Source organism: Apium graveolens, unplaced genomic scaffold (assembly GCF_009905375.1).
Source record: "Apium graveolens cultivar Ventura unplaced genomic scaffold, ASM990537v1 ctg5489, whole genome shotgun sequence".
Lineage (NCBI taxonomy): Eukaryota > Viridiplantae > Streptophyta > Magnoliopsida > Apiales > Apiaceae > Apium > Apium graveolens.
In genome coordinates, this window is record NW_027418991.1 from 1 (window position 1) to 102,888 (window position 102,888).

The 102,888-nt window shown below is 36.8% G+C and overlaps 2 protein-coding genes across 2 annotated transcripts; both read left to right on the forward strand.

The window, feature by feature from the left end:
* The first annotated feature begins 10,691 nt into the window (after positions 1 to 10,691).
* On the forward strand, positions 10,692 to 95,935 carry LOC141702681 (putative mitochondrial protein AtMg00860). The gene is made up of 2 exons (XM_074506311.1): positions 10,692 to 11,045; positions 95,825 to 95,935. The coding sequence occupies exons 1-2, from the start codon at positions 10,692 to 10,694 to the stop codon at positions 95,933 to 95,935; spliced, it is 465 nt and encodes a 154-aa protein (XP_074362412.1).
* Positions 95,936 to 99,651: 3,716 nt separating this feature from the next.
* Positions 99,652 to 101,482, forward strand: LOC141702683 (uncharacterized). Its single transcript, XM_074506312.1, has 3 exons — positions 99,652 to 99,983; positions 100,435 to 100,980; positions 101,281 to 101,482. Exons 1-3 carry the CDS (start codon positions 99,652 to 99,654, stop codon positions 101,480 to 101,482), a joined length of 1,080 nt encoding a protein of 359 aa, XP_074362413.1.
* The last annotated feature ends 1,406 nt before the right edge of the window (positions 101,483 to 102,888 follow it).

The following is a 102,888-nucleotide window of genomic DNA, read 5'->3' on the forward strand; positions in this document are numbered from 1 at the left end:
TTCCTCCAAAGTACTTTTACTAACTTTACTGACTTATTTCTAAGACTCTTTACTTGCCAGTCGAGTATTTTAACCGGTTGCTCCACAAATGACAGGTCTGCCTGAATTTCTACGGGTTCATATTCTATCACATGGCTAGTGTCAGGATTATATTTCTTAAGTAACGACACATGAAACACATTATGCACATGCCGATACTGAGGTGGTAAGGCCAACTCGTAGGCCACCTTTCCTACTTGACTCAAAATCTCAAAAGGACATATGTATCCAGGTGCTAACTTTCCTTTCTTGCCATATCTCATCAACCCTTTCCTAGGTGACACCTTTAGCAACACAGCTTCGCCAATTTGGAATTGAACATCCTTACGCGCTGGATCCGCATACTTCCTCTGTCTATCTTGAGCAGCAAGCAACCTTTTCTGAATTAACTTGACTGAGTCATGCAACTGTTGTACCAATTCTGAGCCGAGAATTCTTCCTTCTCCTACTTCATCCCAACTTGTTGGTGATCTACATTTTCGCCCGTACAAAGCTTCATATGGTGGCATGCCGATACTGGAATGATAGCTGTTGTTATATGAGAATTCAATCAATGGCAGGTGGTCGTCCCAACTTCCTGCAAAATCGATTGCACAACTGCGCAACATGTCTTCGATTGTTTGAATCGTCCTTTCGCTCTGACCATCAGTCTGCGGGCGATACGCCGTGCTCATATTCAACTTCGTGCCAAGACATTCCTGGAATTGCTTCCAGAATCTCGAGTTAAATCGAGGATCTCTGTCTGAAACTATTGATACGGGTACTCCATGCCTTAATACGATTTCGTGCACATATAGATGAACCAACTTGTCCAGTGACGACTTCTCATTTATTGGAAGGAAATGCGCCGACTTCGTAAGACGATCAATTATAACCCATATTGCGTCATGTCCGGATTTTGTTCGCGGTAGTCCTACTATAAAGTCCATAGCGATATTTTCCCATTTCCATTCTGGAATCTTCAGGGGCTGAATTAATCCGCTTGGTCGTTGATGTTCTGCCTTTACTTTCTGACAAGTATAGCACTTCGCAACCCATTCTGCCACGTCTCGCTTCATATTTGGCCACCAAAAGTTCTTCTTTAAGTCTTGATACATCTTGGTGCTTCCCGGGTGGATTGAAAATTTCGAATGGTGGGCTTCACGGAGGATCTTTTAATTCAGGTACATGAGGAATCCATATTCTGGATGAAAACCTTAGTATTCCTTGCTCATCCCTTTTAGTATTAATCTCTTCTCCAGATAACTGATTTTTCTCTTTTTCCATTACTTCCTCTTGACACTTCTTTATCTTTTCCATTAGTGTTGGCTGAAAGGTCATTGCACGACAAACTTCTTTGACTTTCCCATAAGCACAAAGTTCCAATTCAAATTTTCCGATTTCTTCAGATAACTCTTTTGATGTTATCATCGTATTAAATCTCTCCTTCCGACTCAGCGCATCGGCCACTACGTTCGCCTTTCCAGGATGGTAATTTATCGAACAGTCATAGTCCTTGATCAATTCCAGCCATCTCCTCTACCTCATATTGAGCTCTTTCTGAGTAAAAATGTACTTTAAACTCTTGTGATCCGTGTAGATTTCACACTTCTCTCCATAGAGATAGTGTATCCAAATCTTGAGTGCGAACACTATGGCGGCTAGTTCCAAGTCATGCGTCGGATACTTTAACTCGTGCGGCTTCAACTGTCTTGACGCATATGCTATTACCTTACTGTGTTGCATCAACACACAACCCAAACCCTTATGTGAAGCGTCGCTGAATATTACAAAATTCCCTTGATCATCTGGAAGTACCAACACCGGAGCTGTTACCAACTTCTGTTTTAAACTCTTGAAAGCTATTTTCACATTCTGCACTCCATTCAAACTTTTGATTCTTTCTGGTTAACTTGGTCAATGGCGTGGCGATCTTCGAGAAATCCTTGACGAATCTTCTATAGTATCCGGCCAATCCTAGAAAAACTTCGCACTTCCGTAGGAGTCTTTGGCCTCTCCCAACTCATAACTGCCTCAATCTTCGCCGGATCCACTTTAACTCCCTCATTTCCAATAACATGCCCCAAAAATTGAACTTCCTTTAACCAAAACTCACATTTGGTAAACTTGGCATACAACTTCTCTTATCGGAGTATCTCCAATGCTATCCAGAGGTGCTGCTTATGTTCTTCTTCCGACTTAGAATAAATAAGGATGTCATCAATAAATACCACGACAAATTTATCCAAATACTTCTTAAATACTCGATTCATCAGATCCATAAATGCGGCCGGAGCGTTGGTCAATCCAAACGGCATTACTAGGAATTCATAATGCCCATATCTGGTCCTAAATGCGGTCTTGGGAATATCTTCTTCCTTGATCTTTAATTGATGGTATCCCGATCTCAAATCAATCTTCGAAAAGCATTTTGCTCCCTTTAACTGATCAAAAAGGTCATCTATCCTTGGTAGCGGGTAGCGGTTCTTGATCGTTACTTTATTCAACTCCCGGTAATCTATGCATAGACGCATACTCCCATCTTTCTTCTTCACAAAGAGAACAGGTGCTCCCCATGGCGACGTACTTGGTCGTATCACTCCCTTATCCAATAATTCTTGTAGCTGGCTCGCCAACTCTTTCATTTCTGCTGGTGCCATCCTATACGGAGCCTTTGAAACTGGTTCCGTGCCTGGAGCAAGGTTGATCTCGAACTCAATTTGTCGATCTGGTGGTAAGCCTGGTAGTTCGTCGGGAAACACATCGGGGAACTCATTAACTACAGGAATATCTTCCATGCTGGGGCTGCCTTTCTCTGAATCCACTACATATGCTAGGAACGACTCACAACCTTTTCTAAGTAACTTCTTAGCCTGAATAATTGTAAGAAATAGTTGCTCTTGCCTCTGCCCCTTAAATACTACCTTCTCTCCACTCTTCGTCTTTAAATACACTCTCTTGGTCTTACAATTTATCTGAGCGCTATTCTCTCCTAACCAATCCATTCCTAAAATTATATCAAACTCTCCCAGCTTGAAGAGTATCAAGTCGGCTGAGAACTTATATCCCGAAATATCGATCTCACATTTTGGACAAAATTGATTCACAGGAATCTTCTCTTGGTTCGCAATTACCACATTTACTACCTCACTCATAACCGTTTTATCACATTGGAGCTTATCAACGAAAGATTCTGATATGAAAGATCTTGTTGCTCCCGAATCAATCAATACTTTAGCTTTGACATTATTGAATAAAAGTGTACCTGCTATCACCTCAGAATTCTGAACAGCATCTTTCATCTTTAGATCAAATGTCCTTGCTGTTGCTTGCGGGGTTGGTGCGGGTGGTGGAGGTAATGCCAATACCTCAGCTGGCACGCTTGCACTGGTACTTGCCACGTTCATCAGAGCTCTGACTGGTCCTGTTGCCTTACACTCCCTAGCCATGTGTCCAGTCTTCCCACACTTGTAACACGTAACTCCTGGCTTCGGCATATTGCACTCGTTTGCCCAATGTCCCTTCTGATTGCACCTATAACAGGTCATACTCAGCTTATTGCATACTCCGGGGTGCCTTCTTCCACAGTGCTTGCATTCTGGCCTCTGGAACCTGTTTTCTCCAACTTGCCCTTGGCTTTCCTGATTGTTCCCTTTTGATTCTTTCCTTTTTACCAAATTTCCCTTCTTTTGAAAATTTCCGCCCTTCTGGAAACCAATCCTCTTTACATTCCGATCTTGCGAACTTCCAGCTTCAGACTTTTCTCCATAAAATGGAACCTTCCTCTTCTTGTTATCCCTCTCTTTCCTTGACTGCATCCCATTATTCTCAATCAGAGCAGCTTTCTGTACTACTCCCGCATAAGTTTCAAGCTCAAACATAGCCACCCTATCTCTGATTCAAGGCTCCAATCCTTGCTGAAATTTCTTTGCTTTTTCTTCCTCAGCGCTAGTATATTTTGTCACAAACCTTGACAACTCAGTGAACTTCTTCTTATATTCCAGTACAGTCATGTTCCCTTGCTTTAACTCAAGAAATTTTAGCTCCATCTGATTCTGCATGTACTTAGGGTAATACTTGTCCAGAAATAACTTCTTAAATCTCTCCCAAGAAACCTGCTGAGTGACTTCCATAGCTTTTACTGATTCCCACCAATAGATGACTTCTCCCTTCAAGAAGTAAGTAGCATACGGCATCTTCTGATTGTCTCCTAACTGCACCAACTCAAAAGCCCTTTCCATCTCCTTGATCCATGTGTTAGCTATCACTGGATCAGTGGTATCATGAAATACAGGTGGATTCACATTCTGAAAAGCTTTGAAAGTGACAATTTGTCTAGGTGGTACTGGTGGTTCAGGTGGTTGGTGTGGCTCACGGTTATCTTGGTTTTCAATTCGTTGTTGAAGAGTTAGTTGTTGTTGAGCTATAGCATTGGTTTGCTGTTGCAAGGTTTCCAGTAGTCGAAGAATGTTTGGGTCTGTGGTGAAGGTGGTTGTTGGGTTCTTCTTTTTGGGAGGCATGATCCTGAAATAAGAGTTGTGTCATAACAGATATGAATGATAAAATGATTCGAGGGTATCGCATGGCATTCTCATTTACATATGGGGTCAAGTTTCCAAATTAAGCAGATATGATGATAAAAACATAAAATAAAAGTTGAGAGCAAATGGAACAATAGCACATAATTATTGAAATTTTAAAGGTCACAGTATATAGGATTGGGACATAGTCTGATTCTAGGAATAACAGGCTTATTTAAAGGAAAGACGGAAACAACTGGGGATTCCATAGAGTCTGATAGTACAACAACATGAAAGGTAAATGGAAAGAACTAAGGCTCCACTCCATCTGAACGGGGCTTGGTAGTCTTTTCCTCTCGAAGCGTCTTCACAATGCTCTGGAGCTCATCCGCCACCATCTGAATGACATACTGGCTGGTACGGTCCCGGTGTGCTGGCATCTCCTCAAGCTTAGTGTTGACGTACTGAACCAAGGTCTCAAGTCTCGCAATCATCTGCTCCTTGGGCTTCCCTTCGTAGTTTCGGCTGTCCGGATACACGTTCTTCAGTCGGTCTATCAGTCGGTCGTACTTGCCCTGAAGCATGTCGAACTCGCGCCTCAACTCAGCATACACGGAGAAAGCAATAGTGTCGTCCGACCCAGAGGATGACGAGGAATGCGCCCTTTACTGACATCCAATAAGAGGAGTATTAATAATAATTTACTTAACCTACTCTCTCGCATAATATCTATAACCTACACACAAATCCTATAACCTATTTGGGCTGTCCAGGGACTCTAAACCGTAGCTCTGATACCAAAACCTGTCACACCCCCAACTTAAATAGCGAAATAAATATAGCTATTACATCATTTTAATGAAGGATACACAACCAATCCAAGATCTTACAGTTTAGGGTTTGAAACAGCCCATCACTACCAGCTATTACATCTGATTACAAATACCGAATCCTCACAGCTATTATTACTTATTCTACCTGAGCTCGAACATAAGCATCAGCATCACAGGTCTTACGGGCAGTCTGCTTGAATCTAACCATAGCTGCTAGCTGTAATATCAGGGTAAAGCAAGAAGTGAGCCAAAAGCTCAACAAGTGCTAACAGTACAACGCAAAACATAAATCGAGATATACCTTTAGGAATGACAATGGAAAGACATAATCAATGATAACGAGAGATAAAACTCATGTGAGTTGGCATCATTTTGCTTGCATCAAAACAATTTTAAAATCATTCTTAATCAAAATCATTTTATGACGCTACGGATTACAGCCGGTGATCAGCCGCGAAGTAATCCCGAACCTCGCTGGGTTCTAAAACATTATTGGGAATCCCTAGGCAACTTTTAAGCCTAATATAAGTGTGGAAAGGACTCGCGTCTCAGTCCAGATCCACCATTCAAATAAAACATTTATCCCCCTTTGGGACTGAAAAATCCACATTTTAATCATTTTAAAAACTGATGCCGATTTATGACAAAATCTCTTTCGACTGTAATAATTTTTATCAAGGGATTATAGATCGACTTGAAACACTGGAAATATGACACTAAATCTCAGGGCCATGATCCACTAGACTTTACTATATTAGGGTAATTGAGAGGTTTCCATAAACAAGAACTTTGACAAGGAAATTGAGCAAGGCTATTGGATAATATGAAAGAGTAATGCCAAACTAGGCTTAAAGCAATGGTTGTAGACAAGGTATAGGTATTAGAACATCAAGAAGATAAGCATCACTGGTTCTAATAGGATAGAGGTGTTAAAATATAAAGAAAGTGATCATCAGCTCAAGATATAACAGGGTATCAAGCTTTAGGGTAAGGATAGGGTTATCAAACAATCATGAATGAATTTAAGAAATGATTGGCTTTTAGGTATCAAGATAAAGTTTCTATCGAGGTTATTTCAAGAGTTGAATCAAAGCATCAGGGTGCAATATCAAGATTTCTCAGGGATCAATAGCATGATAATCAAAAGGATCAATAAAGTATTATAACAAATCTCTATTTTATCATGGCATTAAACTATCATGAAAGACTTTTGAAATACTTGCAATACGTACTCAAGGGTTCATGGCATCTCTATGTAACTCAAAGATAAACAAAAGATACGCTTGATTTAAATATATCAAAATGACTCAGGATAATTGCATCGATATATATATGAACTGTTTACAGTAAATACGAAGGTCAAGTTGAATCACTTGCCTTGAGATAGACTGGTCTGGTCTGACTGGTAGGAGCAACAACTGGAGCTTCACTCGACTTTTATGGCAAGTTTTCCCTCATCTCGAGATCCTACATAAATAATAATAATCCTTATTATAATATATTCTTACCATCTTAACCTATTTATAACCCGAAATTAAACATGGATGGCACTTAGGCCTATACGCACTTAATTCATATCCACCATTATATTTTCAAATGTACACACGTAGCCACATAATCACATATCATATATTAATACCAAATAACATCATATACACCATAATGCCACACTAGGCTTGGATGATCTCGACTCACCACTTAAGTCACTTGGTCGCTAACTAAACAAAGTCTTCAAATTTGGGCTTCCTAACTCAATGTGCCTTTCCTAAATTATCCAAAACCTATTGACCCTCACTTGTGCCTTTTTCTCTACTGACCTTATACTATCTTACAACTATGGTGGTCGACCTAATACTCACTTCTAAGTGTTCTAAAGCTATGTGATAAGTGAAAGTGCTCACTGGTGCAAATTTCAGAATGGTAACTAAGGTTTCTTGAGTGCATTAGACACTCTTAAACTACAAGTTTTTCTTCAAAATTTTTACACAAGACTCTCCTGACCTAAGGGCATCTCACAAGCTTGATGTGGCTCAAAGGCCTGGCTTGGGCCTTCTTGGGCCTAAGCTAAAAGTCCAAGGTTCCCCTGTTTTTCTGGGCAGAAAATGCCCTGACTTGAATTATCTTGTGACACATGGTTCTAGCTCATATCCTATGAACTATGGTTGGAAAAACTTCTCTGACATACCCTATAACTAAGGCCCAATTGGGCCTAATGAGGGCCTACCCATGACATGGCCAAATCTCCCTATTTCTAAGTTGCAACAAAACTGTCCCCTGCTGGACAGATTTTGTTATTCTACTTGTGCACCTAACCAAATGACATGCAAACCTCCAACCAACTCCTAAAACCTATTATATACTCCCCATACTAACTTCTGGTAGCTTGGGCCTCAAAGTGCACATCAATGACATGGTCAAAACTCACTCTAAACCTCAGGGTACTAAACTGATTTTTCTGCAGAAACTATAACTCTCATTTTTCCAAGGCTTTGACTTGACAAACCTATCTAACAACAACTCAAAACTTAAACAAAGACTTATACATGGTATTCTACTGAACTAACTCCCTTTTTCTCAAAATAACCTTGGTGAGATCATCCTTACCTAAGGTGCAACTATGGCAAAACAAAAGAGACTACTCTTTACAAATCACAAACCTTTATGCTCTTGAAGCAACAAGATATATATATTTTTTTTATAATAGATAACCATGAATTATTACCATGCAATAAGAAGTATAAATCAATATTAATACATTATTCCTACTGAAATTAAGGCTCACTAACAACATGAATCTAAATGATCAAAACTTCCAAAAAAAATCAAAAGTGATTTACATGCATGCATGCTTTCGGATCTTTCAAGCCAAAGCAACATGATTTCCAAATAAATTTTTATCATAATTCAACATGCAAGCCTAACATGGATTACAACTAAATGATCAACTAGCATGCAAAAGGGTTTTATCAAGCTTTTACTATAAAATTCACGTTATCATCACAAAATACACAAAAATGTAACAAGGCAACAAAACACCATCCATTCGGCTCCTATCAAGTCATGGCCGAATGGATTAGGGTAAGAACAACATTTCATAAGTGTAACACTCTTATGTCTAGCCATTCTTGACCCTATGATACTATATCTCATGGTGAAAGCCTTAGATTCACAAGAATCAAGGAGGTTCACTTTGAGTTTAACAAAAACATCACCATGGAAGGTCAAAACATAGGTTTTTCACTCTAAACTTTTGAAATATATATAAGAATAACATATAGGGAGTAAAATTACTTGGATATAAGATGATTGTTTGAGTGAGAGTTGAAGAAAGAAGGGGATGGGGCTCGGTTTTGGTGGTTGCCGAGAGGGGAGGGGAAAAACCGAGAGGTGAGGGAGGAGGGAGGGAGAAGAGAGTGAAGTGGTGGGGTGAAGTGAGGTGATGATCACTTCTTGGACTTGTTTTTATGCATTGATTTGACTATAATGTGAGTGGGTTTGAGATTTTACAAGAGTAACCCTCGAATATAGTTAGGTAGATTTGCATGCAAGGGTAAAGGGGTAAATTGGTTAGCAAAATGTGAGTTAGTGGGGTTGAGAATGTCTTCTTTGCCCTTTGATTAAATAGAAGAGAGTTTGCATGCAAGGTTATTCATGTAATTTGATAAATATGACAACTAAAATTTATAATGATTTATTTTTATAAAATAAAATACAAGTTCAAAAATTATAAAATTTATACCATAAATTAACTTGTATTTTTAGAGACTTTATAAAATCATTTTCAAAATTTGTGAACAAAATGCCTTTTAAAAGAAGATTTTTCCAAAGCTTAGAATATTCCTTATAAATCAAAAATAAAGAGATTAAATAAACTCTTGCTTTGAAAAATCATATACTACCCAAAGCAAATTTATAATGCAGAAATTTTCACTCACACAAACGTACAATCATTGAATATATTTTCATTTGACTTAATATTATACCAAATTCACAAATAATATTACATAAAATGCCGGTCGTAACATCCTCTCCCCCTTAAGGGATTCTGTCCCCAGAATCTAAGAAAACAGATGAGGATACCGGGAACGCATATCAGACTCTAACTCCCAAGTCGACTCTTCGACCTTAGGGTTCCTCCAAAGTACTTTTACTAACTTTACTGACTTATTTCTAAGACTCTTTACTTGCCAGTCGAGTATTTTAACCGGTTGCTCCACAAATGACAGGTCTGCCTGAATTTCTACGGGTTCATATTCTATCACATGGCTAGTGTCAGGATTATATTTCTTAAGTAACGACACATGGAACACATTATGCACATGCCGATACTGAGGTGGTAAGGCCAACTCGTAGGCCACCTTTCCTAAATATCTCTGTGTGCTTGATACCTTTCAAGTTCGGAGAGTTTTATTTTATTTTATGAATGGATTGGTTGGCCAGTAGTAATGCTCTGATCAATTGTGCGAATAAGAAAGTGAAATTGCGAACTGCGGAAAATGCAATGGTAATATTTAGGGATGAGAAACAACGGAAGAAATTGCTGACAATGATGCAGACTAAACGATTTCTACGATAGGGATGTAAAGTTTATTTAGTTTATGTGTTAGATACTGGAAAAAAAAGCCCAAGGATAGAAGATATTTCAGTTTTATGTAAATTTCTTGACAATTTTCCAGATGAACTCCCAGGATTACCGCCAGATCGAGAAATTGGGTTTACTATAGATTTTGCACCAGGTACAGAACCATTTTAGAAAGCTCTGTATCGAATGGAACCAGTTGAAATGAAAGAATTGTCAACACAATTACAAGATCTTCTGGATAGAAGAATTATAAGACCTAGTGTCCCAATGGGGTGCACCGGTATTGTTTGTTAAGAAGAAAGATGGCAGCATGCAACTATGTATCAATTATCGTGAACTGAATAAGTTGACTTTATCATGGATCGATGATTTGTTTGATCAGTTAAAAGGAACCGCATGGTTTTCTAAGATAGACTTGAGGTTGGGATACCATCAATTGAAGATCAAGCCTGAAGATATTCTCAAGACTGCTTTTCGTACCAGATATGGATATTATGAGTTTCTTGTAATGGCATTCGGTTTGACTAATGCACTAGCAGCGGTCATGGATTTAATGAACAGAGTATTCAAGAAGTACTTTGATAAATTTATGATTGTATTTATTGATGACATCTTGATTTACTCGAAAACCGAAGAAGAACATGCCGAGCATTTGAGGATTGCTTTAGAAATCTTAAGAAAGGACAACTTTACGCGAAGTTCTCAAAATCCAAATTTTGGTTAGGAGAAGTACAATTTATGGGCCATATTATCAGCATTGAAGGAATCAAAGTTGATCCAGCAAAGGTAGAAGCTGTATTAAACTGGGGAAGACCAAAAACACCGACAGAAGTCAGAAGCTTCTTGGGATTGCAAGGCTATTATAGAAGATTTGTTAAGGATTTTGTGAAGGTAGCTACGCCATTAACTAAGTTGACTCGAAAGAATGAAAAGTTCGCATATAATGACAAGTATGGAGAAATTTTTCAAGAACTGAAGAAGCGATTAGTGACTACACCTGTACTTGTGCCACCAGATGAGCAAGGAGATTTTATCATTTACAACGATGCTTCATATCGAGGACTAGGATGCATATTGATGCAACACGACAACGTAATTGCATATGCTTCTATACAACTGAAACCTCACGAAGAGAAATATCCTATGCATGATTTGGAACTAGCAGCAATTGTGTTTGCACTGAAACTTTGGAGACATTATCTTTACAGCCAGAAGTGTGAAATCTACAAGGATCATAAAAGTCTAAAGTATATCTTTACGCAGAAAGAACTCAACATGAGGCAGTGACGTTGGTTAGAATTAATCAAGGACTATGATGTTACAATCAGCTATCATCCAGAAAAAAGGGAATGTCGTGGCAGATGCGCTAAGCAGGAAGGAAAGATTGAATATGTTTACTTTTTTCAGAAGAGTTGGTCAGAGAATTTGAGAAATTGGAAATTGAAGTTTGTATTCCAGGAGAATCAACTGAAGTAATCTATGCAATGACATTTCATCCAGAACTGTTGGAAAAGATTAGAAGATGTCAAGAAGAAATGACGAGTCAAGAGGATGACAACCTAACAGGAGAAGAAATCACAAGTCCGAAAGATGATAAAGGAATTCTAAGATTTTACTCGAGAATCTGGATACCTAATGTACTAGAATTGAAAGAAGAAATATTACGAGACGCTCACAACTCAAGATATCCTATACATCCAGGAAGCACAAAGATGTAACGATATTTGAAAGAAAACTTTTGGTGGCCAAACATGAACGAAGAAATAGCAGAGTGGGTAAGTAAGTGTTATACGTGCCAACGAGTCAAAGCAGAACATCAACGTCCAAGCGGATTATTACAACCACTGGATATTCCAAAATGGAAATGGGAACATTTAGCAATGGATTTCGTGGTAGAACTTCTAAGAACCAAAGTAAATCATGACGTGATTTGAGTGATCATCGACAGACTAACCAAGTCAGCACATTTTCGTCCAATCAATGAAAGATTTTCACTCGACAAATTAGTGCACTTATATCTCAAGGAAATTGTGATGCGACATGGAGTTCCTATATCCATTATATCTGATCGAGATCCACGTTTCAATTCAAGATTCCAGAGACAATTTCAGGAATACCTTGGTACCAAACTAAATAAGTACCACTTATCATCCGAAAATAGACGGGCAGAGTTAAAGACGATTGAAACAATTGAAGATATGGTATGGGTGTGCGCAATTGATTTTGAAGGCAGTTGGGACGTGCATTTACCTCTAGTGGAATTTTCATACAACAACAGCTATCACGCAAGCATTAGAATGCTACCTTATGAAGCTTTATACGGAAGGAAATGCAGGTCACCTGTGTATTGGGATGAAGTTGGTGAACGCAAAATCTTAGGTCCAGGATTGATCCAGCAAACTAAAGAAAATATAGAGCTTATTCGGAAGCGACTCGAAGCAGCCAAAATCGACAATGCAAATATGCAGATCAAGCTAGGAAGGATATGGACTACCAAGAAGGAGAGCATGTGTTACTCAAGATATCACCATGGAAAGGATTAACCAGATTTGGCAACAAGGGTAAACTGAAGTGACGATACGTTGGTCTATTTAAAATCTTAAAGAAAATCGGGAAAGTTGCGTACGAGTTAGCCTTACCACCTCATATGCAACATATCCATAACATGTTCCATGTGTCAATGCTTAAGAGATATTATCATACTTCTAGACATATGATAGAATATGAGCCGATAGAGATTCAACCTGATTTGTCTTATATAGAGCAACCAATAAAAATTCTAGATCAGCAGGAGAGAGTGTTGAGAAATAAGTCTGTACCTCTAGTACGAGTTTTGTGGAGAAATCCTATGGTTGAATAGTCAACTTGGGAACTTGAAAATGAAATGTTAGAAAAGTATCCCCGGTTATTTTTTTAGCGATATTCTGAGGACAGAATCCTATTATGGGGAAGGATGTAACGATTGGGAAATTACGCTTGTAATATATCGTAATAAAGATAAATTATGTGTTTTATTATGTCATTTATGTGTAATTAGTTATTAAACCCTAACTGTTATGTGCTACGTGTATTTCGTATCATCAGGGTATTTTCCAGGTAATTATCGGATATTTTATTTTGTATTAAAAGCCTTTGTATCAAAAGTTATATGACCCGAACTGTGTTTTAATAGCTGATATTTCAAATAAAATAATTTTCCATATTTTTCCTAGAATGGCTTGCACCATTGCTTTATTCTGAACATCTAGGTATTTTATAAATTTTCTTGTTTCGCGAAAAATGACTTTTACGGGCCCCTTCGGGTCTTAAAACCCCACAAAAATCACATTTTTATTTTTATAAAATTATAGGACTTTCAAATATACCATTTCTTTGTATTTTTGAATTATTCACAATTTTTGGGAATTTTTGGCATACATATTGTATATATTAAATATTTAAAAATTAAAAATTAATACCCAAAAATTATAAAATTAGGGTCCAATTATTTTTTTAGATGTATAATTAGGGCCTTAATTTTAATTAGGAGTATTATTTTACTTACTATAAATAGCCTAATTTTTATTAATTAATTATAATTAATTATTAAAAATTTCAGAAAATCGGAAAATCCTCTGAAGAACGAGTCGGGTTTTGAATTCGGGTTGAATAATCCAGACGTGATTTTGATTTGATTTCTGCACCGAATCAAGTCATTCAAGTACTCAAATCAAATGTTTTGATCTGTTATTTCTGATTCTAATATCAATTTCATGTTTTGCTTCGTTATTTTCAATTTCGATTTCTAGGGTTTATACTCGATTTGGGTCTTTTTGATTCTGGGTTTATCTGATAAAATTGATGCTATGAATAGCTTTATATGATGATTTATGATCGATTCATGCTAATTAATTTCACAAACGATTGCTTGAATTCATAATTAGTGTTCTAGGGTTTATGTAATTTTTGGTTTAATCATTTTTTATTTTAGAAAAAACTGAGATATGTTTGAGTATAGGGGTTTGATTATACATGTTATAAGCTTTATTTTGATATATAGAACCTGAATTTTAGCATACGATTTAGGCATATCGGAGTTTGGCCGAATTTTAAGTCGGTTTGATCGGAGAAATTGTCCTGAGGGTTATTAAGTGGTGTTGATGATTAAATAATGTTTAGGATAGAATTTAGAATTGATTCCCTGTACAAACGAGTACAAACGGTTCATGTTTTTGCCTGAAATCGAGCTCATCGGAGATGAGGCACGGTGGCTGGAGTTCTTCGGGTTTTTGGCCGGAGAAAACGACAAGGTGATGGGATGGATATAAACCAGGGGGTTGTGTTCCTGGGTTGATGTTGAATGAAAACCCCCTGAAAACGTGAACAAATTATGCCTGGTTTGGCCTCAATTGGACTAGCCGGAAAATTTTCCGGTGGCCGGATTGTTGCCGGTTTCTGGGTTCTTGGTGACCCGGGTTCTTCTTCACGACCTGGTCCCAACCCGTTTGGAAATCTTGTTTTGATTCAATTTAACCAAATTCCCTTTTCTAAAACTTGTTTCTGGAATTTTAGTTTTATTTTTATTAATTATAAAAATCAGTTTTATTTATTTTATAAATTGATTACTTAATTATTTAATTAATTGATTTATGTTATAAATAATCCTGAAAAGTTTTCTAAAATTCAAAATTAATTATTTCTTTAATTATTCATTATTTATTTATTAATTATTTAAAAATGATTAAATATTATGATAATTATTCAAATTATTTTCGATAAATTAAAATAAATTCATTTTCATTCCAAAGATTATGGAAAAATCATTTGTAATTCTGATTTTTCCTAAATAATTATTTAAAAAATTTTTTGAGGTTCAATAATTTTGAATAACTAATTATATTGAATAATAAATTGATTTATTCTTATTTATCGAACAATAATTGAACCGTTTATTCGATTTAAGCGAAACGAAAGCCCTTCGACTCAGAAAAATGATCTGTTTTGATTAAAAATAATTTTAAATTCTAATTTCTTTTAGAAGCGAGTCGACTTTCGATATTTATTTACTTATAAGCCCTATTACTTATAGAGATTAGTCCAATAAATTCCGAAAAATAGGAAATAAGCCATATATTGTTCACAAATACGAATAGCGAGTCGATTTTGATTCTAAAAATTATTTTAAACTAGAATGACTATGTGACTTATGTGCTATGTGCATTATGTGGTTAATCGAGTCCTAATTGTTATTAATTGTTATACGAGTCAATTATAAGCGTATGGGTAGATGATAAGGGCTATGTGAAGTCGGTTTGAGACGCGATTGATATACGAGTTGATTAAATAAGTCTATTTCTTTGATAGAGACAAAGCCAACAAGGCGGACAGAGCCAGGGTTAGAGAACGGTGAAGTGCTTGTGGTAGGTCACGTGAAATGCAAGTTTTCCCCTATTCTAAATTCAGAATAGCGAATTACTTTCAGATTCTTATCGCAATTGCACAGTGATAATTCATGTTCACAAACACTGATACACAATTACTATTCTTTTTTCAAATTTCATTTTGATTCCTGATTTCTCCCATTTTGTTGAATCCTTTATTCATATTCCAATACTTTATATATATATATATATGCATACATCCTGATATATTCTGATGTTGGGATACATCAAAGCATACCGATCGTTCTGATTGCTCATCTATCGACTGGATGGTGATGATTAGGATCAGGTATACGCTTGATCCTGAGGAATTTAACCGGATTCTTGTGTTGGGCCGTAGAGCCTGGGTACTCGAATGGATCTATACATTGAGGTATGGATCTGCATTGTATCATGGCTGATTAGCAGGATATGGGTGCGAACTTATGTCCAGTTTAGTTTATTGATACTCGTCGATAATGGCCTTTATTGTTTTCTTGTGAGGTTATATCTTTGCAGATGTAACCAAAGTACTGGTTCATTTAGCTTAGTATGATACTGCTTATATATATTATGGAATTGTTGAGCAACTTATGGCTCACCCCCTTTTTTTTGTTATTAACCTTATTATTTTCAGTTAAGAAGGAAAATGAAACCTATCAGGACCCGCGTGGTAAAGAAGTGAGTCAACCAGCGGGACCCTCTAATACCAAAAGTGTTGATCCCGGTTCAGGAAAAAAGCTTTGAGTTACCTGAGTAGGTGTAGTGTGGATAGATAATGTGTGTGTTTGAATAAAGATGAATGTAGATTAAAACTTGTCAGACAATAGTTTATAATAAAGAGAGTTGTGTGACGGGTTTGTAATAAAAGTAGAGTGTGTTTCTTGTTTTCATACTTTAAACTTAAAAGATCCTGGTTAGTATTGAAGAGGTTAGATATGCATTTGCTTAATTATTATATAGGTTTGTACATGTTTAGTAATTAGCTAGTAAACCTGTTAGATATATTTGATAATGTCATGGCTAATATAATTTATGTTTAGATTTCAGATCTTACTTAACAGGACAAATCAGTACTTAACCGTTGATCAGTACTTATACTGGAAGTCAGGACTTAAGGATATCAGTACTTATATTATCAGGAGATAAACATCAGAAGTTAGATATCAGAACTTAAGTGCTGAAGGACGATCAGATAAGGACAATAGCTGATTAAAGGAAAGAAGATCAAGATAAACATAAGAAGAGATATGCATGAAGAAGGAGTTCCGTGAAGAATGGAATACTTGGAAGAAAAGATATCTGATTGATATATTTTAGGAAGCAGAATTATATTTCATATCAATTAGTGATTATCTTGTAACTGTGTAGTATATAAACACAGACATAGGGTTTACTCTATAAGTGTTATCATATTCGAGAAGATTATTCATTGTAACCCTAGCAGCTCTCGTGATATTTGTTCATCACCGAGAGGTAACAGTTTCATACTGTAACAGAGTTTATTGTTTCAATAAAGTTTGTTTTCTGTTACTTAAGATTTTAAAGTTCGATTTGATTGTATTATACACTGTATTCACCCCCTCTACAGTGCGTGTGACCTAACAAGTGGTATCAGAGCCTATCTGTTAACACACATACAGTTAAAGATCCAAACACAATCATGTCTGACATAGAAACTCCAACTAAGCCTACCAAAACTGAGGAACCACCAAATACACAAATTCAGAGTCGGTATGAGACCATCAGAGTTCCCATACTGAGACCATCTGAATATCCCATATGGAAGGTGAGAATGACCATGTTCCTGGAAGCAAAAGATCCAGAATACCTTGATAGAATCAAGGAAGGGCCTCACAAACCAACCAAGCTTGCTGTTGCAGTTGCAGGTGAAGCAGCAAAGACTGCACCCAAAGGAAAAGAGTGATTATACTGCTGAAGATATAGCATCAATTGCGAAGGATGCTAAGGTACGACACTTACTGCATAGTGCCATTGATAATGTAATGTCAAACAGGGTAATCAACTGCAAGACTGCTCAGGAGATATGGGATGCTCTGGAGATATGGGATGCTCTGGAAATAAGATGTCAGGGAACTGACATAATTAAGAAGAACATGAAGACAATACTCACTCAAGAGTATGAACACTTTGACTCAAAGACTAATGAGTCATTGAATGATCTATATGATAGATTTGTCAAACTTTTGAATGATTTGTCATTGGTTGATAAAGAGTATGATCTTGAAGATTCAAACCTTAAATTCCTGTTAGCTCTTCCTGAATGCTGGGATTTGAAGGCAACAACAATAAGAGACAACTACAATCTTGATGAAACAACTCTTGATGAAATCTATGGAATGCTCAAGACTCATGAACTTGAGATGGAACAAAGAAGCAAGAGAAAAGGAGGAAAGTCAAGGACAATTGCTCTTAAGGCTGAAGAAGAATCCCCCAAAGCAGCTTCCTCAAGGAAAGACAAGGGTAAAGCTCTTTTCATAAAGTCTGATACTGAGTCATCAAGTTCTGAAAGTGATGATGACTCAGATTCTGAAAGCTTGCCTGAGACTGATGCTGATGAGGAGATGATGAAGCTGTGTGCTCTTATGGTGAAAGGAATCACAAAGATTGCATACAGGAAGTTCAGGAAGGGAAAGAAGTTTTCCAGGAAAGGCATAAGTTCTGATATGAAGAATTTCAGAAGATCTGAAGGCAGAGGAGGAAAGTCTAACAGAGGAGATTATACCAATGTTAAATGCTATAACTGTGGTGAGAAAGGCCACATATCTCCTGATTGCAAGAAGGTAAAGGGTGACAAAGGCAAGGCTCTTGTCACAAAGCAGAAAAGCTGGACAGACACCTCAGACTCTGAAAGTGAGGAGAACTATGCATTAATGGCAAATGCTGATAAAGAAAGTGCTGAGAGCAGTTCTGAAGCTGCTGAAACAAAGGTACCTCAGACTACTTATGCTTTTCATACTGATGATATTAATGAGTTGAGAAGATATCTTAAAACCATGTTTGTTAGTTACAGAGATCAAACTTTAACATGTGAAAGATTAACTTCTGAAAATCTTGCTTTTAAGAAAAGAAATGATTTCTTAGAAAAAGAGTTAGTCATGTTTCATCAAACTCAGAAGGATAGAGATGATGTTTTCTATGTTAGGGATGAAGTGCTAAAAATGAATGAATCTCTAAAAACTGAGTTAGAAAAGGAAAGAGAGATTATCAGGACTTGGACTAATTCTGGTAAAATAACTCAAAATTTGCTAAGTAGTGGAAACTGGAAAGAGGGCTTAGGTTATGGAGAGGATAAGAATGATAAAGGAACTGAAGAAATTAAGCCTGCTGTTAAGCAAAAGCCAAAGTTAAAACCTGTTAAGTTTGTAACTGTAAAGTCTGAAAATGAGAAATCAGAAGTTAAAGAGGAATTAACTTCTGACAAACTAAAACAGGAAAAGACAGCTGAAGTAAACATAGGCTTAATGACAAAGAAGCAGCTTAAGCATAAGCTGAAAGATGTTAAGAATGCAAACAAGGTAAAATCACCTAGGAAAAATAGGAATGGAAAGGAAGGTGTGAATAAAAGTAATGATTATAAACCTGTTCCTGATGCTCCTAGGAAAATATGTCATAACTGTGGAAGTTCTAATCATCTGGCTTCTTTTTGCAGGAAGAATAAGAATATTAACTCCTTACCTTCAAAATCAGGAGTTAAGAGTCAGTCTGTTAGATACAAACCACAAAATCCTTTCATTGTGGTAGTTTATGGCATTCCATTTATACTTGTAAGGAATATCATAGTTTGTACTATGATTATTATCAAATAAAACCTTCTTTGAAGAAAGTTTCCATTGTTCCTTCTAGTGTAAATTCTGATTCAAAGTCTGATAATGTGAGTTCTGACAAGAAAAATGTTAACATAAACTCTGATGCTAAATCCGCTGCAAATGTTAACAAACTTAATAAGACCAAAGGATCCAAGCAAGTCTGGGTCCTTAAAACTAATAATTAGTGGTCTTTGTGATTGCAGGGCAACAGGAAAAATATTCTAGTTCTGGACAGTGGATGTTCAGGACATATGACTGGAAATAAGGCCCTGCTATGAGACTTTGTGGAGAAAGCTGGCCCAAGTGTTTCCTATGGAGATGGAAACATTGGAAAAACATTGGGATATGACAATATCAATCTTGGGAATGTCATAATTAAAGATGTAGCTCTGGTCTCAGGACTTAAACACAATCTGCTGAGTATAAGTCAAATCTGTGATAGAGGTTATCATGTTGATTTCTTTGAAGAACACTGTGAAATTGTGAGTAAATCTAAAGGCAAAGTTGTTCTGAAAGGATATAGGCGTGGTAACATTTATGAAGCTAAGCTTTCAACAAGTACTGATGGTTCTGCAATTTGTCTGATGAGTAGAGCAATAATTGAAGAAAGCTGGAATTGGCACAAGAAACTCTCTCATTTAAATTTCAACAATATAAATGAACTGATCAAGAAAGATGTTGTGAGAGGATTGCCAAAGTCAGTATTTGCTCCTGATGGTCTTTGTGATTCATGTCAGAAGGCCAAACAAATAAAATCTTCCTTCAAGAGCAAGACTGAATCATCAATTCTTGAGCCTTATCATCTACTACATGTTGATCTATTTGGTCCAGTAAATGTCATGTCTATTGTAAAGAAAAAATATGCGTTGGTCATAGTGGATGAGTTCACCAGATACACATGGGTCTATTTCTTGCACACAAAAAGTGAAACTGCATCTATCTTGATTGATCATGTCAAACATCTGGATAAATTGGTCAAAGATTCTGTGAAAATCTTAAGGAGTGATAATGGCACCGAGTTCAAGAATTTGATAATAGAAGAGTTCTGCAAAAACCATGGAATAAAGCAGGAATTTTCTGCTCCTGGAACTCCACAGCAAAATGGAGTTGTTGAAAGGAAGAATAGAACTCTCATTGAAGCTGTACGAACTATGCTTGAAGAAGCAAAGCTTCCAACTTATTTCTGGGCTGAAGCTGTGCAGACTGCTTGTTTTACTCAAAATGCAACACTTATTAACAAGCATGGAAAAACACCATATGAGATGGTGAAGAAAAAGAAGCCAAATTTGAAGTACTTTCATGTATTTGGATGCAAGTGTTTTGTTCTCAAGACTCATCCTGAACAGCTATCCAAGTTTGATCTAAAAGCTGATGAAGGAATCTTTGTTGGATATCCACTTTCCACAAAAGCCTTCAGAGTCTATAATTTGAGAACAAAAGTGGTCATGGAATCTATCAATGTCTCTTTTGATGACAAGAAGATTACTGGTCTTGAAGATTTCATTGATCATGATCAGCTGAGATTTGAAAATGAAGACTCAAATTCTGATACTGAAAATCCTGACAGTCTAAGTCCTGATACTGTAAACTCTGATGGATTAAACTCTGATGTTATTGAAACTGTGGTGACTACGTCAAAGGAAGATGCACCAATACAGGGGGAGCATACTCAAGATCCTACCACATCTCAAGAAACATCAGAACATACATCTGGCTCTTCAAGTTCTGATTCGTCAAGTTTTGATAAGCCAAGTTCTGATAGTGCTGAAAATCTAAATTCTGAAGAATCCAACTCAGAGAGCATAGTTTCAGGGGGAGCATCAGAAAATGAAAATGAAGACAGCATGGATCATGAGGGAGCATCCAGTTCTAGAGAAAACCTTCCATCTGCAAGGAAGTGGACAAAGTCACATACACCTGATTTGATAATTGGAAATCCTGATGCAGGTGTCAGAACTAGAACATGTACTTCAAATGAATGTCTTTATAATTCTTTTCTCTCTCAGACTGAGCCAAAGAAAGTGGAAGAAGCTCTTCAAGATGTTGATTGGGTGCAAGCAATGCAGGAAGAGTTAAATGAATTTGAAAGAAACAAAGTCTGGACCCTAGTGCCAAGACCAAAGAATAGATCTGTTGTTGGTACAAAGTGAGTATTCAGAAACAAACCTGACAGTGATGGCATAATTACAAGGAATAAGGCAAGGCTGGTTGTAAAAGGATATTCTCAACAGGAGGGAATTGACTATGATGAAACATTTGCACTAGTTGCTAGGTTAGAAGCTATAAGGATATTTTTGGCTTATGCTGCTCACAAAAAGTTTATTGTCTTTCAAATGGATGTGAAAAGTGCTTTTCTCAATGGAGAATTGGAGGAGGAAGTATATGTTGAACAACCTCCAGGCTTTATAGATTCCAAACATCCAGATTATGTCTACAGGCTTGATAAAGTACTTTATGGACTTAAGCAAGCTCCTAGAGCATGGTATGAGACTTTAGCTCAGTTTCTTCTGGAAAGTGGATTCAACAAAGGAACAATAGACAAAACACTGTTCTACCTCAACCATGGAAAGGACTTACTTCTGGTCCAGATTTATGTTGATGATATCATTTTTGGGTCTACAAATGACAGACTTTGCAAGAAGTTTGCCAAACTGATGCAGTCAAGATATCAGATGAGTATGATGGGGGAACTTAGCTATTTTCTGGGCCTTCAAGTCAAGCAGAATGAAGAAGGCACTTTTATTTGTCAAACTAAGTACACCAGAAACTTGCTAAAGAAATTCGGAATGCAAGATTGTTCAAGTGCATCCACTCCCATGGCCACTGCAACAAAACTGGATAAGGATACTGGTAAATCAGTAGATATTACTGATTACAGAGGTATGATTGGCTCTCTACTCTATCTAACTGCTAGTAGACCTGATATCATGTATGCTACCTATCTTTGTGCAAGATTTCAAGCAGATCCAAGAGAACCTCACTTACCAGCTGTGAAAAGAATCTTTAAGTATCTTAATGGAACAGCTGATCTAGGATTGTGGTATCCTAGAGAATCAGATTTTAAACTAATAGGTTACTCAGATGCAGATTTTGCAGGTTACAAAATTGACAGGAAAAGCACAAGTGGAAGCTGCCAATTTCTTGGAGGCAGATTGGTTTCTTGGTTCAGCAAGAAACAAAAGTCAATTTCCACATCAACTGCAGAAGCAGAGTATATTGCTGCAGGAAGCTGTTGTGCACAGATTCTTTGGATGAAGAATCAGTTAATGGATTATGGGTTAACATATTTCAAAATCCCTATTTACTGTGATAATCAAAGTGATATTGCTATGACAGGTAATCCAGTTCAACACTCTATGACAAAGCACATCAGCATCAGGTACCACTTCATAAGGGAACATATGGATGAAGGTACAGTGGAATTGTACTTTGTTCTAACAGATCAACAACTAGCAGATATCTTCACAAAACCACTGTGTGAAGCCACTTTTACAAGATTGGTAAATGAACTTGGAATGGTTTCAGGTTCTTTTTCTAAATCTGTCTAGTTTTGTTCTGTTTCATTAGACTTTATGATCAATATTTACAGAATGTAATCTCTTTGTGTATTCTGTGATTAATTGAAATATGCGTTCAAGTACTGATTGTTGTCTGATATATGTTTCTAAACTCTGATAAGTGATATGTCTGTTTAAGTAACTATTCAATCCTATGAGGATAACTGTGCTAGATACTGACCTAGTAGTCTTCAATAAACAAATGATCCCATGTAAGAAGTAATTATTTCTGTGGAAATCTTATGACACAAACAAATTCTGATAATTGAGCTTAGTTGAGTTTACTTTGTTTATCTTATTACTAAGTCACAAATTAAAATAATGCTACTCATCTGTTAAGTTCTGATACTAGTAAATCTGCTGAATGTACTAAGTGCTGATAAACCTCAATTATCAAAAGAAAAAGCAAAAAGATCAAAGAATAAAATCAGGTACTCCTTTGAGATCTAGAGTAAACATGTGAAAGGGACGACCCAAGTGCATTGCTGGTATTAAGTAAATAGGCATTAGAAGAGCAAAATATTTTCTTGGTGACTTTTCACACTCTATGATTACTGGAGAAATACTCTGATAATAGCATAAATTCTGATAAGCAGTCGTGACTCACTTAGACTGAGAAGCCACTGTAAAATAGAATTTAAAAAGATGCATAAAATTAGCACAAAACAGTTGAGGTGGACTCAAGCATGAACTCATTCATCAGTAGGTTTCAGGATAATGACAGCTCTTTAGCAAAAAATTTAGTTATGCCTTATTTCTAAGATGTACTGAAGTGAATCAGACTTTACTCCTTGTCTGAAATTTAGCTTAATGCACACACTAATTACTCCATTTGAATGATGAAAATTACTGTGGTGGTCTATGTTGTTTTAGATAAACAGTCATTGTGTCATTTTGCACTAACTCTGAGGACAAGTTCTGGTTGCATATTCAGACGATTAAGTTCTGAAGAGTATAACTCAGAACTTGTATGTGGATTTACTCAGATAGGCATTCCTTTTTCGAGTTAAGAAATTATGTTCTGATGACTGTTAAGTTCTGATATACGTCTAAGTTCTGATATTATAGTCTAATTCTTTACTTGACTTATCTGTGGATAAAATTTGATAACAGTCTCGATTCAAACTAGAATATGTTGAAGTGGAAGATTAATAGTCACTATGGTTAGAGTTAATGGTATTCATACTTGAATAGTCCACTTTTACTTGTTTCTTGTGCGCATTCAACCATGTTTTCTCCTTCCAATGAATGTTATTCTTTTTCCAAGCCTGGGGAGACGAGGTAGAATTAATTCTACCTGTCAGCATTAAATACTTTTACGTCTCCTGGCATTCTCTTGCCTATATAAGCAGCCACTTCACATCAGCCTTCCCATCAAATTCTTTCTCACAAACTTACCTTCATACTTTTTCTTTCAAAAACACAATGGTCAGATACAACATGTTTTTGAACTACCAAAACTTCAATATGGAGCTAAGCTGTGCCGACTGACAGCAGGAATGGCACGTCACGGCCATTCCTGAGGAGATATGGGACTCTGTCCCACAGGAGGTACTGACCCACCTCCTATTCTTCTATATGGACTACCATCGCCATCTGGAGCGATTGGAGGAGGAAAGGCTGGAAGCTCTCCGCCAGCAAGAGCGAATCATCCGACTCGCCATTCTGTTTGTCGAGAGTAGGAAGAAAAAATGATTTAATCTCATCTTCTTCCTGTTTTTCTTCATCATCAGCTTTGTCAGGCTTCTTAGCTAGAACTAAGGCTGTTGATGTTAGGTTTAGTAGCTTAGGGAAATCTTGTATAAATTCTGATGTAATCTCAATTTCATGAATGTATTCACTTGATATATTAATGAAATTTGTTTTTGTTTCAAGATTTTGTCTCTAAGATATTTTGTAATGCATTGATAAATCCTGATAATTATTCATATTCTGAAGACCATATAAATTCTGTTTTCATTTAAGTTCTGATTTTCCTTTATCAGTACTTACTCATATAATTTATCTTGGTCACTTTAACTTGATTTCTTTTCAGAATATTAATGTTGCAGTGAAAATAATTCAATAAGTGGGAACGGCTTCACTTTTGAATTAAAACTGTTTCACCTTAATTAATGGAATATCTGGGTAAGTGGAACGGTTTTTTCCTTGAAAACAGGCGAGTGGGTAAGTAATAATTACTGTTTTCTCGAACCCAGTAACTATCCGTTATTACTGCATGTCTGACAGGTGTCCAACGGTAACATTGTTTTTCAGAGTATAAGTACGACAGAGAGAGGATTTCTTTAATCTTTTATTTCCTTCATATTTTTTTCTCTCTACTTGCTTTTACTCTCACTTTCTCTCTTCTTCTCACGTTGGTTTTTCATACAGACATTTTATCAAACACCTAACAGGCACTTTTTCATCTCAATTTTTCACATGGCACCTAAGGATTTAATCATTGATGGAGCCAAGTTTGTTGCAAACAAATATGCTGCAATTCTTGATCATGCTGAAGCTCCATCTGAATTGCATTTTGTGCAAGAACTTCTTGCACACATTGAGATTGGGTATGCATTAACCCAGCCTTCAGTCTTTTCGAGCCAACAAGTTCTGACGTTTTGGCGGACTGGGCACTTTGATGATGGTGGTAAACATGGCACTCCCAGTATTGTTTTCGAAGTGGGTGATTCATCTTATGCAGTTACTCCTGGTACAATACGCAGGGCTCTAATCTCCCAGAAGAGTGTACTTTTTCAATTCCAAAGGAATCAGCTCTTCAGGAGTTAATGGCTAATTTGGGATATGAAAAGAGTTTGGCAAAACTTGGGCAGTTGAAATGGGCTCATATCAGAAGAGAATGGAGCTTCTTCTTCGACTGCATCACCAAAGCTTTTGGGAACAAATGTTCGAATTTTGATGCTATCCCAAATCTGAGTCAGCACATCGGGTATGCTATTATCAATCAAACTCATTTTGATTTTGCAACTGGTATAATTGGTTTTATTGGGGATAGGATGACAGACGATAGGAATGTTGTCTATTTTGCTAGATTCTGTCAACTTATTTATACTTTTTGTACTGATGAACCTCAATTAGTCAGTTCCTCAACCCCACCTTTTAAAGTTACAAAATGCTACTTTAATGACCTGGTAAATGCTGACACTAAGAAATCAGTGGTTAGACCATTACAGATTCCCCAGTCTGTAAAACAGATCCTAGTAAATGTTGATCCTGATACTTATAGATCTGTTTAATCTGATGTCCAACCAACAACAAATACCCAAAAACCATCATCCTCAGCACCTACCACTTATTCTACTCAACCTACCCTCAGGACATATCTCAAATCCTATCTCTCCACTTCACAGACTGTTCAACCCTCATCCTCAGCACCTACTGTGAAACATCCTCCAAGCCAAAGAGGACAAAGACTGTTCCTCAAACACCTCAAAAGAGAAGGAGGATTGCCTTGAGAGATGAATCTGATACTGAGGAACAGGTTCCTTCTTCAGAACCTGTTGTATGTGAAGCTGAGAAAGAGACTTCTCAGAAGGATTCTGGGATTGGGGGAGCTAGGCTTCTCAAGAGGCTTAGAAGAATGACAGTTCCTGAAACTCCCAAGGAATCCAAATCAACAAAGAGATACAAGAAACAGAGGGCACATAAGCCAGTTTCAGATGATGAAGAGGAAGCAGCTAAGGAAGGGGATCAGGAATCTCTGACAAGACAAGGAATTTGCTCCAGTCACTTCTTCTCCATCAACTCCATCTAAGGAAGCAGTTTCTGAAAAGGCTACCACCCCATCTGTGTCTCCTGTTGATCCAGGCACAAGTGCTGATATTGATGTTCAAAACTTGGTTGTGCCTGAAGTAATTTTCTTAGAAGCTCCAACAACAACTAATCCTTCAACAACACCTGTTATTGATGCTGTTCAAACTCCAGAGTTATCAACAACACCTTCTCTGCATCATGATGCTGATGATCAGACTTTAGGTGAGCATCAGGATTTGGCTGTTGATCAGAACTTAGAACCAGATTAGCAATTAGAGGATGCTGAAGCCTCCATTGCTACTCACACTATTGTCTTATCAGAAGATACTGATTCTTTAAGTTCTGATGCTGCAAATGCTGGAGATACTGGTGATGCTGCTCCAACTGCAGATGCTGATGCAGCAGGTCCTTCAGGACATGCTCCTCAACAGACTATTCTAAAGTCTGAACTAGTTAAGAAGTTTGTTACCAGAGAAGCACCAGTACCTTGGAGTGAAACTCCTGCAGGACAGGAGTGGACTAAGGAATGGAACTCAGTTTCATGTGTTCCAACTGAAAAGCATCTTGCTGAGCACTTGACTAAAGCTGATGAAATGTTAAATTCTGATGATTTCAAAACCCAGCTTAGAGTCACTGCATTGAGTACTAAACATCTACAAGGTCTTCACTCAACTACTCATGCAGAGCTACACAAGATTCATGAAGAATTTATCAAACAGGAACAAGTTTGGAAAATTGATAAGAAAAAGTTCTTCCAACCTACCTTTGACAGGATTGCTTATATTGAGAAGACTCAAGATCATCAACAAGCTCAGATTGATGATATTCTGAAAAATCAAGCTTCTCAGCAATCACAACTGACTGAAATCTAATCCTTAGTGGAATTGCTTATCTCTCTTCTACTACCTGCTGATGCCAAAAAGGGGGAGAAAGTAATTAAGTCCAAATGCAAGACTGACAAGACACTGACAGGGAAGGATGATGAAAAAGATGATCAAGGAAACCCTGAAATGGGTAGAGGTCATAGTCAAGGTAGAAGATTCACATCAAGAAAAGCTGAAATCACAAGTCACAGGACAAGTTCTGATACTGGGAAAAGAATAAGTTCTGCTGCTGGTAAAAGGATAAGTTCTGATGAACTTTTAGATCTTGATGAGGAAATGTCAAGACAGTTATTTCTTCAGGAAAATCCAGGAATAGATTGGAAAGTTTAATGGAAGAAGAAGCCAGGCTTAAATCAGAGAAAGTCACATCTAAATCTGAAGCTTCTGGTAAAAAGCCACTTCCAAAACTCAAAGGCATTGTGATCAAAGAAAGGACACATACTGAAGCAACATTGGCTAGATCACAACCGTAGATAGATCCAAGATCCAAGGGTAAAGAAAAGGTTGGTGAACCTATCAAGGTTTATGTGCCTCCTGAGGATGAAGAAATTACTGATGAAAAGGATAATCTTGCTCTGACTTCAAGAAAAGTTCTTAAAGCAACCTCTGACATGGCTCAAGTTGTTCAGAGTCAAGAAATTGTAAGTTCTGATATTCAGAAGAAGCAAGTAACCTCTGACATAGCTCAAGTTAACTTGATATCAGAAGATAGACCAAAGACACTCTTACCAGGATTCACTAAAGCAAAACAGACTCAACCTTTGAAGACTACTGCAAGTGGTTTTGAAGCAAGAGTAGTTACTGGAAAGGAAGCAAGAGATAAAACTGGATTGGGAAGTGCTGATGAAAGAAGAATACATAACACTACCAATGATCCAACTTCCTTGAGTGAACCAGGTATTGGAGCAACTCCTGAGAGATTGAATCAACTGGAATCTGTACAGATGGTTTACCATACCTACTTGAAAGAATACATCTTGTTGTATTTCATGACAGATGGTAGGGTTTATCATATAAGACAAAATGCCATTCCATTGAAGTATTTTGAAGAATTGGAGCATGTACTATTCTTACTTCAAGTGGATGACAGAATAACAGAAACTGCTGCAAACTATTTGAAAGAACAGATTCAGAGACAGAAAAGGCTTTATTCTGTTAAGTCTGACAGCACATACATTCCAAAGTACAGAGATCACAATGGTGATATAGTTGAAATGAAGCCCAACACTGCTAAGATTATAACTACCTTTCTGGGGTACAGGGTTGTTGAATTCAATCTTGAGTCTGATAAAGTTTATTTGATCAGACTGGATCAGGATATAAGAAAAGCAAAGATCAATGATCTCAGAGCTGCAATCTTTCAAATTGGTGAAGATACTGCAGAGCTTAAAGATGCCAGAAGGAGAATGATTGATGAACTTAGATATGCTGAGAGATGTTTGTTGAAGAATTATCTCAGAACAACTCCTGACATCAGAGAGATCAGATGATGAAGCCAAGTCGAAGATCTACAACTGCTTAAATTCTGATATTTGTACAGACTGAAGTTGTTATCAGAAGTTGAATATTGGTAAAGCTTTAAGGACTGTAAGTTGTAGTTATCTAGTCTAATTCTCATGCATTTGTACTTAATGTTTTTGACATCATCAAATATCTGTTAAACTTGTATATTATGCTAATTTACAAGTAGGGGAAGATTGTTAGATATATTTGATAATGTCATGGCTAATATAATTTATGTTTAGATTTCAGATCTTACTTAACAGGACAAATCAGTACTTAACCGTTGATCAATACTTATACTGGAAGTCAGGACTTAAGGATATCAGTACTTATATTATCAGGAGATAAACATCAGAAGTTAGATATCAGAACTTAAGTGCTGAAGGACGATCAGATAAGGACAGTAGCTGATTAAAGGAAAGAAGATCAAGATAAACATAAGAAGAGATATGCATGAAGAAGGAGTTCCGTGAAGAATGGAATACTTGGAAGAAAAGATATCTGATTGATATATTTTAGGAAGCAGACTTATATTCCATATCAATTAGTGATTATCTTGTAACTGTGTAGTATAAAAACACAGACATAGGGTTTACACTATAAGTGTTATCATATTCGAGAAGATTATTCATTGTAACCCTAGCAGCTCTCGTGATATTTGTTCATCACTGAGAGGTAACAGTTTCATACTGTAACAGAGTTTATTGTTTCAATAAAGTTTGTTTTCTGGTACTTAAGATTTTAAAGTTCGATTTGATTGTATTATACACTGTATTCACCCCCTCTACAGTCCATGTGACTTAACAAAACCCCAGACCTAGACCCCGGGTTTGGAAGGAGTTACATCTAACTTTTGCATTTTCATAATTGATGAGTAATCCTCAGGAGTATAGTCCTTTTTGCCCTTGTCAACCATCTTATCCTATTGACCAGGGAAAACAACAACCACCTTAATAGGCATGTAAGGTATACCATAAATACTGTTCAGATATTCAGGAGTGTTGCTTCCAGACACATAATCATCTTGACTTTCCAGATTAGATATTCATGAATCTTCAAGATTGGAACCTTAATAGCCTCATATTCGCTCATGTTATGGCTGATTTGGTTTGTGGCTGGTGGTGGGGGATTTTGTTGAGTTTTTTTGTCTGCCATTGATGACTATTTTTGTGGATCTTAAACTATTTGTGTGTCAATAAAAAACTTTGATACCAATTATTAGGCCTTAAATCAACTGTAGGGGAGGGGTGAATATAATTTAAACAATCAAATCGAATTATGGAACTCAATAGAATAAATAGTTTTTATATTAATAAATAAAACTAAGTACAATACTTTTTCAAAGGATGAAGACGTATCCTTGAGAGCTGCTAGGTTATATGAATGATATATCAATTCAAACACCTATAGTGGAAACCTAACCTGTACTTATATACTGCACAGCTACACAATCAATCTAGAAGATATGTTGGAATTGAATAAGGAATCCTAATACATATCCAAAAACAGATTGCTAGAAACAAGTAAAGACCTACACCAACATATCTTTGCAAATATATCCTTTTATGATATCTCCTGATTTTCCAGCTTGACAAATGTTGATATAAACATATACTGATGACAAGTACTAATCAGCAAATACTGATGATAAATGCCGATAACATCATTTGTAATATCCAGGATGTATCGTGTAACTATTTTTGTCAACAAACGAATATTATGTGAATATTATATGAATTTTTGGTGCATTTCGTGTTAATTGATATCTGTGTTGGTTGTTTTTATGTGATAAAATTTGTGAAATTGATTTATAGATTTCATTAATTATTTTTTGATTTAATTATTAATTGTTTTGATTATTTGGGAACCGTCCAACTTCAACGGGTTATATGTTTTTATCACCCGGAAGTTACAGGAAAACTCATTTCTAGCCTAATTTGATTATTCCGGGCATTTTCTGTATTTGACTTTTTCAATCAAGAGTATGGATTTACCTGTACGATTCCCGATACAAATTTTATGATATTATATAATCGTTCTGGGAAACCGGTAAATCAGATATTTTCGATATACGAGATATTTTGATTAAAATACTATATTTTCTCGTAATACGAAAGCTCGGAACCCCGAAACTTCAATTAAAAGCCCGATTTTGATGTTTATTCTAAAACCGATACCAAATTGGATCAGTTTTATTAATACGTAGCTATTAAGTATTCTATTTTTATATTCGACATGATACAGTGGGGTACAAATATTCCGTAAATATAAATAGACGTTATTGTACTTTATTTTGTATAGATAAACACATATATATAGTAAAATTCTATAATTATCGAGAGAAAATATATATATATATATATATATAGTCGCGTTCTTTATAATCAAATCAAGAATCGAAGGCGTTATCGAACTCCGATTTTGGCGTACGAGTAAACAAAACGAAGCTCTTGATGCGTAGATTCAATTTCCACTATCTGAATCACTACATAAATTTCTGGTAAATTTCTATTTTTTACTAAATTAAAATTTAATTGGATTAAAATAAGTTTCTAAAATCCAGAAGTGTTTGATATGATTTAATGATTACATGTTGTAGATCTTTGAATTCTAGTCATTTTGGTATGTCGTATGATTGATTTTGGGTTCCATAACATGTCCAAATTGGTGTTTGATTCACGGATTAAGAAATTAGGGTTCTTGGTGTCTTGAATGTTTTCAATTGAAATTTGGGGGTTTCTTCCCCAGGGGTTATTGATAAAATTGATTGATACCATCATGTTTAGAATGATTTCAGGAGTCTAATCATGTCTTTGAATCCATGGGAGGATTCCTGGATCGAGCTGACTGGAAAAGAGAAGAACTCTCCGGCTGACGAGTTTTCTTCAAGCTTTTCCGGCCACTCTAGGGATTTTCTATTGATTTAGGTTGCATGAATAGATTCCTTATGAGTTGTAGTTTAATTCTAGAGAGTTTGGTGGCCTTAGGTGGCCGGGAACTCCCCTTCCGACGAATCCCGACTGTTTTCCGACGAGGGCTGCAAAAATTGCAGTTTAGTCCCTGAAGTTTTGAAGATGATGCAGTTAGGTCCCTGTAGTTTCTGGAATTTGCAATTTTAGTATTTCAGTTTTAAAATAATTTAAAAATAATTTTATTTATTTATTTTAATTTCAAAAATACTTTTTAATTATTTATAAATTCAAAAATAAATCTGAATTACTTAATTGATTTATTTTTAATTAATAATTAATTATTTAATTGGTCAATTAATTTAAATATTAATTGATCGATTTATTTATTTATTTAATTTGATTTAATTATTCTTTTTTATTTAAAAATTTCAGAAAATAGTTTCGAGCCTTAAAAGATTTTTCTAAATTATGTTTAATGCTCGATAATTATTTATAAATGACTTTAAAGCAAGTTTCGGGTATTCGAACTTCATTATTTATTTATAAAATGATTTTTTTACCTGTTTTAATTTCAAAAAATGTTCAAAAATTCATATTAATTTCCAGGAAAATCATTTTGACCCCGAACCTTTTTTGAAAAATTATTTTTATCGAATACCTTATATGTTATGTGCTATGTGCTATCTGATGGATGTGTTATATGCTTATATGACCATTTTTTGACTGTTTTAATCATATCTTTCAACCTATAAGTCGGATTTGGGTGAAACGAAGAGTAGATAGAAGTTTGTGTCATTTATGTGACGATTAGAATGTTACGAGATTGAGCATTGATAGATAATTGTTATGTTTAACAGAGGAAGCGAGGCGTAGGAAAGGAAAGCAAGTGGCCAGTGAGTATGACAGTTAGACGAGTGCAAGCGAAGTTGGAAATCATTTGAGATTAGACAAGTATTCTCGAACCTTCTTGTGATATATTGAAAGTACTTTGAATATGCTTGAGATATCATATGGTAGCATGTGTTAGTTAAACTTCTTAAGCCCTAAACCCTGACCATATCATTTGATCTTTGAACTGTAAACCTTATTTATTGAGAACCATTGATTTTTGAATTCCCATATACCAAACCACATAAATACGATACTACTCCACAAATACATTCACACCACACACCAAACACTGAAAAAGAGTTTCCTAGCATACGATAAGACGTACATTCAATAATTTATTATAACCTTGAGAACCAAACTTTGTATAACGATTAAACCATTGTTCATCTATTATCCGATTCTTCTACAGACTTGAAGCCATTCTTCATACATACTTCGATATACCTCTACGATACTCATGAATTGTATTATGCTTTTAGACAGATGTCTTATCAATGTTTATTATGATTCTGTTTTATTGAATTATATTGTTTATCATATTGAATAGTTATAAAATTAAATGGTTTTCTAAATGTGTACCAATTTTGTGGTCAAACCAGATTGGTAGTCGTATTAGGCCAATGTGTGCCTTAGATCCAGTATAGAGAGCAGAGTTGTGTGCCTTGCTCAGGGTTAGTGCGTGACTGATCAGCAACCTAACCTTGGTTTTTAAATTTAAATATCCAATTCTAATAATTGCTTAACAAGAAACTTGATTCCTCTGGTTTATTTCATTTGATCATTTCTTAACCTCACTCATTGTTTATATGACTTGCTGAGCTAGTTAGCTCATTCTTGCGATCTTTTTTGTGTTCTTTTCCAATTAAGAAGGAAACTATTGGTAGCGAGGATCCCCGGACCAGTGTTTAAGCTAGGATTCCAGGTTGAGTGTTGGAAAGAGCTAGCAGGAGTACTATGTTATAGTTATGAGTTTTGCAAGTTTGGAAGAATATTTTGTTATAAGTTGTAAGTTTAACTAGTTGGGATTTGGTACGATGTAATGTAAGTTAATATTGTGGCTTGTTTTATACTTTAGCCTATTGCGATATATGGATGTTTAGGGTCATTGCATATATTACTTCATATCATCTTTGTCAAACTCTGATATCTAATACTGATGGTGTACTATTCGGGATAAATCAGGTAATTATTTCTATCAATAAATAATTATTATATGATTTTATGTGAATTTTGGTGAATTATCTTGTAATTGGAGTTGATGTTTGGATGTTTATATGTAGTAAACTTTTAGTATTTTAATTTCTATATGTCCAAAATAAAGTATAGATAATTTTATATTTTTTCTGATAATTTTAAGATTGTTATATGATTTTATAAAGGATTTCTAGATTTAATAATTACTTTCTGAATAATTATAAACTATTTTATAAAATCGGGAATCGTCCAACTTCAACCGTTTTTGTGTTTTTACAACCCGAAAGTCTTCGGAAAACTCCTTCCTAACCCAATTTGATTATTATGAATATTTTCCATATTTTGACTTTTTCGATCAGGAGTACCGTTTGACCCGTACGAGTCCCGGCATAAAATTTTCGATACGACAGTAATTTCGATAGATCAGTAACACGTATTCTCGAGAGACGTGATATTTTGACTAAATTATTACATTATCTTCTCGTAGGGTTTATTATAAGAAGCCCGGTTTTGATAATTATCCAAAACTGGTATCAAATTGTATTTTTTTTTAGTTACTTAGCGGCTAAGTAATTTTTTTCGGATCCGATATGATCCAACGGGTATTAATATTTCATAAGTATAAATAGCCTTTTGCTTATTTTATTTTATATAGATATTCATTAACAAACAGTTAAAACATATAATTTACAGAGAAAAACTTGAATATTTGTGCCAAACAATTCCCGAAAGTGGTTAATCGGGTTTGCGAGTCGTTTTGAGTCGATTATTGATCGGAAAATATTATTTTTTACCCGATTTCAATTCTAAATGTATCGAATCGGATATTTTGATGAACTGAATCATATGTTATATGAATTATGTGTTACGTGCCTTATATGTTTACGTGTTAAGTGAATTGTGAGTCCACATGTCTTTTAAACATCATATGGTTAAATATGGTCCCTAACTGTTAGTATCGATCGGGTAGACAATAAGGATAAGTGTATAATAGGAAATTATATATTGTCAATTAATTGGAATGGTATCTTTTATGATAGATACACATAGTTCGAGGAATTTAAAGCCATACAGAGAAATTTAAAAGTAAATCTTGTTTATATAAAATACATGAGATGAGTAAATATAGAGATTAGACTAACATAAAATGGTGATTGAGAATAAGGATCAGATATCCTGTCAATGGAAACACGGATATACCAAAATTGGATTATTTGGAAGATAATTAAAGATTAGAGGGATATCAATTGAGGCAAGTATTCTCAACCTTTATGTGATATATTGCAAGTATTTCTTTCCTATTCTAAATTTAGAATAGTTAAATGTTTTTATATTTCGCTGTAATTACTCTAATTATGCAAGTACCTTTTGATCTTGTTCCCGATTATTATTGATGATCTCTTGAGCAAATACCTATTGTTCTAGGTTATTTGCAAACCCTAAATCGGGTAGGTTATTTGCAAACCCTAAATCGGGATATTTTGAAATCAAAATGATTTGATATCAAAATACTCTACGGACTGAATGGTTACGATGAGGGCCAGGAATGAGCTGGACCCTAAGGGCTAGAGATGGCTGGACCCTTTATTTATGCGGCCAGAAATGAGCCTGGTTACCTTGATATACGTGGGTCTATGTAAATGGGCATAGGTCCGTACTATACCTGACCGAACAGCAGGTTATAGTACTGTGTTGATTCTAGTGTCTAGTCTAATTTATTGTTGATCGCCATTAACGTCATTCCTTCTTGAAAAGTTTTATGATTACAAAATCGGACAAAGATCTGATTTAAGAGATGAATCCGTGAATTGCTCGTTGTTGTGTATATGTTGTGTACTTGATGATTTCATGAACAAAACACCTTGGTAGATTTTACTTAGTGAAATTATGTAGCACTCGACGGATAAGGTTTATAGTCCCGAGGGATGACTCAATATAGTCCCGACGAATGATGACTTATGTAACAATAAGTCTGTAACACATTTCTGCATACACATTGTTTAGAATCTGTAGTAGTACTTAAGTCATGTTGACTTTAGTTAGATATGCGGAATAGGTTGATTAATTGTACATAGATGATGTCTTGTAATTCCGCATAAGTGAAATGAAGTCAAGTGCCTGATTGCTACCCGACGGATAAACAACAATGAATTCGATGGATGATCAACAACCCGACGGATGATCAATAACTCGACGGATGATCATGAACCCGACGGATAAAGAATTTAAATATCTTTTGACAGTGACAACACAGTCACATGAATCGAGTGGATGAAAATGGAATGTGGTAGCATATTCAACTGGGTTTTCGAGAACAAAGAAGCATTGCCATTTCCATGCTATTATGAAGATATTCAAAGATGCTGGAAAAGAGTAATGAAGTAGCATTGTAATAGACTAGATAGTTTTGTTTTATTATCCTGTCTAATTACTTTGTAATCTTGGTGATATATAAACCAAGAAGCAGCAACTAAGGAACTATCTAAGATACTAGCAGCGAAACATTTGTAAGCAGAATTCTTAGCATTTCTCTGCATTCTTAGTTGTTCAATATTTGTAAGCAGATGTGAGCATTTTGCACACAGGGTTCTCTCGATATATATTATATATCTCTGGTGGAATCATTCAAATCCACTTAAAAGTTTTTAAAGACTCTTGTTTTTAATTACTTGTGTTTTGATTCATTTAAGTAACTATTCCGCATTGTGCTAATCAATTCACACTCATATACATATTCGAGTTAGAACATTTTTAATCAAGAAAAAGTTTCAAGAATTCCATTCAACCCCCCTTCTGTAATTCTTGTTAATTATTAAGGGACTAACAATTGGTATCAGAGCAAGCTCTTAACTTACAAAGAGTTTAAAGATCAAAACAATACATCAAGATGAACAAGAAGGATGTTGGAGTCAAGATTCCTTTTCTGGATAAAGATAATTACCATCATTGGAAGGTAAAGATGCATCTTCATTTGCTTTCTCAAGATGAGGCCTATGTTGACTGCATAGAAAGAGGCCCTCATGTTTCAATGAGAGCTGCAATTGGAAATGAGCCATCTGTCCCCAAGCCAAGCCATGAATGGTCTGATCCAGACATTGAACAAGTCAGAAATTATAAAAAGGCCATGAATATCCTATTTAATGGAGTTGATGGTGATATGTTTGACAACATTATCAACTACAAAATTGCCAATGATGTTTGGGATACAATACAGATCATCTGTGATGGCACTGAGCAAGTTAGAGAAAACAAAATGCAGCTACTGATTCAGCAATATTAGCATTTTCATAATGAAGAAAGTGAGTCTCTCACTGACATTTTTAGTAGGTTTCAAAAACTTCTAAATGCTCTAAAGTTGCATGGAAGGGTCTATCAGACAAAAGACTCCAATCTGAAATTCCTTAGATCTCTTTGAAAGGAATGGAAACCAATGACAGTCTCATTAAGAAACTCACAAGATTATAAGGAGTTTACTTTGGAGAAACTGTATGGCATCCTAAAAACTTATGAGCTTGAAATAGAGCAAGATGAGAGGATGGAGAGAGGAAAGAAGAAAGGAGGATCCATTGCACTAGTTGCTGAGTTGGAAAAAGAGAAGGAAGAGAATATGGAAGCTGTTGAGTCAACTTCAAGGGTCTGTTGAAGGAAGGGCAAGGGGCTTGCAGTAGAAAGTGAAGACATTGATGAACATTTAGCATTTCTTTCCAGAAGATTTGCCAATCTCAAGTTCAAAAAGAACTTTGGAGCATCCAAGCCAAATAGAAACATGGTGGATAAATCAAAATTCAAATGTTTCAAATGTGGCTTGGCAGGGCATTTTGCCAGTGAGTGTAGAAAGACAGATTCCCACAAGAAAAAGTTCGAGCATGTGGATTATAAGCAAAAATACTTTGAACTGCTCAAACAAAAGGAAAGGGCTTTCATAACACAAAAAAATGACTGGGCAGCAGATGGTCTGGATGAAGATGAAGATGTCAGCTATGTTAATCTAGCCCTAATGGCCAAGTCTGATGAAACAGAAGCAAGTTTTTCAAGTAATCAGGTAATTACTACAAACCTTGCATATTTATCTAAAGCTGAGTGTAATGATGCTATAAATGACATGTCTACAGAGTTATATTATTTGCGTGTTACACTTAAGTCTCTTACTAAAGAAAATGCTAAAATCAAAGAAAACAATTTGTTTTCAAGTGAGAGGAATAATGTGCTTGAGTCTCAGTTCATTGATTTTAAAAAGTTAAGAATTGAGTGTAAGATTGCCAAGGAGGAATTAACTAAGTCCTTGAAGAAAGAAGAAATTTTGGAGAAGCAGCTCGAGCATGAACATGAGGTGATTAAGGCATGGAAAACATCTAGGAATGTCCATGCTCAAATCACCAAAGTTCAAGGAATTGAGTCTTTCTGTGATGTAGCCTGGAAAAAGAACAAAGAAAACTAGAACCAAATTTGGTAGATGGAATGCTAACAGATGTAGACTCGACGGATGATGAGGATCATCCGTCGGATAACAAAAATGGTTATCCGTCAAATGATGAAAATCCTCATCCGTCGGCTATGAGCAAGCCTATTAGTAAAGCCAAACTTGTTAAGTTAAATGAAAAGTATGGATCTGTTTCCAAGAACTTTGTTTCAGGAGAATCGAGTCAGGTTAAGAAAGGGAAAAAGGCTAATGTTGGTCACATGACTGTCAAACAGTTAAGTGACAGACTTGAAAAGATTGAGGTAAAAATACAGGCTAAAAAGAAAAATAATAGAAATGGTAAAGTAGGGATTAACAAACACAATAACTACACACCTGATAAATATGCTTCTAGAAAAATCTGTCAAGTGTGGTAGTGTAAATCATTTGTCTGTTAATTGCAAATCTGCCATGCCTACTTCCATATCTGTGCCACCTCACTTTTCTAACATGAATGCCATGCGTCCCATGCCTATGAATGCTATGTCTACATAGAATATGAATGCACAGTTTGCTAATATGCCATTTGCACCTAATCCTTATTATGTTGCATTTAGTATGCCACAAATGCCATTTAGCATGCCCTACTGGAATAACATGTTTACTAATAGCATGCCATTCCCTGTTGATTATAATATGCATGATAATTCTGTTGCAATGAATGGTTTCAAAGGCCCAACTCAAATGACCAATGATGGATCTGATATCCCCAAGTCAAATGAGATAAAGCCTAAGAAACAGAAAAAGAAAGCTAATAAGGCAGGACCCAAGGAAACTTGGGTAATAAAATCAACTTGATTTGATTTTGATGTGTGCAGGGAAACAAAAAGAATCTTTGGTACTTGGATAGTGGTTATTCAAGACACATGACTTGTGATTCTACCTGCTTAGAGAGTTTAAGGAGAGAGCTGGCCCAAGTATTACTTTTGGAGATGACATCAAGGGTTATACTGTGGGATATGGCTTGATTTCAAAGGACAATGTCATCATTGAGGAGGTTGCCTTAGTGGATGGTCTCAAACACAATCTGTTGAGTATCAGCCAGCTTTGTGATAAAGGCAACTCAGTAATCTTCAACTCAGAAGCCTGTGTTGTGACTAATAAAAGGAGCAACAAAGTGGTTCTCACTGGTGTGAGAAAAGGAAATGTGTACCTAGCTGATTTTAACTCATCTAATGCAGAATTGGTTACTTGTCTTCTCAGTAAAGCAAGTCAGGATGAAAGTTGGCTATGGCACAAGAAGCTATACCATTTAAACTTCAAGACCATGAATGAGCTAGTAAAGAAAGAACTGGTTTGAGGCATTCCTCTAGTGGAGTTTTCTAAGGATGGACTTGTTAGGTCCCAATGTGTTTGTAGAAGGGGGGGTTGAATACAAACAGTACCGAATAATCGAATTAAATGCGGAATAAAAAATGTGAAACAAAATTCAAGTTAAATAAAAATATTATTAAACTTGAAAGGTGTTACAACAACTGTATCGATTACAAGGAATTAATCTCAAATTAATTATCACAAATCTAGAATAAATTCGACATGAACTTTTTCTATTTTTGTAATAAAAAAGATTCAAATGCTAAACGCAATTTGAGATTAAGTTCTAGGGATTTTGATCCGCTAGATTGATACACAAGAGCAAGATAAAGATTTCTAGTGGATTGGATTTAACTTTACAATCTAGAAATTTAATCTTGAAGTATGCAGATGAAAAGATGAAATATTTCTTCTTGATTTTCTTTTCTGCCTTGTTTCTTGACTTCTGTGTTCTTAATAATAAGTTGCTGCTTCTCTGCTTCTTTTTAAATCAACAAACGAATAGAATTGACTTGGCATGACAATCCTATAGCTGGCAAGACTTTCGGTGAGACAATTGAATGAACTAGCAAGACAATCTGAATGAACTAGCATGACAATCAGAATGAACTAGCAAGACAATTATCCTCCTAGAGTAACTTTCGGTATGACAATGGAAAATGGCCTAGCATGACAATCGGTATGACAATCCAGATTGTCATGCTAGTTCATTTCCATTTGTCTTGCTGATTTAAGATTTGAATTTAATCCAATTAAACTTCTGAAAATTCCTAAAATTAATTCAGAATTAATTAATCAATTAATTCAATTAATAAATAAATTATTCTTCGCAGATATAATTTATTTTCTTAATTAAATTAGATGAATTAATTAATTAATAGAGAATTAATTCTAGTCTTGAGCAGCAACCATTCTTCTGCAAATCTTCTGAAAATCACTGAAAATTATGAATCAATTCCACCACTTCAACGTTGACACTCGATGTACTGTCTGGTTCATGAGTGACTAACTTCCGTGACGTTTCTTCATGTCTTGACTTTGACACTTTGATTTTCTTCAGATTTAATCCTTGTAATTAATTGATACTCTGACGAGATCTCTGTCACTTGATTAAATCCACGATCTTGATTTATATCACTGAGGCATGATCAACTTCTTGAACTTCTTCCAGTGAATTACCTCCTCAAGTATGTAGATGAACCTTGTTTCTGAATCCTTTGACAGATATTACTTTGCGAGATCTCTCTGACGGTCGATCCACTATTTACCTATTACATTCTTATTTGAGTTGAGTTGAATCCTCGAATATACAAATAGGTCTATGACATATGACTTACAATCTCCCCCTATTTGTTTGTTAGACAATAACACACAAATACCTAGAGGATAACTCAACTAACAAATCAGAAAAAGATATAAACATACATGCAAAGTAAATAGCAGAAAAGTTCTGGATTAGATTTAACATTTTCCAGATTCCAAGTAGATGTTCCTTTAGACTGAACATATCTTCAAGTAGTTCCATCTTCATTTGTACAACCACATTTCCTGTTGAGAAGCCCATATCTCTTGCTTCTCCCCCTATGAGAATCAACTGATTAAAGAAGATCACCTTCGTTTTACCACCTCTCCCGTACAATAGGATCCGCAGATAAAAATCAATGGTACTCCCCTAACAGCTTCTTCCCTTACTAGGAAATCACCTTGTGTTTACCACCTCTCTCGTACAATAGGATCCGTAGTTAGAAACAACAATGGTGTGGTGTAGTGTACATTTTTAGGATCTTTTTCTTCCTCCTTGCTATTTCTCCCCCTTAGTTGAGGAATCCTCCAAACTATTTCTTAAGCTTTTATCTCCCCCTTAAAGAAGGAATGTATGCCGTCATCTGAAGGAGTTCTCATATTTCACTTGGATGGAAAAGAAATAACAAGTAGTTTCTCTTTCTTCCTCACTGTGAGTGTGTGATTGTGTTTTAGTGTACCTCACATGTGTTTCACTCTTCTCTCCACTCGTGTTTACACTCATTCTCACAAGTGTATCACTCCTCTCATAGCTCCATAATTCAGCTGTACCTGCAAGGAAAATCACCTTAGCCATCCTTAAGGAGGTCACAGGTGGTGCAATGGGAGTTCACAAATCCCCATCCTTGTTAAACTCGTCAGATGAATCTGAGTCATAATCTACAAGTTGCTAGTTTCCCTTTTAGGGTTCCAGATTTGAATTCTGGGAAGGTAAACAATGATCCAAAGATTTTAGCATAAAGATCAAGGTTCCCTTCTAATGTCTGTGAAGACACTTCCTTGTGACTCATCAGGTAATATCTGAATCATTGTCAACAAGTTGCCGATCTGCACCTATGTCAGATCCACTATCCGCAGATGCATCCAGGGGATTTAAGCCTGGGGAGGTAGACACTGACCACTGACATATGGCTTTTGGATCAGTATCCTCTCCTAACACCTGTAAAGGCAATTGGTCCACTAACGAACCTTGAACAATCGAATCTGACCTTAAAATGGTCAAAACTCTTGTTTCCGTCAACTCATCCTTTGTGTGTGTAACCTCTCCTTGTGCATCAAGAATTGTTTATGTTTGAAGTGGTGACACTACATCGGATACCTTGGCCGACAGGCAAAATTCAATAGACGCACCCTGTTGAGAGAATGAATCTAGTAACTGTTTTTGTGCCTTTTCAGCCATTACATCTTTTTGAGAAGATGTATGGGGGCTAGCAGTTGTCTCTGTTTAAATACTACTCATCTATGTAGGAGACAGAGCTACTGGGTTGACTACAGAACCTTCCTTATGTGGTGCACTAGGCACTATCTCCCTCACGCTCATTCATACTACATTTAGTGGTAAGAGAGTGTTGGTTGGTTCTGTTTTTGTGTTTGTCTTTACAGTCTGGGATAGACGTTGTGGGTTTTCAACCTCATGACTGTCAATGAAAGAAAGTCATCGGAGACTGAACCTGTAACACAGAACATATGGTAATAGAGAGAAAATGATTTACAATAGTGATTTCAAAAGATTTTACATGAAATAAGAAATCACTAATGTAGAAAGAAGTTTATTTTTTTTTGTTTTTCAAAATGAATGAGTTTTTGATAAAACATTGATCACTTAGGGTAAAGTCTAAGTAATTCTCATTCATGTCAAAAGCTTACTAATATCTGCAACATAATGTTAACAACATATCATTGACCGATACTTGTCAAGTACTTTAGATACTAATTGTTATGTTGCATAAACAATATACCACTGCACATATAAAACAATATGATTGTGCTTAGTGATAAGATAGTTATTAATATGACGACTCTACTTATTCATATAAAATTATAACTGCAGTTAGAGTGCCATACCATGTCCTTGACGATTGCTTGAGCAGTATACTAGTTCATACCAACCTGAAGTGAGATTGTGAAGAAGAGATTGCATAGTCCAATAGATCTGCAGCTGCAAAGTCCATGAACTGTGGTGCACTGACTTCCTCTTTTAACTCACCAATCAGGAGTACACTTGTACACATCTTACTAGAGTACAATTCCAAGTGTAATGTGCAGCAGGTGCCTGATATGTCGTAATATTCTCAAGTCTCGTCACTGGTGCTATATGTTGGATACTGCTTCCTGATAATAACCTAGCATAATATACAAAATTACAATGATAACATTCCCAGCTTGCAAACAGCCATATCCCTCAGATAAACCTTTGCTGTTATCTCCAAAGGTAACCAGGGGGCCAGCTTTCTCAACCACATTTGATAGCAGGGCTCTATCTCCGGTCATATGTCTTGATGATCCACTTGTCAAGAATCCACACTACCGGGTACACCTGTATACTGCCCTGCACTTCAAATGGATTAGACCTTCTTCGGAACCCAAACTTGGTTGGGCCCGGCATACTTGTAGAACTGTCTTTTGTCAGACAAAACAACATTTTTAATTTTAATGGTCTCAACATTCTCAATGACTGAACATTTGACCTTGTAAACAGCCTTAACAAATTTCTGTTTAAGCTTAGGCACAAATGTCTCCTTTCTAGCTTTAGGAAGACTAGCAGTCTTAGACCTATCATGCTTTCTATTATTCACATGCTGACGAGGAGTAGTCTTATCATTAGAAGCATGCTTACCATTAAAATAAGCAAACATCATATTAAAAGCACAAGACATACAATTAGCAACACCACATGCTTTATGAGAGTGATTAACAGCAGGCAATTTATGCATGGTAGACATGGCATTATTGTTATCCAACTCATGTGTGTCTGAGTTAGTCTCAGTTGCTCTCACAACTTTGACTGGAACTTTCGACTCACTTGACTTGGAAACAATCTTCTCATAAGCATGATCCTCAGCACGTATTTCTTCTTGAATAACAGAAGAGGTCGCATCAAATGGTTCAGCAATTGATGCTTTATAGAGGGGTTCATCAACACCCTTAAGCACATGTGGTACTTCCCTCCCTTTAGCACATACATGAGGAGGGGAGTTTATGCCTAATTCTCCAATAGCAGCATTGTAATCATAACCTATTCCAGATGTTTGATTAACAGCTTGCTTACTGTAGAACTCTTTAGCCTTCGAACAAGAATTGAAGTAGGCTCTAACCTTAGTCTCAAGACCGGTGATCTTGTCTTTGAGAATAGTTTCGAGTTTTCTATAACAGTCAACTCTATTCTCTAGAAAAGATACCTGTTCTTTTAATTTGTCTTGATTAATGTGCACAAGTCTTAATTCATTGACCTCTTTCTCAAGGTCTGTGATCTTTAAACTTAACAGTTCATTATCACGACGTGCACAATCTAAGTTACCTCTTAGATGATAAACCATTTCAGCATCAGAAAGTTTTACCTCTATTCTTGACGATGAAGCTTTTCCATCAATAGCCATAAGAGCAAGATTTCCTTCATCTTCATCTTCACTGTCAGTATTATCCCAGCTTCTTCCCTTTGCCAGATAAGCCCTTTCAGAGTTCTTTCTTACTTGCTTTGGCTTCCTGCATTCTGTGGCAAAGTGTCCCAACTCATTGCATTTATAACATCTAATGGTGCTCCGATCAACCGTCCCTGTTTTGTATCCACCACTGCTGGTGTTAGAGGATGAAGATCCACCTTTCTGGAATTTGTTGTAGTTGGACTTGTACTTAAGCTTGGGATTCCTCTTGAATCTGATATGGGAGAATCTCTTGACAATTTGGGCCATTGACTCGTCTTCCAATTGCTCCAGCTCTTCCAAGGAATAAAAATCATCACTTGATTGATTTGTAGTAGGAGGATCATATTCTGCTACTAACTCATTTTCCTCACCCTTGGAAAACTGTACCATTCTTTCTAACTGTTGAGATTGTTGTTGTTGTTGACCTTCAGCTACAAGTGCAGTAGATGTGCTGACCATTCTATCCTTCCCGTAGACTTCCTTCTGTTGAATCTGCTCCAACTCATAGGTTTTTAACACTCCATAGAGCCTGTCCAAAGAAATCTCACTCAGATCTCTAGCTTCTCTAATGGCAGTGATTCTATGTTCAAGATGAGCTGGCAGTGTTAAAAGGAACTTTTTGTTGACCTCCCTGATCGAATAATACTTTCCATTGATGTTCAGGTTGTTGATCAACGCATTGTACCTCTCAAACACTTCAGTAATTCCTTCTCCTGGATTTGATTTGAAATGTTCATATTCAGAGGTTAGGATTTCCAACTTGTTCTCCCTAACTTCCTCTGTGCCTTCATTAGTCACCTCAATAGTTTCCCACATGTGTTTGGAATTTTTACAGTTCATCACATGTCTGTTCATCAAGGGATCAAGGGAATCAATTAATATTAATTGAAGGCTGGCATCCAAGGAGGCTTCTTCCTTCTCAGCAGGAGTAAAATCTTCAGGCTCTTTTGGATAGGTTCTAGCTTCAGTAGTCACCACACCATCTATTATTACCTCCGGTTCAATAACCATCGGAGTTTTTATACCCTTCTTTAACAAGTTTGAATATTTGGGATTTGCAACTTGTAAAAATAATAGCATCTTCTTCTTCCACATGATATAATTCTCTTTATCAAATTGTGGAATTTTAACGGTTCCAACTTTATGTGAAGTCATTATGAATTTTTGAATAAATAAAAATTCAAGGAGTTGAAAAATCACAAAAGTCTAGGATCTTGATTTGTTCGTTAATCAGAAGGCTCTGATACCAATTGTTAGGTCCCAATGTGTTTGTAGAAGGGGGGGTTGAATACAAACAGTACCGAATAATCGAATTAAATGCGGAATAAAAAATGTGAAACAAAATTCAAGTTAAATAAAAATATTATTAAACTTGAAAGGTGTTACAACAACTGTATCGATTACAAGGAATTAATCTCAAATTAATTATCACAAATCTAGAATAAATTCGACATGAACTTTTTCTATTTTTGTAATAAAAAAGATTCAAATGCTAAACGCAATTTGAGATTAAGTTCTAGGGATTTTGATCCGCTAGATTGATACACAAGAGCAAGATAAAGATTTCTAGTGGATTGGATTTAACTTTACAATCTAGAAATTTAATCTTGAAGTATGCAGATGAAAAGATGAAATATTTCTTCTTGATTTTCTTTTCTGCCTTGTTTCTTGACTTCTGTGTTCTTAATAATAAGTTGCTGCTTCTCTGCTTCTTTTTAAATCAACAAACGAATAGAATTGACTTGGCATGACAATCCTATAGCTGGCAAGACTTTCGGTGAGACAATTGAATGAACTAGCAAGACAATCTGAATGAACTAGCATGACAATCAGAATGAACTAGCAAGACAATTATCCTCCTAGAGTAACTTTCGGTATGACAATGGAAAATGGCCTAGCATGACAATCGGTATGACAATCCAGATTGTCATGCTAGTTCATTTCCATTTGTCTTGCTGATTTAAGATTTGAATTTAATCCAATTAAACTTCTGAAAATTCCTAAAATTAATTCAGAATTAATTAATCAATTAATTCAATTAATAAATAAATTATTCTTCGCAGATATAATTTATTTTCTTAATTAAATTAGATGAATTAATTAATTAATAGAGAATTAATTCTAGTCTTGAGCAGCAACCATTCTTCTGCAAATCTTCTGAAAATCACTGAAAATTATGAATCAATTCCACCACTTCAACGTTGACACTCGATGTACTGTCTGGTTCATGAGTGACTAACTTCCGTGACGTTTCTTCATGTCTTGACTTTGACACTTTGATTTTCTTCAGATTTAATCCTTGTAATTAATTGATACTCTGACGAGATCTCTGTCACTTGATTAAATCCACGATCTTGATTTATATCACTGAGGCATGATCAACTTCTTGAACTTCTTCCAGTGAATTACCTCCTCAAGTCTGTAGATGAACCTTGTTTCTGAATCCTTTGACAGATATTACTTTGCGAGATCTCTCTGACGGTCGATCCACTATTTACTTATTACATTCTTATTTGAGTTGAGTTGAATCCTCGAATATACAAATAGGTCTATGACATATGACTTACAGGACTGTGTGATGCCTGCCAAAAAGGGGAAGCATATTAAAGCATCATTCAGGAAGAAACTTGATTTAACAATTGAAGAACCTTTGCAACTGCTACACATGGATTTGTTTGGACCAGTCAATGTGTTGTCTATCTCAAAGAAAATATTTTGCCTAGTAATTGTAGATGATTTCTCAAAGTTCTCTTGGACATATTCCTAAAGTCTAAAGATGAGGCTAGTGAAATCATCATCAATCACATAAGGCAAGTCAATAATCATCCTGATTTCAAGGTTAGAAGAATCAGGAGTGACAATGGAACTGAGTTCAAGAATTCTGTCATGAGAGCATTTTGTGAGGAAAATGGGATTCTGCATGAATTTTCAGCAGCAAGAACTCCACAACATAATGTAGTAGTGGAAAGGAAGAACAGATCACTCATTGAAGCTACAAGGACAATGCTTGAAGAATCTAAACTGCTAACATATTTCTGGGCTGAAGCTGTAAACACTGCATTTTACACTCAGAATATTTCCCTGGTTAATCAAGCAAGATGCATGACTCCCTATCAATTGTTCAAGAATAAGAAACCAACTCTAAATTTTCTTCATGTCTTTGGCTACAAATGCTATATTCTGATAAATCAAACTGATCAAAATGGGAAGTTTGATGCTAAAGCAGATGAAGGAATTTTTGTTGGATATGCTGTTGGTAAAGTATATAGAGGCTACAATCTAAGAACCAACATTATTGTGGAATCAATACATGTTGTGTTTGATGATAAAAAGATTGAAGGACTACAAGATGGAGATTACCATGAGAGCCTCAAATTCGACAATGTGGAGATGGTTAGTGATGATAGTGATGATGAAAGTGATCAAGAAACAATATCTAAGGATAATATAGAAAAATCTACTACCAATGAAGCATAAAACTCAACATCTGTCGAGTTGCATAATGCTTCATCCGTCGGGAGGCAATCTGTGTTATCCGTCGGGAGACAACCAGCTGTTGGGAACCACGGACTTAGGGTGTTACTACGTTTTACGATAAAGATTATGAAAAGAGGATTACCTTGTTAATAGTTGATTCCACGCTCTTCTATTGTATTCCCAAATTCCCTTGAGCGAAGTGTGGCCTCCGTCTTCTCAAGTTATCCTCTCTTCTTGCTCCTTGGTGGCTACAATATGTTTTCACACAATTCCAAGCAAGAATAGCATAAGAATATATATAGGCTACAATAGGGACCATGGATAATTAGGTTGGGCCTTCTAATTACATCTTGAGTCTAGCCCAATGTAATTAAATATTAATTCAATCCACTAAAGAATTAATATTTGCACTACCTTTCCTAATACCGTAATTTAATTAATTCGGTTCCAATATTATTTGTTTATTAAATTCCCCATGTTTAAAATATCATATGTCCATTAATTAAATAAATTACTGATAATTTATTTAATTAATATCTTTTATCCTTGATCATCCACTCAACCTTTATTTAATTATGCCAGAATAAATTCTACCTGCAGGGTTTCACATAATTAAATCTTTTTAGCTTTCAAGGGGACATCATTAACCCGAATATTATCAGGACATGGATTCCTTCAATAAATAATATCCACCATGTATATAATTCCATCACCCAAAATATAATGATATAATTCAAAAGAATTATTTCATATTTAAATCAAAGCATGTAAATAATATACACGTGTCAATTACTATTTCCGGATTAAGAACCTAAGCATTAATAATAACATAGAATCTTAGTTCTCCTTCTTAATCAGTATTAAGGGAACAATTCTAAATTTGATCATGTTCAATATACACAAAGTATACTAGTATTATTTATTAGTCAATATAAACTAATCTAAATAATACTACAGCCATACCAGTGGATTGTCCAACCCCACCTGTGCTGTGAACCTTATTATATTATATAACCGTATTTAACAATCTAATATTCTGTATCCCATTTGATACTAGATTGTTCACAATATATAATATTAGACAACATGTAAACATTCAAATGATTCTCAAATAAACTGGCCAGAAATAATTGTACATACTTCAAATAAATATTTTTAGTATACACTAACAATCTCCCACTTATACTCAAAATATTCTATGTGTACATCAGTGTTTATTTAATCCACTATTACATAAAAATCTATGTGTCCATCCATCTGACTCCTATCGCTTCCACATGCTTGTCAAAAACCTTGGTTGGCAAGCTCTTTATGAAAGGATCTGCTCGGTTGTCTTCTGATGATATGTGAGCCACAACTATATCCCCTCGCTTTATGATTCCTCGTATGAGATGATACTTACGTTCAATATGTTTAGCTGCTTTGTGGTCTCGCGGTTCCTTTGAATTTGCCACAGCACCAGTGTTATCACAATACACCGTCAAGCTCCTAGGAAAATTAGGTACCACATCTAAGTCCAAAAGGAAGTTCCTGAACCATACAGCCTCCTTGGCAGCCTCAGAGGCCGCCACGTACTCGGACTCCATGGTGGAGTCTGCAATGCATTTCTGCTTTACACTCCTCCATATAACGGCTCCACCTCCCAAAGTAAAAACATATCCCGAGGTTGATTTCCTCTTATCCATATCTGATTGGAAATCTGAATCAGTATATCCCAAAGGAAATAGATCAGAGGCCTTGTAAATTAACATATACTCCTTAGTCCTTCTCAGGTACTTGAGTATAGTTTTTACTGCACTCCAATGTTCCTGACCTGGGTTCGACTGATATCTACTAACCATGCCTACAGCAAAGCAGATGTCAGGCCCCATACATAACATAGCATACATTAAGCTTCCACATGCTGAAGCATAAAGAACTGCTTTCATGCTCTCTATATCCTTAGGTGTCGAAGGACACTGCTTCTTAGATAGAGCAACTCCATGCTTAAAAGGTAAAAAACCTTTCTTGGAGTTCTGCATGTTTAAACGAGCTAATACTTCATCAATGTAGGGCTCTTGAGATAAAGCCAACATCCTTTTCTCACGATCCCTTATAACTTTGATCCCAAGGATGTATGCCGCTTCACCTAAGTCCTTCATGTCAAATTGTTTGAACAACCATGCCTTTACTGATGACAACATCTCAACATTGTTTCTAATGAGTAAAATATCATCTACATATAGTACTAGAAAAACCATTGCATTACCTTCACTTCTCTTATACACGCACGATTCGCTTGGACTTTGATCAAATCCATATGACTGGACTGCCTGATCAAAATGAATATTCCAGTCTCTAGAAGCTTATTTAAGTCCATAAATAGACCTCTTAAGCTTACATACCAGATGCTCTTGGCCTTCCTTAATGAATCATTTTGGTTGCTGCATATAGATGGTTTCTTCAAGACTTCCATTAAGAAAAGCTGTCTTGACATCCATTTGCCAAATCTCATAATCGAGATGAGCTGTTATAGATAAAAGAATACGGATTGACTTAAGCATGACTACCGGTGAAAAGGTTTCCTCATAATCGATACCTTCTTTCTGAGTATACCCTTTCGCAACAAGTCTTGCTTTCCAGGCTTTCACCTTTTTATCTAATCCCCTCTTTTTCTTGTAGATCCACTTACATCCAATAGGTTTTATACCTTTGGGTGGTTCCACGAGCTCCCAGACTTGATTAGAATACATTGATTTTATCTCAGATTCCATCGCCTTTTGCCAAAGATCTGCATCTTTGTCTTGTGTTGCCTCTTCGTATGTACGGGGATCATCATCATGTTCACCAGAGACCAAGTCTGAAGACTCTCCCAAAAACATGAATCTATCAGGCTGTTGAACAACCCTCCCACTACGACGAGGCACTGATGCGGTATTAGTGACAGGTTGTACATTATGTTGTGGTTGTTCTACTTGTACTACAGTTTCATGGGTATTATTTGTCCATCCCACTAGTTCCTCTAAAATGACACTACTCATGGGTTTGTGATTCATTATATATTCCTCCTCTAAGAATCTTGCATTGGTGCTAACAATGACATCCCGATTCTTCGGACAATAAAATAAATATCCTTTCGTTCCCATGGGGTAGCCTACAAACAACCTTACTTCTGTACGAGATTCTAACTTAGTCGAGTTCTTGTTCAACACATGTGCTGGACAACCCCATATTCGAATATGTCTTGGACTCGGTTTATCCCCGGTCCACAATTCTAAGGGGGTTTTAGGAACCGACTTAGAAGGTACTAAGTTCAGAAGATAAGCTGCTGTCTCTAAGGCATGTCCCCAAAATGACTTGGGTAAATCCGAATAACTCATCATCGATCTAACACTCTCTAAAAGAGTCTGGTTCCTTCTCTCTGCTACACCGTTCTGCTGGGGTGTGCCTGGTGCAGTTAACTGGGATTCTATCCTATTTTCTGATAAATATTCCCTAAATTCTCCAAGCAAGTATTCGCCACCACGATCTGATCGTAGTGACTTGATACTTTTATTAAGTCGCTTCTCCGTTTTAGCTTTGTACTCTTTGAACTTATCAAAGCACTCAGACTTACGGTGCAACAAATAAATGTACCCATATCTAGAATAATCATCAATGAAAGTGACGAAATATTCATAACCACCACTTGCTTGGATATTCATGGGTCCACATAAATCAGAGTGAACCAATTCTAACAGTTGTTTGGCTCTATTCCCTTTTGCCTTGAAAGGCCTATTAGTCATTTTACCTTCCAAGCAGGATTCACAAACTGGAAATGGCTCCACTGCCAATGAGCTTAAAGGCCCGTCTACTACCAGTCTTTGAATCCTCCTCAAGTTAATATGACCTAATCTCAAGTGCCAAAGATATGTTTGGTTTAAACTAGAAGGTTCCTTTCTTTTAGTAGAGTTAGAAGATGTGTTGTTCAATTCCTAAAATTGCAGTTGCAGTGCAGGTTGACTAGGATTAATTATATACAAATTGTCTTGCAATGTACCAGAACATATAATTCGTTTATTCATCATAATAGAAACATTACGATCCAAACAAACATTATAACCATCCAAAGCAAGTTTAGAAACCGAAATTAAATTCCTTCTAAAAGAAGGTACATAAAGTCAATTGTTCAAAACCAAAATCCTATCAGAACCAAAAGATAAATGAATAATTCCTACTACAACTACTGCTACTTTCGTAGCATCTCGCATGAACACGTATATCTCACCATCTCTAAGCATTCTGGATAGTTGAAACCCCTGCATAGAATTACAAACATGATCAGTGGCTCCTGTATCTACACACCAAGTGCTCGTAGATATAGCCGCTATAAATGTTTCTGTAACTAGAGAAAGATACATACCAGTATTGTTTGTCTTCTTAGGAAGAGGACAATCTTGTTTCCAGTGACCTGATTGTTTGCATCTGAAGCACTTTCCCTTAGGCTTTTTCACACCACCCTGAACTCCCACTGCCTTCACAGCTTTCTGTGTCTGAGCCTTTTTCTTCTTCTTAATACCTTTCGGCTTAGAGGAAGAACCTTTTTCAGCCACATTCACTTGAACACTCTGCCGAAATTATCCTTCACCTGCCTGAAGTTATGTCAGCAGTTCCGCGAGACTATACTGCCTCTTGTTCATGTTGTAATTCAAGCGGAACTGCTCAAAACTCTTGGACAAGCTCATAAGGATAATGTCAATATGGGTTTCCCCGTCAAGTTCAGCACCAAGGATCTCTATCTCATTCAGATGCGACATCATCTTGAGAACATGATCCCTTACAGGTGTGCCTTCAGCCATCTGAGTGTTCATAAAAGCCTTCATGGCTACTTGACTAGCAGCCCTATTCTGATCTCCAAAAAGTTCCTTGAGATTAAAGAGCATATCCGAAGCAGTGGCCATAGACTGATGCTGATGCTGCAAAACACCCGATATTGCTGCCAGAATATAACATCGCGACATCTCATCAGCCTTAATCCACCGTTTATAATACTCTTTCTCATCTTCAGGAGCATCAGCAGCAGGCTGTTCAGGCTTGGGTTCATAAGTGCAAAACTTGTACTCCTCAGCAGTCAACACAATGTCCAAATTTCGTTTCCATTCAATATAGTTAGGTCCGGTAAGTTTGTTATCCTTAAGTATGGTGAATAGTGGATTAAAACCCATTTTATCCTGAGAATCATGCATAAAAACATCACATAAATAAGGGTGCATTAATTATTAAGATCTATTGATTCCTCTAATAATTATTAGAATTTAATGCACTAACATATAAACACCATAAGCTTCTGGTACGCCACGATGTGTGACAAGTATACCACCTAATTTTGTTTAAATGTTACTTCGGTCCTATTACTAAACAATATGCCACGCTGGGGTGGACTATATTATTTTTCATAGCTAAGTGTATACCATCATCAAATCTTAAATTATTTGAAATCTATGGAACTTGGTACGCCACGATGGGTGGCGTGTATACCTTCCAATATTCATAATTTTGCCTTGAATAGAATACTTCAATTAAATATTCATCAACGGTTTGATTTCCAGGTAGTGGAGGAGTCACATCGGTCTTGCTTAAAACCCACAGCCTTACAAGTTCGATGAACCCGTTTTTGACAAAATCGCCCCAAATCAGAAATAAAGAAAATCCGTATTTATTCCTTTCAAAATTTATTAATTTAAGAAGTTTGTTCTAGTAATTTCTATAACATTCTAGACACCATAAATTACATGCCACGATGGGTGACGTATATATAATTTATATTCGTCTTTATGTTAAATTACCTACAACCAATAATGGAGACCATGGGATTTAATTTCATATTAATTCCCTCTCCCACTTAGAATTTTTTTTATTAAAATTGAGGAATTTTAAAATTAAATGGGGCCCTATGTTGTTATAATTATGTCTAATCATGCATTCAAAATACACACATAATTTTAGCAACATATAACATTTAATTAAAGCAATAAATAAAATTTATGTCCATGTCGTCCTAATTAAGTTAAACATGCAATTTTAAAAAAATTACACACATAATTAACGACACACATAATCAATAAATTAAAGCAATAATTACAATTTAATGGAAAAAATTAAAATAAATTTTCCACTATTATGGCCCTTGAAAAAAAAATCCAGCTCTCAAAAAAAATCTGCCCCAAGCGCGCCCCGACGCCCCCAGCAGCCCCAGCAGCCCCAGCAGCTCCAGCAGCCACAGCAGTCCCAGCAGTCCCAGCTGCCGCAGCAGCCCCAGTAGTCCCAGCTGCCACCGCGGCCCCAGCAGCCCCAGCTGCCGCAGCGACCGCAGCGCGCGCGCCTGTTGCTTTTCTGTGAGTTTTGTTTTGATTTTTTTCGATCCAAACATCAACAGCAGCCCCTTGTAATCGCACAGCGGAACAAAAAACTACCGGAATTGATTTCCGATCGCACATAATTTTTACAAAATACCCGGAACAATTACAAAAAAAATAGATCTAATACAAAACTAATTTTGTAAAATCTATTCTAACACGATCAACCCTCGTGTAAATTACAACCACGATTAAACCACGTTGAAACCAAAACAAAAATTAACCACGATTAAACCACGTGGGATCCAAACACATAATTAAAATATACATGGCCATAATAGTGGATTAACCACCTGCGTCAAAACCAATACAAGCAAAACACTATATACACGCATATATAATTACGACATGGACATTATATCATAAAACGTAGAACCCATTACCAGGCTCTTGATACCAATTATTGGGAACCACGGACTTAGGGTGTTACTACGTTTTACGATAAAGATTACGAAAAGAGGATTACCTTGTTAATGGTTGATTCCACGCTCTTCTATTGTATTCCCAAATTCCCTTGAGCGAAGTGTGGCCTCCGTCTTCTCAAGTTATCCTCTCTTCTTGCTCCTTGATGGCTACAATATGTTTTCACACAATTCCAAGCAAAAAGATAATAAGAATATATATAGGCTACAATAGGGACCATGGATAATTAGGTTGGGCCTTCTAATTACATCTTGAGCCTAGCCCAATGTAATTAAATATTAATTCAATCCACTAAAGAATTAATATTTGCACTACCTTTCCTAATACCGTAATTTAATTAATTCGGTTCTAATATTATTTGCTTATTAAATTCCTCATGTTTAAAATATCATATGTCCATTAATTAAATAAATTACTGATAATTTATTTAATTAATATCTTTTATCCTTGATCATCCACTCAACCTTTATTTAATTATGCCAGAATAAATTCCACCTGCAGGGTTTCACATAATTAAATCTTTTTGAGCTTTCAAGGGGACATCATTAACCCGAATATTATCAGGACATGGATTCCTTCAATAAATAATATCCACCATGTATATAATTCCATCACCCAAAATATAATGATATAATTCAAAAGAATTATTTCATATATAAATCAAAGCATGTAAATAATATACACGTGTCAATCACTATTTCCGGATTAAGAACCTAAGCATTAATAATAACATAGAATCTTAGTTCTCCTTCTTAATCAGTATTAAGGGAACAATTCTAAATTTGATCATGTTCAATATACACAAAGTATACTAGTATTATTTATTAGTCAATATAAACTAATCTAAATAATACTACAGCCATACCAATGGATTGTCCAACACCACCTGTGCTGTGAACCTTATTATATTATATAACCGTATTTAACAATCTAATATTCTGTATCCCATTTGATACTAGATTGTTCACAATATATAATATTAGACAACATGTAAACATTCAAATGATTCTCAAATAAACTGGCCAGAAATAAATGTATATACTTCAAATAAATATTTTCAGTATACACTAACACCAGCTTCATCCGTCGATACTCAAAATTCACCATCCGTCGGGTTATCAAAAGGAGCAGGAAGTCAAGATAGATCACCTACAGAAAGCTCCCCTTTCTCAAATCAAAGATCCACAAACTCAGGGGGAGTTTCTAACAATCAAAACTCAATCACACATCAAGAAAACAATGAGGCCTCTTCATCTAGAGCTAATCTACCTTAACAAAGAAAATGGACAAAAGATCACCCTTTGATCTCATAATTGGTGATGTATCTTCTAGAGTTCAAACAAGGAGAGCAACTCAAGAAGAATGTTTATACAACAGCTTTCTTTCCAAGGAAGAACCAAAGAAGTTAGAAGAAGCTTTGTTGGATCCTGATTGGATATTAGCTATGCAGGAGGAGCTAAACCAATTTGAAAGGAATAATGTATGGAAGCTGGTGCCCAAGCCTAAAGGAAAGAATCCAATAGACACCAAATGAGTATTCAGAAACAAGATGGATGAAAATGGCATAATAGTCAGGAACAAAGCTAGATTGGTTGTTAAGGCCTATTATCGACAAGAAGGAATAGATTTTGATGAAACATTTGCTCCTGTTGCAAGACTTGAAGCCATCAGAATCTTCTTAGCCTATGCAGCCCATGCCAATTTCAAAGTCTATCAAATGGATGTCAAAAGTGCCTTTCTGAATGGAGATTTGGAGGAGGAAGTCTATGTCAGTCAACCTCCTGGTTTTGAAGATCCAAATTTTCCTGAACATGTCTGTTATCTTTTGAAAGTACTTTATGGACTAAAGCAAGCACCTAGAGCCTGGTATGACACTTTATCAAAGTTCCTTTTGGAAAATCACTTCACAAGAGGTACTGTAGATAAAACTTTACTTTTCAGAAATGTTAATGGCTCTAGTATACTTGTTCAAATTTATGTTGATGATATTATTTTTGGCTCAACAGATGAGAAACTTTGCAAAAAGTTTGCCAAATTGATACAAAGTAAGTATGAAATGAGTATGATGGGAGAACTAACTTACTTTCTTGGTTTACAAGTTAAGCAAGTTGGTGATGGAATATTCATTAGTCAAACTAAATATATTTTTGATCTTTTAAAGAAGTTTGATCTAGTGGATTGCACATCTGCAAAGACTCTCATGGCTACTGCAACTAAGCTTGAATTAAATACTACTGAAAAGTCTGTGGATATTTCAAGTTATAGGGGCATGGTTGGCTCACTTATGTACTTAACAGCTAGTAGGCTAGATATAATGTTTGCTACATGTTTATGTGCTAGATTTCAGGCTGATCCTAGAGAATCTCACTTGATAGCTATTAAGAGAATTTTCAGATATCTTAAGGGAACACCAAAACTTGGCATTTGGTACCCTAGAGATTCTGGTTTTGATCTAACTGGTTATTCAGATGCAGATTATGCAGGTTGTGGAATTGATAGAAAAAGTACAACAGGAACCTATCAATTTCTAGGAAACAAGCTTGTGTCCTGGTTCAGTAAAAAGCAAAATTCAGTTTCTACTTCTACAGCTGAAGCTGAGTATATTGTTGCTGGTAGTTGCTGTGTACAGATATTATGGATGAAAAATCAATTGCTAGACTATGGTTTGCAAGTTGAGAGGATTCCTATTTTCTGTGATAACACAAGTGCAATTGCCATCACTGAAAATCCAGTACAACATTCAAGGACAAAGCATATAGACATCAAGTACCACTTCATAAGGGAACATGTAATGAATGGTACTGTGGAACTACATTTAGTTCCAAGTGAGAAGCAACTTGCAGATATCTTTACCAAGCCACTGGATGAATCCACCTTTTCAAGGTTGGTAAGTGAGTTAGGTATGCTTAATTATTCTTAAACCTATATGAGTTAATTTGCAAGTTGAAAAGCAGCCAGAAATTTAATTGATTTTTCAGTCTAGGATGAAATTTTGGCTAAGTTAAAATTTACATCTCGACGGATAATCTTTATCCATCGAGTTTGATCATCCGTCGATATACTATTTGCTAATAAAAATCAATTATTTTTCTGGAATATTTTATGACTCAACGGATAACCATTTATCCTCATCCGTCGAATGTCTTAATCTTAGCCGTTAATTTCCTGAACATTATCCATCGAGTATACTTACAGTTTGTAAGCATAACACGACGGATAATGGGTGGAATTTTTATAGTTTATTTTTAAACGGCTATTTTAGGCAATTTCTATTGGTTACTTTATTTTACTTTATTATTTTTAACAGTTATTTTTGAGATAGTATAAAAGCTTATTTCATTTCAATCGCTTTTCTTTTATCATTCTCAATTCAACTGCTCAAATTTCATTCTCTCTCAAAGCACTTACTCTCTTTCTCTTCAAGCTCTTATTCTCTAACAATGGCACCTGTTGTAAAGATTATGTCTCAAACTGGGTTTATTTATGAGACGAACAATTTCACTGCACTAGTGAACAAGGGTATTCAGCTATCTGGTGACTATCACAAGATGATGGACTTTGTGAAGAATTGCAAGCTCAGCTATGCCATATTGGAATCACCCACAATCTTTTGTGAAGTTGTTGAAGAAATGTGGACCACTGCTACCTACAACTCAACATATAAGACAATCAAACTCACCATTAAAGGTAAAGAGTTCTGTATCAATAGTGATGTTATAAAAGCATGTTTCAAGATTCCTGATAACACTGTGACCTCTCCACACACTAACACTGATATAATCAATATGCTTAATTCCATGAACTATGCTCTTTCTACTTCTAAGTTAAGTGACACTAGGAGAATGGGTCTTAGGAAAGAATGGAGTTTTATGTGTGATGTTGTGACAAAGGTCTTTTCAGGAAAAATCAGTAATTTTGATTCAGTCAATATATCCATGCTTAGCATGCTCTATATGTTAGTTACAGATTAATTCTATGATTTCAGTGACCTTATCTTGTTTGAGTTAGGCTTTAAATTAAGAGAGTTAAATAAAAGAGGTAAAAATGTGTATTATGCTAGATTCTTTATGATGTTAGCTAACCACCTCTGTGAAGAGATTGTGCTTGAGAACCCAAACAACAAATTAGATTGTTGGGTTCAAGGGAGAAAGCTCATTGAAGATTTGAACAGGGCCAATCATCACAAGGATGTGCCATTGTTCTATTTTCCTGTAATGCAAGCACCTCAGGTAAGTGAGGTAAGTTCATCTATCCCTACCACTATTCCAACCTCACTAATTTCTTTGAGTTCTAGTGTGGCTATGGCAACTGTGTCAATTACCAAACAGTTGCCTACCCAAGCTACCAAAAATGCAAAACTTTTCAAACCCAAATCAAAGAAAGCCCCCTCTGGTATCTCCCAAAAGATGCCAGTTGAGAAATCCACTAAAACCAAAGAGGGGAGTGTGAAGGAGGGCAAGATAGGTGAGGGAAGGGGTGAACATAAAAGAAACCCTAAGGATAAGGATGGAGAGTTGAGTGGATCCCAGCCTAGCCACACTGCAGTTTCCCAACAAACTGCAGTGCTTAAAAAGGATAAAAGCTCATTTCTAGCTGCATCCTCTCAAAAGGATGTAGTTATTGAACAAACCTCTCAACCAAGAGCACATGCCAAGAGGGTTAGGGACACAAGCTCACCCCAAACTTATTCCAGAAAGAAGAAATCTAAAACCTTTGGAGATGCACAGGGTAAACACACTGTGTAAACTGGTGCAAAAGACACAGTCACTGCACCTTCACAAATTCAGTTTGATGTGGCTCCAATAAATATGGAGTCACAGCCAAAATCTCTAGTCATAGAAGCACCTCAAATACCAAACTCACCAACAAATTCTCTGGATGTGGATATGATAAACACATCAATTCATGATTCGCCTTCTTTAACTCTGTTGGGGAAGCCAAAATCTAGTGCAAGTGAGCATCATCTTTTAGATGATTTATTGGCTCACTTGCCAATTCTTTCAGGAACTGCTGTATCATCTGTGCCCAAAATATCTTCAATCAACACAGAGTCAATAATAATTTCTATTCCTAGTTCATTCATTTCTACTCTCTCGATGGATATTGCTCATCCGTCGAGCAGTGATTGTATCCCGACGGATAAGCTTAACAGAAGTTATCCGTCGGATGGCAAAACCACTAACTCGATGGATATCACTCATCCGTCGAGTATCTCTGTACAACTTCAAACTTCATTTATTTCAAGTGCAGAAGATTTAGTGGTTGTACAGTCACTATTAGGATTGGGAGAGAAGAGTGTTTTGAGTGAGAGTCTGGGTTGCTCCCAGGAAAAAGAAGAGGAAATGAGTGAAACTATGCAATCCATTTCTTCGAGATTGGCAAAAGAGAGTGAGCGGAGTCCCACCTTAGATGGTGAAGGTGAGGGTGTGAGGGTGGGGAGCCAGGGTGAGACCCTGATGCAACAAAAGAGAGAAAACGAGAAAAATGCAGGTACTGGAGCTATAAGGATGGATGTCATTGCTAGTGAGTTAATGAATGTCCAGGATGCAGACAGGGAGGGATTATCTCAGCATCCTAAAGCTGTTATAGATTCCACCTCTCTTGATGCTGAGGCATTTACTCACCCTGTTCCATCTTATCAACTTCTAGCTGAACAGGGCAATGACAATGCAGAAAGGATGCTGAATTTGGTGCATACCACACAGTCTATGATGAGAGCTAAGGATGCCATCACAGCTTTGCCCTCTACAGCTAGTGATGTGGACTATGAGACTGGTGGCTCAGCTGATTTCTTTGGTGATGAAAGTGGGGATAGTGAAGATGAGGCAATGGACATAGGGGGAGAAGTAGGTTCAAGTTCAAGATCAAGTATGCCATCATGGGCATTTTCAAAGCACTGTGATGAGCATTACTTCAAGACAACCCTGATCCAGCTAATCAATCAGAAAAATACTGCCCTTCAAACCACTACTAATGCCAGCACCAAGAAGCTCCTTCAGGCACATCTAGCTTCTCTGTAACTTCAACAAATTTAAGGCTTCCAACATGCTAGAGATGTTAAAACCATAAAGGGTGATATTGATGAGATGAAGAAGGCCATTTTAGACAAGATGGATTCTAAACTTCCAGAAGCTACAATGCTAGACATCAAGAGGCAATTAAGGAAAAATTTTGATCTTTCAACAAAGATATATGCCTTGGACACAAGAATGTCAACCATGGAAGCATCTTTAACAACCATTCATCTTCATCAAGCCCAACAAACAGATTTACTTCAAAAATTGGTGGCTGCTCAAACCTCCTCCTCTACTCAACTCGATGATAACAAAAAGGGGGAGAAAGGACCAAGTGAGGGGGAAAGGCTTAAGATTCAAATCAGTAAAGTAATTGTGCCTTCAATTACTATCTCAAAGCCACCAGTTACAGACAATATAGATCTGATCAATGCAGCAGCAGCCAACATAAGAGCAGCTGATAAGAAGAAGTTGAGTTTAGTCAACCGGGAGAAGATTGATGAGGAAATATAAAAGAAGTTTGAACTTGTCAAGGAGACAGTTAAGTCATCCATCCATCACTCTCAAGTCAAGCAAATTAGTGTGAATGAGATAAGCATGAACTATCTGGAAATAGGACATTCATCATGCATCAAATCTCCAATGGCTGAAATAATTCTGAAACCAAGGGTGAACTACTCAAAATATTCATTGAAGAACCCTTTGGATATTGTGTATGAGACACCTAAGCCTGATGAAAAGAAGCTTCTGTCAAGATCAATTGCTTTCTACAAAGATCCAGCTAATTCAACTTTAAAAAGGAGAATTGCTAGAATTTTCAGGAATGGGAAAGAAATTTTTGTGGTGGCTGGACATCCTCAATTTGCTCAAGCAAAGAGAGAAGAAAAGGCTAGATTGAAGCAGGAAAAGAAGCAAGTTGCTCTGGATGCTAAAAAGACTAAACAAAAGAAAGAGCAAATTGCTATCCTGGCCAAGCTACATGCTATAAATTCATTTTAACAAATTCCTTCTCAGCCATCTGAAGTTATTGAATCAAAGAAGCAAGTTGAACAACAGAAGAAATCTCCAAGAATCAAGGAATTGGCTAAAAGCACTAAAAGGAAACTGGACATTATTGATAAGGAATTGGAGAATCAGTTTCCCAAGGAATCCACTCCAACCACAACTCAATCATCAAAACCCTCAGTGGTATTTGAAGATATCAAGGTGGTGGATCCTTACAGGAACATCCATGGTGAGCCTATTGTGCCTAAGGATGAACCAGTAGAATGGGAGAACATACCAATTCCTGACTTCTATTTTCCAATCCTTAATAAGCCAAAGAGAACAAAGTCAAGAGCAGTCAAGATAGTGAAGTTGTCACCTCTCAAATCCATATCAGTAGTCAAAGCTCAATCTAAAGCTAATAAGGGAGATTACATGTACTTGTCTGACATCAAAAAATTTTCTGATCTAAACCTCTATCTAGATGAACTAGATGAAGTGAGAGGAATTGATGCATACAGAAACCTACCTGAAAGGCTAGTGTTCAAGTACAAAGGAGGAAGGAAGATTCAGTGGCCACTTCACAGGATCCTTCAAGAAAGCCAAGTTGTACTGATTAAAGTTTATTAATCCTTCAAGAAGAACTTTGGGTTCAATATTACTGCAAAAAGATTGGTACTGAAGAAGATTGAAGAGCTATGGAGTGTTAGAGCTAAAGATGCACTCCCAAACAGTCTAATCATCCCTTACACATGGAGAAGAGTGCATCTAAGGCCCTACTGGCTGATGGAGTTCATGGATGACAAATGAGTGAGAAGATTTTTCATATTAGAATACCAATTGAGCATCTCTAGCAATGAGACTCTTTTGGAAATGCAAGGAAAGTTAGATCTCTCAGATTCTGATGAACTGGAATTCCACAGGCAGCTCCAAAATCAGATTGAGGAAAACAACAGAAAGCTTGGAAAGAGATCCAGACCTTCCAGGAACTAGATAAATCGGCTCAGGCTAGAGGAGCATCTTGAAAATGACTGTGACCAAAAATTTGTACATTTTGTTAATTGAAGCACTTTTCAGTATTATCTACTGTCTTTTAAATGTTGTATTTTTAGAGTGTTGTGTTATCATCAAGTATCTCTTAATTTATGGCTACAATTCCAGTAGACATAAATTGGGGGAGATTGTTGTGTATATGTTGTTTACTTGATGATTTCATGAACAAAACACCTTGGTAGATTTTACTTAGTGAAAATATGTAGCACTCGACGGATAAGGTTTATAGTCCCGACGGATAACTCATTTTAGTCCCGACGGATGATGACTTATTATCCATCGAGTGAGTAGCTTATGTAACAATAAGTCTGTAGCACATTTCTGCATACACATTGTTTAGAATCTGTAGTAGTACTTAAGTCATATTGACTTTAACTAGATATGAAGAACAGGTTGATTAATTGTACATAGATGATGTCTTGTAATTCTGCATAAGTGTTAGGGCGGAAAACACGCACTAATAATACACGCAAGTATACGCATCCGCAAGTAATATAGAATACTTTCTAGTTCATTCCCACAGAGACTCAGACTAATTATGCTCAATTAACACTCACTCACCAATTTATGATTACTTCTCAATGTCAAGACAATAACACGTAGATTGATTAACTAATTAATAACTAGAATTAACTACAAGAATTAAACACTTAATTGACACTTAAATTAACGATATTAAACAAACATGAGATCATAACTTCATTACTACTTCCTTCAATAGCTATTGTTATTACCCTTAGCATGTAAGAGTGATGAAATTAATCGAACAACACGAAACTGATAAAAGCCAACTTTCGTTGTACTAATACCATTCTATCAAACAATCACAATTAAGATAGAAGTTGAATAGTCATCAATTATGTTGAGACCCTATATGTCTACAGAATTTGATAATATAACGATTTAAGCACAAGTTATTCCTTATGATTATACAGGGCAAGAAAATGGTTAGAGTTACCCATTATTCATGCATACTCATACATGAACCTATGCTAGCATGGCAAGTTCTAAACCTCAAGATCCACCGTCGCTTCACAAGAGGTTAACACCCTATCTTATATGTCTGCGACGCACATAAGAGGAATAAGCAAAACCAATACTAGATATCATACAATCATCACACACTAAGGTATTAAACAACTAACTAAAGAATTCCATAGTAAATCCGCCACGACCCCATGATCACGATTAGCCCATGATTGAACTCATCGTCATCATGGGTTCATATGAAATCATGATAATAACACACGAGAATAATTAATAAAACTACTTATATTAAACCAGAGTACGTCACAAGAGTAAGTAGGTTCAAAGCAAAGAAAACTAGCATCCACTGTTATAACGAATAAAAGAATCACAAGAAACTATGCTTCCTCTTCGTTGTGATGTACTAAAACGGTCTTCTTCCTTATCTTCTTGCTCCTCGATTAATACTACGATTCAACACACGTGAAACGTCTCTGAAAACTACTTATATAGAAGCCCCACAAAATCCAACCATCTAAGAAGTCAGAAGTCCAGCAAAACAAGAACCCTAAAAATCATACTCTAATTTCGCACCCCTGAGCGGTCGCCCAGTAATCCTGAGCGGGCGCCCAGCTTCCTGATCGGCCGCCCAGCTAGGCTGGGCGCGGCCGCCCAGCAATCCTGAGTGGGCGCCCAGCTTCCTGAGCGGCCGCCCAGCCAGGCTGAGCGGGCGCCCAGCACCTTTCTGGAAAATTCACTGTTTTGCTCCCGTTCTTCGTTGCATTCTGCTCCTATCTTCCCACTTGCAATGCCAAACACACACTAAGGCTTATTCTTGATGAAATCTCCCCACAAATGCAAGTAATACCCTGAAATGCACAAACACTAGAAAAAAGCATCAAATACATAAAATACTTGATTTCAAGACATCAATTCAAGCCATTATAAGACGTTCTAAGTGGTATAAAATGCCACTTATCACACCCCCAAACTTAAATCGATGCTTGTCCTCAAGCGTCACAGACTCAAAAACAAAACAAAAACATGCATGAATGCAATCTATATGAAATGCAGATCCCCCTTACTACGATCAAACCAACCAACTTATGACATCTCAACAAATGCAATTAGGCGAATAAAGATCAATCAAATCATGCAAAATAACATACAACCAGAAACGTGGTGTGTGCGGATGCTTAACAGATATGCTTCGAAACTAGATCAATTATCATAACTCGACTATCCTCAAGGCAATCACATGATTATACTAAAAATAAATTCTAGGCACAAAATGACTTAAACACTTCAAGATTACTGGAGCTTATTACGGAATCATGCTTTTTATTCAACACAACAACAATACTTATTTGACCGTGCAATGAGTGAGGTCCACAAAAGATTTATATAATGGCATCCATTTAGCGAGCGTTAGGTTAGCGGATCCCAGACTATAAAAGCCTTAGGTCACTAGGCACAAAGTCCCCTAAGAACTTAATAACTCGAATACCAAAGAGCCCACTCGTGATCAATTATGCATTAACTATTTACATTTTTTTTCTTTCTTTTTTTTCTTCTTTTTTCTTTTTTTTTCAAATTTCTGAGCAAGTGCGTTTCGCTCCATCTTGCTCAACCCTAGACTACTCGTATAAAAATACGAGCCAGCTACTAGCCATTTGACGCCTAGCCACAATTAGCAATGAATTTCAATTTTTACTCCAATTTTTTCTCTTTTCATGCCTTTTATCATTAGAAACCTATTATAAATTCTAAGCATAATCAATAGATTAATCTTAAAAACCATCAAACCATGACAACAATCTAGTCCTTAAGCATTCTCTAAGACTTAGTGAAATTACAAGTGTTTCTAGCATGCATGTCATCCTACAAGACTCAACGTCACTCTAACGCATCACCACACTTGCATCAATATCATAAATCAATTGGTAAAGCAACGCAAAAGGGATCATGGTAAATGCATGAGCTAAATGACATGATAAATAAAGCTATAAAATAAAATAAAAAACTATAAGGCAAAAATATGCAATTATATGAACTAAACTATCATGAATATGCAACTACATGACACACACACTAAAATATTCCTTAACTACCACCCCCAAACATAAAATCTTCATTATCCCCAGTGAAGGTAGTAGAAAGGAACACAGGGTATACCTACTCGGAGAAATCATCATCATCACCCTCAGAGGGTGGAGTATCAGGAAGCGGATAAGCAGAGTCCTCACCAAAAACGGGCACTGGATGTCATCTCCAAGGCCTCTAAAAGCAGTCCCAAGTGCAAGGGTGAGCTCCTGAGCAAACCTACCCTGTGTGTCATACATAGCATTCATCCTCCTCGACAGCCTCCTATACTGGGCATCAGCCATCCCAACACCCTCATGAGCTCTAGAAGAGCTTGCCTCATCACGCCCCGGCCTAGCCATGGTAGCACCAGCTGCTGGACGTCCTACTGGAAGACGATAACCCAGCCCATGCTCCTCGGGCTCTCCACCCATCCACTCCTGCATCGCATTCAGAGTCCCTGAATCAATAGGAACGGCTGGCATCTGTAACTGCTCGTGAGAAGGCCAATGAACTCCCACTGCTCGGTATAGCTTCGTGATAGTAGATGCATAAGGGATGTTCATGTGCTTCGCTCCCCTCAAAAACTTCAGAATTCCTTGGTAGATGAACTCACCAAGGTCCACATAATACTCTTCATTCAAAATACCCCATAACAACCTTGCTCGCTCAATTGTAACCTCATGTGCATGCGAAGTAGGCAAAATATTAGCATAAATAAAGGTATTCCATGCACGGGCATACCTGTTCATCGCAATCGCCGGAAAAGAATGATACTCATTAGTCCCAGTCTTGAACTTCCAAACCGTGCCCAGTTGATAGAGAGTAGCACAAATCAAATCCAAATCAAACTCCTTGGAGGGCTTCTCATTCCAATTCTCCTCCGTGGGCTTCCGCTGTCGCTGTCCAATCACACGGTGAATCGCCTCAGGATAATAATCCACCGTTAGCCCACGTACAACAGAAAACAATTTCTTTTCAGCCTTTGTATTCGCATAGAACTTGTGAACCACGCTCATCGGTACCGCCTCCGGTGACTCACAAAAAGAAATCCACCCATTTTCAGCAATCATCGGCAACAACTCACCATCCCTCCCCGATGGTAAGAATCCCCTCTCCTTTAAAATCGGCTTACCCAGAAGCCTAGTATACTCCTCCTCCACAGCCCTATCAAACAAACGAGGTCTCGCAGCAGTACCCCTTGAAGAATCAACAGTAGGAACAGTGATGTTGCTATCAATCATCCTAGATCTCTTGGGTGCCATTGAAACTGAGAAGAAGTGTTTAATATTTGTGTTTTTGAATATGGAAGAGAGTTTAAGGTTGAAAGTGTATGGGAGAGTATATGGAATAGTTGTATGTATATATAGGGTAAAGATTAGGGTTAAAATTTGATTAGGAGTGGGGTTGAGGGTTAAAAACGTGGGTTTATGGGAAAATATCTCATGGGTTGTGGGCTATGTTTTTATTTTTGTATTTTCTAATTTTTTTGTGTTTTTTATAAGGATTAAAAAAAATTCAGACAGTCGGGTTCTGAGCGGTCGCTCAGCAGAGCTGAGCCGGCGCCCATCTTGCTGAGCGGGCACTCAGGGGCCTTCTGGAAAAAAAAATTCTTGCCCTGGTTTTTCTGATTTTTTTTTGGTTTTGGATAGGTTACTAACTTCTAAGGGTTCCTACGGTCACAAATCATAGGTTGCCTCCCAAGAAGCGCTTCTTTTTCGTCATTAGCTTGACGTAGAGTACCTCGCTCAAGTCGACAATAAAACGGCACTAACCACTTCCCGGTTTGCCGTGTCCCCATAGTAATGCTTCAAACACTGACCATTAACCTTGAATGCTTGGCCCGGATCATTTTCAAAAATCTCCACCGCTCCATGTGGAAACACAGTTTTGACAATAAAAGATTCAGACCACCTTGATTTCAACTTTCCAGGAAAAAGTCGGACACGAGAGTTGAATAAAAGAATTTGTTACCCCGGCACGAATGACTTAGGATTTAGCTTTCTGTCGTGCCACCTTTTCACTTTTTCCTTGTACATTTTGTTGTTCTCGTACGTTTGGAGTCAAAATTTATCAAGTTTATTTAACTGAAGCATTCGCTTCTTTTCAGCTGCATCTAGATCAAGGTTCAACTTCTTCAATGCCCAATAAGCCTTATGTTCAAGCTCCGCAGGTAAATGACATCCCTTACCATGAACAATTTGAAATGGTGACATCCCAAGTGGAGTCTTGTATGCTGTTCTATAAGCCCAAACAGCTTCATCGAGCTTTAAAGACCAATCCTTCCTTGAAGGACAAACAACCTTCTCTAAAATATGCTTGATCTCTCTATTAGATACTTCCGCTTGACCATTAGTTTGCGGATGATAGGCAGTAGCAACACAATGATTCACATTGTAGCGCTGCATCATAGAAGTGAACTTACGGTTGCAGAAATGCGACCCCTCGTCACTTATGATTACTCGTGGCATTCCAAACCTTGTGAAAATCTGCTTATGAAGAAAATTTAACACTACCTTTGCATCATTCTCGGTAGAGCCTTGACTTCTACCCATTTTGAGACATAATCGACTGCCAGCAAGATGTACTGATTATTACAGGACGAGACAAATGGTCCCATTAAATCGATTCCCCAAACATCAAAGACCTTGACTTCAAGCATCACATTTAACGGCATCTCATCCTTCCTCATAAGATTCCCCACTCTTTGGCAATGATCACACCTTAAAATGAACTGATTCCCCACTCTGCAAACCATGGGTCTTTCTCCTGAACTGCGAACAACTGCTCATCCGGAAAAGATTCATTGATCAATGTCTTATCATGTGAAGTAGTATCGGGATTCCCCAATCTAGAGAGATGGTCAGCTACTTGATTCTCAGTACCTTTTCGATCCTTGATCTCTAACTCAAATTCCTGTAGCAAGAGCACCCAACGAATAAGTCTAGGCTTCGAATCCTTCTTGGAAACCAAATAGCGAATGGCCGCATGATCAGTGAATATTGTCATCTTTGTCCCAAGCAGATAAGATCTAAATTTTTCGAAACCAAAGACTATAGCCAAGAGCTCATTCTCAGTAGTGGTGTAGTTTATTTGAGCTCCATTAAGAATTTTACTAGCATAGTAGATCACAAGAAAAAGATTATTCTTGCGCTGCCCAAGAACTGCTCCCACCACATAATCACTCGCATCGCACATCATCTCAAAAGGCTCTGTCTAATCAGGTTCCGTAATATTTGGTACAGTTATCAAACTCTTCTTGAGAGTCTCGAATGCCGCCAAACATTCATCATCAAATTTTAAAGGCACATCCTTCTCGAGCAAGTTGCACAACGGCTTAGATATCTTCGAGAAGTCTTTAATGAAACGCCGATAAAACCCGCATGACCAAGAAAACTACGGATTCCTTTCACAAAAATAGGGGGTGGAAGATTGTCAATTACTCCCACCTTGGCTTTGTCCACCTCAAGACCCTTGCTAGAGACCTTATGCCCAAGAATAATGCCTCCACACACCATAAAGTGACATTTTTCCCAATTGAGTACCAAATTAGTTTCCACACACCTTTTGAGCACCGAACGAAGATTATTCAAACATTCATCATACGAATGTCCAAAGACGTAGAAGTCATCCAAGAAAACTTCGACATTATTTCCAATCATATCAGAGAATATAGCCATCATACATCTCTAAAAAGTGGCAGGTGCGCCACATAAGCCAAATGAAACTCTACGAAAAGCAAACGTGCCAAATGGACAAGTGAAGATAGTCTTTTCTTGATCCTCTGGTGCAATGCAAATCTGATTATACCCCGAATAGCCATCTAGAAGATAATAATACTTATGACCGTCCAACCTGTCAAGCATCTGATCAATAAATGGGAGAGGAAAGTGATCATTTCTCGTGGCTTTGTTCAACTTTCTGTAATCCATGCATACCCTCCATCCTGTGACTGTTCGAGTGGGGATGAGCTTGTTCTTCTCATTTGCTACCACAGTAATACCTCCTTTCTTAGGTACACATTGCACGGGGCTCACCCAAGAACTATCAGAAATAGAATATATGATTTCTGCGTCCAGTCACTTCAGAATTTCTTTCTTCACCACTTCTTTCATAATAGGATTAAGTCGTCGCTGTTGCTCAACAGTTGGCTTACTACCTTCTTTTAGCAGAATTTTATGCATGTAGTACGAAGGGCTGATCCCTTTGATATCTGCTATAGTCCATCCAATAGCCGATTTGAATTCTCTCAAAATACTCAAGAGCTTGTCCTCCTCACTACCTGAAAGGTCAGACGCAATAATAACAGGTAAAGTAGATGCATCACCTAAAAAGGCATACCTCAAGTGTTCAGGCAATGGTTTAAGCTCGAAAGTAGGTGCTTCCTCAATAGATGGTTTGAGCTTTCCTTCAGCATTTTTGAGGTCAGAAGTACCAAGAGATTCAAATTGCATGTCTAGCTTTCGCTTCCAAGGAGAAGTATTTAGATATTGTAGTTGCTCATTGCCATCCTCTTCATCACTGTCAAACTCCCCCACTAAGGTTTTCTCTAATACGTCAGACACTAGCATATGATCAAGTTCTGAAGTTACCACAGAATCAATCAAATCCACCTTTAAACACTCCTCATCTTCTGTAGGGAATTTCATCACATTAAACACATTGAATGTCACATCCTGATCCTGCACCCGCATAGTATGTTCTCCTTTCTGCACATCTATCAAGGTATGGCCTGTAGCTAAGAAAGGTCTCCCCAAAATTATGGGAATCTTCTTATCTTCCTCGAAATCCAGAATAACAAAGTCTGCAGGGAAGAAGAGCTTATCCACCTTTACTAACACATCCTCCACTATGCCTCGTGGGTATGTAATAGAATGATCAGCCAATTGTAGAGACATGTAGGTGGGCTTTGGATCAGGCAAATTTAACTTTTTGAAGATAGACAACGGCATCAGATTGATGCTTGCTCCCAAATCGCACAGGAATTTATTAAAAGACAACTTGCTCTTTCGTTAGAGCAATGGTCTCAAGGTCATCCAGTTTCACCTTCCTTGAAAGACTACTCTTCATGAATTTCGCATAACTAGGCATTTGCTCCAGAGTCTCAACGAAAGGTATGTTGATGTGAAGTTTCTTGAACACCTCCAGAAACTTACCGAACTGCTTATCCTGTTTTTGTTATTGCAATCTCTTAGGGAAAGGTGGTGGAGGATAGAGTGTGTTCAACAGTAGTCTTCCTTGGTTCCGCCGCTTTCTCCTTTTGCTTCTCTTCTTCACCAACTTCAACTTCTCCGTCTTTTGCTTTTTCAGCATCAGCAACTTTTCCAGACCTTAAGGTAATAGCCTTGACCTGCTCTTTAGTTTCCTTCCTGCCTGGCACTTCAGTATCACTGGGAAGTATGACAGGTTGATGATTGAGCACTGCATTGGCTATTTGACCGATTTGATTTTCTAAGGTCTTGATAGAAACAGCCTGACTTTTGCACAACAGCTTGAGTTCCTCAAAATCAGCACTAGAAGGTGGAGCAACACCTCCCTGTTGAGGATATGATTGCCTTTGAGCATACTGTTGTGGTTGCTGGAATCCAGGTGGATTAAATTGTTTACTTATTCCTTGCTAATATGGTTGCTGAATAGCATTCTGAGTATTACTCCAGCTGAAATTGGGATGATTTCTGTTATTAGGATGATAAGTAGCTGGAACAGGCTGCTACGGTCGCTGGTAATTATTCACATACTGAACAGATTCAGTAACAAGAGAACATTGATCCATAGCATGAGAACCTGCACAAAGCTCACAGACCATAGCTATCTGATTGACTCCATAGGTGGCTAAAGAATCAATCTTCATAGACAGTGCTTGGAGCTGCGCTGCAATAGTTGTAGCTGCATCAACTTTCAGAATACCTGCTACCTTTCCAGGCATCATCCTTTGAGTTGGGTTTTGATGTTCATTTGCAGCCATAGTTTTAATAAGATTATAAGCCTCAGTATAACTTTTGGCCCACAAAGCGCCTCCAGCTGCTGCATCGAGCATGGGCCGAGATTGGCCCCCCAAACCATTATAGAAACCAGTGATCACCATCCAGTCAGGCATACCATGATGTGGACACTTTCTCAATATCTCCTTGTAGCGCTCCCAAGCCTCGCACATAGATTCTGTTAGTTGCTGCACGAACTGAGTAAGAGCACTCCTCATAGCTGCAGTCTTTTCCATTGGATAGAACTTTACCAGAAACTTTTGCACAAGATCTTGCCAAGTAGTGATGGACCCAGATGGTTTAGAATGTAACCAGTCCTTAGCTTTATCCCTTAGAGAGAATGGGAAAAGCCTCAGCTTGATAGCCTCATCAGTCACACCATTATATTTGAAAGTACTACAGATCTAGACAAAATTCCTGATGTGCATGTTGGGATCTTCAATTGCAGCACCTCCGAAAGAAACATAATTCTGCACCATCTGAATAGTGCCCGACTTGATTTCAAAAGTGCTAGCCTGAATAGCCGGATGAAGAATGCTTGACTGAATGTCATCAATTTTAGGCCGAGAAAAGTCCATAAGAGTTGGATATGTCGGAACTATACGATCACCCATGATTACTGGTTCTTTCTGCTCACTCTCTTTATCTGAATCTTCAAAATCTATCTTCTCCGGACTATCAAGAACTGAGTCTGTCTCCTCAGCCGTATCTAAAGTCCTCTTGCGAGTACGAGAACGTGTTTGCATAAACACTCGCTAAAGTACCTGAAACACAACTGGAAACAATAAGTAACACGTCTTAATCAATGAGTCCTAATGACCACTGATGGTAAGTACATAAACTGAACAAATACGCCGAGTCCCCGGCAGCGGCGCCAAAAACTTGTTAGGGTGAAAAACACGCACTAATAATACATACAAGTATACACGTTCGCAAGTAATATAAAATACTTTCTAGTTCGTTCTCACAGAGACTCGGACTAATTATGCTCAATTAACACTCACTCACCAATGTATGATTACTTCTCAATGTCAAGACAATAACACGTAGATTGATTAACTAATTATTAACTAGAATTAACTATGAGAATTAAACACTTAATTGACACTTGAATTAGTGATTTTAAACACACATGAGATCATAACTTCATTACTACTTCCTTCAATAGCTATCGTTATTACCCTTAGCATGTAATAGTGATGAAATTAATCGAACAACACGAAACTGATAAAAGCCAACTTTCATTGTACTAATACCATTCTATCAAACATCCATAATTAAGATAGAAGTTGAATAGTCATCAATTATGTTGAGATCCTATATGTCTACAGAATTTGACAACATAACGATTTAAGCACAAGTTATTCCTTATGATTACATAGGGCAAGTAAAACGGTTAGAGTTACCCACAAATCATGCATACTCATACATGAACTTATGCTAGCATGGCAAGTTCTAAACCTCAAGATCCACCGTCGCTTCACAAGAGGTTAACACCCTATCTTATATGTTTGCGACGCACATAAGACGAATAAGCACAACCAATACTAGATATCATACAATCATCACGCACTAAGGTATTAAACAACTAACTAAAAAATTCCATAGTAAATCCGCTACGACCCCATGATCATGATTAGCCCATGATTGAACTCATCGTCACCATGGGTTCATATGAAAACATGATAATAAGACACGAGAATAATTAATAAAACTACTTATATTAAACCAGAGTACGTCACAAGAGTAAGTAGGTTCAAAGTAAAGAAAACTAGCATCCACGGTTACAATGAATAAAAGAATCACAAGAAACTATGCTTCCTCTTCGTTGTGATGTGCTAAAATGGTCTTTTTCCTTATCTCCTTGCTCCTCGATTAATACTTCGATTCAATACACGTAAACGTCTCTGAAACTACTTATATAGAAGCCCCACAAAACCCAGCCATCTAAGAAGTCAGAAGTCCAGCAGAACACAAACTCTAACAATCATATTCTAATTTTGCACCCCTGAGCGGCCGCCCAGCAATCCTGAGCGGGCGCCCAGCTCCCAGAGCGGCCGCCCAGCCAGGCTGAGCGGGCGCTCAGCACCTTTCTGGAAAATTCACTATTTTGCTCCCGTTCTTCACTGCATTCTGCTCCTATCTTCCCACTTTCAATGCCAAACAGACACTAAGGCTTATTATTGATGAAAGCTCCCCACAAATGCAAGTAATACACTGAAATGCACAAACACTAGAAAAACGCATCAAATACACAAAATACTTGATTTCAAGACATCAATTTAAGCTATTATAAGATGTTGTAAGTGGTATAAAATGCCGCTTATCAATAAGTGAAATGAAGTCAAGTACATGATTGCTACCCAACGGATAAACAACAATGAATTTGACGGATGATCAACAACCCGACGGATGATCAATAACTCGACGGATGATCATGAACCCGACGGATAAAGAATTCAAATATCTGTTGACAGTGACAACACAGTCACATGCGTCGAGTGGATGCAAATGGAATGTGGTAGACTATTCAACTGGGTTTTCGAGAACAAAGAAGCATTGCCATTTCCATGCTATTATGAAGATATTCAAAGATGCTGGAATAGAGTAATGAAGTAGCATTGTAATAGACTAGATAGTTTTGTTTTATTATCTTGTCTAATTACTTTGTAATCTTGATGATATATAAACCAAGAAGCAGCAACTAAGGAACTATCTAAGATACTAGCAGAGAAACATTTGTAAGCAGAATTCTTAGCATTTCTCTGCATTCTTAGTTGTTCAATATTTATAAGCAGTTGTGAGCATTTTGCACACAGGGTTCTCTCGATATATATTATATATCTCTGGTGGAATCATTCAAATCCACCATAAAGTTTTTAAAGACTCTTGTTTTTAATTACTTGTGTTTTGATTCATTTAAGTAACTATTCCGCATTATGCTAATCAATTCACACTCATATACATATTCGAGTTACAACATTTTTAATCAAGAAAAAGTTTCAAGAATTCCATTCAACCCCCTTCTGTAATTCTTGTTATATTGTTAAGGGACTAACACTCGTTGCTTTTGATTTATGATTGAGGGTTAATAAAGGCCAATGTTTTATTCGCTTAACTCCTTCAAATAAATAAAGATATTTATAAAATCATTTAAAGAATGTGTTCGGGAATTTTTTTGATATTGATACCTGGAAACCTATTATGATACTTGCTGGACATTTTTGGCTCACTCTTACTTTGTGAATTCTTATTTCTTTCAGTATCAAATGAGGATAAAAGTGAACAGCTCTTAATAGACAGCAAGAGTAGAGAGATTCCAGTTGCAGGAAGTTGGAGATGTCCGAGTAAATAAGATGAGGAAGTTAGTAAAGAGGTACTAAAATTTTATTTAGTTGTTATGAATTTTAGAAGGTTAAATTCTTGTTTCATAGCATAACCTGTAAACGATCCGGAATTGAGGGGTTATCTGTATATCTATTTTAATATACAGGTTTATATTGTTTAAAGTGATTTGGTGACACCCAATCCTGACCCCGAATTTGGGGATGTTACAGATAACAAACTCTGGTAGCTAAATACTGATATCATCAATTTCATCTATCATCTTGTATGATCAGATCAAGCCCAAAAAAACTAAGAAGCTCGTAGCACTTTCATACTTTTCACCGATAATTCCAAAACTCACTTGGCAAAATTTATATCCCCATGTGCCAAATGAAGGCCTTCCGTATGCAGTACTGAAGCAACCAAAGGTGCATCCCCCTTTTGACATACACATCCTCCATTATAATTTTTCTGAAATAGGCAAAGAACAAAAGTATTCATGCTATAAACTACTGATATGTCCTTCAGAAGGTAACTATTACAACCAGCTTAATCACATCGCGCACAGTGTGTCAGGCAATTATTTACTCTCCAAATAACCTATATGCAAATATTCCATTACATGACTAACTCCTCATCTTGGTGGAAGGTTGTGGCAACAGTATGTTGATGCTTTTCCAGTAGTTGAACAATACAAACTAGATTGGATTAGTAGAAACCAGACAATAATTAGATCTGATATGTTGTTAGGAATATGTCATAGGCTTGATGATAAGTTCACCAAAACACTTTAGTAGATTTAATTTAGTATTTTTGTAGCTTTCAACAGATGATCACTTTAACATCCGTTGAGAGTGTAGCTTATGAATTAATAAGCTTTGTAACACATTCTTACATACTACAATACCTTAGAGATCTAGAAGTTGTAGAATATTCAAAGTGATGTTGATTACTAGATTGATATGCAAAATAGGTGACTAATTGTATATATTAGATGCCTTGTAATTCTGCATAAGTGAAATGGAGTTAACTGCTGTGGAAGACTTTCAATGGATGATTCTATAAGGTTTCAACGGATGATCCAAGTCACATTCAATGGAATGATCTAATGAAGTTTTGACGGATGATCCAACACAGTTTCAACGGATGATCCAGTGAAGTTTCAACGGATGTTCTAATTCAAATTGTAGTTGATAGCGACTTGACAGTCATATGGGTTGATTATATGAAAATGAAATGTGGCAGCCTATTTACATGTTTTAGAGAACAAAGAAGCATTTCCATTTCCATGCTAACTTGAAGATATTCAAAGATGCTGGATAGAGAAATGAAGAAGCATGTAATTAGACTAAGACATATTTGTCTTATTAGTTTGTATTTTTATAACGTAACTTGGTGATATATAAACCAATAGTAGCAAGTAGAAAAGTAATCAAGTAAGCAAGCAAAAAAACTAGAGAAATTGGAAAAAGCTATATATGTGAAGAATTTCTCTGTTTTTTGTGATTCTATTTGTAAGCAGCTATGTACAATCTTTGTATCACAGAGTTCTCGAAATATATATCTATGGTGGAAAAGTTCAATCCACCAAAAAGTTTTTAAATACTTGTGTTTAATTGATTTATGTTTGATTACACCGATATTCTCATTCCGCACTTTTGATTAATTGAACATTTTTAGATATATTTGAGATAGAGTACTTCTTGAAATTGAAAAGAAATCAGAATTACATTCAACCCCCCTTCTGTAATTCTTTGTTAGATTGTTTGGGAATAACATATGTATACTTCAGTTCGTGATGTAGTGAGGAGAGGAGACAACGATCCGGATGATTCTAGGAAATGTAGATTTCTACTAGCATCGTTTACTAGATCCAGGCGATACACGTCTCAATACTTTATGGATTCCTTAGCACTGTGTCGTGTTATTGGACATCCAAAACTTTTTTTGATAATTAATGACATATAATTCAAATGGTCTGAAATTAAAAAAATAATTTAACACTTGTCTGGTGTTGATATTCGCGATGCTCCTGAGATTGTAAAAAGGGTGTTTAAGCTAAAGCTCGAACAACTGATTGATTTGATAAAGAAAAGATATTACTTCGAAAAGTGCATAGGAAGTGAGTTAATTTTTTCAAGCTATTTTATAAATATAAATTCCAATCTTCCTGTCATATTTGAATAAACTACTTCATGTTTTGCTATCTTTCTCTAATCTGTTAAATTTTAGTACTAATTTGGTGCTTTTTTAAATTCCAATAGTAATGCACATGATTGAGATTCAGAAGAGGGGATTTCCACATTGTTATATGTTGATATGGTTAGATCCAGCATTTTGTGTTTGAGAAGTCAGAATCTTTATAGATAATTTCTCTTTTTATTTATAACTATATTTCATTACTCAATTGATAACAACCAAGTTTATTAATAACACTAAGGATTCAGTCAAATTTTAATAAATAAATCTACCTAGTGAAATATTAAAGATAGATTATACTGCTGACAATGGTAGAAAAAACAAGTGAATCTTCTCTATTTGTATATCTACATGAATTATCGAGTGAAGCATTGAAGGCGATGAGTATGTTAAATAATTAGCAGAAAAACAAAACATATTAGCACACCACCCATATATCGAAGCTCATCCATTCATACTTGAGACTTCTATATTTCTGAAAAAGTAAAGAATTCATGTACTAGGTACCAGGTCTATGTCTTTTTTCTTAAGTTTTTTTTACAAATACAAGAAATGTTTTTCGTGTTTTGATATAGCCTTGGTGTTTGATATTAACAAAATACTGCAGGTGTTCTGAATTTTTTATAATCAAACTTACGTATAACAAAATGACACAATACACATATATCATTTTTGATACAAGCACATTAGTATAACAAACAAATAACTAATAAATATTCTAGATCATGTTTATTTAAAAATAATTTTAGATTACACTTAGGAAAATTTGACCATTCCATAAATTGTTGATTAAAAACCATATCCTCAAAAATATCTTGGAATCAATTATTTTGTGCAAAACATACTTAATTTATACAATAAAATTGATATCATCACACTACAACATATATGTCCTATCGCAACCCATGTCCTAAAGAAAGTTGCCTAATATGTTACCATAGATTTGGTACTTATGAGCTAATTTAATATTTTGTTTTTTTATGTTACCGTAGCCAAAAACATAATGTTGCATTAGTTAGACTTTGTTACAGCTTTCAACATACTTGTCAAAGACTTACGTTCGAGTAATAAAATATAAATATAATATTTTTTGAGATTTAATATTTATCTAAACTTATTTTACAAGAATTTATGGTGATACATACAAATTTAATAACTAAGATACATGATAATATACGAATTATATACATAAATATAATTTAAAATTTTAAAATAGTAAATTTCAAACTAATAATATTTAAAATTTTGATTCAATTATTTTAAAAATAATTAAAAATAAAAATTATATAAATTTCCCTTATTTTTATATGAGCATTGATATATAAGTTTTTAAAATAAGAATTATATAAATATAATCAAATTATTTAAATAATAATAAATACATAAAGGTAAATATTAAATTTTAAATAATTATTTCAATGCTATATATTACAATAATTAAAATAATAAGTAACATACAAGGGACACTTGTAAATTTCAAACGGGCATAATTTATGAAATATTTTAAGCGAAGCGCCCATTTTCTTGAAAAATACCGATAAATTCAGCCCACTTCAGCACCCTATCCTTATCCCTCTCGATCTCGTCCTTTCACAATGCCTCCCTCCCTCCCTCCCTCCCTCCCTCTCTCTCTCTCTCTCTCTCGTTATTTCGCTCTCTCAATCTTCTCCATCTCTCCTCTCTCTAAAAATTTACTCTCAATTATATATGTTTTGCACATAGCTTTTCTATGAATCTCTCGCTTTCCGGTAAATTTTATTCATCAAATTAAGGCTTTGGATATAGGCTTTGGTAATGACTCTTCAAATTAGGGGTTTTTTATTTTCAGGTACAATTAACTCGATTTCTCTACTTAAATTTTAATTGATTGATATCTTTGTTTGATGTCAGGGCTTCTTAAGTTTAAATTTGGAATTTTGAGTTTCCATTCATGAGTTTCAGTTCGGTTTTATTAGATATTCGTTATATCGTAATAAAGTATTTATAGCTAAGACATAAAGACTGTATATAATAATAGAGTTATGATATAATAGGTTTCATTTCAGGTGTTCTTCATTTAGGTATGCACTTTAAGTTTTCACGTTTGAATTTACTTATCGACAAATGTTAGGAATAGGTTGTACGTTTGATGATAATTTACCAAAACTCTCTAAGTAGATAAGTTAAATGGATTGTAGCTTTCAACGAATGATCACATTATTTATCCATTGAAAGAGTAGCTTATTTTAATAAGTCTATAGCACTAACTGTATACTAGAATAGCTGGGGGATTTGGGAGTTTTATTTACTTCTAATTCATGTTGACAACTAGCAAGATATTCAAAATAGAAGGGTTAATTGTAATTATAAAATGCCTTGTAATTTTGTATAAATAAAAGAGTATCAACCACTATGGAAACAACTTCAACTGCTAATCTATATAGCTTCAACGGATGACTTCACAAAGCTCAATGGATAACTGAGTACATTTTCAATGGATGATCTAGTCAAGGTTCAACGGATGAGCAAGGCAAGTTTCAACGGATAACAGATGAAGTTTCAACGGATAACTCCTATGAAGCTTCAATAGATGATCAATCAAAATAGCAGTTAAAAGGACTTGATAGTGATTTAACAGTCACATGGGTTGATTGTATACAAAAGGAGTGTGGCAGCCTGAAGTCAAGATTTAGAAGAAAATGAAGCATTTCCATTTCCATGCAAAACATCGACGTTCAAAGATGTTGTATCTAACTGGATTACATTGGATAGAGATAAGAAGAAATATGTAATTTGACCTAGCTGTTAGGCTTTATTCTTTGTCTTATTTCACATGTATCTTAGTTATATATAAACCAAGAGTAGAAAGTGTTTAGTAGAGAATTATTACATTCGATTTAGAACAACCGAACAAGAAATCTGTATCCTTAGTCTCCAGAGTTTTCAGTTTGTAAACACTTGTAAGCAGCTGTGTGTTATTTGCATCACGGAAATTTCTCCGTATTTATATATATCTCTGGTGGAAATATCAATCCACAGTAAATTTTAAACATCTGTTTATTTACTTTATGTTCTTCAATACAACTATTGGTTATCCGCACTCAAGCATATTCGAGCACAGTTATATATTTTGTAAGAAATTTTCAAAGTTAAAAAAAGTAACCAGAGATCCATTCAACCCCCTTCTGTAATTCTATTGATAAAGGCTAATGCTTTAGAATTCTTTGATATCACATATGAAGAGTTGATCCTCCTGATTGACTGTGGGTTTTGGCTTGGAGATGGCTTTGAATTGAGGTGGGTTGAACTTGATTCCTATGTGTTTCCTTCTTAGAGTTTTCCATTTGACTGGTAGTGGAAGATTGAGATCTAGCATAGGTAAACTCTCCCAATCTATGGGTTCATCCTTAGGTATGATTGATTCACCATGGAAATTTACATCAGGATTAAACCTTGAATTCAACTGGCTCCACAGTGGGCATAGTTGGTTTACTTGAGGTTGTAGATTGTATTGGCTCAACTTTCATTTCTTCATCTTCATTGATCTTCTTCTTGGCTCTAACCTTCTAGTACCATTTTCCTGACTTCTTTGGTACTTTCTTTTCACTTCCAGTTATGATAGCAGGCTTCTCACTTTTCTATTGAGCTTCTTTAGCAGCCTGCTTTTTCTCAGATTTTAGTCTCATTTTCTCTTCCTTTTTGGCTTCTCCAAACTGAGGGTGACCACTTATCACCCAGATCAATCTTCCATATATGTAGATCCTTACCATCCTTCTCTTCAGTATGAAGTCTTTAGTAGTCTTGAAGATTTCAATTGATCTACCCAATAGTTTCATTTCATCATGTCTAGGAGGTGAATAGGCTTGGTCCATTGGGTTTTTACTTGAGAGTTTCGAGGAATGATTTTTAGGCTTCAAAACCAAAATGGACTGTTGTTTCTTTCTTCATTGAAGGTTGTCCTCTTTCACAGTTCCCTAGCTTCATTTCTTCCAAAGTAATTGGCTTCAACTATGTGGAAAGCCAATTAGATTTTGCTTGATTAGCAGTTGAACCAAATACTTGTGCAATCCTGTCATCAATCAGTTTCCATTGCTCTTTTATCTTGAGCTTAGCTGCTGCAAGATTTATGAGATCAATACTGTCCAAGGCTGGTGGCTTTGTGATAGTAATAGCTAGAACTATTACTTTACTGACTTGTATGTGCAGATCCTTCTCCCCCTTTTTGTTAGCATCAACTAGAGCAGGGTTTGAAGTTTGAGCAGCCACCAATTGTTGAAGGAGTTGAGTCTGTTTATCTTGACCTTCCAGTATCTTGGCCACAGAGTTTTCAACTCTAGATAGTCTGTCAGTGAGGGCCTTAACCTTTCTTTCCAAATCACTTTCCTTTCTTAATTTGAGTTGTACTTCCCTCATAGTTGCTCCTAGAGTTTGTCCTCAAACTTCAACTCTTTCTTAACCGCCTCAATTGCATTCTTCATGTCATCCACATCTTGAGTATGTTTGAGATGTTGAATTTTGTGCAGTTGGAGAGACTCAAGATGGGCTCTGTAATAACCCCAATTTTTGGAAATTTTTGAAACCCTTATGAATAGTGATTTTGCAGATTATGCTGAATGAGAAAACCTTTCATGCCACACTATGTAGGGGTTCTGTTATTGATCTTCTGGGATATTATTAGTACTCTATGTGGTATATAAGTGTATGTAAAGATCGTCAGAATCCAATTCCGAACACTTTGATTTTTCCCGGAAATCTACTAGATACGGAAAGAATTGAGTATAGGTAACAGGATAAAAAGGATTTAAATTAAAGGATTATAAGAGAGGATCATAAAAGGAATATAATATATTGAGAAAGGTTAAGGAAACCCAAGTAATAAGATCCCGGGTATGATCCCTCAAACGAGAAACGAGAACGAAAGTTAAGCGAACCGTATAACAGATCAGCGGTCATTAGGCAAACAATTAGGAAGTTAATCAAGGAGGTTAGGGATGATGAGGTCATCCAACCAATAAGAAGAGGGCAAGTAAGGGATGATGACATCATAAGCATGACATAAGCATGACATAAGGGGAAGGAGATGTGGTTGATTTAAAACCACAAAAAGTTCAAGGTTAGAAAGGTAATTAACCAAAAACAAAACAAAAACAACCAAGCTAAGCTAAAAAAATCAAAAAACACAAGATCATTTCATTCTCTTCATCTTGCTCTCGGCTTTTCTTCTTTTCCTAGTTCCAAGCATTGTTAAATCATAAGGTAATTATCTAAGGTTCCTTGTACATAGATATGGATATCCTATAAGTTTAAGCTTCTAATTCCTTCACAATCTCTTCCAATAAATCAAGGAAGCAGATGGTGAATAGTAACCTTCAAGAAATAACTTTGGTTTTCTTGATTTTTTATGAAAGTTCAGGGTAGCTTAAGCATAGATCAAGGCTTCCATGGGCATTCCAAGGATCTTTCATTGATTAAAAGATTCAAGGAAGGTATATCATCTCCAAACCCTAGCTTTACTTTGTATATTAGGATGATTTTGGTTGTTATGGTAAAAGAGTAGCTTAATGCTTGTAGGTTTAGAGTTTGGGTTGGAGTTGTAGTGAATTGAATGTTGAAACTTGTTGATTAGTAAAGGACTTAAGTATAGTTTTAAATTCATGATTGAGAATAACATAAATTGGAGAACTTGAGGTTTTGGGGGCTGTTGTAGTGTGATATGGATGGATGTTGGTTGTATGAATGAATTGGGATTGATTGGTGGTTGAATTGGTTAGGTAAAATTTTGGGAAATCGCGTAAACATAGCCGTCGTAATGCCCGATTTACCGTAGACTGTTTTTGTTCTTAACATAAGAACCCTTGAACTCACTGTTAAGTTTTTACCATTGCCATGTTTAGATGGTTCATGTTATGAGCTTCGTTTTGATATGTAATTCGTTTGATTCCGATGTACGGTTTAGGAGAAACGGCCATTTTAAGTAACGGCGTTTCGCGAACGAATCATTACCCCTCGCCTTACTTTGAAACCTTGGTTAAGGACCTTAAATGACTAATTGGGGTAAGAAACAATTATGTAAAGTGGATTAGGCAGTTGGTAAGGTATTCGCGAAAGAATCGCCTTAAAACCCTTAATGGTTAATTTATTTAAAAATGGTGAAGCTGAGGGTACTCGAGCGACTTAAGTAAATCGTTAAGCGCGAAAGCGAACGTTAGGACTCTAAATGGTTAAAGTCTAGTTTCTTAAGCGACCGGGGTTTAATTCCGACTTATGTTGTTGTTCATAGGTTATTGGACCCACTCTAAGCTTAAGCCTATCCGGGAGCACTCAGGCAAGTTTTCTACCCGTATAACTGTTGTTGTGATGTATATGTGTATATGCATGATCTTGCGATAAATGCATATTTGTTATTAGAAAATTCTTGCGATATATTGTAGCATGTGATATGGTATATATGCATGCCTGTTTCATATTCTTGATTTATATATCTGTTGGTTCAAATGCTTATAGTTGCATAATACCTATGCTAGAGATAAGCGGTATTTGAGTTTACCCTTAGTATAGGGGACCCAAAGGTGAGCATATTTCTAAACCGGGAGTCGATGTTCCCGAGTATAATATATATTTTTATATATATATGGTTATAGTTTTCAAAACTATTAATCGAATAAGGTTTATTTGATAACTTTAACTTTATTTTATTTAATGAATATTATTTATAATATTCATTCGAGGGCTTATGACTCAGTTATATTATTTAATGAATATTATTTGAATATTCATTTGAGGATGTATGACTCCGTTTATTTTATTTAATGAATATTAATTATAATATTCATTCGAGGTATTATGACTCCGCTTATTATTTAATAATATTCTTTATTTTATTAAAGAATAATGTTTCGATAATCAAACTTATTTTCGATTATTCAAATAAAGATAGTACTTTCGTATAAGTATATCTTTGGTTATTTAATATTCATTTCAAGTATGAGTTTTAAAACTTCTACTTCGATTATTTTTATAAGGAGTACCTTTATGAGAATATTATTTAAATAATAATATTCAGATATCTCTAATATATCGGGACTGATTTATTTTAATAAATCAGCAGTACTCCAAACATTCTTCAAAATGTTTTCGAGTCTTCAAAATGATTTTAAAAGTTAGAGCAGATCCCAAAACTCATTTTTATATTTAAGATCTTCCTTTTAAAGGGGATTTAAATACTCGCTCAAAATCTGAGGGATCCGGCTCTGTGGTGTATTTTACATTCGCAACGTGGTTGCTATTTTGAGAAACCAATTTGATTACTTGCCCAACGTTCGGGAAGTAAGTCCATCTAATTGAGTCGGCATAAGCGACAGGCCGGGGTACGGTCTACCAAAGTGTAAGTGGCTGGGTGGCAGTCCATCAACGCGTAAGAGGCCGGGTGGCGGTCCAGCACAAGGTCCTTATGTGGCCAGGGTGATGACCGGTGGGGGATTCATCCATCTACTAGTAAAAAAGGTTACTTATTGGTATCTTTGCCTGATCAGCAAGATATCAGGTTTATGCCAAAATTTCTTTTCTTTCCAAATTCATTGGATATTGCAACTCTGTTCATACTTTACATGACAGAGGTTTTCAGGAAATGTATGAGAGATATATATATGGATATATATATCAGGACTTAATGAAGTATCTCGTAACTTCATTATTTATAATGATATTTCAAAGATTGAATCTATTCAAGTTTTATCTTGTAGTCTCATCTATGTGATGAACTTTTGAACTAATTATAACTTGAACGGTGGTAGTTCAAGTAGTATTTGGAAAAGATATAAGTATATTGGAGTATCTTGTAACTTCATCTTTTAAACTTATATCTAGTAAATGATTATCTTATGCATGTCAAAGATTTTCAGAAAAATGTTGAGACAAGGTTAGATATATGAGATCACCTTGCAACGATAGTTTTATACAGTTATAAACTGGAACTCTGTGTATATTATGCATGGAAGAGGACTTCCAAGATTTTGAAAAGTATATATGTATATATACTGAATATTTTGCGACTTCATCGCATTAAGATATCAAACTTGGTTCATTTCTTTTGACCAAGACTTTCATGAGTACTATGAGAAGGCTCATATACTGTAAATCATTATACATATTATTTTGGTGGGCTTGCTGCTCACCCTTGCTTTCTTCTTTCATCACACAACAACAGATAGAAAAGATGAACAGGACCAAGCTCCCAATTCGCGAGCGGATAGGAAACGTTCCGCAGTTTCCTATAGGCATTGATGTCGTTATAGCTGAGGTAGGAGCTACCAATAGGCTAGGCTTCAACTTTTGATGTACCAGACTTATGTATCTTTATCAATTATAATAATGGCAAAGAAATGTAAATTTATTCAGAAGCCCTTTTAAGGTGTATTGGCATATAATTGTGGAATAAAACGACTTGTAATTATTTTTGGATATTCATCTCTGAGACTATAACTTGTGGTGTGTGTGTTTATTGTGGGGTCACAGTACAGAGTAGTTGATTATTTATTAAGATTGGGTGTTATTAAGGGAAATGGAACTCGTGACAACCCGGATCCCCGACCCCGGATTTGGGGGTGTTACAGAAATGGTATCAGAGCTAAGCGTTATAAACCTCAGAGATGATGTGACGTTAAGATAATAAGTTCACAAAGATAATAAGAACTCTTGCCAAGTTCATAGTCGGGCTACCTAACGTAGTACTGACAGTTAAAACCCTTATGGAACCCTTATAAATATCGTGATAGAAGCGTAGTTCGTTATCATACATGGTAGCGGGACTCCGAACCCTGAGGTTGAGGAGCAACAACGCGATGATATTTTATTAGTTATTGGAGATCAGATTGTGGATCCAATGGAACACCCTAATGAGGGACCGGATGATGTTCATATTGAGGATGTAGCGGTTGAGGATGTTGTCCTAGAAGGGATTGTTGCTGAGAAGAATCCCGTGGAGGTCCTGACAAGAATGAATAAAGGACCACTGAGGAATTGATGACCATGGTTAGGGGAATTACCAGAGGTAGGATTGGCTGGTCACTATCGGAGGTTCGTTCAAGTTTGTAAAGATAGTAGCCCCTTTAACGCGGCTTACTTGTAAGACTGAGAAGTTCGAATGGACAGAGAAATGTGAGAACAACTTTTAAGAACCGAAGCAAAGGTTGGTGACGTTCCCTATGTTGGCATTACCGGATGGAAAATGAGATTTTGTGAAGTGTAGTGACGCTTCGCATAAGGAATTAGGGTGCCTCTTATACAGCACAGCAAGGTAATCGCGTATGCATCAAGAAAATTAAGGGAATATAAAATTCGATATCCCCACCCATGAGCTTGGGCTCGTGGCAATAGTTTTGCCCTAAATATTGGAGGCACTACTTGTATGGAGAAAAGTGCGAGATTTACACAAGCCATAAGTGCTCTAATACATTTTCACACAGAAAGAGCTCAACATGTGCCAAATGAGGTGGTTAGAGCTAATCAAGGATTACGGTTATGAGATTCTTTATCATCCAGGGAAAGCCAAAATGGTGGCTAATGCCCTTAGTAGAAAGGAGAAACTCAAGATGATATTGTCTCTAAGAGAGTTGATAAGTGATTTTGAGAAAATGGAAATAGAAGTGAACGCAACCGGAGCAGGTATCGAAAAGCTGTTTGAGATCGCTAGGCGGTTTGGATTATTGGAAAATATAATATTATGCCAAGAAAAAGTGATGAATGAAGGCAGAGAGTCAATGACTGGAGAAGAGATCCATACCGAGAAAGATGATAAGGGGATAGTGAGGTGTTCCTACAGAAATTGGGTTCCAAAAGTTCAAGAGCTTAAGGATGAGAACTTAGATGAGAGCCATAGTTTGAGGAATAAGATTTAGGGCAAACCCTGAATGTGATAGATAGGGAGGTTGCCATCAAGAAAGAAAGAACCCATAACATAATGAAGTGGGAAACAAGGATTTTTAACGTATAAGATAACCCCGATTATGGGAGAAGGTTGGAACATTTCATACTGAGAAAACAGAAGTTGAACAAGATAGGGAGAATCAGGATGGTACTCCTATTAGGCAATTCATGGACCTGCCTAAACAGAACTTATACTATTATCCCCAACCACCACCCTGAGGAAACAATATAGTGAGAAATTCTTTCAGGTTCTTTAAGTCGCTAAGCTCTCAGAGTTCCAAGGAACAAGCTGACCCAGTCGAGGCAAGAGCCTGGCTAAAGGAAATACAGGAATCATTTGAGATTCTAAATGATTGATGAATCACAAAAGAGTGTTTTTGTCACTTACCCTCCTAAGAGAGAGACCACCCGCTGGTGAAAGTCCAAGGAAGGCACGGAGCCAGAGGTTATAATAAACTGATTTAAGTTCAGTCAATTGTTTTCTGGAAAGTAATTCCCAAAGATAAGGAGATAGTGTAAAAGCTTTGGAGCTAGAACAAAAGCGGATGAGTATGATAAATTATGAATCTAAGTTGTAAAAGTTGTCAAGATTCGTTCTGAGGACACGAATCCAGAATGACGGGATGTTTGAAATCAATACTTATGTTGTGTTGGTTCATGAAATAAGGATAAGAGAAAGGAAAATAAAAAGAAACTGAAGTGGAAATGAATATAAAGGCAATAGAGTTTGAGGTATGATAAGGGAGTTGGGTATGAGGAAACCCTAAAGACTCGTAGCAATAGAAATAGAAAAGTATGCATTCATCAGGATGAGGGTGATTCACCATGAGTTAAAATTGATGGTTGAGGGCTTAAGAGATACATATATTTTATCCCCTGTAAGTTGGGAGGATTCGAGGAAACCTTGAGATAATTCGAAGGATAAATAATGAGACTCGGATAGACTGAGGAGACAAGAAAGTAAGAAATTAAGAAAATTGGATGAAGGAAGTGACCTTCAAGAAGATGAAGTGTAAGACCGGTGGCATGATACCCAGAAAGGGAGACGCCAGGTATGAAAGATATCCCAACATTGAGATGACTGTTGAGATAAACAACAAAAATAAATAAGGAATTATTAAGAAGAAGTTCGCGTTGAACACGACCAATATCTTCCAGAACGTCCTTGTTATCGTTACCAAATTATGCAAGAAAAGCGGATAACCGTTGTTATCTTTTGGAGGCCATATTGATTGACCTCATTTTGAATACAGATGTTATTGTGAAATTAGGTATAGACTATCGAGGTGGGAATGATGGATAAGATAATCTATCAAGGATATATGACTTGATTTATCCATGAAAGGATGCAAGTATTTTTTTTTAAAGGTGGAATTAAGGATATAACTTCGATAACTTGAGATGAATCCTAGGGGAATGCATAAAGGTTGGCATCCACCCTTAATAGGGACAACATGAGTTTTGACAAGTATGAATTGGAAAGGATCAAGGTAACAACAACCTTTAAAGATCAGTAAAGAAATTTTTCAGAAGTACATAGACAATGGTTCTAGTATTAGTAAATGGTATTTTGATATGCCCTGTATCTAGGAGATACAGGAGGAACGATTTAAAGATAACCTTAGAGGTTTTACAAGGAGAAAAGTAATATTCAAAATTCTCAAGAATAGAAATATTGATAAAGGAAATATGACATAATTATAATGATGCCAAGTGGGGCACGTGTTAAACCATGAGAAAGTATGGATCGAACCAGTAAAGGTCGAAATTGTTCAGGGCAATGAGGACCTAAGAGAAAAGATGTTCTAAGTATGATTGAGAGTCAGTCGTGACAGTGATTAACCTCTAAAGACTGAGGCAATAACTTATGGAAAAATGGTGTTATTTTTTTTTTACTCATCAGATTTTAAGGAAAACATCTCCACATAAGCTGTGATTGAAATGAGGTAGAAAATTTATTTGGAGGTGGTTAAAATGACATTGACTGTAAGGAAATTTTACTATCAGGAAAGGCCAAAGAGGTGGCCGACACTTTAAAGGTAAGAGGATAATTATAGGCGCTTGTGCCAAAGGAATACAGTGATGATGGTTAAAGCTATGAAGGTTCTATTATGGTTTGGAAGATTGACATTCCTTCTGATGACTGTGCAATACCCAACCGTAATAGTAGTTGGTAAAGGTTTAATTCGTGTAATCGCCATGAGCGGGCTATCTATCTCAGAAGATACTATCTTGAGATAAGCCAGGACCATGTTTCAAAAAGGACTAGACGAACCATTGAGTTAAGTCTTCTATTTAAGGCATACGATTAAGAATGGTATTGACCTGCTATCGTTGCTTTGACTGAAACCCTTCTGCAATTTTATCTACTTCATGTCATGAAAGTACGTCAGAGTTTGGAGTGTTCTTCATGAATTATGATTGGTGGTTATGTTAACTCCTTAGAAGTATTCTATATGACATGTATGGACTCCGTATGGTTAGATATTAAGATTTCATGGGAAGTGAATGACGACAGTAGGTCAGTGGTGGACCATAGTAATGCAGCAATGATTCTGCGAGTAATGAGTTGATTACAACCGTGAGAGTTGTATTGGAATGGATGTTGAGATTGAGTACCACTAATCGGGTCGTGGTAGTGTATAAGTTATTATTGGTAGACTAATTAAGTAGAGTATCTACCTATTGAATATTTATTCCCTCTTATGAAAAGAGAGTCGTATTACTATATGAGGAAGGTTGCGGTGCAAGCATAGAATATTAGTAACGATGATGTCTAAAATGAGATCCCAGATTCGATTTTCGATATCGAGGGAGTTTCAAAGGTGATTGTGTATAAGCTCGAGGAAGAGCAAGGGTCCATAGAATGATGGACAGAATAGCAAAAATATTTAGGCATGTGAAATACGATGCTATAATACTTGATGTTGATATAAATACATATATGTTTTGTTCTCCTATGGCAAACCTCTATAGTTCAGAGGTAGGTTCCAAGCCAGATATTTGGTGGCAGTATATTTTTTTTATATATACAATTCTCTTCAATTCATTTTTTTTCTCTCATTTTCATTTCATGTAAGTTGAGAAGAACAACCCTTCCAGAAGGGGAGGTATTGCTGAATTACTATTTATATGTGTGATAGAAGCCTAGTAGGATACCACATGTTGTTTAATTGCTTGTCAAGTACTAAAGGTTGGCCACCTTCTGTACTAACTATGCGATATAACAAGTTTTCATGATCATAGTGATCTCTCAATAAATTATTTTACTTCTATATGAAGGATTAAGCTTTCGAAGATAGAAGCAGCTGAAAAAGGAGTAGTAAAGTTGTGGTGGTATTCGGAATGGAAACACATTCGTGATACTAAGGTTGACGAGGTTATTAAAAGGTTATAGAACGCTAATGAGCAAAAGTGTAGCCAGCATAGTATTATTTACGGAAGATAGTAACGCTTACGATTTAGAAAAGAATGGGTATTGAGAAGCAAAAGCTATAATGCTAGAAGCTATGATGAGAGTCTGTGCAATAGACTTGAAAGAATTTGAAATGGTCACTTAACACGGATTGAGTTTTCTTACGACAATAGATCATATGTCAGTATTGAGGTATCGCCTTATGAGATCCTTGAGGGAGGACAATGTCGATCTCCCTTATGTTAGGATGAAGTTGTAGAGCGCAAGATGCTCGGACCCGCAGTAGTCCAAAGGACCAGGGATATAATAGATCTAATCAGAGGACGGCTGGTAGTAACCCAAGATGGACATAAGAGGTATGCTGATTTGACTCAAAAGGACAGAGAGTATGAAATAGGGGACCTAGTAATGTTATAGGTATCCCTTGGAAAGGATTGATGAGGTTCGGAAAGAAAGGAAAGCTAAGTCTACAATTTGTTGGACCCTTGGATATATTAAGACGTTTTGGGAAGTTAGCATATGTGCTAGCCCTACCCCCGAACATGTAGCAAGTCATTACGTGTTCCACGTATCAATGTTAAGGAAGTATAATTTGGATGCCAGATAAATAGGGGCATATGAGCGCATAGACATGCAACCCGACGTAACCTATATGGAGCAACCAGGAAGGGTTATAGAGTAAAAAGGAACAAGTGCTTAGGAGAAGGGTTATGAAACTATTCAGAGTTGATGGAAGAACCACAATGTGGGAAAATTTACTCGAGAGTTAGAAAGTGCAATGTTAAGAAAGTATCCCTATTCATTTTCTATCTGATTCCGGGACGGAATCCTTTTAAGGAGGGGAGACTGTAATAACCCCAATTTTTGGAAATTTTTGAAACCCTTATGAATAGTGATTTTGCAGATTATGCTGAATGAGAAAACCTTTCATGCCACACTATGTAGGGGTTCTGTTATTGATCTTCTGGGATATTATTAGTACTCTATGTGGTATATAAGTGTATGTAAAGATCGTTAGAATCCAATTCCGAACACTTTGATATTTCCCGGAAATCCACTAGATACGGAAAGAATTGAGTATAAGGTAACAGGATAAAAAGGATTTAAATTAAAGGATTATAAGAGAGGATCATAAAAGGAATATAATGTATTGAGAAAGGTTAAGGAAACCCAAGTAATAAGATCCCGGGTATGATCCCTCAAACGAGAAACGAGAACGAAAGTTAAGCGAACCGTATAACAGATCAGCGGTCATTAGGCAAACAATTAGGAAGTTAATCAAGGAGGTTAGGGATGATGAGGTCATCCAACCAATAAGAAGAGGGCAAGTAAGGGATGATGACATCATAAGCATGACATAAGCATGACATAAGGGGAAGGAGATGTGGTTGATTTAAAACCACACAAAGTTCAAGGTTAGAAAGGTAATTAACCAAAAACAAAACAAAAACAACCAAGCTAAGCTAAACAAATCAAAAAACACAAGATCATTTCACTCTCTTCATCTTGCTCTCGGCATTTCTTCTTTTCCAAAGGAAGAAAAATCAAAATCCTAGTTCCAAGCATTGTTCAATCACAAGGTAATTATCTAAGGTTCCTTGTACATAGATATGGATATCCTATAAGTTTAAGCTTCTAATTCCTTCACAATCTCTTCCAATAAATCAAGGAAGAAGATGGTGAATAGTAACCTTCAAGAAATAACTTTGGTTTTCTTGATTTTTTATGAAAGTTCAAGGTAGCTTAAGCATAGATCAAGGCTTCCATGGGCATTCCAAGGATCTTTCATTGATTAAAAGCTTCAAGGAAGGTATATCATCTACAAACCCTAGCTTTACTTTGTATATTAGGATGATTTTGGTTGTTATGGTAAAAGAGTAGCTTAATGCTTGTAGGTTTAGAGTTTGGGTTGTAGTTGTAGTAAATTGAATGTTGAAACTTGTTGATTAGTAAAGGACTTAAGTATAGTTTTAAATTCATGATTGAGAATAACATAAATTGGAGAACTTGAGGTTTTGGGGGCTGTTGTAGTGTGATATGGATTGATGTTGGTTGTATGAATGAATTGGGATTGATTGGTGGTTGAATTGGTTAGGTAAACTTTTGGGAAATCGCGTAAACATAGCCGTCGTAATGCCCGATTTATCGTAGACTGTTTTTGTTCTTAACATCAGAACCCTTGAACTCACTGTTAAGTTTTTACCATTTCCATGTTTAGATGGTTCATGTTATGAGCTTCGTTTTGATATGTAATTCGTTTGATTCCGATGTACGGTTTAGGAGAAACGGCCGTTTTAAGTAACGACGTTTCGCGAATGAATCATTACCCCTCGCCTTACTTTGAAACCTTGGTTAAGGACCTTAAATGACTAATTGGGGTAAGAAACAATTATGTAAAGTGGATTAGGCAGTTGGTAAGGTACTCGCAAAAGAATCGCCTTAAAACCCTTAATGGTTAATTTATTTAAAAATGTTGGAGCCGAGGGTACTCGAGCGACTTAAGTAAATTGTTAAGCGCGAAAGCGAACGTTAGGACTCTAAATGGTTAAAGTCTAGTTTCTTAAGCGACCGGGGTTTAATTCCAACTTATGTTGTTGTTCATAGGTTATCAGACCCACTCTAAGCTTAAGCCTATCCGGGAGCACTCAGGCAAGTTTTCTACCCGTATAACTGTTGTTGTGATGTATATGTGTATATGCATGATCTTGCGATAAATGCATATTTGTTATTAGCAAATTCTTGCGATATATTGTAGCATGTGATATGGTATATATGCATGCCTGTTTCATATTCTTGATTTATATATCCGTTGGTTCAAATGCTTATAGTTGCATAATACCTATGCTAGAGATAAGCGGTATTTGAGTTTACCCTTAGTATAGGGGACCCAAAGGTGAGCATATTTCTAAACCGGGAGTCGATGTTCCCGAGTATAATATATATTTTTATATATATATGATTATAGTTTTCAAAACTATTAATCGAATAAGGTTTATTTGATAACTTTAACTTTATTTTATTTAATGAATATTATTTATAATATTCATTCGAGGGCTTATGACTCAGTTATATTATTTAATGAATATTATTTGAATATTCATTTGAGGATGTATGACTCCGTTTATTTTATTTAATAAATATTAATTATAATATTCATTCGAGGTATTATGACTCCGCTTATTATTTAATAATATTCTTTATTTTATTAAAAAATAATGTTTCGATAATCAAACTTAATTTCGATTATTCAAATAAAGATAGTACTTTCGTATAAGTATATCTTTGGTTATTTAATATTCATTTCAAGTATGAGTTTTAAAACTTCTACTTCGATTATTTTTATAAGGAGTATCTTTATGAGAATATTATTTAAATAATAATATTCAGATATCTCTAATATATCGGGACTGATTTATTTTAATAAATCAGCAGTACTCCAAACATTCTTCAAAATATTTTCGAGTCTTCAAAATGATTTTAAAAGTTAGAGCGGATCCCAAAACTCGCTCAAAATCTGAGGGATCCGACTCTGTGTTGTATTTTACATTCGCAACGTGGTTGCTATTTTGAGAAACCAATTTGATTACTTGCCCAACGTTCGGGAAGTAAGTCCATCTAATTGAGTCGGCATAAGCGACAAGCCGGGATACGGTCTACCAAAGTGTAAGTGGCTGGGTGGCAGTCCATCAATGCGTAAGAGGCCGGGTGGCGGTCCAGCACAAGGTCCTTATGTGGCCAGGGTGATGACCGGTGGGGGATTCATCCATCTACTAGTAGAAAAGGTTACTTATTGGTATCTTTGCCTGATCAGTAAGATATCAGGTTTATGCCAAAATTTCTTTTCTTTCCAAATTCATTGGATATTGCAACTCTGTTCATACTTTACATGACAGAGGTTTTCAGGAAATGTATGAGAGATATATATATGGATATATATATCAGGACTTAATGAAGTATCTCGTAACTTCATTATTTATAATGATATTTCAAAGATTGAATTTATTCAAGTTTTATCTTGTAGTCTCATCTATGTGATGAACTTTTGAACTAATTATAACTTGAACGGTGGTAGTTCAAGTAGTATTTGGAAAAGATATAAGTATATTGGAGTATCTTGTAACTTCATCTTTTAAACTTATATCTAGTAAATGATTATCTTATGCATGTCAAAGATTTTCAGAAAAATGTTGAGACAATGTTAGATATATGAGATCACCTTGCAACGATAGTTTTATACAGTTATAAACTGGAACTCTGTGTATATTATGCATGGAAGAGGACTTCCAAGAATTTGAAAAGTATATATGTATATATACTGAATATTTGCGACTTCATCGCTATTAAGATATCAAACTTGGTTCATTTCTTTTGACCAAGACTTTAATGAGTACTATGAGAAGGCTCATATACTATAAATCATTATACATATTATTTTGGTGGGCTTGTTGCTCACCCTTGCTTTCTTCTTTCATCACACAACAATAGATAGAAAAGATGACCAGGACCAAGCTCCCAATTCGCGAGCGGATAGGAAACTGTTCCGCAGTTTCTTATAGGCATTGATGTTGTTGTAGCTGAGGTAGGAGCTACCAATAGGCTAGGCTTCAACTTTGATAGTACCAGACTTATGTATCTTTATCAATTGTAATAATGGCAAAGAATGTAAATTAATTCAGAAACCCTTTTAAGGTGTATTGGCATATAATTGTGGAATAAAATGACTTGTGATTAATTTTGGATATTCATCTCTGAGACTATAACTTGTGGTGTGTGTGTTTATTGTGGGGTCACAGTACAGAGTAGTTGATTATTTATTAAGATTGGGTGTTATTAAGGGAAATGGAACTCGTGACAACCCGGATCCCCGACCCCGGATTTGGGGGTGTTACAGATAGAGATGCCCTGGCCGGTCGTGGTCAAACTAAAGGTGGACGTATACCAATAACCCCGCGATGTCTGAACTATTCCAACGATGTAACCCCGATCATTGAGCTTGTGGACGAAGATGCTGATGGTCGATAAATACTGCAGGCAGATAACCGGGGATTTACTCACCCGCACCGGTCCGGGCGTAGTCTTGAGGAACGTCGGAAAGCGGAGTCCATTGCTGGAGGAATGAGCAACGAGGCCTCGCAGCCTTAAAGGATCGCTTGGGATCCGTTTGGGTGATGATGATCTATGGATGTTGCTGCTGGAATGGCAAAAAGAAGCCGATCACAGATATGTGACGTCCCATGGTACAACGCATGTGCCCCTGAATTCCCATGAGAATTAGGAGTGGCACCGCAATCATGAGAGAGCTCTCCCCTCAGATCGATGGAGTATGGCCAGGGATATGGGAGTGATCGTTGGAGAAGATCCCAATGGAGGGGAAGAGGCGGAGGTCGAGGTAGATACTTAGATGGATATCGTCGCGACAACTATCGTGGTTACAGGGATACCTGCCGGTATAATCGAGTAGAAAATGATAACTATGCCGAGTATGATGGTCATAGAGATGTGGCAAACTATGATCACAAGATGGCTCGGGGCTGCGGCTGAGGTCAAGGAGAACTCTGGGGGGAAATCAAGGACAAAACCTGGAAGTGATTGTGATACCTGAGGATGCCCAAAACACTAACCAACAACAAGCTCCTCCAGGTGGAGATCAGGCAGTAATACCTCCACCTCAGCCCCAAGGTCCACAGACTCACATGCAAACTATCCCAGGTATGGGAACTTTCAATGTGGATGATCTGAAGAGGCTGCTCAACCACTTGGAAGGCAGAGTGACAGCCACGACCGAAATTCCTTTTCCATTCTCTGTGGCAGTAAGAGAAGCTTAGTTGCTGGCCGGATATTGTAACACTACTAGCGATCTCCGTTTCCAAGGTAGTTCAGATCCTGTGGAATTCTTGGGCTGATTCAATATAGAGATGGACGTGTATCAAGTCCCAGACTTGGCTCGATGTCGGCTCTTGGCGACGACTTTTAAGGACAGTGCCCAACAATGGTTTTAAAAGCTCAGACCGGGAGTGATCACTTTCGGGGACCAAATGAAGATTCTGTTCTTGACCAAGTTCCAAGCCGTCGTGAGATATGCTTCGTCTGTCACAACTCTTGTCAACGTCAAGCAAATGTAAAACGAAAGCTTACCGTCCTACTTTAAGAGGTTCAATGCTGAGTCCACCAGCATAAGATGTGCTTCGGATGAAGTTTTGAAGAGTTTTTTGATAGCAGGACTAAGGGTCGGCTCGGATTTCTGGAAGTATTTGTAGGGAAAAGACCCAACTACTCTGGAAGATATCTTTATTTTAGAAAAATCATTCAAGGCCATAGAACAATCCCTGGCAAAGGTACAACTGACTTCGAAAACAATCTAGAGAGGCAGAGCAAGGAAGGAGACATATCTCCAAGTCCAAGATATCGAAGGAGTAGTCGAAGCCCGAATCGGGTAAATACTATGACCACAAGGAGGGAATGGAGCCCTCTCTCGAGCTATGACAACAGAACGAGCAAGTACACGCCTCTGGCCGCGTCTATTGAACACATCTTTGAGGTAAACAAGAACAGAGGGTTGTTTAGAAAACTTGAGGCTCTGTCATCTTGGCAAAACAAAGATAAGAAGAAATATTATGAATATCACGAGTGATCCGGACATAACACACATGAGTGTCGGTAACTAAAGGATGAGATCAAAGCTCTTATTAAGGAATGATATCTTGGGGAATGGGTGGTGAAGGGAGTAAGGAGGCATAAAGATGGTGCCGATAGGGTAAAGGAAGAAGGAGGTCGTGCCCCTCGGGGGTCCAATAACGAAACTCTGGAAGAAAATAAATTTGTCAGGGATGGCAGCATCCGAGCAATCTATGGGGGAGATCCTGGGATGGAATACAGTAACAGAGCCTTGGCAAGGTATGCAAGGGAAGCCCGGTTTAGACCTCTAATCGACATTCACAGGGTGGAAACTCGGCAACCCAAAGTATTTAAGGGCGAATCCATAGACATCACCTTCAGGGAAGCATATGCCTGGTGGGTACATCACCCCCACAATGATGCACTGGTTATTTCCATCCAGATCAGGACCAAGAACATCCATAGAGCCTTTGTAGACAATGGAAGCTCGGCAAACATCCTCTACTATAGCACCTTTAAGAAGATGGGGCTACCTGATCGGGATATGTCGGGAGAAGATTCTTGGGTCTATGGTTTCTCTGGTGAAGGAGTTAGAGTTATTGGATCAATTTGATTGCCGTGTACCTTGGGGGACGGTCCGTTATCCATGACAAAGATGCTCGATTTTAAGGTTCTAAATCAGGAGTTGACTCATAATGTGCTACTAGGACGACCTTTTCTTAGGGAAATGAGGGTCCTCACTTCGATCCCCATCTCACCATCAAGTTTCCAACCCCGAATGGAGTTGGCAGCATAAAGGGCTCTCAATATGACTCTCGAGAGTGTTACAGGAAAGCTATGAGGGGCTTTAGGAGAAAGGATGTCTGAAATGAAGATGCATCGGATGATGAATGAGAGAGAAGTATCGAACAGCCGATCGAGGAAATTCGGGTCCATTACTATGTTGAGCAAGAAAATGAATGTCCCTCTGAATTGCCTCCGGCGACATTGTTCTTAGAAGACACAATCAGGATTGAAATGTTGGAAGAAGAAGAGGCCCCAAATGACATAGTCCAAGAAAGTTTCAATGGGGAATGACTCCAAGGAAGATTTGATGTCTTACAGAGTCTTGAACAAGATATGTATAAGGTAGATGCCCCTCTCCCTGAGGGAGCGCCCTTATCCTCAGGAAATCCAAAGGAAGTTGATGCCCCTATAATGCAGGCCACACCTTCTGGGGCAGAAGAAGTTGATGCTCCTCTCCAAGAGGATGCGCCTTCTCTGCAAAATAATGAGGATCATAATCAGCTCGACTTAGATCCACGGATACCAATGCCAACAGAAAAGATGGGGCCGGTGAAAGACACAATTGAAATCCCTATCGATAAAAAGGATCTAAGCAAAGTCCTGAGAATTGGATCTCAGTTGGCTCCGAGATTGAAAGAGGGGCTTTCAATATTTCTCTTGACAAACCTTGATGTATTTGCATGGAGTCATTCAGATATGGTGGGAATTGACCCAAAGGTCATGTGCCATCGATTGAACATTGATCCCAAGCATAAGGGGATCCATAAAAAGTGCAGGGCCGTAAGTGGGGAAAGGACTGTTGCCTTGGCAGAAGAAGTAGATAGACTATTGGATGTCGGACTAATCAGGTAATCTTTTACCCAGATTGGTTGGAAAATCCGGTTTTAGTTAAAAAACCTAACGGCAAGTGGAGAACATGTGTGGACTTTACCAATCTGAACAAAACATGTCCAAATGATAGCTTCCCTTTACCAAAAATCGACCAGTTGGTCGATGTTATGGCAGGACATGCCCTGATGAGCTTCATGGACGCATACGCTGGCTATAACCAAATCCCCATGTATGAACCTGACCAAGAGCACACTTCTTTCATTAATGATAGGGGGCTCTATTGCTATATTGGGATGCCGTTTGGTTTAATCAATGCTGGGGAAACTTATCAAAGGTTGGTAAACAAAATATTCAAGGGACAAATCGGGAAGAAGATGGAGGTGTACGTGGATGATATGCTTGTGAAATCTAAAAGAGCGGAGGATCATATAGCGGACTCGGATGAGATGTTCCACATTTTGAGAAAATATAGAATGAAGCTGAATCCTCGAAGTGTGTATTCGATGTGGGATCAGGGAAATTTTTGGGGTTCATGGTTAACCACCGAGGAATTGAGGCCAATCCTGCAAAGATCAAGGCTCTGCGACATGAAATCTCCCATCAACATTAAGTAAGTGCAGAGTTTAATGGGAAGGATTGCGGCGCTAAATCGATTTGTATCAAAGTCCTCATATAGATGCAAAGAATTTTTTAAAGCAATTAAAGAAATGGGAAAAGACTTTATGTGGACCTCGGATTGTGAGGAGGCCTTTCAAAAAATCAAAGAACAATTGGGAAACCCTCCCATGTTGGCCAAGCCAGAGGATGGAGAGACATTGATACTTTATTTGGCAGTCTCAGGGTATTCGATCAGCGTGGCATTGGTAAAAGAAGCAGAACGTCGACAGTCGCCGGTATACTATGTCAGTAAAAGGTTATTAGATGCAAAGACTAGATATACCAGCATGGAGAAATTAGTGTACGCCCTTATCCTTATGGCACGAAAGTTAAGGCCATATTTTTAAGCTCACTGAATATAGGTCTGCACCGCTTATCCTGTCCGACATATTCCAGATAAACCAGAATCATCAGGAAGAATGCTAAAATGGGCGATAGAGTTTGGGAAATTTGATTTGGAATATTGCCCTCGTATAAAAATCAAGGGATAAAAGTTGGCTGATTTCACACTTGAGTTTGACTCTGAAGTAGACGATAAGGCTATAGTGTTGGCAGAACTTTCCTCACAAGGGAATCTCCTGTTGACGTGAGAGAAGAGTTCCCGCACCCTTGGTGCATCTTGTATTTCGATGGGACCATGAATAATAATGGAGCAGGAGCCGGGATTATTTTAGTCACCCCGGAAGGGCATCGTTTGATGAGTACCATTCACTTTAAGTTTTACGTCACTAACAACGATACTGAGTATGAAGCGTTAATCAATGGTTTGAAAATATCTCTGGAAGTGGGGGTTGTGAACTTGATTCGGAGCTAGTAGTAAACCAAGTCAACAGAGGTTTTCAGGCCCGAGGACCTGGGATAGAGCTATATATGAGATGTGTGCAACGTCTACTGGAAAAGTTTGGAAGTGCCAGTCTAGAAGGTGTACCGAGGGAAAAAAATAGCAATGCAGATGCCTTGGCCAAGATGGGGTTGCAAATGGACAACATTCAACTTGGACAAATTCCTTTGAGGATCCAAGAAATTCTAAGTATTCCAGAGGTAAGGGTGTTCCAGACACATGAGATCCCACATGAAAATTGGATGACCCCCATTCATAATTATATTCGAATGGGAATTTTACTAGAAGACAAGTTACAGGCTCGATGCATTCGTTACCAGGCTATGAAGTATGTTGAATATGATGGGGTGTTGTATGAGAGAGGGTTTAATCAACCGTTGTTACGCTGCGTGGGTCTGAAAGAAGGGAATTATATTCTTAGGGAGGTAGGGTATTTGTGGCAATCACTCGGGGGGTGGTTTGTTGGCAATGAAAGTCCTCATACAAGGATATTACATGCCAACCATGAAAGAAGATGCCTTCAAGTTTGTTAGGGCATTTGATCACTGCCAATAATTTGCTAATTATTCTAATGGCAAGTCCTTGGCCTTTTTCCATGTGGGGGATTGATCTCATTGGGGAATCGCCCAAGGCCAGGGGGTGTGAAGTATGTTGTGGTGGTTGTTGATTATTTTACAAAGTGGGCGGAAGGTATGCCACTGGCCACGATCACGACAAATAAAATCAATGACTTTGTCTTCAACTCCATATTCTACAGGTTCGGTATTCTATATAAACTCATCTCCGATAATGGAAAGCAGTTTGACAGTAAAGAGCTAAGGAAGCTTTGTGAAGACTTGAACATCAAGAAAGATTTTACTACAGTTTACCACCCGCAAAGCAATGGTCAAACAGAAGCCATAAACAAGATTATCAAACACACTTTAAAGGCTAAGCTGGAAGAAAAGAAGGGAGATTGACCGGAGCAGATGCCCATGGTCCTTTGGTCTTACAATACAACTCCTAGATCGACCACATGAGAGTCTCCTTTTTTGTTGACTTACGGGTACGAGGATATGGTCCCCGTAGAGGTAGGAGCTGGATCTCTGGGAAGAGATTTATTCGTTGAGGAAGATGCAGAAGTTAACCAAAGGCTCCACTTGGATTTGCAGGACGAGGACAAAATGAACTCTCAGTTGAAACTTGCTGCATATCAGCATAGGATTGCAAGATATTTTAATAAGAAGGTGAAGTCTATGCCCTACAAGGTGGGGGATCTTGTGTTGAGAAAAGTCATGCCGAATACTAAAATAGCTCAGCATGGGGTACTTGGAGCTAAATTGGAGAGACCATACAAGGTCAAAGCTATACTTTGGAAGGGAACTAATAAGTGGATTTTATATCCACTTGGAATGCTTTATTATAAGCTTAAATTGATGTTTTGGACTCAATTTGTTGGTATTTTGATGTGTTTTTGTGTTATTGCATTTCAGGTATCAGTTATATGAAGAAAAGAGCTTTTAAACGAAATATGATAAAAAGTGATCAGATTTGGAAGCCAAGGCCATTGTCAAGTTGTAGAGAATCTTGTTAGCTTCGCGTGGGCAGTTGAATTGCCCAATTCTGATGAGTAGAATTCAAGTTATGACCAAAACAAGATTCATTAGAAATTTTTCCAGACAGGCTCCAGGCGCCCGCCCGGGAGAGCTGAGCGGCCGCCCGGAGAGCTGCGCGGCCGTCCAAGGCGCGGCTGGTCGCTGATGTCGCTGAAAAAGCCTTTTTTCAATGGAATTTGACGATTTTAAGGGTTCAGGTCCATTAGGGGCGTATATATACTTAAAAAAAGGTTTTCATCATCCGGAAAGATTGAGATACCAAGGAGAAGACCTAGAAGCACAAAACAACTCTGAAAAAGAAGATCTTGTTTTCAACTTGTGATTCTTTGAATTAGTTGTAACTTTGGGCTCATTTTCGTTTGTGAACCTAGATCTCGTTTATTCGTACTTTGATTATTATTCAGTTTATTAAGACCTTGTTTATACCATGCTTTCATATGAACCCATGGTGACGATGAGTTCGATTATGAACTAATCGTTATCATGGGATTCTAGCGGATTTACTTATGGATTTCAATAGTTATTTGTTTCGATATCTTGATGTGTGGTGATTGATTGATATCTAGTATTGGTTGTACTTATTCGTCTGATGTGATATAACATATAAGATAGCGTGTTAATCTCTATTGAAGCGACAGTGATATATAGGTTTAGAACTTGCCATGCTAGCATAGGTTCATGTATGTGTATGCATGTCATAGGTAACTCTAACCATTTTACTTGCCTATGTAATCAAGATAGATAACTCTGTGCTTTAACCGTTATGTTGT

Bases quoted from the DNA above. Each gene is read 5' to 3' on its own strand.
- LOC141702681 (XM_074506311.1), top strand. From the start codon at position 10,692: ATGGGCCATATTATCAGCATTGAAGGAATCAAAGTTGATCCAGCAAAG. The intron at 11,046-95,824 runs GTAATTGCATAT...TAAATACTGCAG, and splicing joins TATTGATGCAACACGACAAC to GCAGATAACCGGGGATTTAC.
- LOC141702683 (XM_074506312.1), top strand. From the start codon at position 99,652: ATGGGAAGGATTGCGGCGCTAAATCGATTTGTATCAAAGTCCTCATAT. The intron at 99,984-100,434 runs GTACGCCCTTAT...CTGAGTATGAAG, and splicing joins ACCAGCATGGAGAAATTAGT to CGTTAATCAATGGTTTGAAA. The intron at 100,981-101,280 runs GTTTGTTGGCAA...CATATTCTACAG, and splicing joins TGGCAATCACTCGGGGGGTG to GTTCGGTATTCTATATAAAC.